Source organism: Carettochelys insculpta, chromosome 2 (genome assembly GCF_033958435.1).
Source record: "Carettochelys insculpta isolate YL-2023 chromosome 2, ASM3395843v1, whole genome shotgun sequence".
In the NCBI taxonomy this organism is placed as follows: Eukaryota; Metazoa; Chordata; order Testudines; family Carettochelyidae; genus Carettochelys; species Carettochelys insculpta.
Window position 1 is genome coordinate 46,538,346 of NC_134138.1, and position 140,309 is coordinate 46,678,654.

Genomic DNA, 140,309 nt, shown 5'->3' on the forward strand with positions numbered 1-140,309 from the left:
CATGGCTATGGAGTTATGGTACTATGGCAAAAAACAAACAGAAAACCACACAATAACCTCCCACCTCCCCATTGAGGACAGTGACTATTTTTTTGTTCTGTTTGCACAGAGCCTAGCACAATGAGGGCCTGGTCTGTGACTAAAGCTGCTCCTGGGTGCTGTGATAATATGAAAGCTGAGTCTGCTGCTAATATCAATTTTGACTCTCCTCACTCCCCCACAAAGTTGACTTATTCCTGCCACACTCAAATTGGCAAACATCAGTTGTTGCAGTTGTGCATTGTAGGAACCTATCCCCTAGTACCCTCATCCCCGTAGCATTCTGAGTGTGCTCACTGGTCTTTGACATCATCTTCCCACATTGTATTGTCCTCATTCCCCTTCCATTATAAGCAAATGTTTATTTTTCCCATCGGAAGGAAGGAAAAGTGCAACATTCACAGAGATAGCAAAGTTAACAGAAATCTCTTTCATCTGTAATGGAAGTATCAAGGATTTTTACAAAAATCAGCAAGTGTGTGTCCTCTCAACTGGCTATCCACTGACTGTGCCTCCTCTCGTGATTGCATCAGATCCCTGAAAATAACACAGGGACAATGAAAACTATGAAGAAAGAATTGATGGTACAGTTTTTGAAAAAAGAGAGTTGCTGAGAGGAGGGTATTTGGCTTCCCAGTTCATTATACAGCTTCTGTGCACAGTCTGTTTTCCCTCTTCACTACACAGACATTGCCAGCACAGGAGATGGCAGTGAAATCTCATACACTGAACTTATAATGGAAACAGGACTCTCAACCGGCCCTCCACCCATTGCTCCCTGTGTTTTTGGGGAGCTCAAAGCTTGAAGAAAGAGGATAGGAAAGGTTTGGGAAAAGATTTTATAGCTGAAATATCAAAGATTTTGCAAAAAGCAGCAGGTGTCTGCAATGGGCAGCAAGCCCTCGAAAATACTTTTGGTGGTGGGGCTGTGCTCTGCAGCTGCGGAGCTGGGTGAAATGTTCCTCTGCCCCTGAAAATCTTAGCCGGTGAGGGAGACTTCCCTCCCCCTGGCAGTAACAAGCCCAAATATATCTCTGCCATCAGGGGAGATTGCCCCTGGTGGCAGCAAGCCCCTGGTTCCTTGTTGGGGTAGAGGGAGATTTCAGTGGCATGGGGCAGTTGAAGTAGTCCCCTTGAATATGCTAGCTGTTTGGGTAGACTTCCTCCCCAGCATCAGCCATCCCCCCCGGGGTCCTTGTTGCAGCATGGGACAGGGAGTTCAGTGGGGGCCAGTGGAAGTAGTTCTCCTGAATACCTTAGCCACCAGGGGAGACTTGCCCCCATTGGCAGAAAGGCCCCCCATGACCCAATAAAGGCTGAAAGAATTGGGCTTGTTTAGCTTGGAAAAGAGAAGATTGAGGAGGGACATGATAGCGGTTTTCAGATATCTTAAAGGGTGTCATAAGGAGGAGGGAGAAAACTTGTTCTTCTTGGCCTCTGAGAACAGAACAAGAAGCAATGGACTTAAGCTGCAGCAAGGGAAGTTTAGGTTGGACATTAGGAAAAAGTTCCTAACCGTCAGGGTGGTCAAGTACTGGAATAAGTTGCCAAGGGAGGCTGTGGAATCTCCCTCACTGGAGATATTTAAGAACAGATTAGATAGATGTCTATCACGGATGGTGTAGATAGTGGCCAGTCCTGCCGTCGGGTCAGGGACTGGACTCGATGGCCTCTCGAGGCCCCTTCCGGTCCTAGTGTTCTATGATTCTATGTGATGTGGCTGAGCGTGGGAAAGACCCTGACTCTATGGCACCTATGGAGGAGGGAGGGAGCATGCACAAATGTCAATTGCTGAGAAGAAGTTTCTCGGCCTCTTATGAGAGCACAACCCACCCAAAAGCCTTGCCGCTGCATGATGCAGTGGGGCAGCTGGCACCAGGCAGCACAGAAAAAAAAATACCAAGTGCAGAGACAGAACCAGGAACTCCGTGCTGGGGCTATTCGTAATGGGTAGATGCGCTCACAGTGCTAAGGGCAAAGAGACAGTTCTCAGGCTCTCATATAAACATGAGCCCACAGCCACAGGTTTCCTAGCCCTGATTTGAAATTCACAGTCTTCTTGTTACCTAATTCCTGCGCACCCAAGCTCAGCGGCCAAAGCGGAGCGCTGAGGGGCATTGTGGGTTACATACGGGACACCTCTGGAGGCTAATAATTTCAATTTTGAGATGTGGCACTTCCACCCTGGCCTTTAAATGAACTTCTAAATTCGAGCTTGATGCTACACCTATCGCATACCAATGATATTGTAATATTGATAGTAGTGCTCCCTAAATCAACCTCATGGTATTTAAAGTGAAGACAGACACATGGTAATGTTGAGCTAACTGCCTTAAATTTGAATTTAGCTTGTAGTGTAGATGCAGTCTAAGACTACAAGGCACTACAATAGCATTGTTCTTGTAAACCCAGGGTTGTGAGCTCAGTCCTTGGGGGGGCCTTCAAAGGTCTGGGGAAGGTTAGATTGGAAAAAAAAAAAGTCAGGGATGGCAATAGGTTCTGTGGTGAGGGCAGGGAACTGAACTAAATGACTTCTGAGGGTTCCTTCCAGTTATACAAAGCTATTTAATGATGCAAGTAATAAAAAAAAAATACAAATGAAAAGTTTGCAGGTCTAATCATGCAGGCATCCAGGCAAGCAGCAAGGAACTCAAGCAACTGTAAAGTGTGTAAAAAGTTTCAAACTACCATTTTTCATTTCTTTGGGATTCATAGTGGATATCACATCACAAGAGATAAGATCACTATATGAAGCATACTCAGACTCAAAAAGCATTGTAAGAATCCTACCATCCAACGACAGATGACCTTAACTCTGCAGCACTGATTCAGTGAGTAGCCTTTTGAAAGGTTGAGCTGTGAAAAACATCCTTGCGGTCCAATTGCTTAGAATCAGGGGAAGTCCAAGTACTCCAGTTCCATGCTTTCTTTCATGAAAGTTTAAAATTCTGACACTTACTCAGAGGCACATGCTTTATGGGAATGAAAAAGTGCAAACCATGCTGCAAAGGCCAGATGGCAGGACTAACCACGCTCTAGCTAGAAGAAAGGATGCTGAAAGTGAAACCTGACATTCCTTCTCCTTTCCTCCCTGATCTAAGCTGACCAAAAACCTTCATAAAAGCACTGATTTTTTTTTAAAGAGTATCAACTAAATGCAGATGGAAGCTAATTGATACAGCCCTGCAAACTACAGTTGACTGAATTGAGAATAGGACACGGTGGGCTCCTCTCTCTCTTTGTAGACATTGTGAGCTGGTTTTGTTTATTACACAGAAGAGGAAAATATTCCTTTGTTTACATTAAATGGGATTGAAAAAAACAAACCCCAAGAGGGTGGTGTGGTTAAAATCTGGGACACAGGACCTCAATTCTATTTCAGTCTGTGCTTCCAGCTTCCTTTGCTACCTTAGTCCTACTTTCTAGTCTAAAAGAGATTACTCACCAGCATTGCAGGGGTGGTTGTGAAACCTAATTCATTTGTTTTGGGATAAAATGCTTCGGAAGCTTCAAACGGAAGCTGGGGATAGATGTGCCCTTTGTTGCATTAGAAAAGCAGTTTCATTATTCTCAAAGACCTGGGAAAACAACAAGGCTACATTTAATTACATAGCATTTTGTAGGACGCATTTGGGCATGCATACTACATTAAGTCCTTTGTATGTGTTTAAAAAGTGGAATACATACATAATACGTAAGGTATTTGGGGGGCAACTGAACCTGGCTGCAGATGCAGAGCATAATCTAAGGAACATACAAACACAAAGAGAGCAGAGCAGAGGAAAAACATTTTAATTAAGTGTGGGCCTGCACATTCCTCACCCTCCAGTCTCCTGCTCATGTGCCCCCAAAATGATCATCTGGGTCAGTGGCTCAACCTGTCCAGATGACTGTACCCCATTCAGGAGTCTGGTTTGTCTTGGGTACCCCCACATTTCACATCACTTAAAAACTACTTGATTACAATATTTCAGACACAAAAATGGAAAATTACCACATCACATCACTGCAAAAGTGTTTATTTTCTCATTTTTACAATGCAAATATAAATCAGTTGCAACATAGAAGGAAGTTATGCACTTGTGGTTCTTTGAGATGTGTCCCCGTGGGTGCTCCATGGTAGGTGTCGGGCTCGCCCCAGCACCGCAGATCGGAGATTTCCAAGCTGTATCTCGTCAGATCACGCACGCTCCGATGCGCGCTGGTCCTTCACGCACTTTCGGTCACGTGCGCAATCTGGTTCCCAACAGTTCCTCGACCAACCACCCTGGGTGCTCCTGAAAAATATAAGGCAGAACTCCGAAGTGGGGAGGAACGGGTGGGTAGTGGAGCACCCACAGGGACATGTCTCAAAGAACCATCGTTACTACAAAAGTGAGTAACTTCTCTTTCGTCTTTGAGTGGTCCCTGTGGGTGCTCCACAGTAGGTGATTACCCAGCAGTGACCCCAGAAAAATGGAGGTGGGTACTGGATTTATATGCAGCTTGCCCTTGAAAGGACTGCTGTCGATAGACGTGTATCCTCTTCCAACACCTGGCGTATTGCATGGTGTCTGGCAAAGGTGTCATAGGATGCCATGTCGCAGCTCTACAGATGTCCTTTAGTGAGACTCCTTTAAAGATGGCTCTCAAGGCTGCCATTGCTCTGGTGGAGTGAGCCCTGCACAGAAATAGCAGAGGGGTCTTACGTAGTGCATAGCACATTTTTATGCAGGATACAATGTTATCTGAAATTCTTTGTGATGATAGCCTTTCCCCTTTTGACCTGGGTGCAAGAGACACCAAGAGTCTATCCATCTTTCAGAAGGGTTTAGTTCTGTCTATATAAGAAGGCCAGTGCCCTTCTCACATTGAGTGAATGCAGCCGTACTTCCCTACTCGAGGCATGAGGTCTCAGGTAGAAGGATGGTAGAACTATCGGCTCGATAATATGGAACTCTGAGGAGATCTTTGAAAGGACCGCCGGGTGTAGGTGCAGAATCACGGCTTCCTTCGAGAAGGTCGTATAGGAAGGAGTTGCCATTATCGCTGCCAGCTCGCTCACCATGCAAGCCAATGTAATCTCGAGAAGAAAAGTCGCTTTCATGGTAAGTAGATAGAGGGAGACAGTGTGTCAAGGACCAGATCTAAATTCCATGAAGGCAATAATGGTTTCCGCGGGGGGTATAAGTTCGCAAGACCCTTCAAGAACTGTGCCGTAATGGGATGGGCAAATACAGTTGATGCATCCACTGTATGGATGGAAGCGCTGTTTGCGGAGGTAACAATTGAGAGCCTGTAAGTCAAGGATTGACCTCCAGCCTCCTGTTTTCTTCTCCCTGAGGAAGTATCAGGAGATGGTAGAATGGTCTGAGGCAGTGGTGGAACATATGTTGTGGGTGGCACTGAAGGATGTTCGTGGTGTCACAGTCCTTGACATAGCAGTCAAACTTGCTGCCTAGGAGTCTGTGCTACTGATGTATGGCCTTGCTGAGGGCGCTGCTTGGGTGGCCTTTGCTGCTGCTGTTGTTGGTGGCGCCCTTGATCGTAGCCTCGATGGTATTGTGGGTGCTGGGATTGGTAGGTGTAATGTCACTGGTGTGAGTAGAATCTCTTCCTCCTGTAAGGAAGGGTGTACATTCCCAGTGTTCTGATCATGGTTCTCAAGTCCTTGCTGGAGTGGAGGACCGAGTCTGTGAAATCGGTGAACATCTTTCCCTTATCAAAGGGGAGGTTTACGATTTTCATTTGTAGATCTTTAGGGATGCCAGATGTTTGGAGCCACGACTGTCTCTGCATCACCATGGCGATGGCTGCAGAGCGTGCTGCTGTGTCCGCCACATCTAATGCAATTTGGATGCCTGTATGCAAGGCTGCATAGCCTTCCTGGACTATTGCCTTCAAGACCAGTTTTTTATCATCCAGGAGGAAGTCCACGACTGAGGTAAGTCTCATACAGTTGTCGAACTTATGGTTAGATAGATGCACGGCATAGTTGGCCATATGTAACAGTAGGGTGGAGGAAGAATATACCTTCCTCCTGAATAAGTCCAGTTTCTTTGCGGCCTTGTCAGACCCTGTGGATTTGTACTGTGGTGCCTTTGATCTGTGCTGAGAGGACTTCACCCTGAAGGAGTTCGGTTAGGGGCGGTTAAACAAAAACTCCATCCCCCTGGATGAGACAAAGTACTTTTTGTCCACCCGCTTTTGGTAGGTGGAATAGAAGCTGGGGTCTGCCAGATGTTTGTGGCTGCCTCCATGATGGCCTCATCTAGCAGGATGGTGATTTTTGATGATGTAGAAGGGCTTAGATTTTTGAGGAGCTTATGTTGCTTTTCCTGTACCTCTGCAACCTGTATGTCTTGGGAGTGCACTACCCTTTTAAAGAGCTCCTGAAATTGTTTAAGATAGTCTAGGGGAGATATATCTCCTGGGACGATCGCTTCGTCTGGGGAGGATGAGGAGGAATCGATCTGATATGCTTCCACTTGTTCCTTGGACACTTCCTGTGCCTGTTCCCTTAAAGATTCCAGGAGGAGGTCTATGGTTGACTCTGGACCTATCCTTGGTGGAGATACATGCGCTCCTTTTGAAGGAAGAGGTGAAAACTGTCTGTATGATGAACATTGGTGTGGGGATCTATCCCTTGGCCTTGAGCCTCAGTGCCGATAATGTTCATGATGACACGAATGACTGTAACAGCAAGGGCATGGACCTGGTGATGAAGACCTAGAACATGAGTGATGTCTGTATCTATAATGTTGAGAGAAGTGCGATCTCCTGCATGATGTGGGCATCGAAAGAAAGGTTACTCACCGTAGTAACAGTGGTTCTTCGAGATGTGTCCCCGTGGGTGCTCCACATTAGGTGTCGGGCTCGCCCGGCGCCGCAGATTGGATCTTCCAAGCAGTTTCTGCTGGACCATGCATGCGCCGGTGTGCGCCGCTCCCTTGCGCGCTCCTGGCCACGTGCGCGATCCGGTCCCCGCCAGTTCCTTGACCAACCGCCTTGGATGCTCCTGCAAAACACTAAACAGAGATCCGAAGCGGGGAGGATGGGCGGGTAGTGGAGCACCCACGGGGACACATCTCGAAGAACCACCGTTACTACGGTGAGTAACCTTTCTTTCTTCTTCGAGTGTCCCCGTGGGTGCTCCACATTAGGTGACTACCCAGCAGTAACCCAAGATAGGAGGTGGGTAATCGGATTATGTGCAGCTTGTCCCCGAGAGGACCGCTGTCGAGAGACGGGTATCCTCTTGGAATACCCTGTGAAGGGTGTAATGTTTGGCGAAGGTGTCAAAGGATGACCAGGTCGCCGCTCTGCAAATGTCTTTCAGCGCAACGCCCTTAAAAAAGGCTGTTGATGCCGCCACCGCCCTAGTGGAATGAGCCCTGGGAGTGGCCAGTAAAGGAGTCTTTTTGAGTTCGTAGCACATTTTTATGCAGGATACGATGCGCTTCGAGATTCTCTGCGAAGAGAGACCTTCTCCTTTCGATTTGGGAGCGAGAGAGACTAGGAGTCTATCCGTTTTCCGGAAGGACTTGGTCCTGTCTATATAGAAGGCTAGCGCCCTCCTCACGTCCACGAGGTGTAGGTGCGCCTCTTTGTTAGAGTTATGAGGCTTTGGATAAAACAAGGGTAAAACAATAGGTTCGTTAATGTGAAACTCAGAAGAAACTTTGGGAACAAAGGCTGGATGCAGCCGTATGGTTACCGCCTCCTTGGAAAAAACAGTGCAGGGTGGCGTTGCCATAACTGCCGCAAGCTCGCTCACCCTGCGAGCTGACATGATTGTGAGAAGAAAGGTCGTCTTTATCGTATGGAGGCGGAGGGAAACCGTGGCCAAGGGCTCGAACGGTGGTCCCGTTAGCACATTAAGCACCAGGTCCAAGTTCCACAAAGGTGGAAGCGGTTTCCGAGGGGGGTATAGGTTTACCAACCCTTTGAGGAACCTGGTAACCATGGGATGGGCGAACACCGTGTGCCCCTCCTTTTCGTGTCTGAACGCCGAAATGGCGGCAAGGTGGACCTTTAACGAGGATAGTGAGAATCCTCCTCTCTTGAGGTCCAGTAAATACTCTAATATCACAGGTATAAGCACCGAAAGGGGGGCTAGCTGTTTGGTAGAACACCATGCCGTGAAGCGAGTCCATTTCTGCTTGTAGGTCTTCCTGGTGGAAGTCCTCCTGCTACTTTCTAGGACTTCCTGCACTTCCTCCGTACATGTGCTCTCTAGGGAGCTGAGCCATGGATTAACCACGCTTGTAGTCGCAGGCCTTGGGGGTGCGGATGCACTATGGACCCCTGGGCTTGCGTGAGGAGATCTGGCGCCACCGGAAGGGGCATCGGTGGACGGTCCGACATGCGCAGGAGTAGGGGGAACCATTGCTGTCGATCCCACGTTGGGACTATCAGGATCATTCGGGCTCCTTCCCTCCTGGCTTTCTGCAAGACTTTGTGGACCAGCACTATGGAAGGAAAAGCGTAAAGCAGGGGGCCCCTCCACGAGATCGCGAATATGTCCCCCAGGGACCCCCGTCCCAGTCCTGCCCTGGAGCAGAATCGTGGGCACTTCTTGTTGTGTTGAGTGGCAAACAGGTCTATCTGGAGAAAACCCCATGCGTGCAAAATCGGTTGTAGCAGATCGGGACGGATCTGCCACTCGTGCGTGAGTGCAAACCACCTGCTCAGCTGGTCTGCCTTCACATTGTGAGCGCCTGGTAAGTACGAGGCTTTCAAGATTATATTGTTGGCGATGCACCAGTTCCATAACCGGACTGCTTCCGCACATAAGGCACGGGACCGAGCTCCTCCTTGCCGATTTATATAAAACATGGTAGAGGTATTGTCTGTACTGATCCCGACAACTTTGCCTTGTATATGGTCTCGAAAGTGTCTGCAGGCGTTGAACACTGCTCTGAGCTCCAGTATATTTATGTGCAGAGACTGCTCCGTGGAGGACCACAGCCCTTGAGTCACCTCTTTGCCCATGTGTGCTCCCCACCCTATGAGGGAGGCATCTGTAGTAAGAAAAACCGATATTTGTGGTTGGTGGAAGCATACCCCTATTAGCAAGTTCTTGGGGTTCACCCACCATTGCAGGGATTTGCGCACCTCTGCTGTGGCCGACACCACCCTGTGAACGGAGTGTGCTGCCGGTTTGTATACGCTCGCCAGCCAGTGCTGCATGCTGCGCATGTGTAACCTGGTGTTCTGTACTACGAACGTTGCCGCTGCCATGTGGCCCAGCAGCTGTAAGCACGTCAGGACCGGCACCGTAGGGCTGAAGGTGATGACCTACACGAGGGAGCCGATGGCCCGAAAGCGAGTCTCTGGTAGATACACCCTCGCTGTAATAGAATTTATGCGTGCCCCTATGAACTCTATGTCCTGTGTGGGGTCTATCTTTGATTTTGCCAGATTGATAACCAGGCCGAGCGACGAGAACGTGTCTGCTGTGACGTGTATCATGCGTAGTACCTCCTCCTTCGAGGCCCCTTTGAGTAGGCAGTCGTCCAGATATGGGAATATAAATACCCCGTCTGTGCAGGTAGGCTGACACCACTGCCAAGGTCTTGGTGAAGACTCTGGGGGCCGAGGAGAGGCCAAACGGTCGGACCTTGTATTGAAAATGTTCTTTGCTTACCATGAACCGGAGGAATCGCCGGTGAGCCAGATGGATAGTTATGTGGAAATACGCATCTTGTAAGTCGAGGGCTGCGAACCAATCTCCATCGTCCAGTGCCGTAAGGATGGAGGCGATTGTGATCATCCGAAAGCGGTGCTTGCGCAGGTACCGGTTGAGGCCTTGAAGATCTAAGATGGGCCTCCAGCCTCCTGTCTTTTTCTCCGTGAGGAAGTACCTCGAGTAGAACCCTTTCCCTTGCAGTTGCTCCGGCACTCTTTCCACTGCCCCTATGAGCATGAGATGGTCTACCACCTGCTTGAGCCTCGCTATGTGGGAGACCTCCTGGAGGTGGGGCCTGGGTGGAGGTCGTGGCGGTGGGAGCGACTGGAAGGGGATGGCGTACCCCGTGGCTATGATCTCCAGCACCCATTTGTCTGTGGTGATCCTTTGCCACCGGTCGTAAAATGGTCGGAGGCGATGGTGGAATAGCCGCTTCGGATGACTTTGTGCGATGGTAGTGATGGCGCAGCCCTGGATCTGTGTGTTAAACTTGTGGCCTTTGGCCCTGCCCCGAGGACGCACGGCTCTGTTGGGAACGTCGCCCGGGAGTTCTGTACTGCTGGTGCTGTTGATGTCGCCCTTGCTCGTAACCCCTGTGGTACTGGGGACGCTGTTGCTGGTATTGGTACCGTCTCTGTTGAGGGTAGTACTTTTTCTTTCTGTATGGAGGGGTGTAAATCCCCAGGGTCCTAAGTGTGGCTCTTGAATCTTTACTGGAATGAAGGACCGAGTCAGTTGATTCAGCAAACAGCTTCTGCGAGTCGAAGGGAAGATCGACTATCTTTGCCTGCAGATCCCTCGGTATACCCGAAGTCTGGAGCCAGGACTCCCTTCGCATCACCACTGCCGTAGCTGTGGAGCGTGCTGCTGTGTCCGCAACATCCAGGGCGATCTGAACTCCCGTCCTTGAGGCCGCGTAGCCTTCTTGCACGATGGCCTTGAGCACTGGTTTCTTGTCCTCTGGAAGCGAGTCCATGAGGGAGGTTAACCTAGTGTAGTTGTCGAAATTGTGGTTCGCTAGATGCGCTGCGTAATTTGCCATTTGCAACAGTAGAGTGGAGGAGGAGTAGACCTTTCTGCCGAACAGCTCTAGCTTCTTGGCATCTTTGTCTGTTCCCCCTGTCTTGAATTGAGATGTCTTTGATCTTTGTTGCGACGACTCCACCACCAAGGAATTTGGTTGTGGGTGGCTGAACAGGAACTCCATGCCCTTCGCCAGCACGAAGTATTTCTTATCCGCTCTCTTGTGGACAGGCGGAATAGTCGCAGGGGTCTGCCATATCATAGTGGCGGACTCCAAGATTGCTTCATCAAGCGGTCTTGCTATTTTGGAGGAGGCCGGAGGTCTCAGATTTTTGAGGAGCTTATGGTGTTTCTCTTGCACCTCTGCTGTCTGGATGCCTTGCGTGAAGGCCACCCTCTTAAACAGCTCTTGAAACTGTTTGAGATCGTCCGGAGGATGGACGTCTCCCAGGGCCATAGCCTCATCTGGGGAGGAGAGCGAGGAACCACTAGGGTATGCCTCTCTGGACCCTTCCGGTTCCTGTTGGTGATGGTACATCCTCTTGCTGGAAGCTTGCAAGGGAAAATCTCGGGGTTCCATAACCAGTTCCCCCTGAGATACTTGAGTCTCTGCCCCCGTTCGCGATTGCCCTCGGGGATACGGGACCGTCGGTGGGGATCTTTCCCTGGTAGATTGCCGGTGGTGTCTATGCCCCGCGTGATAGGGGCGACCATGGCAGCATGGGCACTGTTCTTGGGAAGGTGACCTAGACCACTCCCTTGGTGCATACCCTCTGCGTCTGGGGGAGCGAGATCATCGAGAGATCTGGGACACTGGAGAGAGCGATTTGTGATAGTATTCCAGCGGCTCAAACCCTAGGAAGGGTGAAGGTGGTCCCAGCCAGGGCGAGGCTGGTTGTAAAAATGGAGACGGGGGCTCCGGGTAGGCTAGGGGGGACCCCTGCCTTCTGGTTGGAGTCTGCAGCATAAGCGGAGGGCTGAGAGAAAGCAACTGTGCAGCCCTGTCTGGAGAGGGGCTGTGGTGCCTTGTTTTGTGTGCAGCCTTCCCCCTCCCTTGAGGAGGTAGCTCCGCCCCCTGACGTGTAGGGGATCTCGGCCCCGTCCGCGCCGTGCTCGGCACGCTCATGGGCGGTGCCGCATGGGCGGTGTCCTCCGGTGCCTCGGTTGTTACTAGGACTGGACTGAATGCCGTCCCGCTTGTTGTTTGTTTTTCTTTTTTTTTTTGAAAATAACAACTGGCTAACTTAACAGTAGCCTAAGAACTTGAAAACTCTAAAGAAAAAACAGTTAAAACCATTGAATACGCTAACTTGGCCGTCGCCTAGTCGGATTCCGTCTGCAGCCGACGGCGGTTAAGAGGAACTGGCGGGGACCGGATCGCGCACGTGGCCAGGAGCGCGCAAGGGAGCGGCGCGCACCGACGCATGCGCGGTCCGGCAGAAACTGCTTGGACGATCCGATCTGCGGCGCCGGGCGAGCCCGACACCTAATGTGGAGCACCCACGGGGACCACTCGAAGAACACCACTCTACTTACATTTCGGTGTATAGCGTATAGAGCAATATAAAACAGGTCATTGTCTGTGTGAAATTTTAGTTTGTTCTTACTTTTTTAGTGCTTTTAATGTAGCCTGTTGTAAACCTGGGTAAATATCTAGATGAGTTGATGCATCCCCAGAAGACCTAGTGTATCCCAAGGTGTATGCATATCTCTGGATGAGGACCATGGATTTGTGCAACTGCAGAGCTACTGGTAACAGTTATTACTCCTTAGTCTTTTCCTAATCCATTTCCCTGCTTCTCCTTAAACTTATTCTGAATGTGGTCAAATGGAACGCGCTGATCCTAGCAAACTTGTGATCCAAATGTGAAAATAAGCTGACATGCAGAACTAAGTGTGTGTGTGTATATAAAACACTTAGTGGTAATATTGTGCGCTTTGGGATACCTACTGTTCTCCCAGCACATATAGTGAAAAGAACCACGTTGCATTGACTAATCTAATAAAAAGTATAACAAGTTTTGGCAGAATACATTTTTTTGTTAATAAACCTTAGTAAATTCCTTCACTGTACTGTTTCTCCTCCATGTAGGGTTCTGTGAGAAGTACTAAAAGTCAGGTTAAAACAGAAAAGCAACATTGTACATTTCCCTCAGTGATGTAGCAATAGAGAACAGAATTAGGGACTGCAAGGTTCTGTGTTTCCTTTACTCAGAACCCTGCACTTTTGATTCTTCAGTCAGCTTACAGAATCGTAGAATACTAGAACGGGAAGGAGCCTTGAGAGGTCTTCAAGTCCAGTCCCCTGTGCCCACGGCAGGTCCAAGCACCATCTAAGCATGGAACTGTGGTGGGTTTAGTAAAGTGTTGGAAAATTCAGAGTTTGTTACACAAATTCTACTGAGGATGAATTCAGTTATCAGTAATGAACCAACATTTGAAGAACAGTGAAAATACCAATGCAACCATCCAAACAAAACAGAGCCGAGCTCACTGGAGTACACTGCTTTCCAGAAAGGAATAGAAGAATCAGCTTAAAAGTGTCTCCCCATTTCCCGTGAGCATCCCTGTGAAACGCAGATTTTAGTCAGTACAAGGTGTGAAAGAGAAGAGGATAAGCCAAAATGTCCATTGCTCCAGAGGTTATTCAATAAGGGCCAAATCCTCCACCCACTGAACACCTGATCATTAATCAAAACTAAAAATGGATTCTCTAAACGGCTAGGATCATCTAGACATTAATATGTGGACTTATTGCTATCCTAACTCCTACAAAGCAGCTGTCATTAATAATTAGAATCCACCTTGAGGTCTATATTATAAATAGCAATTTCAGTATCTTTGACACATCTTCATTTTTTCTGGAAAAAATAAATTTAGTGGTGTGAGAAGATCGAAAATTTCCTAAGCTCTAGTGACTTCTCACCAACCCCAGTGCCTATAATAGAGAAAGAAATAGTATTTTGTATTCAGTTGTCTTAGTTTCTCCAACAAGACCAGAGATGAAAGAATAAGAGTTTGAGCAAGCAAACTTGTAGTCTCATTAACACATTCAGAGATGGCTCCTGTGAAAGAGCCCAAGGCGTTGTGGGTCACGGCATAGCTCACTATAGAAAACAAGAGTTTTCCTTAGCTAAGAAGAACAGCCTTTTCAAACAGCAATCATCGTCCTAGCTCCACATCCCACCCAATGAGTGCTGGTAATGGGAGAGAAGCCAGAGGGCCCTGCCCACAGATCCCCTACCAAAGGGCTATTGGAGAGATCTGTACTCCCTTCCAACAGGAAAGCTATTTGGACAACCACCTGGTGGTTGTGGCAGTGTGCTACAAATGCAATGTAAATCTCCTTCCAAAGACAATTTTTTAAGCTGTCAAGGTGAAAGCTACCATTTAATGTTTTAATTAAAATGCCTCAAACTGTTCATTTGTGTGCATTTTGCCTTGGTTACTTTTCAGTAAATATCACATTATTTGATAACAGTAACAGATTATAGTTGTGTGCACAGTACATGCAATTGAAAATGGGAGCTATAGATTTCTCTGAAACATCAGGCCAGGAGCGAATGAATTTGGTCACCCAAAATTACAAAGCAGCTTTGGGAAAATTCAGGCCTTATTTTGTATTTGCATCACGGCATCACCTAGAGACCCCACCCAAGAGTGGCACCCATTTGTGCTGGGAACCATACACAGACACAGGAAGGAGACTATTAATGCCCAGAAAGACAACAATTCAAGTGGATATCAAACATTTTATTGAAAATTTATACTTGGGATATTTAGATGCAGAGTTTATCAATGTTCATTTTAAAAACTCACCAAGCACTTCAACTTCCTCACCCCATCTAATTTTATACTTGTTTATCTAAAGCTCATTCTGTAAAGTCCACAAAAGCATGGTGGGTTTAAAAAAACCAAACAGAATACCCACACAAAATAAGTCACCAGGACCTTCCATTTTTATCTGCAACCTTAAAAATATGAAGAATACTAAAATTAAATCCATATGTACACTGCAGTATATATAGTGTGGTGCTTGCATTATTGCTGATTATAGGAATTCAGTGTTTATAATTTGCATTCTTTCCCAGGCTCCTTCAAAAAGAAAAGAAAAAAAGCAAAGAGCTTAGGTTTATGCTCCTGTCAGATCATAAATCAGATTCTAGAACACAGTGGCAGCTAAACACTGCCCCCTTGTGTGAGGAGGTTCCCAAGCTGGAGACCAGGCCTGCAGATTGCTAATGGAAACACTAGGGTAAGATCCACAATGGAGAGACAGAAATTTATGACAAAGGGATGTTAAAACACTTTGTAGAAGTCTGCATAACTACCTCATGTTTTGACATGGAACCACACTGTAACTACGGACGTACAAGGAAATTCAGAACTTATTACACAAATTCTGCTGAGGATGAATTGAGTTATCAGTATAATCAACCAACATTTGAAGAATACAACCATCTAAACAAAACAGAACTAAGCTCACTGGAGTACACTACTGTCAAGAAGGGAATGGAAGAATCAGCTCCTCCAGTTTTCCTGTAAAATATAGAATCAGTCCTCAGTACAAGGTGTGACAGTGGAGATAAGTCAAAATGTCCACTGCTCCAGAGGTTATTCAGTAAGGGCCAAATCCTCTACCTACTGAAATCAATGGTATCCATTACCCGTTTTGCTGTAAAGAGAGAGGTTTTATGCTTTGAAATCTTTTGGGGGAGGTGCTCTCAGACCCACCTGGCCTGTTATTAACATATCATGAGAAAAGCAAATGGACAAAAAGGTAATTGTCAACTGATCCATCCCCTGTGACCCATATCCAGTTTCTCGCAAACAGAGGCTACGGACATCTTCCATGCTCCTCCTGGCTAATAGCCACTGATGGACCTACCCTCTGTGAATTTATCTAGCGTGGTTTTTTTGTTTTTCTTTCTTTTTTTTTTTAAATCTTATTGTAGTCTTGAGCTTCACAACACCCTCTGGCAAAGAGGAGATTGATCAATTGATAACAATGCAACTTTTTGCTTTTCTATTTTTTTACATGTACTTCCTTCTAGCACTGAAAACCTCACGTTTCTGAAAAAGAAAGATACATGGTTAAAAAAAAGCTTCACAAATTCCTTGTATTCACTATTTGAAAGCAGCAATGCTGGTTGTAAATTACAAGTCATGTATATCTCATCTAAAACAGGCCATGGTTTTGCAGACAATAAGTATCATCAGCATTACAAGTATGTCTGCCAGAAAGCTTCTTGTGATCAAATATAGGCCTCAGTCTGTGCCTGCAGCGTCTAGGCACTGTGCTGCCTGATGGTTTTAGCATATTTCAATAGCAAATAAAAACCCCATTTACCACTCTGTTTTTATACAGTTTAAGAATAGGGCTGCAGCAGTAACTACATTAGTTGTGAAAGCTAAGCCTAAGTATTCCTGTTATTCAAATGTTGCTATCGTAATTCACTGATGGAGGTGTGAGCACAAGCCCACCAGCTAATAACCTGTGTCTTCCTATTCCTCTATGAAAAACCTTTCTGCTCACCTTAGGTCTGCAATCAAAGTCAGTTTGGAACAACTCAGTTCTTTGTTTTGGATATCCAAAATGCAAAACATACAGCTAGGTATACTAGAGGTATCCTGCCTGTTAGAACCCTGAGAAGTGGTGTCAGAAGCAAGACAAAGCAGAAATATTACTTATTTACTTCAAATGCCTGCTGTCCTTCCAAGTAGCAGATTGCAGTGAGACCTCAAAGTATTTTATTTTAGGATGATTCCATGATGAACTAGATGAATTTGTTAAGTCTGCAATTAGTAGTATAAAAATTCATAGCGTCTAACGCAATTGCATGCCACACCCTGATGAACACAGATGACAAACACGTAGTGGTTACATGGGCAGTTTTACTGAGTTACTGCAAAACACGATACTTGGCAATCATTACAGAGCAATTTTATTAAAAAACAATGTAAAAGATGGTAATCCTGTGCCATCTCATGACAATGTTGTAAATAACAAGGCTTTGGTAGCTGAAACAGCCACTGTTTTATTCACAAATGAGGAACAAATGAACAGAAATCAAGCTCCTCCCTGATTTTCATTGCAGTATTTTATTAGATAATGTATTTAAATTTATGCAGCTCTCCATTCAGCTTTAATATTGGCAAGTTGGTAGTGAGGGTCAGTTTTGATGGCTTGCAGTTCATTTTATGCCTCCTAGCATTCCGTGTCTTGAAAACCATCTATTACTTTTAAATCTGCTTGGTCTTCTAAAGTGTTGCCACCAGCCTCTGCTTACTGCTATACTAGACTGAATTGGGTCCCGTCAATGACTGGCATTACATGCCATCTCTGGAGGACAAATTCAGTCCTTTTAGTGGCACAGGATATTTTGTTTTAAAACGGATGGACAGAATAATAGGAGAGAGAAAAGAATAAAAGGAAGGAGAGATGAGAAGCCATGGAAAGAAAGGAGTAAAAAAAGGGACAGTGCATTGGTGACAGCAACAACTATTCAAGCAGCAGAATTCTTGATACAAGGAAGTTATATTAATATAACTGCTCAAGTTATTCATCACTCCCACTAGCTATTGCACATGAACAGTATATGGAGTTCAGCGAGTGGGGAGAGGGAATGATAACTACTTCAGATTTACAGCAGTGATCAAAAGCACCTTCTGATTTGTGCCAATACCAGGCCCACTGCCATGGAAAATGGAGTGAAAAGATCATTTGTCAGCCAGCAGGTGGATTGTCAGAACACGTGTCAACTGCTGCCAGGGTTGCTGGCCGAGGGAAGAAAGTGTCATTTTTCAAACACGCTTAAAATAGAGGTGAGCAAACTTTTTGCAGTGGGCCCCACTTTTTGTCCCTGCGATTAGCAGGGCCCCCCAATGGCCTGGAAGTGAGCAGAGGTCTCCCAGAAGTGACACGTGTCATGCTCCCATGGTGGCTGCAGGGTGGGGGTGGGAGGAGGCAGGCCAATTGCGCTGCCACCCCTTATGAAACTTCATGCCTCCCCACTCTGTGCACTCCTGCACTGGGATGTTATGGGCATCACGTTAAGCAGTGCTCACACTGCAGGCAAGTCTCCTAGGAGAGGCAGAACCCTGCCTAACCAAAGCATGGGGCAAATACCTGCTCCTGACTTTCACCGGGAAAGGCCTGGCGGGGGTCTCACACAGTTCCCCAGGCACAACTGTGGTTCACCCCCAACCCCTGCTGACTGCTGCCTTAGCCTCTAGTCCCCCCTTCTACTCTCTAACCATGTCCAGCACTTGCACCTGTGCCCCCTGACATCTCTTCACAGGGTATCCAGAGAAGCCCTCGCAAAGTTGGCTGCAAAGTTCAAGGCTCCCTCCCTGGGCTGGGTGGACCAGCAGTGGGGATGGAGCAGGGCAAGGCAGTAGCAGAGCAGTGCAGCTCACTTCCCCCTGGCTTGCTCTCTTTCCTCACTGCCTCCAGAGCAAGCCACAGGCTGCTCAGCAGCAGCCTTTTGGTGCCCTGCTTGGCATCCCCAGCAGCATGGTATGGCTGCAGGCAGCAAGCTCAGGTTTCATGTGGGGCAGCAGCAGTCAGCTCTGCTTGCCTGCAGCTATGCCAGGGAGGAGGGGGCAGGGCTAGGCAGAAGACAGTAGAGGCTAGGGGAGCCAGTGGAGGCCAATTGCTCTGTGCCCCCCTTTTTGAAATCTCACCCCCCACCGCCCATTGTGGCCCCTGGCCTAACAGACTCTACTTAAGTTCCCCCTGCCTCTTCCACTCTCCCTTTAATTTTCAAAGGCCTTAAAAAAAGCCCCCTGGAAAACACATAAAAGATGTTTTTTCTGGGCACTCTTTTTCCGTAGGCATTATGAGTGAAAAGTCCTGACCTACATTTACTGGTTTGACGTGTGCTCATTGTAACAGAATACCGAAGTCAGAACCTTTAGCAGATGAACTTTCAACTTCATAGAACTTGCTTTTTTAAATGTTTAGGGTCCAATTCACAAGTGTGAGCACCAATTCTGTACTTACAAAAGTCTGCATACACCCACTGTGTGGGGGAAATGGATAACTGGGTACATAAGCTACAGTTTACACAAGACTGTGAGATTTTTATGTACAATGCGAGTGCACATTTTGCATGCACAGAACAGGTTCTCACCTTTGAAAACTGTTCTTTAAATTTAAAATTATACATCTAAAATACAAAACATAGATATGATGTTTAACTTCAACTTCTTGCTTTGGTATTGAATCTATAGGAAAGAACAATTCACACTGTCATCATCAGTCTTGCACTGACAATTATACACAAGTGAAATATAGCAGTAACATTCAAATAGCCACAGAAACTTGCCAGTACATTCAACAATACGCAAATGGTGATGCCACAGAGCTTAGCATTGGTAATATAAATGAAAACAGAATAGCTGTAGAAAGATTAAAAAAATATGCCAGACATTTTTTCCTTTTTTGCAGCAAAAATGACATAGCAGCTTTCAATACAATTTAGTTCTTCAGTTGTACACTTGTGTTGAACTGAAGAAAATAAGAAGGGCTTCCATGAGTTAGACAGCAGCATAATAAGTGCATTCAAAATGCTGATAATCTGTGGCACATAAATCATCATGAAATACACATAGGATGGTTTTTCCTACCTGGTGTCATATCATAGTCTTTACCATCATTGTATAGTGCATAACCTATGGCAAACTACTGTAACATTTCTTAGAAATTAAACCTTAGTCATGAAAGGACTCATGGAGATTTTATTTATTTTTCTTAACATGTCTGCTTTGCTAAATTCTCTAGGATTATGGACCCCACAACCCAGTTGGCACAAAAAAATCCTGATAATTTAGTGTATGAACTGATAGATCTCATAGGTCTACTCGAAGATTACTCATTATGCTAGCTGCAGAGAATCATTCACCCTGATATAACAAGGATGATTTACTCGCTGCTTGCCATGTAACAGCATATTGGGAAATAGCAAGCCTTATATAAACATAGTAACATTTTGTTACCCCTTCCGCTCTTCCAAACACTGAGTCCTTACAAGAGACTGCAAATGCACAAAAAACAGAGCTGCAGAACTTCATGAAGAAGCTGCCTTCTCATGACACTGTGCTAGTACTGAAAGTGGCTAATCAGCCTTTAACACAAATCTTGTTTAAAACTTCAGACAATCCAACTACATCTGAAATGTAGGAGAATCAAAGTATTTTACAGTGCATGACAACTGAATAATGCCTACCAGTACTATACACATATTGCTACTTGCAGGTAATGGGAACAAATGCACAGTGGAAAATGAGGCCGGGGAAAGGTAAACCAAAGTATACTACACCTGCCCCTGGAGTCAACAGGTAAAGCCCTCAGCACTGTGTGACAAGATCCATAGATGTCTGTGAATTAGGTTTGAACAAATGGAACAGGGAACAGAATCCCAAATAAGGAAACATTTGAAATTAACTATGCTTTCTTTACAAGAAACCTGGACACACTCCCCAGTTGGTAAACACCTACCACCAAGGAGAGTGGCATTAAAATGAGTGACTGGATACATGTATGAATTTACTTAAAATAAAAAGAACCATTGGTATAGAAAAGTTTAGTTGTCAGACTGAGAATGAAAGGCACAGTTGCTTTTAACCAAAGCCTGTGTATGTTTCAAAACAAAGACACAAAACCAACCAACCAATCCCATGCCATTTCCCTCCCCCAATAAAACTAAAAATCCCCAAGACATCTGGTTATCAGCCACTAACTTCTGGGTTAATGTTCTCAACAAAGATTTTAAAAATGCAAATCATGATACCCGAACATAAACCATCACATATCTACCAAAAGCAAACTACTTTTCCTTTCAACATACTACTACCTGTTTCTGAATGACCAGCGCTAAAGAAATGATATTTAAATCAGCAAATGGCACATGGCAACAGGAAATGATTTGCAATACATTGATGGCTGTATCTTAAAAGGTACTAGACCCTTAAAAGGTACTAGACCCTTCACTTGCTGCAAACACTTTCCCCCTTCTTCCTCCTATTTTCTTATTAACCTTCTAATAGGGAATTAAGAACTAGGTCCAGTCTTCTTTCTCATTTCTAGGCACATTCTGGAACATCTTTAGAGACTGATCTTATTTCTTGCCAATTCCATTGGTTACTTTTGTTTTAGAATGACGATTCCTTCTTCTAGATGAATGGCTCTCAATGTTGCTTGAATGTTTTGGTGGACTATCTTCAGTACCTACAAAAAATCAAAATCTGTTTAAGGTTTGGGGCTGTTGATAGGTGTCAGTTTTTTAGGTTTCCTTAGATATGTATTGCTAGCAGATTTACCTGAGGTTGCTTGGGTCCTTAACTCAATTTCCACTCCCCTCCATTTGGGTTACCACATTTGACCATTCAAAAAAAAAAGGACACCCCCGAGAATGAGTGTATCTGTACCATTGTCTACCAACTCATGTTGTACTGATGTACTAGATAGACTTTAACACAATGTGAGTTGGTAGATACTGATACAGATATACTCCCTCTCATGGGTGTCTTTTTTTTTTTATATGGTAACCCTATTTAAATTAAAAGGACATGTACATGCTTTATTCAAATGACTGTATTTTTCAAAAAGTGTTACTTTGATTAAGTTAATTTTTATTCTGATTTCTTTAAAAAGACTTAACATTTTATATTTTTTAGTAATTTTTTAAAACTGGGAATTCGTTATGTGTATTTTTTCTTCAACACCATAATCTTTTAACATTTGCTATGTTTTAACAAAAATGGCTATAGTCAGTTTGGTTTCCTGTAACAATTTCTTCTAGTTTTCAAACCCTAAACACTGATATTCTGTTTGGTTCTAGGAGAAGCAATGCTATCCCCAGGCACATCCCATTTTCCAGAGACAACCAAATCCTTACGTTGCTTAAAGTTATGGTAAGAGGATGCCATATGCTGAACTTGGTGGTCCTAGCTCTTACCATTTAGAAGGACTTCATGACCAAACAGACAGACAAACTAACTCTCAAAAATAGAATAAATTTAAATTAAACGAATTCTTTCAGGCTGATACTATTAGTCTGAGACTAGCACTCCATCTACTGGCCGCACTAAAACATTTATTTTCTCTTCTGGGAAAAAAGACCTCTTTCTCCAGGCAACTTCAAAAAATTAAACTAAAGTGTGTTGCTAAAATGTCCCCCATTTAAACTCATGTTGCTCATTTTAAATCACATTCAAATTTGGCACCCCTCTTCTCATCCTGTTGACAATTCTTTACACTAGAAAATAAGAACCATGAAATGGAGGCTGAAGAGAGTTAGGGAACAAATCCTCACATCACCAAGTTTCTTGCATGAATAATTGTTTAACATCTGTCGGTTTGGATCTTTGTCACACACTGTTCCACATTTGGCCTGTGCAGGTGGAGAGGTATGATGATGATTAATACACACTGACATTAACCTCTTACAAGCTTTAATACTGGGCAAATAGCTCTGGTAAAATCAGGGGACACTGTCAAAGCATTTTTTTCTTCTCCCCCTATGCCTGAAAAGTCTATTTGAACATATGTTTTTTTAAAGAACAAAATCCAGTGTTATTTAAATAACAATCTGAGCAGAAATCAATACCAACAACCTGGAAAATCTGTGCATTCAACTGAAGAAAACAGTGTGAGAGTGCTTCAAGAGCTGGAATTCCAGGAAGTTGCAATGAACAAAAATATTGTTTTAATGATGTAAATACACCTGGAGTGTAACCTCTGAGTGATAGTTTCCAGATGCTAATCTTGTCTTTCTTCTACAGGAAGGCCCTTACTAAAGCGTGAGACAGAGAAAACAGGCTACCTACTTGACTTTCATTGCAGCAAAAAGGAACAAAGAAAAACGGTCTGCCTGTTTGTGTGGACCCTCCTGACCCGCATTAAATTAACTGATGTACTTTGATCTAGTTCTCTTTTGAAACAAAATGCACATCCAGAGGGCCCATAGGGAGAGTTAGGCTGTGACAGGCTAGTGCAGGATAGAATGGCACTCCAACTTGCCATGAAATAAATGTTCATGTAGTCAGGCCCTTAGTGTCAACAGGAACACAAGCTCCTGGAAACATTCTTATCTGCTCATTAAATAAGCAGGCATCAAAGTACACTCTAAATTCGGGCTGCTGCTACACTACCATTCTCCTGTCGGAAGTGCCATGGTAATGAAGCAATTCGAAGCAGGCTAATGACAAGCTAATATGCATATTCAGCACCTCATTAGCATAACAGTGGCCATATGAACAGACTTCGAATTTCAGACTGACAGTGTAGAGGGGGGGCAGCTTCAAAAGAAGCACCCCAATTTGACATTTCCTTACTCCAATCTAGTTCTGTGGGAGTAAAGGAATATTGAAGTGGGGCACTTATTTTGAAGCTGTCCCCACCTACACTGTCAATCTGCAATTCGAAGTCTGTTCGTATGGCCACCATTATTCTAATGAGGTGCTGAATATGCACATTAGCTCCTCATTAGCCTGCTTCGAATTGCCTCATTACCATGGCACTTCCGATGGTAGAATGGTAGTGTAGCAGCAGCCTTAGATGTTCATTTGCACCCATATATGGGACGGTCAGTGAGAAAACCTGTCCAACAAAGTTATGAAATTCTCCAGTCTGACACATTGGCTACCACGAAGAGATGGAACAGCAACAGGAGCCATTTGTTCCATTAAAAATTAAATTACAATTCAAACAAACTGAAAGAGATGACTTAGTTGGGGCTGATCCTGCTTGGGGTAGGGTGCTGGACTCGATGACCTCTTGAGGTCCCTTCCAGCTCTGTGATTCTATGAAAAGCAGTGGTGAAAAATAAGAGTGGATTTGCAGCTTATTTCTGTAATGGACTTGAACTGCTGGGGAGTGTCAGAAAGTAAATCAAATAAACTGTATTGCAGGTTCCTCAAGTTACATTTGTTAGGACTGAACTGGGTTCCCAGCGACACAACACTGAGAATGTGCGTACAAAGCAGCAGTACCTTTAGTGAATTTAGAATGAAGCCAGGAGGCATCTGGGCTGTATGGGCTGTCCTCACTTTCCGACAAGGTCTGTAAAGAGAAGGACGCACAACATTGGGATGATGGATCCAAGCTTCTCCTTTCCACTACATTTTCTGTTAGGCTGCAACAAGAATTCTGACAAAAATGCTAATAGAAGTAAAGGCCTTTCCCTGTCTTATCAAACACAATAATGGGACTGTAGAAAGGTAATAAAACAACAGCTGTGAGGTGGTATGTCCTTTAACAAACCTTTTGTCAATATTTTTAATATTCTTCTTGCCTTTTCACCTAGGCTGTGGAGGCATTAGTTATTTATTATTCCAGTCTTTGATAAAGTTCCAGCCCTGTTTCACACAGCTAGGATTACAGTGCTCCTTGGAGAATACAACACACTTTGGGACCATTCCAAAGCCCACTGACTTCAATGGAAGCAATTCCAACTGACTTCAAAAGACTGAATCACACCCCTGATTCGTAAGTCAGCGTTCTTTTCACAAAAACATGTACCGTTGTGGCTGCGCTGCAGTTTAATTTTGGTTTAAAATAAGAATTGAGTCCTTGACAAAGTACCTTTTCTCGGTGGTCATAGTGCTCTGCATACCAAACCATTCCATATAAACACAGGAAAGTCGTAAAAGCCTACAAGAGGGTAGAAAAGAAAAAACAAAACCAAAAATGTTTACGGAACACTGGACCAAGAGCTCTCCCCATTTAGCTGCACTAAATCAATGCTGCTGCTCCAGATAAAGAAGTACAGTAGACCGCCCCCAACTTACATGATTTTGACTTAATGTTTCGTGCAATAATGTGAGTTGAAATCGTGAGCGGTGAGGAGCTAGGAACCAGGTGGCAGCCTGGCTCCCAGCTTCTCTCCATTTGCAGGACCTGGGAAAGTGACCAGTGCTGATGCTGTGCTGGTCAGTTTCCTGGCTCCAGAGAGTGGCGGGGATCTGGGAACCAGGCAGCAGTCTTGCTCCTGGCTCCCCTCTGCTTGCGGAAGCCAGGAAACTGACCAGTGCTGCTGCTCCTGGCTCCCAGCTGCCTGCCACTCCAGCAGCACTGGTCAGTTTTCTTGCTTTCGCAAATGGAGAGTAGCTGGGAGCCAGGTTGCCTCCCGGCTCCCCTCCATTCCCGGGAGCTGGGAAACTGCCCAGCACCACTGTGCCTGGCTCTAGGCTCCCCACCACTCACGAGAGCAGGGAGCCAGGCACAGCCAGGACCAGGGGACTGAAGGCAGCAGGGCCCCTTCCCCACCTGGTCCTGACTTACGTGAAATTTGACTTACGCATGGTTGCCCAGGAATGCAACTCACATGTAAGTTGGGGTCTACTGTATGGCTCCTTGTTTCTAAGAATATTAGTAAATCTAATTTGTTTATCAAAGAAAGAGTATTTACAAATACACAGTAGCAAACTGCACCGATAATTTTCAGTTTGTTAGGGGCCCCATCTGCACAGCTCTTACTGGGGTAAGTCGTCCTTGCTTACTGAATTCAGCAGGAGTTCTCGTAAACGTAGAGTGGTCACACACATAACGGTCTGCAGAATTGAGGCCTCAAGTCAGTAATTCTTTTCCTAAGTAGTACCACATTAGAAGGAATCAAAAATTGGAAGACAGCTTAGGGCGGGAATGTATGCTTTGTTTTGAGTTGCTAGTATAGGCTCCACTTCAGCAAAACACTTCAAAGCATGTGCTTCGGTCCCATTGTAATCAAAATCAAAACATGCGCTCAAGCACTTAGCTGAATCATGGCCTTTGTAAATTAAACCAAATTCTGAGAAAAGAGCAAGTTTGAATCCGGACTTACTCGGGTAAACTGTTTTTATAGCCAAGTTTTGCCCACAGGTCTATTAAAAAATGTTATATTTCACACAAGTCACAACAACAAACATATAGGTTTATCATCATATTCATGAATTACAAGTTAGTCTCGGCAAGTTCACACGGGTAATTTAAAGCTGCTCTTCCACCAACCCACGTTGAAATACAGAAAGTTGATGGCTGACCCAGTAGGGATTTTAACCTTCGCTGAGCAACAGTGCACATTATTTCACTGTAAAGTTAGGAATGATCAGAGGGACTCTCACAGTTTCTCATATTTTCACTTATTAAGAAGGAAAAAAATAAACCCCCCCTGGCCTGATTCACAGCTACCTTTCAAGTTTGGTGACATGATTATATTCTGTATGTCACAGATTGAAAAAAAAAAAAAAGAAAAGAAAAGAAAAGAAAATTTAAATTCCACATTTACTCTACCTTGGACTCATCACCATTACAGAACTCACCACCACTTCTTTATCCATACAATGACCCCCTTGAGGATATGCCATTGCATAGCTGCATGGCGGGAAACAAGTAGGGTTATCACCTCTATTTCTTAAGCATGCCCCATGATGTTTAGTAATCAGCAGGTATCATCCTGCCAGCTTCAACTGAAATAGTGAAGTTTAATTCTCTGAGAGGTATGTGTCAAACCCTAAGTTCCTTCAGAGAGCTTTCAGTGTGGGAGGCTATTTGGGGGCTTTCGAGACATTGATAGGCATTGTGTTTCATGAGAGAGAAGTCTTACTTACCACACAAAGAAGCCATAACACAACATACAATATCTGTGTTTTGGAGAAGAGCTCTTGACCAAACTTTATGCACACAATAGCTTCAAGAAAACCAATGACCCTGTGGGTGGAGAAAGCAAAAATGGTTGAGGTTATAAACACTGATGAGCTAAAGCTTCTGGACTCAGTCAGCTCTAAATAAGCAGTAGCTTTGGTCAGATCTCTGTTGAGCACACTATTCTTTTGCATCTGCACTGGTGTAGAGAACATAAAGAATGCTGGGCTAACCGTCCTTGGGCCTGAAATTCTCTGCTTATCTGTGAAATGGGCAAAAAGAGTTCAATGACAGTGAAAGCTTCCCCAAACTCTCTGCTAATGTGCCCCAGTCTTCTAACGGAGGGATAAGATGATCATTCTATTTCTACGTCCACTCAGCCAACAGGTTCTCTGCTGAGACAATCAACAAGGAACCCGTACTGTGGACGCTTGTCTACTCCACACTGAACTGACAACACCAACTCATTTAATGTAGGCCAAACAGCCGGTAGAAGGTAGTACTTTAGCACCCTAGAATGCTTTCAGCTAGGGAGCCAGTGGTGAAAAGTCATTCCTAATCCTCTAAGCCACACATTCATTCTCGGTGAGTCCCCAAGATACTGCTCCAGTAGTTAGTTTTGATAGATGTGAAGGTTTTGGTGCCTCCCTCAAATTCTCCTTCCAGTGGTCATATGGGAAGAGCAGATGGAGGGAAGCAAGAAGGGGAAGATCTGCCAGCTAACTCCCTCTCCTAACTAATATAAACTGAAACGTGAATAGTGGCCACACAAAGCTGAGTGCCTTTTTAGTAGAAGGAGAGATTCCAAAATCTTGGCCCCAAGTACACACAGGAAAAACATCAAAAATTATGGTACAGCTACTCAGTAAATTAGTGCTCGCCCACTGCAGTCAAGAGAGCTGTATTCCTTTACACCACACAAGGGCCTGGGCCTATACATTTGAAAACACAGAGAAACCTTAATTTTATAAACTTGAAGAGACTGGCTCTTACATTTAGGGTACAACTGACCTATCTGATGGCACCCCAGGAAATCAAGCTTCCATACTTACTACACAGCAGGTGACAGAATATCACTGACATACATGAGTAATTCATGGATCAAACCATATGTTAGAGAAGATGAGGAGGCAACTCAGACAGCTGTGAGCAAAGGACATTGGAAGATAGAAAACAGAGCTTCCAAAAAGGTGCTGTTTTTGTTTTGCTTTTTTACTGAAAGATACAATGTAGGTGAATATGAAAACTGTAGGACAACAATGGAGTGCATTTTTTCTTTTGATTTCTTCTATAATAATTTGTATTTATAATTTAGAGCTATTCAAACGTTTTAATATTGTTTGATCCAAGCGATACTGAACATTGCACATTCATCGTAAATCCAATTTAGGCATGACAATAAACCCATGTGTTTTGCTATAAGACAAAGGGTCAAGTTCTGACTGAATTCAACATTACGAAACATCCTTTTGAAAGGCTGCAGGAACAAGGACTTTTCAGATACCATTCTTATACAAAAAATATTCTTCACAAAGGCTGTCAATTTAAAGTAGCTCACCAGTTACCAAGGACTTCTATTTCGGTTTATAATGAAATCTGTAAAAGCTCAAGACAACGTGGTCAGAAATTATCATAGTGAGTATATCAACTCATTAGGCATGCTCATGAGGCAGTTGGATAGGCACTGGTACCTTAGAATTTCTTACTGAGCTGCTGAAAATAAGGCTCTCTCAGCATAACAAAAATAAGTTTTCTCCTCAAAACTGTGCCCAAAAAGAACTATGACGAACTGCTTTACAATAAATGGAAAGGCTCTCAGAGAAACTGAGAGGGTGTTGGGAGGGAGGAGGAAGAGCAGGGATTTTGTATGGTTTCACAATAGTGTGTGCGCATAGGGGTACAGGGAAGACAGCTAACAGGTCCTAGGCAACTAGGTTTTGGAACAAAGTAATGAGACTGCTGGTTTACTGGTCTTGCTAAAGAAACCAAACAGAAAAGGGCAGGAGCTGGAGACAGGAGAGCTAACTAACTGACTTGCTGGGATCCTGGGCAAGGCAGGGTCAGGGATTAGCTCTGTGCTTCTGGAAGGGGAATAGCTTCTGGCACAAAGGGTGGGGGCAGCCAGGCCTCTGCACCACTGCGGCCATGCCAAACCCCCCACTTAGCACTCCAGTGGTGATTTTAAGGGCCTGGGGCTTTGGCTGCTTCTGCTGCAGTAGGGTCTGGGAGCCCCAGGCCCTTTTGAATCACAGAGCTCCAGGGTAGTTGCCCCTTTTGTCCCCCTTTCCCACCCTCCACATTCAGTGAGCCTGAGTGGAGATTCCCAAAGCAGAGGCTACACAAAAGAAAGCACTATTAGTTCTGGTCATCTACCTCAATATCCTTCAGTTGCAGCTGTTTCAGACGCTGTTTGCTCAACAGAAAAGGAATACCCATCCCCTCCTTGAAGAGCCTATCAAGCATCCCACTTAAGGAAGATCTGTCTGTTGCCATGCCCCTGTAATCATCTGAGTCTAAGCTTCATTCAGTTGGGATACAAAACTAAGGGTCAATGATGAAGATTTCACAAGAGATTGGATACAAGACCAGAGTGAAGCATGAAGTCTGCTGGTGAAATTCTTATCAATTCATTAATCAGAACTCTACAGAAAATAATTATGATAACATCAGTTACCAGAAAACATTGAAGGACTTGGTTCACATGAAACTCTTACATTCCATAGCAAAAGGCAGCTTTAGCAACATTTTAGCTTTAGAAAGCACTGGGCAGAAGTTTGAACCACTATTTCATGTTCTTAAGATGTTCAGACTTACAAGTACAAAAGCACAAACTTCCTAAAACATGTTCCTTTGGAATGGTCTTATTTTTCTTATAATTCTTACAGTTTGCTATTCTCTAATTATGGTCTAAACACTTACATGTTAATTTACTCTGGTTGGCAGTCGGTTTCATGTAGATTGCCCCAAAGATCAGTTCTAGGGCCAGTACTGTTCAACATACTTATTAATTACCTGGAAGAGGGAGATTGCACTCAGCAAATTTGCAGATGTCACTAAGGTAGGGAGAGGGTACAGAGTGACCGAGAAAAAGTGGAGGACTGGGCCAAAAGAAATCTGATGAGGTTCAACAAGGAGAAGTGCAGAGTGCTGCACTTGGGATGGAAGAATCCCAAGCATTCTTACAGGCTGGGGACCGACTGGCTAAGTAGCAGTGCAGCAGAAAAGGACCTGGGGATTGTGATGGATGAGAGGCTGGATGAGTCAACAGTGTGTCCTTGTAGTCAAGGCTAATGGCATATCGGGGTACATTAGGAGAAGCATTTCCAGCAGATCTAGAGAAGTTATTATTCCCCTCTACTAGGCACTGGTGAGGCCACATCTAGAGTATTGCATCCAGTTCCGGGCCCCCAATACAGAAAGGATGTGGATGCATTGGAGAGGGTCCAGTGGAGGGCAATAAAAATAATTAGGAATCTGGAGCACATGACCTATGAGGAGAGGCTGAGAAATTTGGGCTCATTCAGTTAGCAGAAGAGAAAACTGAGGGGCGATTTGATAGCAGTCTTCAACTTTCTAAAAGGCGGCTCTAAAGAGGATGGAGAGAAACTGTTCTCAGTGGTGACAGATGGCAGAACAAGGAACAATGGTCTGAAATTATAGAGGCAGAGCTGTAGGTTGGATATTAGGAAGAACTATTTCACCAGGACAGTGGTGAAGGACTGGAATCTGTTACTAAGAGAGGTGGCGGTATCTCCATCCCTAGAGGTTTTTAAGTCCTGGATTGACATAGTCATGGCTGGGATGATCTAGTTGGGGTTGATGCTGCTTTGGGTATGGGGCTGGATTAGATGACCTCCTGAGGTCCCTTCCAGCCCTAGAATTTTATGATTCTATGATTAAATAGTTATCTTCTTAAGTAGGAAACTTCAGTTTGATTTTTCTTTAAAGACATCTTCTTGCTGATTGTTGGGCACTCATCTTTTTACAAACCAGGTATCAATGACTGAGACTATGACATTTCTGTATACACACAGAGCTTCTTTGTACATTTATTTTAATTTATTAAAACCTACTTGATTCTGGCACTCACAAAATGCATTCTTTAAAAGCCCCATACAAAACCAAAACTAATGTTTCACATACTCTGAATCTACTCATCTTTACTCATCCCTGGAGCTCTGAAAAAAGCCTAAGCTGGAAATTCCCCAAACTGTGAATTTCATCTTCCCAGCCCCCAAATGTTGATTTCTAGAGTTTGTCATCTTGAGGACCTCATTGCAACCTCTAGGTTAAAACCTAAAAGGAGAGGATCTTTCTTAGATATTACCATGAATGTAAAGGGTTCCTGTAAAGGGTTAAAGCCAGAGAGAGTGGGTTCTCTTTTGACAATAAGCCAGGTGAGCCAATGGGAAGAGAGAGAGGGATCTTTTGAATTCAAGCAGTTGCCTGTGGAGTCGGTGTGTGTGTTTCTTTTGTCTGGCTGGAGCAGAAAGACAGATGTTTAAACCTGAGCAGGCTTAATTAATCGAGTAAATATTCAGGCCACAACATGAGATGGGCACACAGATGCGTAAGTAGAAAGGTAATGTTTAGTTAGACATGATCAGTTTTTTTTTTTTTTTTTTTTTTTTTTTAAATTTTGGGTTTGGGACAGGACTTCTTAGGCTGGCTGAGACACTCCCCCCATACACTCTAGCTTCCAAACTGAATCCCAGGAATGTAATTCTCTGAGTTTTAATCTCCTATTTTTAGTGGCTTTGTAACACCTAGCAATCAAGTATGCTTTATCACATTCTTGGTATACTTTACCTTTTGTTTTGTTAATAAATTACTTTTTTAAGGCAATGATTTGATTCCTGTATCCTAGAAAACTGTATGTGTATATGCATGCCTAAGACTGAAACGTCAGCTATCAGATTGCAGCTTAATTTCCTTGTCTTTATTTTCAATCTTTTTCCTAAGGGAGGGGGGGAAAGCTTAGGGTTTCCCCACAGGGAGACATCCCTAGTGTGTCTTCCTCTGTTTTAAAGGGGGTTTTCTCACTTGGATGGTGGAAGCGTCCTCCCAGGGTCAGGGAGTCTGCGACCCTGGGAAACTTTTAAGTAAAAGCCTACAGAGGCAAGGTATTTTTAAGGCCCCTTGTGGGCCCCCATCTTTTGCACAGAGCGTCACAGTGGGCAGCAGCCCTGACAGATACACAGAATACAAATGATAAAGGGAACCTTATAGGCTAACACCCAGATCTGCAGGCAACAGAAATCAGCAGAGTCTCTGCAGCACAAGTGTAATATGCTTCCTGCAGGAAGTACTGGTAAGTAGGTGGAAACCGTACACATTACCAGATGAAATTACCCCCTTGTCTTCACAATTCTGTCAAAGCAAGATTATTCTTTTGTAATTTCACTGCTCATGGAGAGCTACAGAACACAGCCTTACAGAAGTGTATTAACACAGGTTTTGAGGAAATAATGAACACTCTTGCAAGCTATGAGATGTAAGGAGCATTTTTGGATTCATGTAAAAAGGTGCATGTTTCTAACCTATTAACATTAATAACTGTTTCTTGCTTAAATCTCCAGAAATGAACGTTTAAAAAAATACAGCCCTGAATGAGAACACACAAAGGATACCTTAGTCTTATTTAAGAATCCCAGACTATAACAGACACTGTGTCCCCTCTGTTTTCCAGAGAGAGCACAATGAGAAGAATCCACCAATAGTACTCCTCCTTTGAAAAGAAGGGCTGTCACCAAGCTTGTCTGGTTGTCTCACTCTGATGGAGGAATAAGAACATAAGAATGGCCATACTGGGTCAGACCAAAAGGTCCACCTAGCCCAGTATCCTGTCTGCTGACAGTAGCCAATGCCAGGTGCCCCAGAGGAGGTGAACCGAAGACAATGATCAAGTGATTTGTCTGTCATCCATCTCCTGACTTCCACAAAAGGCTAGGCACCATACCTTACCCCTTGCTAATAGCCATCTATGGACCTAACCTCCAAACATTTATCGAGCTCTTTTTTAAACTCTCTTACAGAGTCCAGGCCTTCACAGCGTCCTCTGGCAAGGAGTTCCACAGGTTGACTGTGCGCTGTGTGAAGAAAAACTTTCTTTTATTAGTTTTGAACCTGCTACCCATTAATCTCATTTGGTGTCCTCTAGTTCTTATATTATGGGAACAAGTAAATAACTTTTCTGTATTCACTTTCTCCACACCATTCATGATTTTATATACCTCTATCATATCGCCCCTCAGTCTCCTTTTTTCTAGACTGAAAGTTCCAGTCTCTCTAGCCTCTCCTTATATGGGACCTGTTCCAAACCCTTAGTCATTTTATTTGCCCTTTTCTGAACCTTTTCTAATGCCAATATATCTTTTTTGAGGTGAGGAGACCACATCTGCACACAGTACTCAAGATGTGGGCGTACCATAGTTTTATATAGGGGAAGTAAGATATTCTTTGTCTTATTTTCTATCCCTTTTTTAAAAGCTCTTTGCTTTAAGAGTATAGATTTCTACGATTTTGCCAGCTTTGGTGCCACACGGCTGGAGGCATACTCTTACAGTATAGATCTTACCCAGATGGTTACAGACAATTTGCTTTCCAGAACTGTCTATTTTAAAACAGTTCTTTCTACAGCTCAAAAAAGAGAAAAAAGGAAAGAAAAAAAAGCAGGATAAGACACTAAAGAGACAACATTTAAAAAAAAACAACAGACCTTTGCCACTCAACATCTTTCATTGTAACTGCCTGCATTATTTTTAACACTAAAATAAAAAAGAACAATTAGGATAACCCCATTATCTAAGATGGGGCAGATAACAAGAGGGTAGCGGTTCACTAGGATTAACCCTGGCAGGTCACTGCTGCTATATTTACCTGTGCCTCTACCTTTACTGGTGTTTGCAGCTTCTGTTGGCTGCTGATCATCGTTCCCGGCAAATGGGAACTAGGGGAAGGGGCATGGACTGGGACATCATTTCCCAGAGCGCCAATACTCTTTCTTCAGTGTCAAAATATTAACTTTTTTAATGGCTAACGCTATAAATATGAGGGTGGGGAAAAGAGGTCCACTAGCCTGGACTGGAAGTTCTGGTTAGCGAAAAGGTCTTGTCCATCTCTAATTTCTGTTCCAGAAGCCAACTAACAAATGAAGACTAAAACAAATGAGCTACATTGGATTTTTATACTGATTTAAAATTAAAATCTGCTATATGCCATCTATCTGTAGACAACGGTGAAATAATTTACAAAGCATGCTGTAGAAAAACATATATAGTATTCAGCACCAAGGGATCCTGGGCCATTACCTGAATTTCTAGGCGCTACTTAACAGGGCTACACATGCAACAGATGCAGCAAGGACTGTCACTCTCGTCTGGGCCTTCACAGTCACAGTCGACGCTGCAAATGATGATCCCGAATGGAACTACGAAGGGTGAGATCCGTAGTCTATGTAGACTGAACGATGCTACTACTACTTAACAGGGGTGCAAAACCCTTTTTTTGGGGGGTTGGGGGCCACCAAACCTCAGAAAAAAATCAGATGGGGGCCACACAAAAGTGAGAAGCAAAAAAAGGTCACAACGCTCTCAGTGACGTGGTCCCTGACTGAGACACCTCACTCCCCTCATGCGACAATGCCCCTGACAGGAGGATGGAGAATAGGAGGACTGAGGTTCAGGGCTTCCCAGAGACCAGATTAACCCTTCTGGGGCGGGGGGCGGGTGTGAGGTTCAGGGTTCAGTGTGCAGCAGGGGACTGCTTGGGAGCAAGAGCAGGCTGGGTGGGAAGGAGGTGCAGGAGTGGGCTGGGGGCAGCAGGGAATGTGCAGGAACAGGCTGAGGGTGGGGGTCTGGGCAGGAGCGGGTGCAGGGGCATGGTGGGGAAGCCTGGGCAGATGGTGGGGGTGGGAGCAAGCTGGGGCCACATACCTTTGCACATTGCTGCCACTGCTGCTGTCCCCTTCCCCAAGCCGGGGAAATGGCAGCAGCAGAGAAAGCCTCTCCAGAGAGCTTTTCCTCCCAGTGCTGCAGGAACCAACCCCCCTCCCCCACTCTATCTGGAATTCTGGTCATTCAGGCAGCACTGCCATTTCCCTAGCCAGGGACGAGAAGGAGGAGCAATGATGCTGCTGCTTCTTGCCCCACTACCTGCCCTATCAGAACCTGTGAGTGGGATCCAGCCCCACTTTGGCTCATCTGATCTATGAGGCTCTGGGCTCCCTACCCTGGCCCTGCTGTGGGTTAGATGTTGGGGAGGAAAGTCCCAAAGCCTGGGGTCTGGATCCAGGCAACCCATGGTCTGGATCCAGTTGGCAGGCTGGGGGTTTCCCACACCTTATGCTACTACACTCAAGTTATCTATTAGGGGCCTAGGGTTCAATTCATGTACAGCCAATGATCACTGAAATCAGTAGGGACTATGCTTTCACAGCTGAAGGCAGAATTTAGCCCTACTTAAGTATACTTCACAATAACCCCGCTAGGCAAACGCCTTGCATTGTTAAAATGGATGTACCAGAGGTTAAAACTATTTGCTAAGCCACCATCAAATGCACTACCAAGTGGGGAACAGAATGTAGACATCTGACTAATATTTCTTTCTTCAACCAGCAGCACTTATATCTCTCCCTTCCCTTCCCCATCTCTTCCTACCCACCACACCAAGGTTTTCTTTTCCTCTGTACTTCCCATAACTTGTCTGTTCTGTGCCTGTTTTGAAACTGAAAGAAATCTGGGGCAAGAACTGGCTTCATACTATACCTGTCACCGCATGGAGCATGCTCCTAACATTTAAGACAAACAGAACACAGCCTCACCTTCTGTAAAATTTTCAACTGTTGAGAATACTTACCCGAACACCCAGCACTGAGTTCCTACCCTTTTGCATTGTGTGTCTGTGAGGTAGGCATAATACTGCCTGGAAACAGAAACAACAAATTAAAATTCTTTAATGAAGCCCAAAGCTTCTGAAATATATTCACACTTTTAAAAAATAAACAAGATTAATATTCCTTATATCAAAAGTGGAGCTCTTAGGGCTAATCTCATGGATTAAGTTAAAACATAATGAAGGCCTCCTAGATTACTTGTTTTAGTAGTACTAATCATTATATGGGGTGGGGGGGAAGCCAAACAGAAACAATAAGTCTTGGAAAAGCAAATTTGACAAGAAATGATCTATAGCCTAAATTTTAAAGTTTTTCATTTTAAGCGATCCTAGTTCCTGAATGTTCACTTACAGTTTGGGATGTGAAGTCTGTCAGTAGAGGGTTAGTTGGGGGCAGGGGAAGGGAGGGGAAAGAACTGTCCAAGGAAACCAAGGATCTGTTTAAAAATTAGATTCGTAACTTTAAAATATGCCTTTTTCTTGCTTTGACATTACTCTGAAAGGTTCCTATTCTGTCACTGTGTCTAAGTGGGAATGGAACATAGCTCTACATGACTCTACTGACAGCCCTGGTGACTGTTATCCTCCATGCACAGAACACAAACAGCACAGGCAGCACGACAATGCAAGGTTTCTGATAACCTGCCAACCTGTATCAGTGCTGACCTGGAGAGATCACTGTTAGAGGTGGGGGGGGATAATTCAGTTTTAAACCCATTCAGTTGATGTTTTTTTCTACAGAGACTGCCAATAAAGGACACTACTTCTGACAGTTACTGTATTCTGAGGGTACAGGTTGAACCTTTTTAGTCCGGTACACTCTCATCTGGTAACATCCATAAACCAGCATCATTTCAGCTAGCCAGATGACCACTTATCATGAGTCAGATGCCGAGAGTGATGGACTAGAGAGGTTCAACCTGTAGCAGATTAATAGCTATTTAACGTGAATAGAAGATAGAGCAAAATTTGTGATACAATAGTTAGGGAAAATGTCACTGTCAGCATAGTGGGGCACACAGTATCAGAACTGTCGTCTTTTTATCCTTTCACAAATACAAAGGAAATTAAATTCAAAAGGCTTATATTGCTGTAACATGAGAGTTAAGAATTTAAATGGAGGAAGAATAAAGAGGTAGACTGGCCCAGTGGTTCAGGCTATTAAGCTGCAACTCTGGAGACCATTATTTCAATTCTCTGCTTTGCCATAGACTTCCTGGGTGACTTTGAGCAAGTCACTTATGGTATGTTCCAGCCCAAGTGGGAACGTCTACACTGCTATTTTTAACCCACTAGCATGAGCCTCAGAAAACCAAGTCGGGTGACCTGGGCTCAGACTCACTGCCATGGGCTTTACTTTTTTTTTTTTTTTTTTGGCAGTGTAGACATACCCTTTGTTTCTCTGTGCTTCTGTTCCCCATCAGTAAAAGGAGGATAATAGCACTTCCCTACTCACAAGAGTGTTATGAGGATAAATACACTAAAGACTGCTAGGCGCTCAGATACTATGGTAATGGGGTCCATATAAGTACCTAAGAAAGACAGAACACACAATATTGAAAAGTTACGGTTCCTACACAAACAGTTTGCACATATATATTTACCACAACCCCACCCAAAAACAACCTGAAGTACAATATATGCTTTAACAGCTGGAATCTTGACGTTTTAATTTGGATGTAAACAGAAGCTGCCACAAGACATTCTGGTTGCTTCACAAAATTACTTCATGAAATAATTTTGTGATGTGACCAGTGCATTGGTTAGTTCTCATGTCCCGATCACAGTTCACATTTTGCAGCTCCAGTAATTATTCAAAGCTAGAAACGTCCACCTTTCCTTTTAACACATTGCAATATATTTCATACTTAAGCGTAAATAGGTAGATAGGGGCAGGAGTTGGAAAAAGACCCACTGGTGTAAATTCCCCAAGCTGCATGCTATCATGATCATACGGCTCTTGGCAACAAAATAACCTTATATGAAATCATGGATGGCTGCATATTGAGCTAATCCACCCAATATGGGCAACCGCCGTGCCACCAGAAGAGAGAATGACAGATTATCATCAAATGCAGATTTTTTACACACATCTCAGCATTAGTGGCAAACACCCAGACTGTTGCATTTATCCATAGCCTTATACCTAGTAATGCAAAAGTAATAACTTTGCCTTTTGGGAGACTTAAATGCATGTTTTAATGTTCTTATACTGTACTTATTTATAAACCTGCACATGTTTTCTTGTGTTCCTAAGGGTTAGGACTATTGTACAATTAGAAAAAAAATAAGTTACCTTACAGTGGGTGCTGTGATAATTCCAATGAAGAGAATTCTTCCCCAGCTTAAAGGGTGACTTGCTTGGAACACAAAGATATGTTTCAAAAAGAATGTGTTCAACTCGGTCAGCTGGAAATAAAAAAGTCAGTTAAAAAGATTCTGTTTCATAGGACAGAGTCATGCACATGTAACCTCTTCTCAGAGGCTTATACATAATGTTAGGATTAATTCAACAATTACAATACACAAGAGGGAATGATTTATGGTTTACTGCAGCTCAGTAATTTGCTCTGCTAGTTGGATTAAGACCTAAAAGCTTTTAAAATACTGTCTTCAGAACAAAGTTATATACCAAGTCAACAAAACAAAACAATTGAAACAACAGTGCTGAGCTACTTGGTATACTTCAGGTAACGCATCAGGATTTTGGCTAATAGCCTGTAAAGTTCCATTTTGGAAAAACAGCATAATAATTGTAGCAATGCTAGGATGCAAATTTAGAAAGAAGTGAAAGTTTGAGAGTCTATAAAATCAGAACTCACTGGACTCTTTACATACCAAATCCAGATAAGCGTTTTTCTTTTTAAAAGAATTCCTCCTTTTATGCCTGTTTAGTTTTAATAGTTTTTAAATTAAATGCCTTAAAAGATCTAACTTTAGTGTGAATTTAGGGCAGGTGGCTGAAATATGCACAAACATATTCACAATTTAGTACCATCATATTTATGCTCTGACCTCAACAAAACCATAAATAATCAAACTAATTTATCACTTTTAAAAATATTGATAAAACAGAATATAAAAATCTGGTATTGATGTGGTAACTCCTAACAAGTGAAATAAGCCACCTGCTCCATTGAAACAGCTACTCGTGTTTAACTGTATTGAAGCTTTTAATCCCTTCAGAATTCTCACAGAAGAAAATAAAATGATTTGACTACTCAGCATGATCATTTATTTTAGATAGTGAGTCCTGCACTTTACGATACTGAAGTATATTTCAAGTACAAATTGTAGGACTGGCTTACCAGTGGGCCTCATCTCAAAACAAGATACATCTCTCACAAAGGAAGTTTGTTCCAATTAGGACTGTCAGCTCTCCAATTGCACATAACCAAACATCCTCGCCTTCCCCAAGGCTTCCCCACCACTTCTCTGAGGCCCCATCCCCTCACTCATCCCATCCGCCTCCCTCCATCATGCCTTTCCCCACCCTCACTCACTTTCCCAAGGCTGTGGTAGGGTGCTGGGGCACAGGAGGGGATGAGGGCTCAGAGGGGATAGTGCCAGAAATGTGGACTTCAGTGTGCAAGGGGGAACTGAGCTGGGGCAGGAGGCTGGGGTGCTGGGTCCAGGACCAGGTTCCAATCTGGGGCAACGAGTTGGGGTACAGTGGGGTGCGGGGGGGGTGAGGGTGTAGGCTCCAGACAGGAGGCACATACCTCAGGTGGCTCCCAGTCTGTGGTCTTCCAGGTTCCCTACTTGCCGTGCCTCAGAATGGTTCTCACAAGCATCCAGCATGTCCAGCTGCTAGGTACAGGGACAACTGGGTAGCTCTGCATGATGCATGCTGCCTGTGCCCCCAGGCATCATCCCTGCAGCAGTTCCTGGACAACGGGAGATGAGGGTGGGGCAGCTTGTGGAGTTTCCTTGACTGTCCCTGCACCTAGCGGTTTCAGGGACATGCTGGCCACTTCCGGGAGCAATGAAGAGCCAGGGCAGACAGGGAGTCCCCCTTAGTTCCTCTGCATCATTGTCCAGGCTTTCAAAAGCCCTTTCTCGTCAGTAGCACAGACTGCAGCTACCACGGTCCCTTTTTTGCCAGTAATTCCAGTTGAAAACTGGATGCCTGCCAGCCCTACTTACTCACAGTTTTGTTAATTGGAAACTGCATGGTACCTTGGAGGTGAATTTTCTGACACTAGAATGATATCCAAACATTTCTGTGGACTTTGCACTAGTCCCCTTCTTTTTTGCATTAAAGAAAAACCCTTTAGTGGCAGCAATGGAGCCAGACACCAATGAAGTTAGGTAGCTTGCAGTTGCTCATCAATGCAGTGCTTGTTTGCTATATGTCCCTCTTAATAAGAATGGTTTAACTCAAAATAGTGATTCCTGAGTTTTCAGGGCAAATGTACCAGTGTAAGAGGGTTGTATGAGGTAGGGCCTACCAACTCAGGCACATTACAGACTGCACAAGGCAGACAGCAATAATACACAAGTTCTCAGAAAAATCACAAAAGGCTGTGTTGTTAGGGGCTATTATGGGCTTCACTTAAGCAAAACTGTCACTTGGGTTACATTTTGCCTGAATGAGCACAGATTAAAGATGTGGGATTAGATTCCCAAGGAAAAGAGCATCTCCCTGGGGAAGATCACAAATGCTCCAAGGTATTTCAGCGAGTACCTAATTTTAAACACATGAGTAATCCCATTAAAGTCTTACACACTTAAAGATAAGCACATGTTGAAGAACTTTGAGGAACTGGGGACTGAATTCTGAATATCATACTGGCACCTGCACCAGCAGCTGGGAAAAACCTATTCATCTATTTCTTCGGGTCCTAGAGCCATCCATTGCGCACAGTAAACCCACACCCAGTAAATCAATCTGCAACCACCTGCTTCTTACAACTGTACAGTAATTTCACTCCTGAATTGTAGTCCAGATAAGCTGTAAAGTGGCTAGATGGGTTTGTGGTATACATTCATTTAATTGTATATTTCAGTGATGATCTACGATAAGAATATAATATCTTCTAATCAAACTCATCCAGTAAGTAAACTTAGCTGATGGTAATTTTGATTTCACACAAGTTATTTCTTACCTGCCAGATGATCATGAAAAGGTATATTCCAGCCACTCTTTGAAATGAAGACTTGGGGTCAAACCAGCGAACATAGGTCCAGCTAGCTGGAGTGAACTGTAATACAGCTCTTTTGATTTTCCCTGTGGTGGTATGAATGTCCCTGAAAGAAAAGAATGGCTGCAGTAAAGGCAAAGAAAAGATAAGAGGAGAAAAATTGATACCGCACTTTAGTTTTTCTATAACCAATCATGATATAGTGCTCTTTCCTACAAATCTACACCTGAGGGCAATGGGTTGTACATGTGTGTGTTACAGAAAAGATTGTTTTATGAGGCAGAATTTATTGAGTGTTTCAGTGAAGAGGCTAACAGCTATTGTTAGAAATGGCTTTCTAATAGTAAAGCAATATACAGACTTCAGTCAGTAGCAAGACAGGAAAAACTGGAAAATACTGAAGTCCAGCTCCCAGTTATCTGAAGTCCAGTTATTTGGTCTGTATTTCAAAGTCTATTTTTCTTTCCCTGAAGGAAAAAGAACCAAGAGGAATGTGTTCTGCAAATTTCCCACAGAATCCTTAAGTGTCCCCTCATTATCTCCTTATTTTACAGCTTCACTGTCCTTATCAATTAAGTGCAGATGGCAATTCCTTTCTACAGATCGACAGGACTCCTTAAGGGATCACTTAGATTTCACTATTTAGAAATATGGGACTCTCATTCCACAGGTCTGAGTGTGTTGCTATTATACGTTCACAACCCTAGCCACCCTGGTAGTGGATCCAACATGGGTGTCTCACACGGCCATGCACAGCACCATATATAAGCCGTAAACATACCTGTTCCATACATTCCCCACCACCACCCCATGCTGGAAAGGGGAGTCTATCAGATGGGCTGCATTTTGTTTGATAATGTTTTATTTGAATGGTTAACAAAACAAACAGAGGAAAAGCTGATGGTGGAACCTTCCAGATCTCCTTTCCTCCAGCTGAGGGTTGGGAAAGCTATGAATTGGCCCTTTTGCTAATTCTATCCCCAGCTTGTTGTGAGTCATCTTGGACAAATCACTTACCCTCTGTTCCTCCAGCTTTGTAACTAAATCTTTGAGCTGGATGGATGAAACTTACTAAGGCCAGATTCTGCCACCCTTATGCACACTGACTACCTTATACTGCAAATGCTTTTGCTTACTTTAATTGAACCTTTTGTAGAATAAGGTACTAAGCAACTTAAGTTTATCAGAAGGTGTCATCTTGTGCATTAGAGCATAAGAGCCTGAACCCAAATCTACTATTAAAAGGATTTAATGAGTCAAACAGTTCAGATGTAGGTGTGTGTTAGTTCCCTTTTCTTCAGCCAACGCCTTGCTGTCATGAATTAAAATATTAAAAATGGAAATATTATTTTCTACCATTTTTAATCTATTTGGCCTCATCTTTTACCTTAAAGATTGAGCAAAATTCTTAAAAATTATAATCAGAAACATTCATACAGAAATATTGACCCAAGATGGTGCCCCAACGTCATTAATCTCATAATACTATAAAATGTACACTGATTATATTACAGTTCTATAGCACACACTTTTACACACAGACATTTCATGAGGAGCTAATAATTCATAATTTTGCACTACAATGTTTTAAACACGAAGCTTATTAGCTTTTATGTTAGACCTACTTGAAACTTGCCCAGTGATATGTCCTCATCTCCAAGAAACGACAAACTACCATGCCCAACCAGATGCCACCCCCGTTACATAGCAGGATGTCCAAAATCACTTGATCCCACCAGCACTCAGCGAAATTAGGCAGAAGATGCATGAAGAACAGCTACAGAATACAACAAAAAGATTTCAGGTAAGGAACAAAGAATTCTTACAAATATTTTTCAGTTTTTTGCAACTGTTGAACAAATCACAGAGTGTCATTTTATAAGCCTGATTAAAAGTCCATTGACTCAATGGGCTTCTTCCACTGATTCCAGTGGACTTTGGATCAGCTCCTACAAAGGTTTCAGAAGTTTCCCTCCTCCCATCTTTTCCCTCTGGTGCTGTACTATCTACAGGAATCAAGCACAGAGTTTTGACATACACCACCAGACAAAATTCAATGTTATAAACACAGAACTCTTGCAAAAATGCAGTAACCATGCAGAACCACTGCATTTCATTGAGAGACAGGAAGGTGGTTTTGTGCTTGTCTAAAATCAAAAGGTTATATTTTAAAGAGAATCTTCTTTGTTATTTAGTGTTAAACTGTTTTCTGAAAAGTCAACATGAAATAAACACATTCTGCCAATTTTTTAATCACACGCCTCAATACTGAAGAATGCTGGAATTAATGTTCCCTATAAGCAGTGCATTTGAATGGCCACCTAGGAGTGATTCAAATGCTGCCTAGCTGATTAGCAGTGTGCATACAGACATTAGCATGTGTATCTCTTGGTGGTGCACATGCCCACAAGTCTGTGCACATAAAATTTATTCTACACATTGATGGGAAAAAGTAGAGGGAACATTGGTTGGAATGCACAATTTTTAAGACTTCTAACTGAACACGTATCAAGAACTTAGTCTTGTTTGTTGGTAACTTTTTGGGAAATGTATTGCTTGTAAATGTTCTATGTCTGGCAACTAGTATGATGCAATTTTCTATACTTAACAGATACAGCACAGACAGCAGCAACATGAACTTTGCCATGCTGACCTACCAAACCTGGAGGAGCAAGAGAATATTTCACTCACCACATGCTTTCAATCCCTTGCATTTCTGCTGTCGGTTGAAATAGTTCTATGATGGTGCTATTAAAAAGACTGAAAACTGGTTTATACTACTTCTTAAAACAACTTTAATATACATGGCTCAAGAGTGTAAAAGTGACACCCTCCAAGTGAGGTAAGTTACACTGATTTAAGAAGCTGTCCACACTGTGCTACAGAAAAGTGTCTCCCGCCAAAATCACTTCTGCCTCTCTCAGTGGGAGAGTAATTATGCTGATGGGAGAGCACTCTGCTGACAGCATAATGAGTCATCACAAAACATGCTACAGCCCAGTGTGATAGTGTAGAAATGTCCAAAGACCAATTACTTATTTCACCTAGGGCAGAACAGACAGTAATGACTTTCATTCACTCAATATAATATAGGCTAGATTCAAACCAGTAATACAGGGGAAAAGGAGCTGTTACAGTTTCTCCATATTTCCAGCTTCCTACGAACTTCTGTTGGAGTGTAACATTCGTTTCTAAAGTTTGCTGTCTTGCTACTGTACGACCCCTGTTCATGTCAAAAGCCACCTATGGCATCGGTCAAGGAATCAGATATGGCCCCTGCTGCTCTAAAAGAAGTAATATCATAATCCTCTTTCACCAAGTGAGTGAAGCAGAATGACAGGACTGAGACATTTTAAGTAAGACACAAACCTGACTGACTCAGCGCTAGAAATGGACTGCTCAGCTTAAGTGAAAACCAGGTTTGCTTTCCAGTACAGTTTCTTTCCCCAAACTGCGAAGGCTTGAAATGAGATAACATTTAGCAATTTGTCAGGAAAGGGGACATGTGCTCGTTAAGCAGTTCATATGGTATGTTCAAGGAGATACCAAACAAAACAGATACCCTTCACAGTAGTCTGTATTTTCTTTCATTAAAGGCTAACAAAAGATAAAGCAACTGGCTTGTGTAGTCTCTTGCATGCTACCAGAATTTTACATTAAACCATCTTTTCATTGCCATAAGCTTGCAGAAAAAATGCTGTAGAACAGACATCTGAGGGGAGAGTTAGGCATGCCTCATGCACAGAGCAAGGATGGATGCTGGCCATTGTGAACGAGTGATGGTGATCTACACTGACAGGGATACCTTCTCTTCAGGGTAACTGCAGAAACAAAATGTTTAAAACAATTTTAATGTTCCCTGTATTAAAGCTGTGGGACTATTTTAACATGAAAAGGAAGAACTTTAAATTATTCTCCAAAATGAAAAAGGTATAGAGTAAACACCTGTTTAATTGATATTTGATCAACGGGCACACTTGCATAACCGGCATGACTCAAGCTCTGGTCAGCAGACACCAGGTGGGAGTGCGGAGAAGCAGCATCAGGGCTGTGGTTTGTGCACAGAGAGGGAGAGCAAACCATCCCTCCGCCCCGCCCCCCTTCCGCCTCAGGAGCAGGACAGCCCTCTCAGGGCTGCCCTGCGCCCCTCCATGCTGCATCTGAGTGCAGCCAGCAGGAGGAGCGGTGTCAAGGCTGGAGCATGTGCACAGAGGGGGAGAGCAATGCTCCACCCCACAGGGGGAGGGGTCAGCCCTCTCAGTACAACCTCACGGTCTCATGGATGCTGGATATCAGAGAGTTTCCTGAATACAAGTTGTATTTTACCAGTAGCTTCAAATCAGTCAGCTTACTTCATAACGTCTGTTGTGAAATGGGCAGTTGTATCCGTTTCTCATACAATGTTTTAACTTTCTCACAGTATTTGCTGGTCTTACGTACTGCAATATTTTGCCCAAAGACCCTACAAATTATACCTGAGAAGGCAAAGTGTAAATAGAGTAATTATATTTGCATAATAATAAACTGTGGTGCTGTTGGTGCTCAGCACTGAGTATCAAAAGGAATATCTGAATTTCAGCTGAAAGAAGATAACATTCAGCATGCTGAATAGTTACAGTGAGGTAGCTCTGTTAGCCTGTACCTTCACAAAACAAAAGAGCAATCCTGTAGCACTTTAAAGACTAAGGCTGTGGCCACAGTTGGCCAAAACTTCGAAATGTCCATGCTAATCGCCAAATTGAAAAATACTAACGAGGCGCTGAAATCCTATCAGCTGACAGGATTTTGAAGACCCCGCAGCTGAGGGGATTTTGAAGACCCTATTCCTATCAGCTGAGGGCATTTTGAAGTCTGCGGTGTCCTTTAGAAAAGGACCCTCATGTAGCCGATCTGCACGCAAGTGAAGTGCAGCACTTTAGAAGTGCTGTGGCTGGCAGCATGCTAATGAGGTGCTGAATATTCATTTCAGTGCCTCATCAGTATCCTCCAATTTGGCCATTAGCACAGACATTTCGAAGTTTTGGCCAAGTGTGGCCACAGCCTTAGCAGTTAGCCTTAGCCTAACAAAATGATTTATTGGAAATTTGGAAATTTCAGATCTGCAGAAGCAGGTCTGCCCAACAGAAGCTCATCACCTGATAAATTATTTTGTTAGTCTTTAAGTGCAACATGACTGCTTTTTTTGCTTTATTCAGCATGTGTGGGGCGTTCAGTTTCAGAATAGGCATTTAGCCAACTTAATTCCACCAATGTTAAAAAGAGATGCACAACAACAAAATCCCTATGCAATTTTGCTGATAACTTAATGTTGAACCTGTGTAACCTGGCACTCTCTTGTCCAGCAACATGCGTAATCCAGCATGATTTTAGTTAGTCAGATGACCACTTATCATGGGGGTGGCCGTTTCCTGGGGTCCCTTCAAATTTGTTTACAGCCACCAGTCCTGGCTCTTGGCGTTCTGTGCTTTTATTTAGCTCTAATTTACCCACTCCATGTCTTCTAAGAGCCCAGTAAGCAGCAAGACTGTTGCCAATGCTGCTAGTCAATACTGATTTCTTGCAGCCTGGCAAATTCTCTAGTCCGGCACTGGTCAGGTCCTGAGGGTGCTGGACTACAGAGGTTCAACCTGTACTGCAATTTTCTAGAGACTCTAAAATTGCGTAAAGCACAAAAATCCATTTGAATGGCAGCACCGTATGCACATGGTAAATCTTTCCCTAAACACATTTTTATTTCAGTACTCTCCCTTCACTAGCAAAGAATACCAATCAGATGGTGGTATCAGATTGTGGGTGATGGGTTTATGATGATCAATAAGGGATAGGAAGAGTCATTTTCATGTGTGAGCTGAGTCAGGATTTTAATCTCTTCTCCAAAGGTGAAAACTAGTGCGTTAGCTCCTTGTGTGAACTAATGCTGTCATGAACTGAAACTCACTTTTAATTTTAAGCAACAGGGTTGTAAGAGGGGCCTGAAACAGACAGAATCCACAAATACCTAAGGATGTATCTATACTCAAGGGACTAAAGGGGCCGGGGGGGGCTGTATCAATGTGCTGCGATCCATCTTCAGGGGATTGATTTCTCTGGGTTCAGCCATTGACCCCGGTACTCACCGCTGACACATGGAGTTAGGGACGTTGGCATGTGCCCGAAGATCCCTGATCTACACCAGGGAACAAAGTCTATTCTGATACATCAATTCTAGGTATGCTAATGGCATGGCTAGAATTGCATATCTGGGATCAACTTTGATTCCTAGTGTAGAACAGGTCTAAGAATAACAGCATACACTAGTAGGAGGAGATATTAGGGTTAATATTTTTCAAATGGGGGGCTCCCATTAGGTTCCTAAATCTGTATTTAGTTTCTAAATCTAAAATATAAAAGTAACTTATTTTCAGAAGGCCTAAGCACTGTCAAGCTGCAGCTAAGTCAATGAGATCTGCTCATTTAAAAATCGGATCTACTGAGTTGGTCGAACCTAAACCCTCGACATCAATATCTCAACATTTTTTCAGAAGTCTTCTTGGCTTGTAAGAGCTAGAACCTTACTGGTGCAAACTGCTTAATAACCAAAAGCAAGTTTCAGAGAGTCTCTCTCTCATTGCTGCTTCTAAAACAAACTGCTGCTGCTTCAGCTCAGTGAAGTTGAGTGAGGGATGCAGTAAAAAGGGCAGGGATTGGGGAAGGAGAAGAGCCTCAGGGAAGGGGCAGGGTAGATCTCAAGTTGCCCTTAAATTCAGAAAGTAATTTTAGGCATAAAGAAGTTGGAGACCACTGTTCTACAGCATCAGCTTCCACATTCTGGCGTATATAGTTGAATTCAATGTTACACAAACGTGGCTTTAGGAGTTCAGGTAGGTAGCATTGTACTGACTAAATTATAGCTTAGATAAGAACACATCTAACAATAGTAGGCTACTCCAGTCTGCTGCCCCTGCTGGCCAATACAGCACAGATGTCAGCAATGATGATCAACTGCAGAAGAGAGCAAAAATGCATGACCTCACACTCCTTAGCACAGAAATTAGCTAGTAATCCTTAAAGTCATACAACAGTGTGTTGAGATAAATATTTCAAAACACTCTTTAAGCGGGGTCATATTCTATAGGGCTGTTTGTACACAAACAGCCTGAAATATGCTAATGAGGCACAGATGCAAATTCCCACGCCTCAGTAGCATAAGGTAACATAATTTGGAGTCCAGAAGACGCTCTTCTGGACTCCAAAACAGCATGTAGAAGTGTGGCCCCCCGGGGCTCCTTCCAGAGCCCCCTTCTTCCAGAAGACCCCCCCCGGGGGCCACACTTCTACACACCGTTGTGGAGTCCGGAAAGGCATTTTCCGGACTCCAAATCATGTGACCTTATGCTAATGAGGCACAGGGAATTTGCATCCATGCCTCATTAGCATATTTCAGGCTGTTTATTAGCATGCCACTTTGCAGTATGGAAACAGCCTGGGGAAGGAAGTATGGGCCAGCAACCTAGGGCTTTCTCTACACTAGGGAAGAGCTTCTATTTGGCAATTGGTGCCCAACAATTCATGCTGATCTCTTAGGATATATCTACACAGCAGGCTTATTCCAATATAAGCTATTCCGGAATAGTTTATTTCAAAACAACACAACTATGCTGAAGACTGCATTTTGAAATAGCACCAAGCTATTTCAAAATAGCATGTCTAGACACATAGCGCCTATTTTGAAAAAATGAAACTGGATGCCATAATAGCTTATTCTGAAATAGTGCTAGTCCATGTCTTAATAGCACCTATTTTGAAATCACTATTTTGAACTAGTGTGTGTGCAGTGTAGATGGTTGCAAAGTTATTTTGAAATAACGGTTGTTATCTCGAAATAACTTTGCTGTATGGCTGTAGCCTTAGTGTGGACAGGCACAAGTTAGGGTTTGCACTGACTGAAAATTTTCAGTTCACTACTAACTATTCTGACTTTCTAATTTTATTTGATCTTCACATCTCTTCCTGAAATAATTATAGCATGTGTTTCCTGTAATTTATTTTGTATGTATACTGCTATTTAGCTACCACTGAAATTATATTGTCATAGCATATAAGAAAAGAACTGGCAATTTTGAGTACTATCAGTTTGCTCACAATTAACGTTAGCCTACCTCAGTGAGCTCCCAGGTGATGCTAATAGTCCAACAGAGCCCATAGCTGCGGATCAACAAGGCCTTCATTGCCCAGCCCCAGAAATGACCAAAAGCAAATATGTCAAAATGACTGAGTATTCTCTCCCAGGTGATAACATGGCAGTTCACAGCATATTCCTGTTAATAAAACAGCAACAAAAGATCCCTGTTTAGGATTTACATTGGAAGCAACAGAACAGTAGCCTTTGAGATGAAACATTGCATGTGTGACACAAGGAATGAAGCAGCAATAGGAAATATATGTAAAATATTTATACCCCAGCCAAGCAGTTCATGAACAAAAAAAGTTCAATAAAATATTGTCTTGCTTTAATACTGTCCTTGAAGGTCTGGTTGTCAGAAGACCTTAACAGGTGCATCCTGAGTATAAAGCTTGATGCAGTTTCACTAGGGCAACCATCCGTTTAGTATTAGGTGGGACAGTCCTGTATTTTGCCAACTTATTTTTTCAAAAGGGACCACTTATCCCATACTTAGGCCCTCAGGGGCTAGGGGTGGGGCTGGGAGTGCACGCTGCTCCCCCAGACCTGGGGGTGGTGGGGTTCCAGCTCCCCAGGGCTTGATGCAGCCAGGAGGAGCCACTCCTCCTCCCATCTCCCCCATACGGTCACCCTAAGTTTCACAGATAAATTGCAAATCCAACTCTAATTGACTTCTGCGGAGCCAGGATTCCACTCAAACTCTACTGGGCACAGAAAGAAACAACCATCTCGTATCACCAGCTGTAAGGGCAGCAAAACTGCAGTTGCAGTGCACGTGCCCAGGGAGATCCCAAAAGGGGAGTTAGGATTCCTTCTGGAGCTCCTCTGCACCCTGCCCAGTGCTGACTATGCTTTAAAAGCCATTACACTATGATAGATTTCTGTTCCTACCAAGCCTCCTACCTGTAAGGTTTACATTGCTATTACTGAAAAAAAAATTGTAAAATACCAAACGTAGCATAGCACAAGAAGCTGAGGGTAAGAGCTCATGAAATTACAAAAACCTTAATTATTTATTTAGAATATTTGATGTCACATTTTACAATAATGTAGGAAGCTTTTTTTTTTTTTTTTTTGGAAAATATAGAAGTTATCTTTAAGAAACACTGAATTTGACATGGACAGCATTTTGAGAACTATACTATCTACTTAGTTCCTTAATTAACATCATAGAACATGCCCTAGACTTTTCCCTGTTCTGGCCACAGATGACTTGTGAAGTGTGAAATTTACAGGTTTTGGGGAGAAGGCCAAAAGATGGAGACTGCAGGTGCCATATGCTTTGCTACATCTTTTCTTGTGCACACATATACAGAAGGAGTCTAAATTCAAGCCACAAGGCTATAACGTTAAATTAAGTTAATCTTGAAAATCATATATTGACCAGCATACACATGCAATTTTTATAACTATTCTGTTTTATTTCTTGAACAAAAAAAATTTAACATGTTTTAGCTACCTGAAGAAACTAAGTTCTTAAATACAGAACGATGCTGCAAGTTTTGTATATTGTAAGCACAATAGTAATCCTCAAATAAAAAGTACAGGACTTGCAGCAACATTTCCCAAAAATAAGTCTATAATTGTACGCTGTCATCCTACTGTACTTTCCTTTGTTTGAAGAGACGACAGGGTTATAGTTCTGGATTTAGTTTGCCCATAAACAAATAATTTGTTATAGTTACTAGAAGATTTACCTGGCATTGGTCAGGTCCTTAGCTTACTTAATTTTTCTTCTTTTGAAAAATAAAATACAAATATGCATGCTCCATTTAAAATTTGCTCTGAAGTGGAGCTGGGAATGAGGGCTTCAGTATGCAGCATGCCCTGGGGAGAAAGGAGTACCCTAGCCCTCTCTCACCACAGCAGTGGGGAGCCACGTGAGAAGTGCCTCTCCATGTCCAATGCAGCTCCAGCAGACAAAGCTAGGAGAGAGGTGTATCTCCCCCAGCTGGGAGGACAGGTTCATCTGTCCTCTGTGCTCCCCAGCCAGAGAGAGGAATGCAGCAAACTGAACTTTCCCTTCCTCACTGACGAGGAATAGCCAGCAATGTTCCTGTATGAATCATCGGGGTGGGGGCGGACGCATGGGGGGTGTAGCCCTGGGAAGTAGGGGCATCCCCAGGCAGCCCCCTTCACCTGTCGGGTGATTCTCTCTCTTTTCTGTGTGGTTTTGAGCAGCACATCCCATTTTTCTGGTACAACCAAACCCTTTTATTGTTTTAAAATTATGGGAAGAGGAAGCTGTGGTCCTAGCTCTTACTGTTTAGGAGGAGTTTTTGAACAGACAAGACAGACTCACTTTCTCAGACACATTGTAGATTTGTAAGTGGAACCAGGGAAATTAAGTCTAAGCAAAAGCACAAAAGGAGCAAAAAGTTTCGCGGCTCAATACTGTCAGGAAAAGTCCCACATCCCTCAGTTAAATGTGGTCTGACAGAATAGGAGGTCTACCATTGCTGACTTACCTCCAAGCTGCTCAGCTATGGTCCAGATACTATAGTAATGGACAGCCTTCTTCACTTCCATGATTAACAAAACCCCAAACCTGAACACAATTACTATGAATATGCTCATCAGACACACAAACTTGAATCAGAAAGAATTAAAAATACAATTGGTTTACCAGTTCATTCAAATATAAAGATCTGACAGTTGATGTGAAATAGCTGTAACTTGCACAAAAATAAAGTATACATACCATAATGTCTGCTTCTCTAGTGGCATATCGAAGATTAGGATCTAGCCAGTACATCACTGCTTTGACCTGCTCCAAGTTAAGGAAGAGCACAAATACCAGAAACAGGAAATAGAGAACGCTGAGACCTGTAGGAGGTAGAAACATGTTCACATGGAACGTTTACTGAGGAAAGTCCGCAGACCAAGTAGTCAAAATATGGTTCCAAAGTGATGCCCCAAGCCTAGGGTTTAACCAGTTAACCAATTAAATGGGATTTTACATCCCCATTTCAGACACAGCTAATCGGGAATTTTTGGAGCACGTGGAGAGAAGCAGTGTAAAAGACGTCTAGGTTCAGCACAACATGTGACATAAGGATAGTAGTCAATGGAACAGTGGGGGTGACCTGCAATGGGTGTGCCACATTTTCTTTCCTGTTTCTGAAAGTCAGAAGGGATTTGATGTGCATGAAGTGCAAGCTGGGGGTTGTGCTGGAGGAAAAAAAAAAAAATCTTGCAGTGAAGAAGAAACAGCAATATACTGGGAATCAGGAAAGCTGAGGAGATTCTAGAGATCCAGGTTCAGGAAACACTAGTACCCCAGATTCAAGGAAGGTGGGATGTGGGCACAAAGGAATCAGAGAAAAAGTCAGAGAGAAGGCCTGTAAGTTTGTACCACAACAGTCAAGATGTTACAGTGACATTCTGCAGGCTGGAAACAAATGAGGATGGGCAGTCCATAGCCACCAGAGAGAAGATGATTGGGAGAGATTCCACACAGCAAGAAATTTCAAACCCATACCACATCTTCAGCGTGAAAACAATGAGAGTCCTGTGGCACCTGACACACTAAGAGAGATTTTGAAGCATAAGCTTTTGTGGGCAAAGACCCGCTTTGTCAGATGCAATCGTCAGATATCTTCAATGTGGAAACTTTGGAAGACACCTCTCAAGATCTAGCAAGTCCAAATAGCAGCTTGGTACAACATTAAAAAAAAATTGTTCACAAAGATTTCTCAAACCAGTCAAGGAAGACAGACAATATTTCAGAAAAAAATTAAAAAAATATTCTACAAGGGACCAGCAGACAACAGGATGGTGTGTTATGGTTTTCAAGCTACAGAACCAGAACACACACCCCTGTTGTCACACAGGATTAGTGCCTTTCCAGAGCCAACAAAAGAGATATCACTAAGAACGAATAGGCTTCTGAAGTAGAAAGACAAGGAGGCAATGGTGTTGGTTCCAACTGGCATCAAGGGAACTGAACTGCAGGATCTCTGACAGATAATGGATGACTTCAGGGAACTCAAACATGCTGAACAAAACAAAAAAGCAGGAAAGTAGCACGTTAAAAGACTAACAAAATAATTTATTAGGTGAGCTTTCGTGGGACAGACCCACTTCTTCAGACCATAGCCATACCAGAACAGACTCAATATTTAAGGTATAGAGAACCAAAAATAGTAATCAAGGTTGACAAATCAGAAAAAAAAATTATCAAGGTGAGCAAATCAGAGAGCAGAGGGGACCGGGGAGGGGAGGGAAGGTGAGGGAGTCAAGAATTTGATTAAGCCAAGTATGCAAAAGAGCCCCTATAGTGTCCCAGAAAATTTGCATTCTGGTTCAAACCACGTGTTAATGTGTTGAATTTGAATATGAAAGAGCTCAACAGTCTCTCTTTCCAAAGCAGTGTGAAAATTCTTCTTCAATAACATGCAAACTCTTAAGTCATTAACAGAATGGCCCACTTCATTAAAATGTAGTCTAGCTCGTTTGTGGATCAGGAGTGTTTTGATGTCTGTTTTGTGCTGTCATGGCTCCTCCCCCACTCTAGCAAGACAAATGCAGAAGTGGGGGCCAGCAAAAGTATCTCCAAAACCTTATCTACCAGGTTTTGGTATAAACCTCCTCCCCAAAATCCTAAAAACCTTAGATTTTGGGGATAAAACTCGCTGCCACCACCCAAGTAATAATAAGGAAAGCAGGGAGCAACTACGTGGGAAATCTCAGCCCCAAAAGTAAAAAACCAGGATACAAACATTAACCAATACTAGGTTAATAAAAAGAAAGAGAGAACTTTTATTATTACAACAATATTCATGATACAAGCCTCATGACTAGATGGAAGAGACACAAAGTAAAACACATGGGGAGTCTCCACCATGGGCCTAGAACTTAGTTAAAAGGAGAGTAAAAGAACATTTCTAAAAAGTGCACAGACATCAGATCCCAATTCCCAAACCATAAAACAATAAAGCCTAATGGATTTATCTAAAATTTACCCTACTTACAGAAGACTGGAGGGCCTGTTCTTGGAGGGAGATATTCTGTGTCTGTCTCCCTCATGGCTGGCAAGAAGAAGAACGAACAGAGGACAGAAAAAGGGAGGAGCCAAAAAATTCAATTCTTACCTACATTCCTATAGGCCAACCCCACCTGGCTAAGGAGGTTAACCCTTTTACTCCCAGGCTGCTGACTAACCCACATGTCATGATCATGAGCCCATTAACTCTTTGTCTGAGAGTTATTGAAAGTCTGTCCAATATACAAAGCATCTGGGCATTGTTGGCACATATGTTAGTTGAGGAACATGAAAATGTGCCCATGATTCTGTGACTAACCTGGTTAGGTTCAGTAATGGTATCTCCAGAATAGATATGTGGACAAAGCTGGCAGTGGGCTTTGTTGCAAGGAAAAGTCCCAGGACTGGTGCTCCTGTGGTAGAGACTGTGGCTGTTGGTGAGAATCTTCATGAGGTTGGGAGGTTGTCTGTAGGAGAGAACAGGCCTGTCACTTGGGGTGTGGCATCCTGATTAAGGATAGGCTGTAGGTCTTTAACAATGTGTTGCAGTGGTTTGAGTTGGCGGCTGAAGGTAATGACCAGTGGTGTTCCGTTCTTGGCTTTTTTGGGCCTATCTTGGAGTAGCTGGTCTCCAGGTATTCGTCTGGCCCTGCTGATTTCTTTTTTTTATTTCTCCTGGGGGGAAATTCAGGGCTATGAATATTTGGTAAAGATCTTGTAGTTTTTGGTCTCTGTCAGTAGGATAAGACCAAATGTCATTGTACCTAAGGGGCTGACTATAAACAATGGATATAGTTATGTGTGCAGGATGGAAGCTAGTAGTGTGTAGGTAAGTACAGCGATCAGTGAGTTTCTGGTAGAGTGTGGTACCAATTAGGCCATCCTTGATTTGCACTGTAGTTTCCAGGAAATGCCTCTCTTGCATGGAGTAATTGAGGCATAAGTTGATGGTGGGGTGCAGATTGTTAAAGGCCCTTCTAGAGACTCTAAAGCCTCTTCTAGAGGCTCTGTACCATGAGTACAAATCAAAGATGTCATCAATGTATCTTAAGTAGAGGAGGGGTAATAGGGGACGAGAGCTGAGGAATCGTTGTTCCAGGTCCATCATAAATATATTAGCATATTGTGGGGCCATGCGGGTGCCTATAGCAGTTCCACTAGTCTGGAGATATACGTTGTCCCCAAATCGGAAATAATTGTGGGTGAGAACAAAGTTACAGAGGTCAGACACCAGACTGGCTGTGGTGGCATCAGGGATGGTATTCCTGATTGCTTGTAATCCATCTTTATGTGGAATATTAGTGTACAGAGCTTCTACATCCATGGTGGCAAGGATGGTGGTGTCAGAAACGCTTCCGATGTTTTGTAATTTCTTCAGGAAGTCAGTGATATCTTGGAGATAGCTGGGAGTATTGGTGGCATAGTGTTTGAGGAGGGAGTCCACATAACTGGATAGTCCAGTGGTAAGGGTGCCAATACCCAAAATGATAGGTTGTCCAGGGTTCCCAGGTTTGTGGATTTTGGGAAGTAAATAGAATAATCCAGGCTGGGGCTCAGATGGTGAGTCTGAGTTAATAAGGTCCCGAGTAGCAGCAGGGACTTCCTTAAGTAGTAGTGGTAATTTCTTTTGGAATTCCAAAGTGGGATCAGAGGAGAGAGGTTTGTAAAATGCAGTGTGTTGGAGAGTTGTCTGGCTGCCTCCTGTTCATAGTCTGACTTATCCATGATAACAGCAGCACCTCATCTGCCAGCTGGTTTGATTATAATGTCTGGCTTATTTTTGAGACTCTGGACAGCATAGCATTCAGCATAGTTGAGATTGCGCCTCATTTAGCATTGTTTGCGTATAATGTCAGTTTGAGCACAGTTCCAGAAGCATTGTACATAGAAATCCCGACTCACGGGCACATTCTTATGTTCCTCAACTGACATCATATATGCCATCATGTGCCAACAATGCCCAGATGCTTTGTATATTGGACAGACTTCAAACTCTTTCAGAAAAAGAATTAATGGGCACAAAACTGACATCAAAACACTCCTGATCCACAAGCAAGTTAGTCTACATTTTAATGGAGTGGGCCATTCTGTTAATAACTCAAGAGTTTGCATCTTACTGAAGAAGAATTTTCACACTGCTTTGGAAAGAGAGACTGTTGAACTCTCTTTGATATTCAAATTCAACACATTAACATGCAGTTTGAACCAGAATGCAAATTTTCTGGGACATTATAGGGGCTCTTTTGCATACATGGCTTAATCTAATTCTTGACACACACACCCCCACCAGCCCCTCTGCTCTCTGATTTGCTCACCTTGATCAATTTTTTCTGATTTGTCAACTTTGATTACTGTTTTTGGTTCTCTATACCTTAAATATTGAGTCTGTTCTGGTATGGCTATGGTCTGAAGAAGTGGGTCTGTCCCACGAAAGTTCACCAATAAGTTATTTTGTTAGTCGTTAAAGTGCTACTTTACTGCTTTTTTGTTTTGGTAGTATATAAACTAGCACGGCTTTCTCTGTTACTAATCAACATGCTGAACGAAAAGAATGTTCAAGCAACCATCTTTGAATATTTCTGCTGCATGAACTGTATAATCCTGGTGCATGTCACTCTGTGGGAGAGCTCATGCTGCCAATACTAAAACATCTTGGAATTTCTAAACATGATAGATGCCAATTTTGTACACAAAGGCTATGTCTAGATAACACTCTAACCTAACCTCGAAATAAGTGACGTATTTTGCATTACGCAAATTGCATCACTTATTTCGAAATAGGCTATTGTGGCATATGGCACTGTCTAAACAGCATCACATGACATCATAAAGCCCTATTTTGAGGCATCCCTATACTCCTTGATGAGGTTTACAGGGATGTCAGAATAGTGTGCCTGTTGTCTCAAAAGAGCTTTCAAGGTAACAGGAGCATTGCATAGATCCAGGCAGCTATTTGAGGGTATCTTTGTATCCTGAAACAGTGCTCACTGTCTAGACATAGCCCAAATGTGCTGTGGCCTACACAGGGGAATTTTTTTTAATTAAACCTTGTCTAACAGATAATGGGAACAGACCACAGAAGTACAAATTAATAGCAGCTTCGGTACAAGTGATTATTACTTGATCATATTTATAATGTCCCAGCTGTATAAGTCCAGACTAGTAATACTGTATTGGTGCTTTATCTAGAGTCTTCTATAGATACAAAATTTTTATCCACATCCACAAAAATGAGCTGCGGATATCCACAGATTTGCAGGACTCTAGCTTTAACAGCGCCAATTTCACAAAGCTAAAAATACAATTATGAGCCTAATCATCTGGGAGGAACAATTTAATCAGAAAAACGTGAATAATAATGGAAATTCATTTAAGAACACCATACTAGAAGCCCAAAAAAAGCTATAAATCCACAACTGAGGAAGAAGGCCATATTGGTAATAAAATTACGTGGCTTAAAAGTAGATGAAGATAGCTATAAACACATAACATGGGAAAAGGGGAAGCAGATAGTAATTAATATAAATCAAAAGTTAGAAGCTATGGAAAAAAATGATAAGGGAAGCAAGGTGGCAAAAGGAGAAATACATAGCCAGCACTATTAAGACAACAATGATTTTTTTTAAGTATACCAGGAATAAAAAGAAACTGGGCAATAATATTCATACACTGCTCAATGGAACTGTTAGACTTAATAACAATGCAAAAAGGCAGAAACATTCAATAAATATGTCTGTTTTTATTTGGAAAAAAAACAGAAGATAGTCTCATCACAGAGACAGCATTCTTTCGATTCCACCACTACCTCTGGAGGATACTAACGAGACGGGGAAAAAAAAAAAATCAGAAAATAACTGAACATAAAATCAGCCATACAACGTCAGACCAAAGGCCCATCAAGCTGAGTTTCCAGTGTTCTGACAGTGGCCAATGCCAGATGCCACTGACGGAAGGAACAGAACAAGTGATCCAGCCTGTCACTTGTTCCCATCTTCCACCAGCATCCCAGGGTTGTTAAGAGATACTGAGTTCTTGCTGACCCATTCATGTTGATTTTCAGTAAGTCTTGGCACAGTGGATAAGTTACAAAAGACAAAGAAAGGTAAGATTGTGCCAATATTTCAGAAGGGTACTTTAAACAGGATGACACAGATAATTGTAAGCCTGTCAGCCTGACATTGATCCCTTTCAAAATAATTGAGCAGCTGATACTGGACTCAATTCATAAAGAATTAAAGGAGAATAATGTAATTAACATTTATGGAAAACAATTCCTGTCAAATAAACTTTTCTCTTTTTTAAATGCGATTACAACCTTAGTTGATAAAGGTAATAGTGCTGACATAGTATACTTCTTAGACTTCTCTAAAGCACCTGACTTGATAACATTCAACATTTTGATTAAGAAACTAGAAAGATATAAAATTAACATGGCACACAGTACCTGGAATAAAATATTGCAAACTGATAGGTCTGAAGGCATAATTGTGAAAAAGGAATTGTCACTTAGTAGGTCAATTTCCAGCATGGTGCCAGAAGGGTTAGTGTTCCACCCTAACATATTTATCATTTTTATCAATCACCAGAAGAAAACATATAGTCATCTCTGACAAAGGTGGCAGATGACACAAACATTGGGGGCGGGTGGTAAATCATAAAGTGGGCAGGTCACCGATTCAGAGTCATCAGGACTGCTTAGTAAACTGGGTGCAAGCAAATAATATGTATTTTAATACAACTAAACGTAAATGTAAACATTGAAGAACAAACAGTGCAGGCCATATTTACAGTGCAGTTACAGGATGGTGGACTCTATCTAGGAAATTAGTGCATCTAAAACAAGATTTGATGGTAGACAATGAACTGAATATGAGTTACCATTGTGGCACTGTGGCCAAGACAGCTATTGTGATCCTGGGATGCACAAACAGAGTAATCTTGAGCGGGAGCAAAGAGGTTAATTTACCTCTGTATTTGGCACTGATGCAACCACTGATGAAATAGTCTTCAATTCTCGTGCTTGCAATTCTAGAAGAATGCTGATCATTCGGAGAGGATTCAGAGAAGAGCCATGAGTACGAGTAAAGAATTATAAAATGTGCCTTATAGTGAGAGACTCAAGGACCTCAAATTATTTAGCTTAAAGAGATATTTAGAAGATTACTTGATTATGGCATATAAGGACCCATGTGGGGAACAAATATTTAATAATGAGCTCTCCAATCTCACAAAGAAAAGCATAACATGATCCACTGGCTTGAAGATGAAATCAGACAAACTGAGGATGGAAATAAGGAGTACATTTCTAACACAGGTTGCACCTCTCTAGTCGAGCACTCTCTGGACTTGACTGGTGCTGAATGGGAGAATTTTCTGGACCCCAAGAGATCAATATTGTGCAGCAGCATTACCAACACTTCCACTGCTCACTGGGCTCTTAGTTACACAGACATAGCAAGTTACACAGACATAGCCAAGTTAGTCTGTACCTTCATAAAGCAAAACAGCAGTCATGTAGCACTTTAAAGACTAACAAAATAATTTCTTAGGTGATGAGCTTTTGTGGGGCAGATCCACTTCTTCAGATCTGGAAACAGTGCTGGAAGTGAACTGGCAGGACAAATATATAAACAGAGTTCTTAGAAGATGTTTGGGGGTAAATCAGAGCTAAATAACACCATAGACCACTAAGAGCCAAGATGGGCAGCTGTAAACAAATTTCATGGGACACTTGGCCACTCCCCATGATACGCAGTCATCTGGCTAACTAAAATCACACCAGATTGCAGATGTTGCCAGACCAGAGGGTGCCAAACTAGAGAGGTTCAACCTAGAGTGAGGGTCATTAACTAGTGCAACAATTGACCAAGAATCACAATGGATTCTCCATCACTGACAATTTGAATATTGGATGCTTTTCTGAAAGAGATGCTCTAGGAATTACGTTGGCAAAGTTCTATAGTTTATGTTATATAGGTGCCTCAGACTTGATGATGGTCCTTCAAGCCTTGGAATCTATGAACTCTGGCACGGCAGGGCTCTCTAGATCTACAAGCTGATAGAGAGCACAGCAGTGCTCCCTAGCCACACAGCAAGCAAGCTGGGAGGGAGCACAACATGCGATTTGGTGGCGGCTAACTGAACTCAAATCATTTCCTTGAAAAATCTCAGGTTCAACAAGCCAACATTTTCTGATGATACTAAACAAAACATTAAAAATGAATTTAAAAAAAAAAAAAAAACACACTTACCAAAAACCATCCGCCATATTGCTGGATGTGGGCGAGTAAAAGGCCCTGTAGGGAGAAATGTTAGATGACAGTGAATTGATAAAGAAGAGTAAAACCAGACTATTATTTCTAAACTTGGTCCAGGGGAATATCAGCAAAAGTTAACAAGCAACTATCAGTTTTCCTTCAAGCTTTACAATGTGCTTGAATGTTTGGCTTGGACCCTCTGCTTTATTTAAATAAAAGGAGTTCACTTCTAGTGTAGGATTTGAAGGTTTTTTGATCATTACTAGTCTATGGACGAAATATGAAATCACATTTCATTGGCTTTTTTTCCATGGCAGTGAGGCAGTAGTATGTATTTTGGATGCATGTCTGCCGAGGTGCCAGCTGCTGCTATTTCTAACAGGATGATTGCTTGATCTGTTTTCTAGATTACCTCTGTTCTGTGGCTTTTTACAGTCACAGGCATGTTTCATTTTGAGAATGAAAAAGAAATGAAGTACAAATTTTTGCATCTTAGCAATGAAATTGAGAGTATTAACTCCTCAAAAATTACCAGGTAGGCCACCTAAAACTTCTAACAGACTTAATATCAGATATCACAAAGGATATCAGGCATCTCACACGCAGAGGTTGGATTTACGTGGAAATAAATTAGCTTTTCTGGCTACAAAACTGAAATGGATACCTTTAAAGATACCTCTAGGCTCAAAAGCAAATCCTGATGAAACACACAGCTCAAAACGGCTTAACTTCAAGATATTTCAAAATTTCTTTAAAGGTCTCGGACTAGATTCCTGAGGATGAGTGTGCTCTTGTTACTGCCCTTTTTTTTTTTTTTTAGACTTATTTATTTTGAAGACAGAGATTAGATTGATTTTCTTTGTTACATTAAAACATCAAACTAGAGCAAAAATCAAAGTGGAGATAAGGGCCATCCTTGTCTGATAGAGCTGAAAAGTTTCTAAGTATAATCCATTCTTCTACACTGCAGAAAGAGTCTGAAAATATAGGTCTTTAATACACATTATGGATTGCTCTTTGAATCCCATATGCAAACAGCCATGCCTCTTTCACTCAGTATGGGTTTTTTTCCTAAGTCCATACTTGAACAACAGTCACATGTCGATCTTGTGGCTTGGGTGATTACATTAAGCAACCTTCTCTGCATATCCAAATGTGTTCTTCCCAGTAGGAAATATGTTTGGTCTGTGTGTAATAAATAATTCCTTTCTGAATGGTGTATTACTGATTACCTTGATGAGATTGTATAGCACGTAGCTATGGAACAGCACACTGGGTTAAACACTTCCCTTCTTTTGTCAACGATGCTAATTTGGAGGAAGCTACTTAAAATTATGATTTATGTGAATGATCCCTCAATTTATAAAGAGTTCTTTATTTAGTCCAGAAAGATTTTGAAAAAATTACCCAAAACAATTATGAGATGGAAATATTAATTTTCTGGGAGATTTAATGAAAGTTAACACAATCATTTAAGTTCCATCTTCCTATAATCATTATCTTTCTATCAAAGCATACTTAAAAATACTTAATTTCACCCACAATTTTTCTAAAAATAAAGTAGTATTATAGCCCCCATCAGGAAACTAGCAACAATTTTTTTTAATATATGCCAGTTCAAAAAGAATTATTTTAGGAAAGTTCTACGGCAGGTACCATACAAGAGGTCAGACAGATAGTTACAGTGGTCTTTGTTGACCTTAGAATTTATGAAACTGGATTTTGGCAGATCTTTACACCTGATGAGAGGAGACACCATCTCTAATTTATTCCCTCTGCCCCTCAAATACTCTCATGTGATTGTTCAAGACTGAAGAGTCATTTGCTGCTGAAGACAGACCCGTTTCATATTTTACATCCCTAAATGCATCCAAAGCAGGATATATGATGCCTTATGGGAAGATAGCATATGCATGAATTTGGTGCAAGGACCTCCTGATCCTCAGAGACCACGTACAGGCTTTGGAGACCAGAGTGGCTGAGATGAAGGAGGTATGAGGGACAGAATGTACATAGATGCGACTTTCTAAGACACAGTAGAAAAGTCTCTCCTCTATGTTGCTGAGGAGAATGAAAGACTCAGGGAAGGAGAACATCCAACTTGAGCAGAAGGAAACGATCCCTTATTTGGGACCTTCCTAAGCCTTATTGCTTCCAGACCTAGAACTCACAAAAGGAGGTGCAAGTCTTGATCAGTCCTAAGTGGAACACGAGATCTGGTCCAAAATGTGGACCCCTTGGTATAAGTGATCACAATGTAATTATTTTTAACATTCCTTTGTCAGGAAAAACACCACAGCAACCCAATATATTAGCATTTAATTTCAGAAAAGGGGACTAGAGAAAAAAAAAAGTTAAATGAAATTAAAAAGTACAGTGCCAAAAGTGAAATTTTAAAAGACACCCTAATAGAGGCTCACCTTAAAATATTTACCCCAAATTAAAAACACTAAAGACATCTGGAATTGGCCACTGTCGGTAGACAAGATACTGGGACACGTGGATCTTTGGTCTGAGCTAATTTGATTGTTCTTATATATTTTGTTGTTATTTCAGCTCAGTGCTATTACAATTCATTTATGCAGCAGCTTAATTTAATGTAATGTAAAGACTGTGAATAAAATCTGCCTATATTCAAAAGCAAGCAATACTTTCCATCTCAGAAAGTACATGACAACAAAGGAAAAGAAATATGCATCTGAAATAAAGGTAAAGCATCAATATACCTACCATTTGGAAAAGCTAGAACACTGATGATTAAAAAGAAGAAAATCACAGAGAGGATACCCTTCCAAATGTTATCTTCTGGGACAGAATCATTCCTGAAAAAACAGATATCATCAAGTCAGTACTATAACTTTTTGGTGACTGTGACAAATGAGGATTAGATGCTAAGATAATGAAATACATTTGGAAATAAGCTCTGAAAACCAATAGTAGTTCACAACCACTAAGATGCTAACTTAATAACTGCACTGAACATTAATTTACACAAGAACACAGCTAAGTTTAAACTCAGTATAACACAAGCCAGGAGCACAGTTTACAGTCATTGTCAGAAATGACTGCAAAATTAAAATAATAAGGCTTAAATGATTCCTCATGTCTGAAGAAAGGTTATTATAGCCAAAGGTTAGACCTCAGCATCCAATGTGAATATACTGACAGGTCTTTGGGGAGATCAGACCTACCTCTGATACCTCCCCAGGCTGCAGGAAGCTCATGGCTGCTGTCAGCTCTACAGGCTACCACCAGCACAGGAAAGATCAGACCCACCTGTACCTCTGGCAATCTACATACCCATAAACATCTCACCAGCAGAAGCAATCAAAGATACTGCCTGATCCACCTTGTCTCTCTGAAAGGCCTCATGGTAGAGACCTCTCTCTAAATCTTTCCCCATCCAGATTTATTTTTGTCAGTTTCCTGGACATAGTGTCACCCAAGCTGGTCTTAGTCATTCCATAGCTAGCTATACGATTCTGCTCTAGCACTGGGCTCCATGTGCTCCTCCAGGAGTTCCATGCTGATTAGACCTGTTGCCCCATCTTCCCTAGCCAAGGCACAGATTCACAATGGCTCAACTTACAGAGGTGGTATTCCTCTACTGCAATGCACATAGCTGTGTACATTAGTACTGCCTGGTAGAATGTTTTCCATAAAAATGAAAGCCATTGAATGTTTTAATAATCAAGTAATAGTGCTGAATAATTCAGTGCAACTCAGCCACATACAAAACAAAACAGCAGTCAAGTAGCACTTTAAAGACTAACAAAAACGCTAGAGAACGGTGGACCAAGTCACTTACGTTAAGCTAGGTCTATACTAGGCAAAGTCAGTCAACTGCAGATACATAATTCTAGTTATGGCAATTGTGTAGCTAGAATCAAAGTAGCAGCACTCAGCTTACCTGACCGTCCTTAGAGAAGAAGGGCAATGGAAGAGTTTATCCCACTGATCTCCCTTACTTCTTATATCTCACAAGGAGTAGAGGGGTCAACTGTGACCCCTGACAGGTTGATTTTGCGCATCCCTATCAGATATGCAAAATTGAACCCTGGAAGATCAAACCTGAGCAGGCTGATCTTCAGGACTACTGTAGACACAGCCTTAGGCTTAAAGTGGCACCAAATATATTTGGCTTTGTAATTATCGTAAACACTTCTGAATACCTTAGAGAGAAATGTGTTTGATTTTTTTCACCAAACAAAAAAAAAATCAGCTTCTTTGGCAGACTTTTCTAAGACCTTGAGTATTGTGTTTAATCTTTAACATGTTTTGCTCAGTACACAATGTTTATTTATTGCCTGCTAGAAAGTCAAAGCCATAATTGGAAAGCTGAAAGTTATGGCTTTAGTTAGTTCATTTTGGGATTAATACAGTGATACTTTGTAAAAGAATGTTTATGCTGCCCTCTTGCCACAGACAGGTAAGAAACAATGTGAGTCACTGCTTAGATGCTGCTTCTGAGCTAGAAGACAGATAATGGCATTAATTCAGAATCCTGAGAGGAAGGTACAGGCACAGCGAAACAAAATGATTGTCAGGTGACAGGTACCATAACAAACCATAATCAAGAAAACTTACTCATGCCAGAATTCTGTGCCAACAAAATAAAAATTTTGCAAAACAATATTTTAAAGTTCTGCAAATGTTGTCAACAAATAAATAGGAAGGCTCCAGCATGGCAGTGGGGAGCACAGACCACTGGTTGCATAGAGGTGAAAGATAAACCTAACATCCTTCCCTGCCCACCTGCAGATTCAGCAGTGAGGCTACACCCAACCGTGATATGGTACAAGGGCCAGGCCCCCATCAGAAACTCACTGTGACCTTGCCCTCTTTGCTAGGCATACCAAGTGCAGGCAAACAGGCTCAGCTCAGTCCAGCATGAGCCAATTGTGGGAGACAGGGTTCTGTGTAGGGGAATCTACAAGAACAGAGAGGCTGATTGGGGGTTCTAGCTATAGAGGTAATAGGGCTGGGGGGCGGGGGACTCCAGGTGAAGGTGATTGGGATTTGTGGGTAGGAAAGGGTGGTATAGCTTGTTGGGGCTCAGTGAAGGAGGGGTCTGAGTACATGGATTTTGCTGGGATGAGGTTTCTAGAGTGTGGGGAAGTCTGGGTGCAGGGATGAGGGTCCAGATGCAGGAGAAGGATGCTCATTTGGGTTGGGGTTTGTGTGTGGGTGTGTGAGCTCAGCTCAGCAGCAGGGCCATCTAGGTATGACAGGGCAAGTCTGGCTGCATGCGGCTGCGAGTCTGGGGAAGTAGCTCTGTGTACAGTGACTCCATCCTCTTCAGCTAAGGAGCAATGGTACCAGAAAGCTGGAGGGGGAATGAGGCTTCCTACAGACAGGGAGTTTCTGAGGGTGGGTTTGCTCCAGCCCCTGCTGCTCCTTGCAAGTCCCCCGGCTGGGCTGCGCCTCAGGCCACGTATCTCTAAGCTACTGGCCTCTCCCCTACACTGGCAACATTAAAGCTTAGCCAAGTAGCCTTTGCAGCGTTCTCGTTCCCCCCCGCCCCCGCAATCATTCTGCCCTTCCTCCCCCCGCCCGGACCCGCCCCGCGCGCGCACCGGGTGAAGGCGAAGGCCATGAGGCTGAGGATGGTGAAGCTCAGCAGGGTGATGGTGTGCGGCCGGTAGAAGAACTCCAGCGTGATGTCCTCCACCTGCTGCTCGTTGATCATGCGGAAATGCAGCCGGTAGTTCACATCGTCCTTGCTCAGGGTCCGGCTCCCCACGCAGGACGCCATCTCCCCAGGCAGCGGCAGCGCCTGAGAGAGGCCGCCGGCGGGAGGGGGCGGTGCTAACCCCTTGCGGGCGCGCGCGCGGCCGCAGGCGTTGGGAAGCCCCGCGAGACGGAAGTGGGCAGCTTGGGCCGGGGAATTCCTGCGGCGGGAGGGGGCGGGACGCGGCAGAACCGGACCCGGCAGCCTGAAGAAAGCGCAGCGCCCCCTCACGCAGCGGGGATGGTCTCGCCCGTGCAGGAAGCGCCTGGGCAGGACGTGAGGGAAGGGGGCGGGGCAGAGGCGCCTGGAAGGTTGCGCGGCCTGGCTTGAGGTGAGAGCTCTAGGGGTGCCGGGCTCGCCGCGCGAGGGCTCGCAGCCAGGCGCCGGGCGGGGGCGGGGGCGGGGGCGGGGGCGGGTGAGAGCCGCGCACCCGAGCGAGCTCATCGTGGTGCAGTGGCTGGCGCCAGGCCCTGCTGTAGCCATGCGGAGCAGAGAGGCTGTTTGGCCGGGGCCGGAGCGGGGAGCCTTTCGAGGCCGTTAGCCACTGACCCAGAGCAAATGAATCAATTGGGGGCCATATCGAACCGCCCGTGAAGCTCATGGACCTGGCCCCGGCCCCGGCCCCGATGAGCAGAAAAAGGAGAATCATCGCAGCCGTCCGGCTGAGGGTGCCGGGTTCCCTTCACGCTCCAGCCCGTTCGCGTTTCTGCCTCCTGGGTTAACTCTTCTGGGGGCCCCGGTGTAGTAGATCTGGGCGGGAGGCTGCGTTCCGGGGTGGAGCCCAACGTGTGTGGATGGGGGGATAGGATGTAAGAGCAGGGTGGGCCTGCAGGGTCCGGGCAGGTGGTATTGTGTGGGAGGAGGGCGGGGCTTCAGGGCTGGGTGGATGGTATGGTGCAGCAACAGGCTGGGGGTTCAGGGGCTGGGCAGAGCTAGGATGCAGGAGCAGGCTGAGGGTGGGGTTGTGGGACCTGGGAGGAAAGTAAGGTGCAGGAACAGAGTGGAGGTTGGAGAGTTTGGGCAGGACATAGGGTGCAGGAGTGGGCTGGGGGAGCTGGTGGAGGGCCTGCAGGGACAGATCAAAGCAAACTGAGGACTGGATCAGGGCCTGCAGGGACAGATCAAAGCAAACTGAGGACTGGATCTGGCCCACGGGCCAAAGGTTCCCCACCTATGCGCTAGGGCAAGCTGTGGTGCGTTTTATGATATATGGTAAACCCTTGATTTTCCGGGCACCTATTGAACAGACTTTGGGAACAACGGATATCCACCAGACCTTTGTTGTTCCCAAAGCCCACTTAATCAAGGTCCATTAAATCCTGAACCACCCTCCCTCCTGCCCCCGCAAAAAAAAAAAAGTGAAGGACTTACCAGCCATTAGAACTGCAGCAGCCAGAGCTGTCATATGCTCCTCCCACCAGGACACTTGCGTACACCCGCACCACTGGTGGGAAAAGCGTGTGGTGGCAGTGGCTCCTGTAGCTGAGCATTGAGCTCTGGAAACTTCTGCTTCCTGGCAGGGGGGCAGCTCCAGCTGCACAGCCAGAGGCTTATTGCAGCTGCGTGGAGGCAGCTCTACCACAAGTGGCACTGGGCTCTGCCTCCTCCAGCAGCAGGTAAGTAGCAGGCATTTTTTGGGGTTGGGGGACTGGGGCTGGGGTAGCTTTGTAGGGGTAGGTCTCAGTAAACCCTCTGATTTAATGGACTTTTGGGTTTAACAGACATCTCTCCCCTCCATTAGTCCATAAAATCAAGGGTTTACTGTAATATTAACTGTATGCTCATAACCATACTAAATACGTTTTTATTATAATTAATTTGTTTTAGCATAATATGTAGGAGCACTAGTTGCTAAGCAACATGCCAGGCACTGTAAAAACACAGAACCTGCTCAAGACACTTGACACTGCAGTGCCTTGATTGTCTTTTTTTCCATAAACGGATTATTTAAAATTAAAACATTAATGCAAACAATTTCAAGTCAAGATTTTTAAATAATTTTATTGTTATGTATTTTATAGGCTATCACATTTGTAAATTCACTGCTAAATGATATTAGATAGTACAGATCTACTTTTTTTAATATTGAATAAGCCAGTTCCTAAGCCTTCAACTGAGTTTCTGTGACCCGTGAGATATTCCCTTATTCCTGACAGTTTTCTTTCTGTAATTAAGTACTTCTTTTCCTTAGCAGGGAACTGTATTTATGTGGAAGATGGCTTTTTGGGCTCAGCAGATGTGCAAGTGGTGCTTGTCAGTGAAATCAGTTAGTGTTGCTCATTCTGTTCAGCAACTGAGAAGAACACAGAGAACCTGGACACAGTTGAATGGACTTTCAGTTCTGTCTTTGCTGGGTGCTGATAATCACTTTCTTCAACGTGGATTGAAGACCTGTGGATCTTTGCCTTTGGGGAACTGTTTGCGGTCCACCAACTCAAGTAACGGACGCTTTCTTTCTTCAGAAAGTAACTTAATTTCTCCAGTTAACAGCTGTCAGCAGCAAGCAGAAGTAATACCTAGTGCCGATGATAAAACATTGTATGAAGGTAAGAAGCTGTTTGAAGATTCTTCATCCACAAGCATTTTTGTCAGGTGCCTATAAATAGGACCCTACTAAATTCACAGCAGTGCAAAATGCATCTTGGACCCTGAAATCTGGTGTCCTCTTGCGAAATCTGGCCTTTGTGTGTTTTTATTCTATGCAGTATGCCCTCAAAATAGGCAGCTTTAGCGTGAGTTAAGCACAGATTGAAGCTGCTCTGTGGCTGTGAGCGTGCCTAGCTGCCTGGAGCTGTGGGCAGCTAGGCAGGCTGAGAGCTCCTTCCCCAAGTGGCTAGGTGAAGGGAGGGTGAAGCAGCCAGGAAATTGACCAGCCCTGGGGTGGAGGGGAGGCTGCTCCTGCCCCTGGTTCCAGGTTCCCCTCCACTGGCTGGAGCCAGGAAACTGACCAAGGCTGCTGCCCTAGTCAGTTTCCTGGGCCTGCAAGGGGAGGGGAGCTGGGAGCCAGACTGCTGTCTGATTCCCAGCTCCAGATTGCTTGCAGGACCCCGGAAACTGACCAGCACATGGCTGGTCAGTTTCCTGGATCTCCCAAGCAGTGGGGAGCTGGGAACCAAGCAGCAGCCTGGTTCCGGGCTTTCCTGCACTGGCAAGAACTGGGAAACTGACCAGCCATTCGCAGCTCTGTTTCCCAGGTCCCACAAGTGGTGAGGAGATGGGAACCAGGGTGCCTCCGATTCCTGCCTCTCTGCCCCTCTGGGACCCAGGAACCAGGCTGCTTCCCCCACACCCCGACCTGTGCGAAAATTTGAGTTATGCGGGGGGTTGCAGGACCGCAACCCATGCGTAACTCAAGGGTTTATTGTATAACACAGATTTCATGGGGAAGACCAGCATTTTTTCAGATTAACCCAAAAAGGAGTTACAGGGGGATCACAAGGCTATTTTAGAAGGGTCACAGTGTTGCACTTCTACTTCTGTGCTGCGTTAAGAGCTGGGGAGCCACAGAGAGGTGGTTATAATGTTGTCTGGGTGCTCAGCTCTGAAGGCAGCGCTCTACCAGGAGCAGCACAGAAGTAAGGGTAGTACTACTGAAACCCCACAACAATAACTTTGCAACCCTCCCAACAACTGCTTTTTAGGTCAAGGCTTCCACAATTACAACAGTATGAAATTACAGTTTTAAATATCTGAAATCATTACACTTACCATTTTTTAAATATTGCGATGGTGAAGTTGACCAAACTGGACCATGAATTTGATAGGGCTCTGTCTATAATGATGACACCCACCTGTATGTCCTCCTTCAGCATCTCTAGTCACATTTTTCTAGGTATTTCTTTGTCCCACAGTTCTGAGTTCATATGTTCGCTAGCCATCATATCCCATGTGTTATCTCTTGTGACTCATTCATGTTAGATATTTTCTCTGTTTTTCTGTGGTGAGGGTTCAAGTCATTTTGTTGTGTAGCCTATCAGTTTTCATGTTATCCAGAATTCACATAAGCGTTCTCATTTTGGCACTGTGAAGTAGGGAATTCCATTGTTCTGTACTGAAATCCTGCTTTAAACTTTACTTATGGCTGTTAACTCATTTAGTCCTGATCATGCTTGCATATTTGGACAATCTTTACCAGTTTCACTCAGTTGGACCCCCAGTATTAATATAAGGTTTCTGAATCTGTGTATACCCTCACCAGTAAATAAGGATACAAATACCAGCTTCTGGAAAAAGCAGTTAATATGTATGGAGAAAAATTGGTATAAAATTTGTAAATATTAGAGGTTTACTTCACTTTTGTATTCATAGCTGCAGGTAAATCCTATTAAAAAGTACTGGAGATTAAAGTTTAATACCAATTTAATTTTAATACTAAATTTTAATAATTTGAGACTTTATATTTTAATCATCACTGGTAACTTTGCATGTTTGAACTACTATTTTAACACACTGCTCACAGGCCTCTTTTCCCCACACAGCATTGAGGTGTACTATGAGCATAATACCAGAAGCCAGGAAACTTGAGTTTTAGGCTATGTCTATACTTAAAATATTAATGAGCTGCCATAACAGCACTTGAAAATGAAAGCATGGGCACAACACCACTACTTTGAGACCACCTAAACAAGCAGCATCATTCCCAGTGCTGATGCTTTACAGCCCTGTATTTTGCTGTGTCTTGTTGGGTGGGCAGTGGGCAGGGGACAGGTTTTTTTTTTTTTCCTCCCCAATACCTTGAGCCAAAAATTGTAGAACAGTGAAGTAGCAGTGTAGACATGACTTAAGTTTGGTTCTGGTAAAGACTCCTATTGTGTTCTTTGACAAGCCATTTTCCTTTTCTGCAAATTGGAAATGCCAGAAAATTTTTTTTTTCTAAATTGCATTGAATTGTTTTGCTTACACTTGCAGCTAACCCCATATACAACTGAGGAGGATTGGTCCTCTGAGACAAATAGGGTGTAAATCTGGTTTAGAGGAATCAGTTTGCCTCCAGAGGGTATCAGAACAGAGATTCTAAAGTCAGAGTTGCAAGTAAGCAGAAGTGTGGCAGCCTGTTTAGTGACCCATACAATGTGCAACTCAGATGTGTTCTTAAGTAACACATAACTTTTTCCAGCATAGGCCAGGACTTTGTGTTTTGTAGAAACTAATTACTTCTTACAACCCTCTGTGAGGCATTCCAAAATCCAAGGAGTTTTGCCTGTTTATGTCAGGGCTGAATTGGTCCCAGAAATACAGGCAGGAGTATTAAAGTGAAATGAGAAGAGAGAAATTACTGGAAATTCATCATATTTCAGCTAATTATTTTTGTTGTTTTCCTGGTAATCATAGTTGCCACAAAGAGGAAACAAAATAAAGCAATGACAGTAGTAAATTGTACTTTAACTTCTCATTCTTGAGACAGACTGGGAAAGTACTGGAAATTCTAAATTTCTCAAGAAAATCAATTAACATTTCTATATGAATGGCTTCTAGACTGGGAAGATATATGGCCTTCATCTGCTCTGGATGAGATCTCTGAGGAAGAAGCCGTGCAGATTGTAGCTGAGCCACCTCTTCCATTTACTTCTTTCACACTTGGAGATTATGTTGATCATTCAGAAACTCTGAGCAAATTAGTGCTTTTGGGTAAGTGCAATGATGTTTTAGATGGATTATTTGTGCTTAGTGTGTTAGAGTATGCTTTAGTTTATATTTTGATCTTACTCATTTATCAATAAACTTGCAAATCATAATTTTATAGCTGTAACAACACATGATGCAAGGTAGATGGGAGAGCAAAAAGACTAATGAGCAGAAGTAGAAGCTGTTTGTGTTTTACCTGTTACGTGTGTGTGTTGGGGCAGAAGCTGGATTCCTCAGATGTTGACCTAACGTAGGCCAGGAGCACTGAGAGGGCATCATCGTGTGTAGTTCCTGGGGCCATGAAACACCTTGCTGCACTCTAGCAGCTTCCATCCCTCTGGGGTCGCTGAAAAATGTTACTTGGTTGTGAGGAAGCTGTAGGAAGGAGAAAGACAGACAGGAAAATTACCAACATGAAGGCACCTAGTAGTGAGAGAAATTAAGAGGCATAGAGAGCAAAATGGGGAGAATACGGGCTTTCTGAAAAAGAAGGCTGCCTGAATTCAGGATGTCCTCTTCCTTTTCTACCCCGCCCCCCGCCGTCCCCACACCTCCTTTGAGTGCCAGAGATGCGTGGAATACAAAAATGACTTGTGGTAGGGGAGATTCAGAGAGATTTGTGACTCTTGTCCACACCATACCAGAAAGCTGTACATTTTAGTCCTTATTAGTATGCCATGTGCAAACTGGCCCATGTAAGTCCTCCTGCCAAGCAGTAAAATTTATTTAGTATGTATTAGCTTCATATTGATTGAAATGGGACTACATCAGTGCACGCTAGAGAACTTTTGGTGCGTAGCAGCAGGGTCCATATGGGCCAGTTAGTGTGCAACACAGTGCAGTAGCACAGACTCAAACTTCTATGTTTTAATGTGGAATAAAGCTCCAAGAAACAAGTGAATTGCTTGATTGTTGGGGCAAGTGGGTTTCTTATTAGAATTGCCTCTGGGTAACAGTCTCATAATGAGAGCTATTTGGGTTGGTAGCCAAAGACACTTTTCCTTTCATTTACTGTGCCCATAAAAGAGAGAGTTGTGCACATGCACGCACACACACGCGCCCCATATCTCTGCGCAAATAAAATGAGACTGCTGCATGTTGCAAGGCTCAGAATGTGTCTTACGGTGCTTAACTTCTCCGACTGCAATACTGAAAACTTCAGTCTTCTTTTTTTCTTCAGAAAATAAACAGTTATCTGAATTTTGCTACTAAAATTTGTATTAAGAAGAATCTGGAGCTTTTTTTGTTCTGAATATACAAGCTGTTGTGATCCTAGTTTTGTGAACAATCAAAATATTCTGGCTATATGCACAAAAGTCGTATGGAAGACTGTATACATGCAGTGCAGCGTGGGTTGTATTTCTTATGACTACCTTCTTAATTCATTTAACTAAGCATTCAACTAAAATGTTGTTTGTGATTTATTTGCTATAGGAGTTGATTTGTCCAAAGTGGAAAAACGTCCAAAGGCAGGCCAACTCCTGCTGACACTGGATTTTGAAAAAGATGTAAGAAAAAGACTTCTGTTTCTTAAAGATGTGGGTGTAGAAGATAATGAGCTGGGGCCATTCCTGACCCAAAATCCATACATTCTTGGTGAAGACATGGAGGCTCTAGAGACAAGGTAGGTTTTTTGTGAAACAACAGGTCTTAGTTCTATTAATCCTATTCCTGTTCACTATTATCACTTGAACCCAATCTTTTCTACCTCAATTTATCCATCTGTATTATAAGTAAAATACTACAATGGGATTTTGTTAGGTCTAGTAAGTAAACGCTTTAAAATCTCAAATTTGGGGCTGGTGTTTGGTGTGCATTGCCCTAAGTGAAAACCATACAAAATGCCTTCCTCCTCATCTATAGTGACCCAGTTTCTCTGCACCCATGCCTTTCTGTGCCCTCACCGTCGATGTCTCAAGTTTCCTTTCGCTTCCCCTCCTGTTTGTGTGGATTGACACACGTTGATGTCTACCATCTCTGCATGAACCAGAAAATAAGGCAGTGAGGAAATGCAACTTTCTAAATGGGGAGCAGAGAGATGCAATTATACAGTCAGCCCTGATATAAGTTGTTTTACACTTTTACATCATTGCAACTTCGAGGAACGCCATGTCAAAATTCCTCACATTTAAGTCATTACATTGTTTAGAAAATGAAAGATTAATGTCCCCTCCCAGCATTCTCTGTGACTCTCTTTGGTCTCATATTGCCCATAGGATAAAATGGTTTAAAAATATACTTTTGGTTAGGAGCATTTCTTTAAACGTTGCTTAAAATGCTTTAAATGTATGGTATGGTAAGTGAGTGGTACATTAGGGTTTAAATGGTCACATAGGCAAAGTTTAGACTTGTACAGTCCCTCTCCCTCTATTTACATTATTTCTCATTGGGGAAAATTCCTCATTATACATTGTTTCACTTTAAGTTGCAACTTTAGGGTCCCTATCCCTGATGTATGTTGTGGACCCCATATAATTGATTTTCACTGCATGATTATTTTGTCGGAGTCAGTCCAGAGACACTGAAGAGGAATCAGGATTGTGGGGGCTAGGAATCAGAGCATGCATTAGAGCAAGTCTCCAGGCAGCCTTATCAATGCAACTTGCCACAGTAGGCTGCCTGATTTGATGCAGAGACTATCAGACTGGTTCTTAAGCCAGTACCAGCAGCTGGCTGCCTTCCCAAGGTTCATGCCCACCTTGTATCTGCTGCTTTTCGCTTGAACTCAGTTGCTTTTGTCCTGTTTCTGCCTTGAACCTCTCCTTTCCTGCTACCCAGCTCACTACAGTTCCTTGCTTCAGTTTGATGCCTGGCACTGGTGGACTCTCACTCTGATTCTCAGCTCTTCTATCCAGTTCCTGAGCACAATCTGGCCTTGGATTTTGGTGTCTGACTACTGACTCTAGTTTTGACCATAGTTCCTGGGTCATCCTGACAACTAGGCCTGACTCCCATTCTGACCACTGGGCTAGCCTGTGTTAGTCAGGTTTGGCTGGCAGTTACTTTCTGGTCTTAGGTGAAAATGGTTAGTACTATAGCAGTTGCCAAACTGTGAATTCGGTTTAAAATGGAACAAAACAGGACCATTTCTTTGCAACTAATAAAAAAGTGCAATGGTTGACACGTTCATTTTCTGGGAAATCGATCATATGGGGTTCTGGCTGTAGCTTTATCTAATAAAAATGACAGTCGAGATCTTCAGTGATATGACAATAAATACCTCCCTTTCTTTTTTTTCCCTTTCAATTAAATAAAGTATGTGAATATCCTGAATAACATGAGTTCATAGTGTGTCCCCCAGTGATGCCCTGAGTTGAAATATACAGTTTGTAAACCACACTCTGTGCTGAATAGCAACTTGTTGATGATAAGAATGTTAAAATTGTCAGATGTCAGGCAATATAAGCCTTTTAGTTTCTTGCTTTGGAAAGACTACTTTTAATTTTGGTCTGTTCACTAGTGAACTATCAATATCATAAACACAAAGTAGACTGGATAACACAGCAAGATGGGTTCACTGCTTATGATTTCTGACTGCTCTGAGAATCAAAGACCCTCAAGCTGTAACCAGAGATGCTCCCTCCATGCAGTCGTGGGATTTTCTGCTAGCGTATGGTATAAAACTGGTTCCCCAGTTCTTTAATGTACTGAGAGTTGTCTTATCTCCCTACAGGCTACATTTTTGATATAATGTAGATTCAGTAGTGAGTATATAAAAAAACTGACTTCAGAAAATATTGCTTTTGGTCTTTCTTTGCTGAAATTAGAATTGAAATGATAATTGAATAATGGTGCTTATGTTAATGGAGAAGTACAATAATTGTGCAGTGTAAGACTTCAGATGTCCATTGAAATCAGTGGGCTGAGGATCATACCTTGTATAGCATTATCAAACATTGGTTACTCTGTGCTTCTGCCTTTGTACGTAGAGAGGCAAACTTCGCTTTAATGAGAATCATTTTTCTATCAAATACTTAATGAAAAATGTTGAAGTCTGGAAGCTGATGTATTTTGTTAATTCTCTTCATGAAACCACAGCCTAATAAACAAAGGTTGGTAAGCCTGTGTAAGTGCACTGTGAGACTGCACAGGTGCATTGTCAGTCCAGGACCATGGGAGCTCAAAGGCTATCCACATTTCGCTTCTTATTAGTCCTTTACAGCTCTTGACCACAGTTGACAATTTGTCTGTTAAGCCTGGTCTTCACTACAAAGTTAAGTGAACATAAGCTGCCTTGCATCAACCTAGTTGTGCATGTATCTATGCTTATGTTTGTTTCCCTAATCAGGTGATTACTATGTCACTGTAACACTACTTGCCCAAGCAACACTGAATCACAGTTGATGTCCTGAGGTTGATGTACTGTAAGTGTAAACATGGCATTACTTACCTTGCTCCAGTAGTTGTCACTCAGTGCCTGATACAGAGCACCAAGGTCACAACTGTGAATCTCAGTGGTTGGGGTCAGTGAGATGATAAAAGCCCTGCTCTGTTTTCAAGTCCTGTAAATGTCTGACCTGCTTTTTCTGGACTTCCCAGCTTGGTGAGCACACCTAGCAGCAATCCCATTGTTGTGTGCAAATGCCCAACTGATCATGCCACTACACAGTGCAGCTTTGAGTAGACACGAGTATTGAATCTCCTGGACCTGTGGAGAGAAGAGGCTGTGCAAGCACAGTTATAGACCATAACATCAATAGCTATGAGAAGATTGCACAGGGCTTTCAGGAGAACAGGTATGAATGTAGCCAGTAGCAGTGCTTTATGAAAGCAAAGGAAGAGCTGCAGACATACCAGAAGGCACTGGATTGACTGTTGACCTCCCTGGCCAAGCCATATTCCAGCTGCTCTTAAAAAGAATTGTACACCTTTCTAAATGGAAATGCCGTCATTACCCACAAACTACTGTCAGCACCTCTGGGAAGTCGGAGCCGCAAGTGTGTGCTGTGAACAGCGAGGAGAGAGGAGGAAAGGACATGCAACTAGGGGGATCCAGCAATGCTGCGAGCTGGGACCTTTTTGAAACTCTACCACAAACCACTCAGCTGAGCATGGACAAGCCCAGTGTGAGGGAATTATCCTGTGGTAAGCATGTAAATTTACACATTTGTGGTACCCTCAACTCAACAGGAGACAGCTGTTGCATCTTCATTAATTTATCCCTAGTAGGGCTAAGATAGATATCTATTTTTCATTGCCCTGTAGAGTTGGGGCGGGGACATGAAGAGCAGTTCAGGTACACAGAGGTGTCCCTTAAATCTTCTTCAGGGATCTCAGTGAAGCTTTCATGAAGGTACTCTGCAACCCTTTCCTGAAGGTTTCTAGGCATGACAGCCTTATGTCTTCCTCTGTGTTAGAACACTTTCTCATGCCAGTCAGCAATAACTTCAGTACGCAGGCTGGCAACATACAGGCCAGGCTTCAGGTTGGCAGCTGCAGTTGTGCTTTCTCTGCCTTTGTTACCCTCTGGAAAGAAAGGTCAGCTAAAATCATCACCAGCTGTGGAACATAGTGCCAGTATTCAGTGCCATTGCTGTATGCTCATCATTTCACGCAGCTGAGCAATTCCCTCTTCATCTCCTTCATCCATGGTGAGCTATACTCATCGTGGCTGGTGCTGTGAATGTGGCTGTGCATAAGCAATCACAAGCTGAAATGACGGTGAGTGTGTATTGTTTAAACTCTTAGGGTACCAAGGGAAGGGAGTTCTGAATCTTAAATACTATTTTTCGTTATGACTTCACTGACAGCAGTACCACTATGTGAGGTTTTTTATTTATGTGCAGCTACACCATTTGCAGCCTTAGTGGGTTCCATTTTCATGTCTTTGGAATGCCTAAGCCAGATAAGGAGGAAAAAGAGGAGGCCTCAGGATGATGTATAGAGCGAGATCCTGGAAGCCAGGGCTGCTTTAGATGGTGAGCACAGGGGCTGTAGGGTGAGCATTGCAGACAGCCTGGAGGTGGAAAAAGGAGAGGGGCTCAGAAGTCCCAGCAGGAAAGGAAGAAGGAGGAAATGTACCAGAACAAAATGGGTCTTTTCTGGCAGCCGACACACATGTTGCAGACTCTTGTGGACCTGCAGATTCAGTAATCCTGGGCTTGTGCCTTTCACGACTCTCTTCCACGTTCCATCTGTCCTCAGGAGCTGCTGCATTACACCCACAATTTCACCTTGGGAGACACTAAAAATAACCACAGCATCACATATACCAAACATAGCTTCCACAGTGTATGTATAACAAAAATGGGCAGGAGTGTTCTTTTCAGTTAATTTATTAAGACTTTTATGTATATGCTTTAAAATTGTGCAAATTTTTATTATTGACTTGTCACAGAAAAAAATCTGTTATTTCAAACATAATTCATTTGAAAGAAACCAGTTGCATGTTACTGTACTGTGTGGCACTAGAGGGCTGGGATGAGTTCAGTACATAGATGTGGCCAGGAATGGCACCGTAGACAGCTGAAACTTATGCAGTCACTAATCATCCTCCCAAGTCTTCATTATCATGTGATGGTCAGTGCTCATTTCATTTCTTGGATGCATAAGCTGCGCTTCATGTGCAGTTGCTCAGTGAACTCCATGAAAACGTATGAATTGGTTCTCGTCATGTTCTACAGCAATCTGTCCTCCAAAAATCATTCTATTTCTTACTGGTTTGGCACTTCTTATGGCTCTGTAAATGCTGAAGGATCATGAGTCCTGTGCTTGCAATGCTTATGATGACAGTTACTCCCAGGGAATTCTGTGGCAAAGCATTAACAGTTCTTTATGCACTATTTTAAATGTATGCAAATTTTATTTGTCAGAATTGCACTACATAATCATGACATTTTCAATTATTTTGGTAATTTATTTTAAGTTATGTCAGCAACAATAGACACGTAGTAAAAGGAGTAGAGAGGTAAAGAAACACCTAGGACAACCCAGTTTCTGTTTCTCTGCTCCCTTGAGCCTAGTTGAGGGGTCTCCCCTTCTCCTTGGAGCCTAGCTGCAGACACCTGCCCCTGCTCCTGCACCCTCAAGAACCCATCCATGGCCTCTTCCCCAGCCCAGATACACTCCCACCCCTCCCCAGACCTCTCAGAGCCTAGGGCTACAGATAGAAAAACAGTCTGATGTTCAGGGACAGACTTGTATGGAGTTTCCTGCACACTGTCTCTTGCCTCAGCTGCCTGAACACTTTAGCTCTCTCTTCTTTCACCCCATGGCAGTGTCTTCTGGTGTTAGCTGGGTGCAGCCTCTCCCTAGCATTGGCCAGCAGCACTGCAGGGCAAAAGGAAATTCTGTGCATGTGACATTTAATTTGTAAAATTATGCATTGGGCAGTGGTGCAGAATTCCCCCAAGAATAAATAGTGCAGAGCTGCCCAGACTTCATCTTGTGTCAGTGACGGTGAACAGGGAGGAGGGCCACACGTCTGTGGCATTTTGAAAAAAGGCATGAAAATTATGTGATACAGATGACAGGTGGCCTTGGTGGCTTGTTTCTGTCCCACTATGTCTTGCCAAAATTAACAAAAGAGAGTGCACCGGAGAGTGGCAAGTTGCAGGCTGGGATACATACCCATTCTGCATCAAGCTACATTGATACAAATCGTCCTAGTGAGTGCACACAACACTGATGCAAGAAGTCAAGTATGCATGTGCAAGTGGCATTAAATGCTATGCCTTTATGTTGATATAACTGGCATCAAAGAAGCTTTTAGTGTAAACATGGCCTTAACTTCCTTTACTTACTCTGTACAGTTTGTTTACTGTGGTGAGTACTTGGACCCTGAAATAATTGGTCAGTTTCACTTTCTGGCCGAATTCACTATCCCAGTGTTTGGTTTATTTGAGTACTGCAATAAAATGGGCTTCTCTCCCCCCACCTGAGAAAATTTCCCCCTTTTTTTTAAATTTACTTGGGAATGGACTTTTTTACAAAGCCTGAGCCTGTGCTTTCCTGCATTCTGCACATAGTAAATCCATCCATCCAAGAGAAAAAATCCTGAAAGCTAGAGTTTGAATTAGAAATGCTAGTGGACCTGTAGCTACTGCACTCTTGCTAGCTGCCACAAGGTTAATACCCCTTTTCCAATGCAGCACCAATATGTCTAATTAGAAACAGCACCTACAGTACATTAAATACTATTTTCATATTTGCAGGTAGAGCTGTGGCAGTATGCTTATTTCAGAGGGTCTTCAGCTGCTTATAATCTTTTCCAGATACTCTCTTTAGGATGATAAAGTCAGCCTAACTCAGCTGTAAAAATTAGACTTTAATTTTGGTGAATGTTATGTAAGGCCAACTGGCTTGCAAAATTTTTTTAAAAAGTACACTCCAGTTCATTTTGAATATACTAAACATTTGGTCTGAGTGAGTTTATCCTTTATTTGGTATTAACAAATGCTTGCATGCCACGTTTAAAATAAGCCTGTAGTACAAAGGACATAGCAAGCTGTATGCTGAATAAGTATCTGATGTTTGCTTGAAAGGAGCAACTTCACCTGTGCCTAAACTCATAAATACAGATGGACACAATATTGGTTACCTCATTCTCTGGAATGTTTTATTGTTATGAATTCCATGTTGCCAAGAAACAAAACAAAAGTTTCAATAGATTTGGCATTTATGACTAGAGATAAACACTGTGAAAGCTGAAGACATTCCATAATTCATAACAATTCTGACAGTTGCAGATCCGTGTCTGTAGTGCAGCTGCATCAGATATGTTTATTTTGAAATAATGTTAATGGTGATTTGAATCTTTAAGATGGTTTATACAACTGCTAATCTTTCCCTTAGAATTTGGTTTTGCAGATTGCCAGTGCTCACAAAATGTAAGAAGTCAGTCTTAAAAGTCCCAGCTCTTAATGTTAAGCAGGCGTGTCCAACCTGCGGCCCTGGACAGCTAGTAATGCGGCCCCACGAGATCATAAACTTTTAACATTATTATGTGATTTATATACATTAACTATATTATGTATTTTGTACGCAGCCCAAGACTATCTTCACTCAATTCGGCCCAGGCAAGCCAAAAGGTTGGACACCCATGATGTTAGGTGACTAGATGAAAATGTCCACTGCACTTTTGAAATTTTATTTTTTTGAGTTTCTACCTCTTAAGGGTTTTTAGAAACATTTGAAAATGTGAAACATAATGACTCATGAAGGAGAAAGCAAAGAAAAAGAACCCCCAAAGTTTTTTGACTTGCATTGTGAAATTTTAAAAGCCATCTTGTGTTTTTAGAATGTTAAGTGTTGGAAATCCTGAGTATATGGCGTATTTATCCACACCTGAACCGCCCAATCATTAGGGGTAAATAGGAGACTGCCTTTGAAAATGGGAGACCTCTGCCATCAGTTTTTGCAGAATCTTAGATTTCATTGCAAGGAATTGCGTCTAGCAAATTTGAGTGGAAAGCAGAGCAAAATATAACAAGAAGATTGTTTCTTTTTAATACCCTATTGGCAACAAACTGACAAGGATTAAATCAATTTCACTGTGTTGCTTTGGGGAGCTCTGAAATGCTGTTAATGTTAAACCTGTGAACCCCACGTGGGGCATAGGTCATCCACAAGGCTCCTCCACCTGGTTCTATCTTGGGCAATGGCTTCAATCTGGCCCCATGAATATCCCAGTTCTTGTGCTTCCGTGACTGTAGATCTCCTCCATGTTATTCGGGGTCTTCCTCGGCTGCGTTTCCCCTGAGAATTCCATTTTAGGGCATGTTGAACAATGCTGGATGGGGGTTTCCTCAAAGTATGTCCCAGCCATCCCCATTTTCTCCTTTTTATTTGGATCCCTACTGGCTCCTGGCCTGTTCGTGTCCACAGATGTTCATTTGTGACTTTGTCTTGCCATCTTATTTGTAATATGTACCTCAGGCATCTATTCAAAAACATCTGCAGTTTGTGTGTTGAGGACTTTGTGGTGCGCCATGATTCCCAGGCATACAGCAGGACGGACTTGACATTTGAATTGAAGATTCTCAGCTTTGTTTCAACAGAGATGTTGTGTGATCTCCATACTGGCCACAGAGTTTAAAATGCTGCTGTGGCTTTGCCAATCCTGGATTTGATGTCTAAGTCAGTACTACCATCTTTATTCACAACACTACCTAAATAAGTAAATGCAGCAACATTATTAATGGAGCAATTCACTGGGGAGGTGAAATCCAAAAATATAGGCTGTATATGAGGTAAGATAGCAGAGATTCTTCTTCCTTCAGATAGCAAGTAGTTTGTGAGAGGTAAATTGGTTATCTTTGTACTCCTGCTGCCACAATAATTACGCTGTGGGAGAGGAAAGTAGGATAGCTTTGAGGTAAGATGTCCAGCATTCAGATACCCACTATCCAACAGTTAAAATGAAGAATGGCTATGCCCCTGTGCCTCAGGATATTATGCAACACAAATCCCAGCAGAGTTTCTGTTTCCAGCATGGGACTGTATGTCTCATTGGGGATGATACCCTCGACAACGATGGGCCTCCCATATATAAATCTTGTATCTGCATCACATTCTAGCCAGAATGTATCTCCATTTTCTTCAAGTCTTGACTAAACTCTCTTGTCCCCTCTATCTCACCCAGCAAAAATAAGCTGCTTTTTTGGATCAAGGGTTCCCAGGAGCGTTCTGTAATCCACTGTGTGTAGTATGTTCAAATAAGATTTATTATTGTGTGTATTGAAATCACCTGCCAGCCAGGCGCTTTCAGTGCTGTTTCCCTATGACCAAAGGAAACAATTTCAAATTTAAAATACATTTTTTGGGGGGGAGGGGAATATTAAATGACAATATATGGATTAATCCTCTCTTGCACTGCACTAGGCTGCAGCTGCTAACCCAACTGCAACAATCACTGAGCTTTCTGCAGCTTGGGGAGGTTCCCAGAGATAGGTCAGCTATGCCCCTTGTTGTGGGGAAGGACCCAGTTGGCTGCTTGTAGCTGCTAGTGCCAGAGGGCGGAGTCTTCCTCTTTCTCTTCCCTGGCTGTTTTGGTGGGGGTGGGAACAGACTCACCTCTGGAATCATCATCCCCAGCTGCAGGAAGCTCTGTGATTGCTCCATTGAGCTCAGCTGATAGTGCAGAAATTAGTGTAGCAACCCCAACCCCTTAAAAAGCAAACAAACAAAATAATTTCTTTTGTCAAGGGAGCCCCAAGGTTACACCACAGGGAAGTTTTAGGTACAAACATCCAAAACTGTGAAACTGGCTAATTTTAAAATCCTGGGACCATGAAATTGCCCCAATGGACCATGAATTTGATAGGGTCCTACATTCAGTATTTTAAATAGAATTTCATTTTTGCTAATATTAGCAAACTTTGAGAGTTGAGGGAGGAGTTGTAGAAGACTTAACATTTGTTAGACATTAAACCTGTGTCTACACTACAAAAATAACTTCAGAGTTGCCTACTTTGAAGAACAACTTTGAAGTAAGCAACTTCCAAGTTGAGCATCTACACACACTCCTGGGAATGGAATAAGGCCTTCACAGTTGGGTTCCCTACTTTGAAGTAAGGGAAAATGCATGTAGACTCTCTGCTGGCTACTTTGAAGTAGTGCCTAACTTCAAAGTTAGTTCCTGGTGTAGACATAGCCTAAATATGCTACTCAAGCACTGTAATGTCAATGGGGACCATCATAGTAATCTAGTCTAATCTCCTGTGCATTGCAGGTCACAGAAATTTGCCCACCTTCTCCTGCAATGCACCCTCTACCTTTTGACTAAGTTCCTGAAGTCCTCAAATAATTATTTCAAGACTTTTGAGCTACAGAGACTTGATCATTTACACCAGTTAAATCTGGAAGTGATCTGTTGATGGCTGTGCAGAAGAAAGCAAAAAACCTCTTGGGTCTCCGCCAATCTGATTGGGAGGAAAATTCTTTCCTGACCCCAAGTATGGGGATCAGTTAGCTCCTGATGTGGGAAAGATCCTGCAGCATGACAGCTGGCAAAGAATTCTGCATAGTAACTTTGAGCACTCCTCATCTAGCATCCTTTCACTGGCCAATGGAAATATTGGCCGTGTCTACACTAGCCCCAAACTTCGAAATGGCCACGCAAATGGCCATTTCAAAGTTTGGGGCTAGTGTAGACGTAGCCATTTGCTGCTAGCAGTTTCAGGTCAGCGACGTGCCACTGTAGGCAGTCTCATCGTGCCATCCCCCCCATAAATGTATCCAGCTTAGTCTTGCAGCCAGCTTTTTTCCCCCCCCACCCCCCGCCTTGCTCTCCTTGGAAGACTTGAATAAATTCTGACAATCTGATATTTTATAACTAAATCTGACTGAAACTAGAGATGTGTTGCAATAAAAAATTTCACCTGATGTAAAAATATTTAATTTACCTTTTTTATGGAAGGGTTCTCTGTACACAGCATTGTATGGTATTTCTGCTTCTGTGATATTGGCATAGTAGGATTGTGCTCCTAATTAAGTTTACCAAAGCAATGAAGATGGATTTTGTTAAAGTAAGCAGAGGGCAATGCACATTATCTTATGCATAAGCTGTGCTGTTCATTAGTGCATTCTTTATCTGTGAGGCAGGCTGGTACTTAAACACATAGCTATTTTAACTTGTATTTTAAGTGCAGCTGGAAAGAATTAAAATCCGTCTTCAGTATTGACATTTTGCTGTCTGATGTTGTTTTGCTTATAGGTAATTGGAAGGGATAGTATTTTTGTTTTTGTGATAACTGCAGACCCCCCCACCCCGATTACTTTTGGCAGGGTTGTATGTTAATATTAAAACATCTGTCTGTTTGCAAGATATAACTGAGGAATCTGAGTGACTAGATGAATAAATGGAGGCAATACAATGCTCATCACTGGATTTATTTTTTTCTTCTTTCCTAGAGTGGCTTACCTAAAATCAAAAAAATTTGGAAAGGAAGCAATTGCACGGATGGTCTCAAAAGCTCCATTTTTATTGTCTTTCTCAGTGGAAAGATTGGATAATAGGTTGGGTTTCTTCCAAAAAGAACTTGGATTGAGTGTACAAAAGGTAAATGTACCTGACGTACTTCAGTATTTTGTTAGCTGACCCCCTTGCTTTTACTGTCTTCAAGGCATTAGCAGTCCATTCAGTGTTCTGAAGCGTGTAGGAGTTGAGCAAATTACTTCATTCAATAGCTACTTCGTAATTACTATTTTCCAAAAGCTGTACAATAAACCCTCAAGATACTGATGACTCGACAACATTTCAGCAACCCCTGCTTAACTCAAGTTTTTGTGTAAATTGAGGGGAGACAGGAACCAGGCTCTAGCCTGGTTCCTGGCTCCCCTGGGCTTGCAAACTGACCAGCCCAGCAGGTCAGTTTCCTGGCTTGCAGAGTGGTAGGGAGCCTGGAGCCAAGGGGCAGCCTAGTTCCAGTCTCCCTACTGCTTGCAGGACTCGGAAACTGACCAGCTCATGATTGGTCAGCTTCCCGGGTTCTGCCAGTGACGGGGACATGGGAACCAGGCTGCCACTTAGTTCCCCATCTCCCCTGGGCTTGTGGTACCAAGGAAACTGACCAGCTCATGGCTGGTCAGTTTTCTGGTCCTGCAAGTGGTGAGGAGAGGGGAAGCAAGTGGCAGCCTCATCTGGGGCTGCTGCTTCCCAGCCGCAGGGCGGCAGGGTCTCCCCAGCCAGGGACCCCACAACTGGATCTGCAAGCTTCTAGCCACGTGGCTGCAGGGACTCCCCACCCACCCCCACGGCACTGACCCCCCCCCCCCCCCCTTATATGTAAATGTGAGATACACGCATTTTGAATGTGTGTGTCTTGAGGGATTACTGTGTTATCATAGAATCATACAAGAGTAGGACTGGAAGGGACCTCGAGAGGCCATCGAGTCCAGCCCCCTGCCCTCATGGCAGGACCAAGCATTTTCTAGACCATCCCTGAAAGCCATCTATCTAACCTCTTCTTAAATATCTCCAGTGATGGAGATTCTACCACCTCCCTTGGCAATTCGTTCCAGTGTTCGGTCACCCTGACAGTTAGGAACTTTTTCCTAATGTCCAACCTGAACCTCCCCTGCTGCAATATCAGTCCATTGCCTCTTGTTCTATCCTCAGAGGCAAGGAGGAACAAGTTCCCTCCCTCTGCCTTATGACACCCTTTTAAATACCTGAAAACTGCTATCATGTCCCCCCTCAATCTTCTCTTTTCCAAACTAAACAAGCCCAGTTCTTTCAGCCTTTCTTCATAGGTCATGTTCTCTAGACCTTTGATCATTCTCGTTGCTCTCCTCTGGACCCTCTCCAATTTCTCCACATCCTTCCTGAACTGCGGTGCCCAGAACTGGACACAATACTCCAGCTGAGGCCTAACCAGCGCAGAGTAGAGCGGGAGAATGACTTCTCGGGTCTTGTTCACAACACACCTGTTAATGCATCCTAGAATCATGTTTGTCTTTTTCGCAACAGCATCACACTGTTGACTCATATTTAGCTTGTGGTCCACTATAACCCCCAGATCCCTTTCTGCTGTACTCATTCCTAGGCAGTCCTTTCCCATTCTGTATGTGTGACACTGATTGTTTCTTCCTAAGTGGAGCACTTTGCATTTGTCCTTGTTAAACTTCATCCTGTTTACCTCAGCCCATTTCTCCAGTTTATCCAGATCCTTTTGAATTATGACCCTATCCTCCAAAGAAGGTGCAACCCCTCCCAGCTTGGTATCATCTGCAAACTTAATAAGTGTACTTTCTATGTCAACATCTGAATCATTAATGAAGATATTGAACAGAACCAGTCCTAAAACAGGCCCCTGCGGAACCCCACTAGTTATACTTTTCCAGCCGGATTGAAAACCATTAATAACTACCCTCTGCGTACGGTTATCCAGCCAGTTGTTCATCCACCTTATAGTAGCCCCATCTAAGTTGTATTTGCATAGTTTATTGATAAGTATATTATGTGAGACCGTGTCAAATGCTTTACTGAAGTCTAGGTATACCAAATCCACTGCTTCTCCCTTATCCACAAGGCTCGTTATTCTATCAAAGAAAGCTATTAGACTGGTTTGACGTGATCTGTTTTTAACAAAGCCATGCTGGCTGTTCCCTATCACCTTACCACCTTCCAAATGCTTGCAGATGATTTCTTTAATTACCTGCTCCATTATCTTTCCTGGCACAAAAGTGAAGCTGACTGGCCTGTAGTTTCCCGGGTTATTCTTGTTCCCCTTTTTATAAATGGGTACTATATTTGCCCTTTTCCAGTCTTCTGGAATCTCTCCCGTTTCCCACGATTTACCAAAAATGATTGCTAAAGGCTCAGATACCTCTTCTATCAGCTCCTTGAGGATTCTAGGATGCATTTCATCAGGCCCTGGTGATTTGCAGACATCTAATTTTTCTAAGTAAATTTTAATTTGTTCTTTTCTTATTTCAGCTTCTAAGCCTACCCCTTTTTCACTAGCATTCTCTATGTCCGGCATCCTTCAGATTTCTCAGTGAAGACCAAAACAAAGAAATCATTAAACATCTCTGCCATTTCCAAATTCCCTGTTACTGTTCCTCCCTCCTCACTGACCAATGGCCCTACCCTCTCCTTAGTCTTCCTCTTGTTACCAATGTATTTGTAAAAAGCCTTCTTGTTTCCCTTTATGCTTGTAGCTAGTTTGAGCTCATTTTGTGCCTTAGCCTTTCTAATCTTGCTCCTACACGCTTGTGTTGTTTGCCTATATTCGTCCTTTGTAATTTGTCCCAGTTTCCATTTCTTATAAGATTCCTTTTTTATTTTGAGATCATGCAAGATCTCCTGGTTAAGCCAAGGCAGTCTTTTGCCATGTTTTCTGTCTTTCCTACACAGTGGGATAGCTTGCTTTTGGGCCCTCAATAATGTCCCTTTGGAAAACTGCCAACTCTCCTCAGCCGTTTTTCCCATCAGTTTAGCTTCCCATGGGACCTTACCTACCAGCTGTCTGAGTTTACCAAAATTTGCCTTCCTGAAATCCATTCTCTATTGTACTGTTTTCCCTTCTACCCTTCCTTAGAATTGTGAACTCTATGATTTCATGATCACTTTCACCCAAGCATCCTTCCACTTTCAAATTCTCAATAATTTCGTCCCTATTTGTTAAAATTAAATCTAGAACAGCTTCCCCTCTGGTAGCTTTTTCAACCTTTTGGAATAAAAAGTTGTCTGCAATGCAATCCAAGAATTTATTGGACAGTCTGTCCCCTGCTGTATTAGTTTCCCAACATATACTTGGATAGTTGAAGTCCCCATCACCACCAAATTCTGGGCCCTGGATGATTTTGTTAGCTGTTTCAAGAAGGCCTCATCCACCTCTTCCACCTGGCTAGGGGGCCTGTAGTAGACTCCTAGTAGGACCTCATCCTTGTTTTTTACTCCTCTGAGTCTAACCCAGAGACTTTCAACCCGTCCATCTCCACCTCTGTCCAAGTGTGTACATTTTTAATATACAAGGCAACACCTCCTCCCTTCTTTCCCTGTCTGTCCTTCCTAAGCAGGCTCTACCCTTCAATACCAACATTCCAATCATGCGTATTATCCCACCAAGTTTCTGTGATGCCAACGATATCATAGTTGTATCCATTTATTAGTACTTCCAATTCTTCTTGCTTATTTCCCATACTTCTTGCATTTGTATATAGGCGTCTCAGACATTGATTTGGTCTTGCCTCCCAGTTTTGCCCTTGCCATCTTTTTACTCTCCCAGTGTAGCCCATACTCCCTCCCATTTCAAATTCATCCCCCATGTATTCATGCTGTCCACTCACCTTCAGGCTTTGTTCCCCTGCCCCCCTCGAACCTAGTTTAAAGCCCTCCTCACTAGGTTAGCCAGCCTGTGTCCGAATAGGGTCTTCCCCCTCCTCGAAAGGTGAACACCATCTCTGCCTAGCAGTCCTTCCCGGAAAAGGATCCCATGGTCAAAGAAACCAAAGCCTTCCTGGCGACACCATTTACGCAACCAAGCATTCACCTCTAGGATCCACCTGTCTCTGCCTGGGCCCCTACCTCTGACAGGCAGGATTGAAGAGAATACCACCTGTGCCCCAAACTCCCTTACCCGTGTCTCCAGAGCCCTGAAGTCACTCTTGACCTGCTCAGCGTCACACCTCGCAGTATCATTAGTGCCCACATGGATGAGAAGCATGGGATAGTAGTCAGAGGGCCGGATAATCCTCGACAATGCCTGCGTAACATCTCGGATACAGGCCCCTGGCAGGCAGCACACCTCCCGAGATGAAATGTCAGGGCGACAGATGGGCGCCTCCGTCCCCTTCAGAAGAGAGTCTCCAACCACCACTACTCTGTTTCCTTCTTGCAGGGATGGCAGTAGACTTCCCAGCCTTGGGGGTACGAGGCTTCTCCTCGTCTGTATGGGGTAATTCTTGGTCTCCTGTATCGAGTACAGCATAACGGTTTTCCAGTACCACGGTGGGAGGGTTCTGAGCAGGGGTGGGACACAGCCTGCTGCGAGAAGTAACCAGCTGCCAGTGTCCACCCTGGTCCACCTCCTCCAGTGGTTTATCAGCCGTCCTGTGCACTGGGACAGTTACCTCCGCAGTCTTCACCTGAATACTATCCAGGAACTGCTCATGGACTCGGATACTCCTCAACCTGGCCACCTCCTCCTGTCGCTCCCCCACCTGCCACCTGACAGATTCCACCAGCAGGCACCTTTCACACTGAATATTCCCCTCAGCCTGGGTATCAGTAAGTGGGAACAGCAAGCCACAGTCCTTGCAGAACCACACCAGGATCTGGGTAGAAACATCCATGGTCAGGCAGTCTGTCTGGCTACAGGCACAAGTGGAGGAGAGAGCAGTAGTGCTGGCACAGGTGTTGCAGGTCTTCCTAACCATTATAGTCCTCTCTGTCACACTCCCTCTGTCAAACTCCCTCTTTAAACTCCCCTCTCTGCAGCTCCCTGTCCGCTTCGCTCTTTGGCTAGAAAGATAACTGGCATAGAGCCTTGAGAGTGGTGGGAAGGGGAAGAAAATTCAAATAATACAAAATTATGGTGATGCCCCATGTCTCTGATTGATGGTTAAATCCTTATTTCTATCTCCTGGGAATAACACAGAAAGGCAGTATGCTACTGAAAGTCTTCAGGGGCTTGAGACAGAGAAATAAAGTGTACCAATTTATAAAGACCATATAGCTACCAGCACCTTAAAGTCTCAAATTGATAGGCTATTTTAACAAAAGAACAACTGTTGAGAACAGTCAAAGGATTGGGATTCAAAGTGCCTTTGTCTGTAGGCCTGTTTTAATCCCATTTTCCTACTGTCACCCTACATTTCAATCTCTTCCTTTTCTCAATGGTGAAATATGATTCCAGCTACTTATTGCTACATTTTCTTATATTTTTTTATTTTACTTCAGACTCCCTAATCCTCGTGTGGGAGATGATATAATAAATTTTCAAGTGAGAATTAATTTTCTTGGATTAACGTTGGCATTCAGGACCATATGTTTATAATAACCAACAAATCATTTATGAATGTAAAATATGTATTATTTACATGGATGGCTTTCTAAGGTTTGTGCTTTCAATACCTATAGCCTTTTCCATTTTTTAAATTACAGACCAGGGATTTAGTAGTTCGTCTTCCAAGGTTACTGACTGGCAGTCTTGAGCCTATAAAAGAAAATTGGCAGGTAAGTATAAAAAACATAAGTCAATATATCATACAGCTATTCTAATTAAAAATACACAGACTTAAAAGCTGACACCCAGCTAGGCATGGACAGAAAGCTCATGACAGAGGCAGGGTGACTTAGCTGTAGGTCCTCTGAGAACCATCATGACATCTAACAGCTTTCCAATAGTAACAAATCTTGTTCTCTACCAACCTAGGCTGGACCTGAATTACTAATCTAGAGTTGCATAGATTCTGAAGCCAGGAGGGACTTCTATGGTCCTCTAGTTTAAACTCCTGCACAGTGCAGACCACAGAACTTCTCCAAAATAATTTCCAGCCTCTCTCTTAGAAAAACTCCCATCTTCATTTAAAAATTGTGTCCGGTGGAGAATCCACCGTAAGTGACGGAGGGAAGGCAAGCAGGGGCTAAAAGGAAAAGCAGGACTTGCAGATGCAAACTGGACTCGGTATCAGAGGAGTAGTCTGAATTTGTATCTGAGAGGTAGCTGTGTTTAGTCTGTATCTTCAAAAACAACAAGAAGTTCAGTGGCACCTTATACACTAACAGATATTTTGAGCATAAGCTTTCATGGGCAAGTACCCAAAGCTTATGCTCCAAAATAGCTGAGAGTCTGAATTTGGTGGACTCTATTGCTTAATAACCACAGCTAGATGACCAGTGATTGGAACATCTAAGTAATACAGATGATTTATTTATTCAAAAATATAACAAGTGCCAAAGATGTGAAGAAAAATGAACTTATTGTAGTTGATTAATCATAGAATACTAGGACTGGAAGGAACCTTGAGAGGCCATCGAGTCCAACCTCCTGCTCCAGTGGCAGGACCAAGTACTGTCTAAACCATCCCTGATAGACCTCTATCTAACCTGTTCTTAAATACCTCCAGCGATGGAGATTCCACAACTTCCCTTGGCAATTTATTCCACTGTTTGACCACCCTCACAGTTATTAACTTTTTCCTAATGTCCAACCTAAACCTCCCTTTATCATTTCTTTTTTTCAGGTGTGCCAGGTTGAATTAGGTTTTCGACGTAATGAAATACAGCATATTGTATCTAAAATCCCCAAGATTTTAACTGCAAACAAAAGGAAACTTACGGAGACGTTTGACTACCTGCACAATGTAATGGGCATTCCCCATCACATCCTTACTCACTTTCCTCAAGTAAGAGATTTAAGAATTATGGGTTAAAGTGTAATTGCCATCAAAACCAGTGGTTTGATTTCCTTCACTGAGCTAGCACTAAGGACAAAGTTATACTATCTCCAGAATCCATGTGGATTCTTCAAGTGATCTCTGGCCGTGAAAAGTAGTTTTTTAGTAGAACAATTTTTATCAGTAAAAATTCACTTATGAATAGTTTAGTGGAGGCAGCTATGGTAAAGATTTCAATTAGGGAGCTCATTTAGCACTTTTTTTTCTTCCTTGGTCCATTGAACACCATAACCTTGGTTGCTATGGTTATGTTAGTGGTGACCTCCACTGGCTGATGCACAATATAGATAAGTGCCTGCTTACTCCAAACACTGTTGGTTGTGGATGTTGTCATTGTCTGGGCCTCTTATATGTAGCCTACATCTACACTATATGAGAAATTTGAATTTAAGGTGGTTAGCTCAAATGTACCAAGTGACTTTCTTCACTGTAAATACAAGTAGCTTGATTTAGGGAGCATTAATATTGGTATCGTAACATTGTTGGAATCAGGTGGGTGTAACGTCAAGTTTGAATTTAACAGCTCGAATGAAGGCTGCCAGCCATTTTAGGTGACAAATCTGAGGAACTCTCCCAGATTGAAGTGACATTAGGGGAGGTTTTGGAGTTAATTGATAAGCTGAATAGTAACAAGTCTCCAGGACCAGATGGTATTCACCCAAGGGTTCTGAAAGAACTCAAATGTGAAATTGCGGAGTTATTAACAGTGGTTTGTAACCTATCCTTTAAATCCGCTTCGGTACCCAGTGACTGGAAGACAGCCAATATAACGCCAATATTTAAAAAAGGCTCTAGGGGAGACGCTGGCAATTATAGACCAATAAGTCTAACATCAGTACCAGGCAAATTAGTAGAAACAATAGTAAAGAATAAAATTGCAAGGCACGTAGAAGAGCCCAAATTGTTGGGCAAAAGTCAGCATGGTTTCTGCAGAGGGAAGTCATGTCTAACTAATCTATTAGAATTCTTTGAAGGGGTTAATAAACATGCGGACAAGGGGCACCCAGTGGACATAATATACCTAGATTTCCAGAAAGCCTTTGACACGGTCCCACACCAAAGGCTTTTATGTAAATTAGGCGGTCATGGGATAGGAGGAAAGATCCTTTCATGGATCGGGAATTGGTTAAAAGACAGAAAACAAAGGGTTGGAATAAATGGTAAATTTTCACAATGGAGAGGGGTAACTAGTGGTGTTCCCCAGGGGTCAGTCCTGGGACCGATCCTGTTCAACTTGTTCATCAATGATCTAGAAAATGAGGTAAGCAGTGAAGTGGCAAAGTTTGCAGATGACACCAAACTGTTCAGGACAGTCAAAACCAAAAGGGATTGTGAAGAACTACAAAAAGATCTCAGCAAACTGAGTGATTGGGCAGCAAAATGGCAAATGAAATTGAATGTAGGTAAGTGTAAGGTAATGCACGTTGGAAAAAATAACCCAAATTACACGTACAACATGATGGGGTCAAATTTAGCTACGACAGATCAGGAAAGGGATCTTGGAGTTATAGTGGATAGTTCTCTGAAGACATCCACGCAGTGTGCAGCGGCAGTTAGTAAAGCAAATAGGATGTTAGGAATTATTAAAAAAGGGATAGATAATAAGACAAAAGATATCATACTTCCCCTATATAAAACTATGGTACGCCCACATCTTGAGTACTGCGTGCAGATGTGGTCTCCTCACCTCAAAAAAGATATATTGGCATTAGAAAAGGTCCAGAAAAGGGCGACTAAGATGATTTGGGGTTTGGAACGGGTCCCATATGGGGAGAGGCTAGAGAGACTGGGACTTTTCAGTCTGGAAAAGAGGCGATTGAGGGGCAATATGATAGAGGTATATAAAATCATGAATGGTGTGGAGAAAATGAATATAGAAAAATTATTTACCTTTTCCCATAATACAAGAACTAGGGGACACCAAATGAAATTGATGGGTAGTAGGTTCAAAACTAATAAAAGGAAATTTTTCTTCACACAGCGCACAGTCAACCTGTTGAACTCCTTGCCCAAGGAGGCTGTGAAGGCCAGGACTCTATTCGGGTTTAAAAAGGAGCTCGATAAATTTTTGCAGGTTAGGTCCATAAATGGCTATTAGCCAGGGGTAAAGTATGGTGCCCCTAGCCTTCAGAACAAGGGCGGGAGATGGATGGCAGGAGATAAATCACGTGATCATTGTCTTCCGTTCTCCTTCTCTGGGGCACCTGGTATTGGCCACTGTCGGCAGACGGGATACTGGGCTGGATGGACCTTTGGTCTGACCCAGTATGGCCGTTCTTATGTTCTTATAAGGCTAGTGCGGAAGTGCCATGTCTTTGAGTTGAATTCGTTAGCCTCCAGAGACTGACTGGCACTGTTGCACCTGGCTCCTGTGTTCCCGCCACTTGCGGGAGCCTGGAAACTGACCAGCGCAGAGCCTGGCTCCCAGCTCCCATGAGTCAGGCGCAGCAGTGCTCATCAGTTTCCCAGCTCCCCCAGGCTGTGGGGACCGGGAAGCAGGGTGAGTGCTGCCAGCAGTTGGGGTGCAGCAGGGCCTGGTGGGAGGGCGCAGAATGTGGGGCTGAGGGAACTGTAGGGTAGTTCCTATAATGCACTGCTGCAACAGTCAATGTTTGGCCACTCTAGTGTGGCAGCTCTAACTCGACTTTGTGTGGACTTTCTGGGAAGTGAGGGTGCTCCGGATCCAATTGATAAAACCCAGCATTATAAACTCCAATTTATCTGGTAGTATAGATGTAGCCTTAGACTGAGCCTCGGAAGCTGCAAGTGGATCTTTAATGTGTCTCCTGGAGCTCTTTGCAGTGCATGATACTAAAGCACTGTGTGACTTAATTATTAACCAGTCAGGATGTTTTTTCTGTTATTAACCAGTTATCAAATACACTCATCCCTCACTATACGAGCACAATGGGTTCCCACATTTCTGCTTGTAGGAGAAGACTCATAAGAGTGACACTAAATTCCCATTAAAATACATGAAGTCTCTGATTTGTTTCCAGTGCTTGTGACTTTACATAAATCAGTTGAGTTCAGATACTTTTGTGATGTATTTGAATAGTTTGGCACCAGAAATAGGATGTAATATATGTATGTAGAGCAGGGATTCCCAGCCTGTAGGTGGGGACCCAAACATGGGTCACCATTAGATTTGTTAAGGGTCTCCAGCTGGGCAGTTCCGAGCTGCATGTGGCTGTTAAAGAAGCCATTTGCAGTTTCTTAATGCTGCTGCCTCAGGCAGATATCTGTCAATAGAGATAGCAGTTACCTTACGCCTAGGTGCTGAAAGCTTAACACTCCAGTTAATTGGTTTTAACAACTCAGACCTGCTGGGAGCTGGAGGGCTGGGGGAGCCTGTCAGCCCTAGTGAAGAGGCTGTGGGAAGAGGAGGAGTGTCTAAGGCCAGGGCTGTTTAGGGCTGCAAGGGGCTAGGGGGGTGTAATCTAAGGCTGGGGGCGGTTTTGGGATGTGGGGGGGCATGTCTTAAGACTGGGGGAAGTTTGGGGCTGCAGGGGGGTTCTAAGGCTGGGAGCAGTTTGGGGCTGCTGGGAGGGTGCAGATCTTCCTGCCCCCTGGCCAGGGACCTCACGGCTGGAGCAGAGCCAACTGCAGGTCTGCATGTCTCCCTGCTCCCTGGCCAGGGACCCCGCAGATTGCTCGTATTAGTGGGGAAAGTTCACTCATTTAGTGAACATAGGTGGGTATACATGTCCCTTGTTTTAGCGAGTACTCGTAAGTAAAGTACTCATTAAATGAGGAATGGGTGTACTTGGTCATTTGGCTGCAAGAATAATAATTGTGTATTAAAATAGTAAATGAAACAATTAATTCATACTACTGTGGCTCTTGTGGGTAATTCTGATGGTTAATTTTGCTTCTGAACCACTGAGGTCTGAGTATCACTGGACCCATAGTTTTCATGTCCATTGAAATAGGAAGGATACTATAGAAAGTTAATTTTAAATTATTGGAAAATCAAGTTCAAAAAATCCAAAAGTCCTTCATCTGGCATTTAACTAGTTCTGAATATGCAGTTCTTTCAATGACTTTTCCAATTTGCATCGTTTACAAATTGAGTATTTTGGCTTGCAGAAGTTTAATATCATTAAATGGCTTGAATGTAATTTATTATATTGCCTTTTGAATGTATACAGCAAGCAACAAAATGTCTTTATGCATCACTGTACTTTTTAAAATATTCACTAAGGTATTGCACAAATAGTTGTGTTCCTCATAGTTAACTTTTCGCTGGGGGCGGCGGCGGCGGCGGCGCAAATTATCCAAAACTGCTGACCGCAAGGCTTCTTGTACTTTACCCTGAAGATGCTGGTATTAGTATGGTACTCTTACTCTAACCACTCTTGGAGGTAGGATACTGGGCTAGATGTCTCATTGATCTGTTCCGGTAAGGCACTGCCTGTGTTTTTGCTCCCAAAAAGTGTACCATCTAAATATGAGTTGGCAATAAGTGAGGATTAGAAACAGACAAGGCAATAAGAAGGAAGAATATGGCAAGACTATTTTTAATGGTTATTTTAATAAAAATGTAATTTTTCCTCCCCTCACTTCTTTTAAACAAGATGGCAGAGTAGAGGTTTTCAGGTGAAATTTAAATGAGGCAAGGGAGGTGGCTTGGTAAAAGATTTGGAGCTGGCCTTTCCAGCATAAGGAGTAGCATGAAAGAAGGAAATCAACAGGCATCAAGGCTGATGATACTGGCACAGTGGGGAGGGGAGAGAAGACCTGTAGAGAAACCAGATGTAGTACGGCCTCTCAGAAAGGCTCCTGGGCCCCTGTTCTGTCCACAAACTATGCAGAGACCACTGCAATTGCAGGCACCCATGCGTTGTGTAAAAAGTCCCATCATCTTCAGTGTTACAATTCTTGGTCACAGTAACCCCTCTGGTTTCCCAAGATAGCTTCTCCCCCTTCTGCAGTCTGGGGCTGCTAGCCACTACAGCCAAACCCTCGAGTTACAGCAGAGCAGAGCCATCCTGGTTCATCCCCCTTCCTCTCAGTACCAGCTGCCTTATACATCCCTCTCCTCAGGGAGCTCACAGCTGCCTGCCATCAAGTCTGGGCTTGTTGAGCTGCCTCCCATTTCACACAGGTCAGAGATGTATCATCTTTCATATGGCATTGCAAAGCTTTTTTTTGTTATTGGATAACTGAGGATATCAATTTTCTGTTTGCATAGTTGCTTGGTCAGGTAATCACATTTCTCTGGAGAGAGGCCTTTTCTGTACCAACTTGATAGACAGATGTAAGCCAGTGCTTCAGTGCCTGCCCTGAAAAGAGCCATTTCATTTGAGATTGTTGCATTTTGGATTATAAGGCTGTCAGTGGTGTTCGGTCACCATGCTGACAGCTGTAGTCATGCTGAAGCACTTGACAGGTAGGACCATATGGAGGTTGCCATCTTCCTCACTAGAGGTTATCATAGATGCATGGTGAAAAGCATTAAAAGCAAAAACATGAACATTATGTGCAACACAATGAGTCTGTGTAGCATCCTGATGGGATGATGTGGTAGAAGCAACAAGTAATAAAAAGCATTTTGGATGGACTAAGCTGTTAAATAGATCTGAACATAGGAAACTCGTAGTTGAGCGAGTAGTAAATTAGGGAGAGGAAAACTAATCTGGAACTCATTTCCATTCTGTTACCTTTAGTATTAATGGAGATTTGGATACTGGCAATGGGCATGCTACTTACTAACAATTATTTCATTGATTTTGGAAGACAGGCCCCATCCATAGGCAGGTTTGCATGGCTGCAGCCAGGGAAGGAGGGCTGTGCAGTACTTCTTGGTGCACTCTCTCCTCTGTCCTGAAGGTTCTGGCTTAGCACATTGGTGTGCTTCATTTTCCGGCAACAGCCCCACTGCCTTCACAGGCTTTTAACTGTCTTGAGATGTGCCATCCCTGATCCCCGGGGAAGCCCCTGCAAGCATCCTGGTGCTATGGGAAGGAAGACTGTGGGAAGGGAGGCTACAGTCTAAATGTCAGGTTTTTCTGTGGGGAGTGAAGGCACTGGGGGCCCATTGGGAGGCATGGTACTGCTCCATGCATTCCCTGAGCTTATCCTGCATGCACCAGCCACAGACAGGCTTGTCGTGCTGCAGACTGGAAAGGCATGTCCCAGTGGCTTTTTTTTTTCCCGCTGGCCACAACTCTGCAAATCTACCTTTTGTTTATTGGCAACTTCCAGATAGACAGTTTTTTTTCCAGGGAACCAAGCAATTGCAAATAAGTAGAATCCACTCTGTGAAATTACTTTCTTAAAGATCAGTTATACATTCTTTAATTCCAATGGTGTTAATTTTTAAAAAATCTAGCGCAGTGTACAATCTTCTTCATATGCTTAATGAGTAATGGTTTAAAAATGGATGGGGGGAGATGCAAAATTTCATTTTTTACTTAGAACTTTTTCTTATTCTTTTCGTTTTATATGTACTTATAAAGCCTGAAGTTTATAACTAATCTTTCTTATTTCCTAGGTTTTCAACTCAAAGCTATTACGAGTCAAAGAAAGACACATGTTTCTTGCATTTTTGGGAAGAGCACAGTATGACCCAGCACAGCCCAGCTACATCTCTCTGGACAAACTAGTATCCATGCCCGATGAGGTGTTTTGTACAGAGATTGCCAAGGCTTCAGTAAAGGATTTTGAAAAATTCTTAAAAACACTTTAATTAGTAACACATGTAAAAAAGAGAATGTTATGAAATAAATGTATTTTACAAAAACTCCTTGCTTGTTTCAACTGCTTGTTTTGATTTTAAAATTTATTGCTTATGAAATTACAATGTGTAAGAATAAAGACTTTGATGTCTTAAATTGATTTAAAATATGGATTTCTTAATGGAAAAGTTTAAGCAAATGTATGTATAATTGCTGACCTAACTCTTGAAATGAAATCCTTATTTTCATTCATGATTGGCAATGCAGACACCTAAAAAAATGATACAGCATATTAAAAATTGATTTTTTTCTACCCCAATGTGTTTCAGTATATTGTAAGATAAAAAACTGATACTCTTTTTAGTTTGTTTGGCTGGACACAGTTGTATTTTCTGAATGAGACAGATAATGCTGGAGCAGCAAGATTATTCTCTGACTAGTGTTTTGATTCATTAGTGCAACACCTATGCATACTCTGATACCAAAAGGACTTAACACCTTCCAGTAAGCACAAATATTTCCCCACAACTTTCACTTATAGTAATGTTGGAAAATGTGATACAAGATGATCAAAATCAAATGGAAGTGATCAAAATCAATTGCATTCATTAAGACAGAATTATGAAAAAAAATCACTCCTACTTGTCAAGCTGTGTAAAATGCATAAAATAAATGAAACTAGACACTTGCTGCATCTACACTGCCCCTCCCTTTTGGAAGGGGCCTGTAAATGCAGTGGATTGGAAATGCTAATGAAGTGCTAATATGAATAAGCACCTCATTTGCATAATGGCTGCCATAAGCCATGTTGAAAGTGCAGCTGTCAAAAAGCAAACTAGCTGTGTAGATGGGGTTCTCAGCACCTGGCATTAGTCACTGTCAGAAGATAAAATACTCTGCTAAACAGGTCTTGGGGCTGATCTAGTATGACCATTCTTATGTTGTTAAAATTTAAAAAGTAGCATCTCTTATTCCTGCTTACTTTCTCACCATCTTCTCCCCCAGCAAACCTAATATACACACTAGCAGAAATTTCAGGGGGGACCATGTGAAAAGGGAATAGCATTAAAGAAATGCTTATTTTGCTGCCATTTGTATTACTCAAGTGGTAGGCTGTGATAAATAACACATACACTTTAACTTACGTCAGTGAAATTGAATATAAACAAATACAGGTACTGCCATAGTAAATGGACCACATCTGTTTTACTAATATGTAAATAAGTCAGCAATAATGGCCTATACAATCTAATAATGAAAGGAAATGGTAGTTAGCACAAAGGAGCCTCATGTTGCTTGCTGAAACTTACCTGCCTACCCTGTCTTCTTGCACAGGGAGGACAACTGAACTGTTGTCTGTTGGGGTGTGTTACAGGCATGGGATGATAGATTATTAATATTTTTTAAAACAAAAGTTTGAGTGCATTTTTGTACTAAAATGATCACTTGTAAAACAGCTGATAAATTGTCTATTGCAGCATTCTTCAGTGGATTCTTTTCAACAGTAACCCCTGGCTTTCATGCCATAAGCGCTCTGGGGTTGGCCCTCGTTCTGAAATGGGTCTGTCCCACGGAAGCTCATCACCCGATAAATTATTTTGTTAGTCTTTAAAGTGCTTCATGACTGCTGGTTTGTCCTCTTGGTGTGATGCCCTGTCCTGACAGTATCTAAAGTGCTTTTCCTAGGCACGGGAGTAGTGGCGCAGCGACCCAGATTTTGCAACCACGTAGGAGTCCCGACCGTCCCTGGCCGCTGGCCCTACTACGTCTGGGGCTCCCTGTTGCTGGAGGCTCCGCTGACGACCATGGGGCCCCGACCATCAGCTCAGCAGCCCCGCCCCCGTTCGGGTCCCTGCCGGGGCTGTAAGGAGCACGGAGTTCAACGCGCCTGGTACTGCCGCAACACCCAGACCCGGGGCACGTTTATAACAGCCCCGCTGCAGCCTGCGCGCCACCTCGCAAAGACCGCGGAGCCAGCCCAGCACTCCGCCCATCCGCCTAGACGGGCAGCGAACGCCGGCAACGTCAAGTACCTCCCCGGTGCGCGTGCGCATTGTGCAGGCGGCCGCGAGCCCGCGCACGTCACGTGAGCGCGTCGCCAGGAAATCGATTGTTTACCCAGAAGCCTGTGCGCTTCTTCGAGGTCAGGATCAAGATGGCGGCGAGGGCACCAGGTGAGGAGTCGTTGGTCCCCGTGAGTTGCGTGGTCTTTCCGGTTTCGGGGCTGGGGCTGGGGCTGGGGCTGGGGCTGGGGCTCGGGCTCGGGCTCGGGCTCGGGCTCGGCAGTGGCAGTGGCAGTGGCAGTGCCGGGCTCTGTGCGCGGAGTGAGTGATCCCTTCCAGGCCGCTGTGGGGGCGTTGGGTCTGACCGGGGTGGGTGGGTGGGTGGGGGGTCTGTCCGCATCCCTGTTCCCTCCTCTCCGAGCAGGGGTCCGGGAGAGTTTGTAAACGGGGTAGAGCGCTGCCAGCCTCTCCCGCCTGGTGTCACAACCGTACTCCGCCTTCCCTTCGCTGAGTCATCCCACCTTCCCAGTGTAGTCTGCGGGGGAGCTGTGCGCCCCTTGATCGTACTGCTGTCTCATCAACATTGCGTGGCCGTGTCTAAAGAGCTTTATCAAAATCATCGTCTGTCGCAACCACGGCTCCCCTCTCGTCATCTGTGCCAGGAATCATGTCAGAGGAGGGAGCTGGCACGGTATGCTTTGATCATGATTGCCACTAGCAACGCTATGATGCTTACAATTAGATTGTTTAATGACTTTTTTCTTTTCAGAACTCACATTTAAGATGGTTGATCCATAATTTCTTGAGTCCTCTTTGCCCTTCTCTAGTGCTCTGGGACCTCATCTCTTCCCCTAGCTTCTTGAATCTTCTTAGATTGCTGCAGCTAGTTCCTGAAGTACCTTAGGTGAAGTTTGTTGGGTGTTGCTGATTTGACTATAGTTAACTTCTTAAATATTCTTTCATCTGTTTTGTGTTCTTTAGTCTGGGTTTATGTTCCTGCCTCCTTGCCTGCCTCAGGTCCACACTAATGTGGAAGATCAAATTAAGGTATGCATCTGAGTCCACCTGCCTTAATCCATACTTCTGTGTGGTTTCCACTGTGGGAGGTCAACTTCTCTTATGCTTCACGAGGCACAGGAGAATTAGCGCTGATGGAGACACCCTCTGAGTTTGATTTATCATCAGTTTGTCAATTGGATGTGTCAATCTTCTGCTGAGCGTAGACAACCCCTAATTGTGTTAAGCATCTGGTCATGGTTTTCTAGTGAAGATTGAAGCAAAACAGTCATTCAACATTGTAGCTTCTGTTTTTAGCTTCCCTTTACATGCTTTCCTGCCTTCCTCTTATGTGAATGATTTGTAGCCTTATTGCCAAAACATGTCTCTTGCTAGGTGTAACTCATTTTGTGCCTTTGTATTTCTCAGTATGCTGTCCTATTCTTTTTTTCGTGTGTTCTTAGAAGTTTGTCTGTTTTGGTTTCTTGTAGGGTTCATTTTTGTGCCAACCTATGGGCTTCTGTCAAAGTTCCCTTTGAAACTAGGTTAGACGTATCTTTGTTAGGTTGGTAAATCAGTGCACAAAATACTTTCCCTTCTTGGTCAGGTGAACCATATCTGTTCTGAGCATTCTTTCTTCCCTGAACAGCACCCATGGGACAAGAAACAAAAGCCCTCCTATCACCATGGTACAGAGAGCCACATGTTCCAACTTATACATGTCCCTAACTCTCCCCATTACCCTCAAGTAGGAGGATAGATAAGAATACTCCCCTGTGATGCAGATTCCTTCACCTTTGTTCCCAGAGCCCAGTGGTCTGTACTGATCCTTTCAATATCATCTGTGGTATCATTAGTGCCTATGTGGAACATTCTTTTGTAAAATAATAGAGCTGGAAGGGCTCTCGACAGGTCCAGTCCAGTCCTCTGCCTTCACAGAAGGACCTATCATCCCACCTTTTTTTTTTTTTTTTAATTTTTTAAATTTAATCTGCTCCAGACTCTTGAAAGGCCCCTTCAAGGGTTGAACTCACAACCCTGGGTTTACAAAACCAATGTTCTAATAATGTGAATGAGGAGCATGGGGTGACAATCAGGATAGATGAATCTTGGCAACCTTTCCATAACATAACATCGGAGATGTGGGCTGCAGACAGGCAGTGCTCCTTCTGGGATGCTGTGTCAGGTCCATAAATGGATGCCCCCATTCCCTTTCAAAATGATTTCCCAGCCACCACCACCTATGTCCGTTTGAGAGTGGTGGCTGTGAGCCTTCCAGCCTTGAGGGAAGATGGTCCTTTCCCTAGGACCATTGGGGTTTATTCCTCTCTTCATGTTGCCAGTACAGCTTACTGGTTCTTGACCTTGATGGACAGGGGACCCAGGTGGAGAGTGGAGTACTATCTACTGCAGGAGATGGCCAGGTGCCCATTCTCCTTCCTCTCTGGTAGGGCTGTAATCTTTTTTAGTCCACTAGCATCCTCTTCAGTGTCTTCATGAGCATTGTGTTAATGATGTCTTTGTGCTCCCAGATGAGCCACCTTCTCCAGTGTGGGGCTTACCACTTTGTGACAGAGTCCATGAACAGGAACATGCTGGGTGGCTTCCCCCACCTGACTTTTTTGGGGGGGAGGGGATGGGTATGCAGGCCATATTTCCAGCAAATAAAGACCAGGGTAGAAGCCTCCAGATGCATGTCTGTCCAGGGCTCACAGGTGCAAGAAGAGAAACAGCTAGTGGTGGAGTTGGTTACATGTTTTTCCTCCATTGTGGATTCTTCCTTTCAGAGTGCTTGGGAGAGTGGGGAGCATGGGATCACTGAACACTCCATTTTCCCCTGCTGTTGAGTCATCTGATTAACTTCCATAGCACCCTTGCCACCTGTTTTCAAAAGTTTTTTTTTCTGTCATACTCTGCAACATACATTTTTCATATACAGGTTGAGGCTCTATAGTTCGGCACCATCAGGACCTGAGTGATGCCAAATGAAAGAATTTGCCAGACCACAGAAGATCTATATTGTGTGTCAGTATTACCAACATGTCCACTGCTTACTGGGCTCTTAGACATTTAAGGATAAATTACAGCTAAATGACAGCACAGAACAATAAGAGCCAGGATGGGTGGCTGTAAACAAACTATTGGAGACTATGGGAAACTTGGCCACACCAATGGCCAAGTGGTCATCTGGCTATCTAAAATCATTACAGATGTTGCTGGACAAGAGAGTGCCAGACTAGAAAGGTTCAGCCTGTATTTTTAAGGAACTCATCAGCATTCTCTCTCTCTTTCATCTGTCCCACACAAACCTACCTCCCTTGGAAACCTCTTGGCGTGCTACAGTTAAGATTCGTCTAGGATCTTAAGGCCCATGATTGCTTATCTGAAGAATAGAAAAATATATTTTCCGTTTGTTTACTTTGTGTATTTGGTTTTCAGGTGAGCTTTTCAACAGAGGATCAACAGGAAAAAGCAACACAAAAATTTACTATTGCCCCCCCCCCGCCCCAGTGACATTTGAGACTGATAGTTTCCATTCTACAACTTGGTTTTCTTTTAGGCGGAAGGGGAGCAGTGGTTACCCAATTTTATTGAACACCCAAAATATTTTTTTTTATTTTCTACTAAACATCATTTCAATTGGTGTAGTTTCTTTTAACATAGAAATATTTGTTTATGATGTTACAGTGACTTGTAAAAACAGCTAAATTTCTTGATACTATCAATGCTCTAAAATGTCTAATTACTTCTGTTTCAGCTCTGCTGTAATGTTCAGGAGCTTTTATTTCACAGTGATAGCTAGAGACATGCTGTACGTTGAAAGCTGGAGTTTTCAGAGATAATTAATTAGTGCTGCTTCTGGAAGCAGACACTAAAATAATATTGTACTGAAGAGTGGGTGGTGGTGGTGGGGAGAAACATCTTCTAGCAGAAATGCTAGAGAAAATACACAAATATAAACAAGTAATATTGGAAAACATTGTGTCTCTGTGAGTAGTCAAAAACAGAGCAGTGGTGTAGAGCAATGGTTCCCAACCTCTTCAGTAACACAGCACACGTCAATGTGACAGACAATTCCACGGAACATACACTTTTCAGCTGAATCGATTGCTCATAAACATCACATTTACTATATTTATGGTTGTTTACTGGAGGAGTTCGCAACACAGTAGTGCATTAAAAAGGTAGAAAGTATGGTAAGACAACCTTGGAATAGCCAGGAAATCTTGCGTGATCAACAAGCTAAACAGGGATCAAATGCATTAATGATTCAAGTCTACCACAGAATATGCTGTCTTAGACAGCGAGCACAGGCATATTTTCAAAATATGCTCAGTGCCGTGCTAGGGATGTTGAGTAGACAGGTAACCACTGAAAACTTCAGCAGTATTCGATTACTCACTAGTGAGGGAGGTGGCTCCAAAATGCGGGCTCCCCTTGCCATCAGTCCATTAGAGACAGAATGTGGCATTTAAAGCATGTCCTAACTCCAACAAGCTCCCACCCTCCCACTTGCCACAGCAGGGAGTCGGGGTGGGCTCCCTGCTGGCTCGTTTGGGCCAGGAAGCAGCATTTCAGTTTCCTCCCAGCACGAACGGGATCCTGGGGGCGTTGGCATTTCCCCTCATGGTGGCTCTTTGCAGAGCAAGCTGGGACTCAGGCAGCCTTGCTGCACGAGCCCCAGCTGGGCTTGGGTTGTCAATTCCCCCCCACCCTCTCCACAGTGGTCTGCAAAGAGCCGCAGTGAGGAGAAATTGATTAAATTTCATGGCACACTAGTGTAGGGCGTATTTGTATTCCTGATGTGTTATGATGGATCTTTATATTGTCATTAGTTCCCAGCATAAGTCTATGGGGTTTTTGGTAATACTTTGAGAGCTTGTTTAATAAGGCAGATATCAAAATGAGTATTATGAAAGTACTATAGACTATGTGTTCCACACAGTCTTAAAAACACTGAAGATGGAAAGAAAAGTAGATGTGGTGTAGGCTAGATTAATCTCATAATTTAACATGTAAGTCTGCACAGTAGAGTGGATAATAAAATATTTGAATATTAACCTGCTGCTGGTGATCAACCAGTGTTTTAATCCTACTCCTGAATTAACAGAGATTGCTTTCAGTTTCAGCAAGTGGTCGACTGTTAGAAGGCATTCGCAAATGGTACTACAATGCAGCTGGATTCAATAAACTTGGTAGGTATCTTAATTTTTTTAAGAGATGAAAACAGTGAACATTGTGTACATCCATTTTCTGTATAAAGGACCTTTCTAGGTGTTTAAAGTTAATTTCAGAACCAACATATTTGTATTCAGTTAAAGCATGTCTTATGTATCAGTTAGCCACATTCTTGTGTTGCAGTTGTGAAAATGTTAATTTGCATTAGCACTTGAGTGCTGATACTTGCCAATGTGATGAACAATCTATCTCTTCTGCAATGTCTTACAGTAGCAACTGTAACTTGCTTCTGTACAACTAAGAGCTCAAGTATAAGTGGAAGGGTGCTGGAAGAGGTAGTTTCAGGAAAACACCTTGAGCAATCTGGAACTCTGTCCCAAAGAAGATCAAGAGTCCAGTCCTCATTATCCTGAGACCTTACTATAAAATTCACCTCTTGAAGGCTCTTACTTGACTATCTTAATCATCATTTGGAATCAGGAGTTTATCCAATAGAATTGGATGTGGCCACAAAAAGAGTTGCCAAAAATCAAATCAGCAGTAGATGGAAGTGTGCTCACTGGGAGTGTGTAATTTTGGTGGTATGAACTGTAGAAATAGGATAAGGTGAAATAAACTGTTACGAAGATGTTGGTGTAATTCTCAGGAGACAGCTTTACTACGTTTTCATCCATAAAATAACACCTTGCTTTGGTATAATTTCCTTACATTTGTTCAGCGTGAGTCCATGTGAACCGTGTACCAGCTAATCTAGTTTCTGAATGGTTGATAGTTTATTCAGTGACTCTGCAGATGGTTGATCTCATGACTGTGCAGATTCCTTTTTAATGCCCTTCTATTGGGCATTGAGTCAATTTATTTGTGAAAGGTGAAAGAGAGACATTTTCCATTTATCAATAGAAAAGACAGAATGATTGTTCAAGATTGCATACACCATTGCTCTTTTCCCTCGAGGGGTGAGATGTCTTTTCAGAGGTTTTTAGGCCTGTTCATCTTCAGGCCTGTTCATCTTCAGACTTGTTCTTCTCACTTCTGCTCAGATTGTTAACAGACAGTCCTACTAGTTTTGTCAACAGGTTTTTATGGTGGACTTATGTCCATTGGGACCTGGAACGGTGTACCTCATTTTATATTGGTCACCAAACTTCCGTGAGATAGCAATACTTGGACTCAGTTTGAACTGATGGTCACTTCAGTAGACTGTATATCTCATTAACAATCCATTAAACTGTGTAGATCCTGTTTAGTGGGTCCTCAATAAACTGTACTGAGCTAGACACTTATGTTGCATTACAGAAACTCAGAAGAAATATCCTAGTCTACAGGGATGTGGTAGGTAAATTTTACTTTGAGGATCTGTCCGTTAAGATTAAAATTATAGTAATTTATAGAGTTTAGATACACTGCCACAGGGTCAGTACTCTCAGCCTTGCAAGTGAACAGCTTTGTCTCGGTTCACTTATTTTCCATTGTAGCAGCAAGGGATCATTAGCTTCTGATGGTATTGATACTGTGGTCAGAATCAATGTTTTTGGAGAAGGGGATATTTCTGTTTGATTCTTTTGGGGCTTATCTGCACTATGACCTTCCTTCAAAGGAAGGATGGCAATTAGGCTGTTGGGAGTTTACTGATGAAGTGCTGCCATGCATAGGTAGCACTTCATTAAGCAAATTCCCCGCTGGACCTTTGAAGGGCTGGGGCATAAAGAGACTTTGAAGTTGCCCCGGCACTTCGAAGTACCAGTGGGTGAGCCGTGACTAGACACGTGCCAGTACTTCAAAGTTTAAAACTTCCAAGTTGCCTTGGGGGGGAATTTGCTTAATGAAGTGCTGTGTATGCACCGCAGCACTTCATTAGTAAACTCACAACACCCTAATTGCCATCCCTCCTTCGAAGGAAGGTGGTAGTGTAGACAAGGCCTTGGTCTATCTTCCTCCTACTAAAACTGATTGGTTTGCCATCCTGTTTGCGGAGGCATCCTCTGATCTGTCTGTCTTAATGCATCAACTTAGAAATATTGGGAAGTAGGACCTTGTACAGAATGAGACCTTACAAACCCCATTGCACTCAAAGGAAATAATTGAATCAACATAGCATGCTGCACTGTTATGATCTGAGTATGTAGTGTCATTGAAGAGTGAAAGGCATAACAAGTGGGGTTCCACAGAGATTTGTTTTGGGACCAGTTCTGTTTCACTCTTCAGTGACATTACGTACTCAGATCATAACATACAAAGAATGAACAGGAAGAAGAAAGTTGCCAGAATCTATTTGTGAGTATGTCTCACTGTACAGTAACATTAATCTTCCTAGTTTGTAACTGAAAGAACCTACTATTCCTATGTTATGTTGAATTCAAGATTTTTTGGTACTTCCTGTTTTTTCTTATGAAAAAGCAAAACTGCAATTTGTGTGCATGCGTGCATATATGGAGATCAGTGGTTGTTTAATATCTTGCTTTGTAGAACAATGGTTACTCTTTGCATGGAGTGGTAATAGGGTAAGTTTTGCTTCCCTAAGTATTTGTGTTTGTATAGTGCATTCTAAATTCAAATTGCTATTTAAATATTAACTAAAATTAAGATTTTGACGCTATCAACACTAGGATTGGCAATTCAATATGAAAAAAATGTTACAGGATTAATGCGAGATGATACAATATATGAAAATGAAGATGTAAAAGCAGCATTGAAGAGGCTTCCAGAAAATGTTTATAATGAAAGACTGTTTCGCATCAAGAGAGCCCTGGATTTAAGTATGAGACAACAAATTCTTCCTCAAGAACAGTGGGTGAAATATGAAGAGGTATGTGTACATATTTTTTGTTAAATATAAGTAGTCATCTGTTCTCACTTAAAATGTTTGTTTCTTAAGTTGTATGAATGTGGCCCTTGTGTACAAGTTTGTCTATGTTCTGTCAAATGAAAACAATGCATTTTTATTGGACAGAAGACAACCTACTAAGCCTTGATCAGTGCTTACCATGTGCTTAATTACATTCATATGCACAGTCCTGCTGTGGTCTATGGACTATTTGCATGGGTAATGTAGAAGTATATAAATGTTTGTGAGATATTTAGAATTTGAACTTGTACCTTACAGCATGCATTTAATTACTAGTATTTTACTTTTGGTCAATGCACTAACATTTGTAGGGTGTGTCTACACTGGCACAAATCTTCAAAATATCCATACTAATGGCCATTTCGAAGTTTACTAATGAGGCGCTGAACTGAATATTCAGCGCCTCATTAGCATTAGGACGCTTCCGGCAGCGGCACTTCGAAAGGACCCCGCACCTTTTGAAATCACCTTATTCCGATCAGTGATTGGGATAAGGGGATTTCAAAAGGTGCTGGTCTTTTCAAAAAGGACCCCTGTGTAGCCGCGCCGAGCTGCGCACTTTCGAAAGCAGTGCTTTCGAAGTGCCGCAGCCAGAAGCGTCGTAATGCTAATGAGGCGCTGAATATTCAATTTAGCGCCCCATTAGTAATCTTCGAAATATGTCTATTTCAAAGATATGCCCGTGTAGACAGTCATAAGGAATGGTGAAAGGGAGAACAGCAAAATAAAGACAATGGATTTCAGGAAAGCAGATCTTGGTAAACTCAGAACTGGTAGGTAAGGTCCCATGGGAGGCAAGACTAAGGGGAAGAAAACTGAAGAGAGTTGGCAGGTTTTCAAGGGGCCATTACTAAGGGCCCAAAAGCATGCTATGCCACTGCATGGGAAAGATAGAAAATATGATGAAAGACCACCTTAGCTTAGCCAGGAGATCTTGCACAATCTCAAAATCAAAAAGGAGTCATATTAAAAAGTGGAAATCAGGAGAAATCACGAAGGATGAATATAAGCAAACAATACGTGTATGCAGGGGCAAAACTAGAAAGGCAAAGGCACAAAATGAACTCAAACTAGCTAGAGACATAAAGGGTAACAAGACATTCTCTAAATATATTAGAAGCAAGAGGAAGACCAAGAATGGAGTAGGCCCACTGCATAGTGAGGATGGAGAAAAATCGGGAAACCTAGAAATGGCATAGGTGCTTAATGACTTTGCTTCAGTCTTCACCAAGAAGTCTCATGCAGAAACATCTAATGTAGTGAATGCTAGTGGGAAGGGCGTAGGTATAGATTATACTTTAAAAAAAAAAAAAAAAAAGTTACCTAATTTTTCTAAGTAATTTGTATCTGCAAGTTACCAGGACCTGACGAAAAGCATCCTAGAATACTCAAGGAGGTGATAGCAGGGGTATTGGAACCTTCAGCTATCATCTTTGAAAAGTGCTAGAAGTTGGGAGAGATTCCAGAAGACTAGAAAAGGGCAAATTTAGTGCCCATCTATAAAAAGGGAAAAAAGAATAATCCAGGAAACTGCAGACCAGTCATTTTAACTTCTGTACTGGGAAAGATAACGGAGCAAGTAAAGAAGGAATTGATCTGCAAATATCTGGAAGAAAATAAGGGGATAGCTAACAGCCAGCATGGATTTGTAAAGAACAGATCATGCCAGACCAATCTGATAGCTTTCTTTGATACGATAACAAGCCTTGTGAATAAGGGAGAAGCTGTGGATGTGATACCCAGATTTTAGTAAGGCATTTGATATGATCTCACATGAACTTCTTATCAATAAACTGGGCAAATACAACCTAGATGGGGGTACTATAAGGTGGGTGCATAACTGGCTGGATAACCATTCTCAGAGAGTAGTTATTAATGATTTGCAGTCATGCTGGAAGGGCATAACAAGTGGGGTTCCACAGAGCTTTGTTTTGGGACCAGTTGTGTTCAGTGTCTTCATCAGCAATACAGATATTGACATAGAAAGTATGCTTATTAAGTTTGCAGATTATACCAAGCTAGGAGGGGTTGCAACTGCTTTGAAGGATAGGGTCATAATTCAAAATCATCTGGACAGACTGAAGAAGTGTTCTGAGGTAAACAAGGTGAAGTTTAATAAGGACAAATGCAAAGTACTCCACTTAGGAAGGCACAGTCTGTTTCATACATACAGAATGGGAAGCGACTATCTAGGAAGGAGTAGTGCAAAAAGTGATTTAGGAGTCATAGTGGACCACAAGCAAAATACGAGTCAACAGTGCGATGCTGTTGCAAGAAAAGCAAACATGATTCTGGGATGCATTAACAGGAGTGTGGAGAGCAAGGCATGAGAAGTCATTCTTCTGCTCTACTCAGTGCTCGTTAGACCTCAACTGGAGTATTGTGTCCAGTTCTGGGCACCACATTTTAAGAAAGAAGTGAAGGCCTAGAGAAGGGTAACAAGAATGATTAAAGGTCTAGCGAACATGAGTTATTAGGGAAGACAGAACTGGGCTTGTTTAGTTTAGAAAAGAGAACTTAGAGGGGACATGATAGCGGTTTCCAAGTACCTAAGTATTTTCAGGTACTTTTCAGTTTAGAAAAGAGGAGGCTGAGGGGAGGGACATGATAGAAGTATATAAAATTATGACAGGTGTGGAGAGGGTGAATAAGGAGGAGTTGTTTACTTGTGCCCATAATACAAGAACTAGAGGACACCAAATGAAATTAATGGGTATCTGGTTTAAAACTAATAAAAGAGAGTTCTTCTTCACTCAGTGCATAGTTAACCTGTGGAACTCCTTGCCAGAGGAGACTGTGAAGGCTAGGACTGTAACAGGATTTAAGAAAGAACTAGATAAATTCATGGAGGCTAGGTCCATAAAAGGCTATTAGCCAAGGGTAGGAACAGTATCCCTGGCCTCTGATTGTCAGAGGTTGGAGATGGATGGCAGGAGACAAATCGCTTGATCATTGTCTTCAGTTCCCCCCTCCCTGGGGCACCTGGCACTGGCCACTGTTGGCAGACAGGCTACTGGGCTGGATGGACCTTTGGTCTGACCCAGTATGGCTGTTCTTATGTTCTAAGAGAGGGTTACAAGGAGAAGGGAGAAAAACTGTTGTTCTTGGCCTCTGAGGATAGGACAAGGAGCAATGGGCTTAAACTGCAACAAGGGAGGTTTAGGTTGGACATTACGAAAATCTTCCTAACTCAGGGTGGTTAAATGCTGGAATAAATTGTCTAGAGAGGTTGTGGAATCTCCATCACTGGCGATATTTAAGATCAGATTAGATAGACATCTATTGGGGATGGTGTAGACAGTGCTTGGTCCTGCTGTGAGGGCAGGGGACTGGACTCAGTGACCTCTCAAGGTCCTTTCTGAGTTCTAGTTTTCAGTGATTCTGTGATTTTTTTTTTTTTTTTTCTTGCACCGCTTAGAAACTTGACTATCTAACTTCAATTATAAACTTGGAATTTTTACTGTTGTGCAGTTTAGAAAATGATGTTCTAACAAGGCATAATGTAACTAATGTTGTATACTGTAAAAATCTCCAGATAAGACGAGCATATCTTGATACTTTGAGTGCTTTTTATTTTGCACAAAACGATTCTGAACCGAATATTTCATTTTTAAAATGGTCTGTGGAGATTGGGAGGAGTGGAAAACTGTTTAAAGGAGAACTCCAATGTTATATGAAAGATTCCAGACCTAGTTATGATTTAAAATATATGGTTAGCATGGACTTTTTTTTAAAACCTCTTAAATGTATCACACTTCGGCTGTATCTACAGTAGCAAGTTTTTTTGAAAGATTGTTTTGAAAGAAAGGGGCTCTTTCGAAAGATCCCATGTCTACTTGCAAAGAATCCCTTCAAAAGTAAATCAAAAGAACGCAGCTCTCCTTTCAAAAGTATTCTTCCACTCCTGTTTCAGGAAGAACAGCTTCTTTCAAAAGTGTGTGTGTGTGTGTGTGTGTGTGCGTGTGCGCGCGCGCGCGCGTGCGTGCGTGCCTGTACACTCTTTAAAAAAAATCTTTCAAAAGAGCTCTGCAATGTAGGCATAGCCTAAAGGTGTAGCAATGCTGTGTGATTTTGCTCCATGCAGTTGCCACTTATTCACATATTTAGAAGGTTATACTAAGTATAAATTCAGTGACCTGTTTAGTGAGCTTCCTTGCTACATGATTAACAGCAATTATGGATATTAAAGCTCAACTACCATGTAACAGTTCAGTAATTGCAAGCCAGCTACTCTGTATTTGTGTATTTAATGGTCATCACATGCAGTATACTACCTTAAAAAGAAATCATTTGAATTGAAAAGGTTTGCACTTGAAAATTTATAAATGCCATATTTGTGTTCACTAGGCAACCTTAATTCTGCTGTTTTGCGTGCGGGCATTATAGTAGCATGAGATTTAATGATTAGGCTGCTTGTTTTCCCACAGGACTCCTGCCTCATTCACTGATCTGAATTTGAGTGATGGTGGTTTAGTGCTTTTTTGTTTTTTTAAAACATTTTCTAAATGGAAAGTTTAGCACAAATTCTGGTTGAAGCTGTAACATCCATCACAATCATGTATCTAGATTTGAATCCCAGACTCTCAGCATTGCTGCATGCTTGACCTATAGGACTGACTACGTTAACAGACAGCAGGAGAAGTCTGTTCTCATAGACCCTAAGGTCATATGGCACCATAATGATCTAGTATGACCTATTGTACATTGCAGATCACAAAACATCACTCACCATCAGTAAACCTCAGTAATTCAGCCAGAAGTTAAGGAAGTTCCTATTCCAAAGAGTGGGGAGGAAGGGGCTGCTGGCACCATATGGTAGATTTGGGAGAACCTGCCCAGGCAGTTTCCCTCTCTCTTTTCCCCAAGAGATGGGCATTCCCCACTGTGTCTCACTTTTCCCTCCATGGGTGAGATGGAACTGCATAGTGCACATGCTGGTTCTAGAGTTATAGCAGCTGGTGGTCAGAGTGAGTAAGCACCATCTCTATTTTTAGCTCTGGTTCTACATCGCTGTGACAGCTCCTAGGTATCAGCATGGTTGCTGGCCTTTAGCATGATCGACAATCTCATGAAACAGTATGATCTCCTAAACTATGCTGGATGAGATTTATGTTGGATAAAAGAGTAAAAACTCTGCTTATCAAAGCCAAACTACTTGGCACGCTTACAAAATATGAAAAGGAGTTGTTCATTGTAAAACATTGTGGTGCATGGTCTAATTAGGATAATTCACTCTAAAATAACAAATTGGCAAGGAAACTAGAGTTAGTTCTTATACTACCTTGAGGATAACTTGTAAAAGTTAAAAATATGCCCCCCCCCAAACATCTGCAGCAGGATATTGATCACAATGATCCATTCTGTTCTTGGAGTCTTAACAGTAGGAGCTTCTGGATCTTATCTGAGATGGCTGGGTCTTTCATGACCTGCTTTTTAGTGTGCCGGGGGCTTCTTTCAGGAATGAGAGAGATTAAAGCAAACTGTTGGGGTATTGGAAGGGTGTGCAAAACTGATCACTGTTGCACTGGCTGGAGAAGTAGCTATCCAAATGGAAAATATTTGGAGAATTGAGAGAGGAAGATTAGAATTGCTTATGTACAGCACTGATGCTTAAATCTATTGTCCTACAGATTATGGATTGTTTAAGTGACTAAACACAGCTGGACAGATTCAGAACAGTTATATGTAATTATGAAACTATTTCTTGGATGCTGCTTCTGCAGTTCAGAGAGTGGATTGGCAGAAACTGAAGGGTATTTAAAGTTTGACATACAAAGAAATGTTGTTCTACCGATTTAAAAAAAGAGTTTAGTTGAGCTATGTAAGTTGGCTTTTGAATTATTGATCACGTGGAACTCAAGTTCACCCATAAAATAGCTAAAACCATCTGAATAACGAAGGAGTCTCTAAAGTGTAGAATGACAGTCAAAGCCTACCTATGTCACTAGAGCATACTGGGTATTGAGCAATGAGCTGGAAAAATGCCTGAGCCTTTGCTATGGAAGACATTCAAGAGGGTTTTACTCAAAGGTGATAGGATTGCCTAGGTGTAGGTGAAAGCATGATTTGGCCTGTTAATGGTAGTGAGGTGCGAGAAGGTAGATCACAGATTGCCTATCACAGAGCAAGTTAAATTTGCAGGAATTGCCACTAGAAGCTTTATTACTTGCCCTTTAAGCGAGGCACGGTTTGATATGAACTTGAGAGAAACACAGTTTGCTATTTTCAGCTGCACTTAGTGTAAAATTTCTTGCATGTTTAAAAACAAATCTGTTCTGTTTTAGGATGAAAAGTATCTTGAACCATACCTGAAAGAGGTAATCCGTGAAAGACTTGAAAGAGAAGAGTGGGAGAAGAAGTAACTGCTGAGGAGATACTTCATGCAAAACACTGCATTTCTTTCTAATGTATTTTAAAGTTATGATAAAAATCAGTAGAGAGGAAAATCTGAGGCTGAAGAAACACTTTGTTCACTGAATTTCAGTCCAACTAAAATAAACATATCAAAGTACAAAATCTATTTGGAGACTTTTTTATAAATTATAACAAACCAGTGTTCAGACCTTTCTTACTGTCAGATATATGGCATATCACCACATGAATATGTAGCCTTCATTCCAGCCTCTTGATTCATACTCTTGTCATAGTACAGCTGCTTCCTGCAGCTGGGAGAGTAGGTAAGCAAAAATTTTTCGGGTGTTTATGCCATCTCTTCTCGTTAATTTATAAAGGGGATATTTATGCACAGTGTGATAGGCTTATACCTTCATTGCCTCACCTCCCTGGAGACAGGAATACTATGATGCATGCCGGATTACTTATTCAACAGCATTATGTAACTTTGTGTACCCAGGCACATGGAATACTAAAATAATGGAAATTCAATGATTTGTTAATCACAGAATAAAGATAATTACTCAGTTTTATTAATGTCCTAGTCACTCCGTTCATGTACTAAATCCTGAACTACACTTTAGAATAGCTATCTTCTGTGATTGGTAACATGGGTAGGTCTAGTTCTAGATACTTGAAATTTTACAATATGTTACTGGGTTAGAGTGGTTTACTCTAATACCTTTTCTAGAAACTAACTTTAAATGCGACATATTTCCTCCTTCCTTGCTCTGCCCAAAGTTAGTCTATGTTCAAGATGCTGATCTCAAGTATAAATGTGTAGCTGTTTAACACATATGCAGTTTAGGCATGGAGGCAGTAACATATTTTTGTGAAGCTACAGCATCTTCAAAACAGGTGAAGTTCAAATATGGATGTTTGTAAAATTTAAAACTTGACTATGTCTAATGCTTTCCTGCATTTTTTGTCAACACATGTCTCTCAATTACATGCACATGCAGGTTCATTGACATACACAAGTCTTGCACAGATAGTAACAAGATGTGCAGAAATAGTGAATGTTTGTGGTCTGTAGAAAGATCAAAAAAGCAAGGCAAAGCCAAGAGGATTACCTATTAATTCTATAAAAACAAATTCATTAAAAAAAGTTTGGTGCAAGCCAAGTGTACTGGAGGTAGGGTTAGTTTGGCCTATGTACTAGAGCACAGGGCTGGGATTTGAGTTGTTTGCCAGGCTTTGCCGTTCGCTTGTTTGTCACCTTTATCAAGTCATGTTCCCTTTATGCTTCAGTTTCCTCATCTGTAAATTAGGGGTCATGTTTCTTTTGTAAGGAGTTTTGAGCTCAGTGGATGAAGAACTTAAGAGTTAGGTATTTCGAAAGTGGATGTATAAAAGTGTCCCACACAGGATGCAGAGGTATGGTGGCGAGCATCTCAGACTGAGATGAAGACGTTTTCACCATGCCATCTGGTGTGTATAGCCCAATAAAAATTCAGCAAAGCTTCCAGTTATTTTCTTGCTGCACTAAAGATATTCCTGCTGTTACAGATGTGCAAATGAAAGATGAATGTGCCTTCTTATAAATCTCTATAAAAAGAAGGCCTGGAAGATGGTTAGACTTTTAAGTATTGAGGTAACCAGGAATGTCTAGTCTGCTTTTCCTGGGAGGTTCATAAGTGGAATTGGTGCTCTGATGGTCTAATCTTATTTTTAGAAAAGTCTTAGGTGTTTGTAGGTGGAAGTTAAATAGCTGTTTGAACAAGTCTAAATAGTCTCAGGGGGTGGGGGGACAACTTTTGAATTAAATGATTCTATTTTGGTAGTGCAATATCTTAATCCTACCACAGGTCGCTAAAGTAGTGGAGGTTTCTGTTTTCTTAAGTGGCTGGACGTTCTGAGTGCTGAAAGTGAGATGCCATGAAGTGGCCTGACTCTAGACCAGGGATCAGCAACCCCCTGGCACATGTGCCAAGAGTGGCACATGAGCCAATTTTCATCGGCACAGGAGGTGGGAGCTCAGCCCCACCCATCCTCCATGCAGTCAGGAATTTGCTCAAAGCCATGCTGCCTGTGGATTCACAAAAGACAGCTAAAGCTATCAACCACCACCTAAACAGTAAAGCTCTGCATCTTTATTAACAAAGCTGTTGTAAGTAGGGCTATTAGTGACTTTAAAAATTATCCCTAGCTCTTGGACCAGACAGAGGTCAAATTTCAGTATTCCACCTTGGAAAGGTCACTGACCCCTGCTCCAGAAAGTGCAGAGCACCCATACTTTGAAAACTGGCTTCTAAAAATGGACATATGGAATCACTATTAAAAAACAAAAAACAAAACAAGTTGCAGGTTTCTTAAAAAAAATTGCACTTGTATAAAACTGAAAAGTTTTTTTTTGAGCTGCTTTAAAACAGCAAAGCAAAGTGTAGAATTAATGTTCCCTCTCAAATAGCATTTGAAGTTCTGTGCTGGGGGAGTGGCAGGGAGGAAACCATATTAAGCAGAAGTGATTGCTAAGGTTGATTTCCCATTATAGAATGTTTTCAGTTGCTTATTACTTTGTTAAACTAATACATTGAACTAAAATTTTCCATCATGCATGTCTGCCTGAGGCTGAAGTATTTTGAAAAAGTTTCAGCTAAAAGAGTTCTGTGTGAGTGGCATTAGAGGGGAAGATTCTGCCCAGGTTTAAAAATGCATGTAGTTGAGGCCTTCTGTCACCTTCAGGCTGTGCTGTAATGATTTGAAACTTGGGAAAGGTGTTGCACTGCTAAGGATACAATATCTTCTGCAGTCTTCATCAAAATTTGTGTAAATTAGGCAAAGTTATGAGCCACTTGGGATATGGGGATGGAGGTTAGCGGCAGAGAGAAATGGAGGATACAGAGCAGGAGAGGGGGGAACTGACCATTTTGCAGTCAAAAAGAAGAATGGTCCTTATTAGACACTCTTTTGCAAAACCTGGAATTGAATCCAGGAGTCTTGAGTGTCAGCTCCACTGTAGTTAGCAAATAACTGAGAAACCCAGTAGTCATGCACTGTTTAATGGCCTCCAATATGTGGTCCATACACAGGAAAACTGCCTATTTCTGCAACCAGTTATTCTGTCAGCTCAAGTGCAGAAGTCTGTTTTACTGATGACCCAAGGTTAGGATCAGTATGGCTCTACATGATGGAATGTGGCCTTTTTCAGTTTGTTTTAAATTAGGAAATCATCTTTTGAATAAAAATACTAAGCTCGCAAGGTCAAATATTCAAAAATTAGGAAATTAGTTTTATGGTTTCTCCTGAAATCTTAGTCTATCTCTATTGCATGGATTATGCATGATTATTAATTTGCTCATTCAGTGTCCAGGCTTGATGGTGCTCTGGACATGCATAGTAATTAGGCTGCTGCTTGTAGGACCTTTTTGCCTAATCCATTGTAGAAGTTGGAAGGTGTGTAGTGAATGGAGCTGGGGACTACAGAACAGAAGAGGATGAGTCTGGAGTTAGGCAACAGAATGCTGTCCTGGCAAATTAGATTTTATTTCTGCCTGTGCTACATGTTTGCTTTGTGATCCTGGGCAAGCTACTTACACCAAAGTGTTCATGGCCGGCTGGTTCTTATTTTCTTGCTATTAAATTGTTTTTGTTGATTTGATAGTCCAAGTTAACACTGTTTTGCCACTTAATGGTACTTAACAATTGAATTTTCACACTTCTGTAAAGTCAGTTTGCCCTTCATCTGAAGTCCTGGTATTAGGTATATGACGAAATACAGTGACATACCTAAACTGCTTAAGAACATATTTGTTATGGCAGACTAATTTCTTTAACTAGATTTTCAAAGTCTAGCAAATGCAGAAACAATGTGTTTTTTAATTGTTTTAACTAGAAGCAAATATTTATTTTAAATCCAACTTTCACTCAAATGAAAACTAAACAAGGCATAAACCACCTAGGAGTTTTGATAAGATAGCCATGGTTGTCAAATGGAATTGCGTAATGTTGGGATTCCCTTGGATAACTTTTTCTGTGTGGTTTATACAATACACCTCATCAAATTCTGGGAAAGCATTTTGTCTAGTTCTCTGGAATCCAAAAGCTCGGTTTGATGCCCACTCATCATTTGTGTTGCTTTGTTATCTAACTGCTCTGTGCCCATAGGGCCCAAGCCCAGAGATAGGGCATTAGGTACAGGGTAAGACCACCACAATTCCAAATCATGTCTCACACTATATAGTTTATATACATCTTGCCTAGTTACAAATATTTGTATTTGACTCTGACTGGGACACTGTATGGACTGTGTAAGGACCAGTTGTTTACCTCCGTACACTCCCTTGTACTTCAAGCTCATTGGTCCAGGTTGTTTCCACTTTTCTCAACTTCCCAAAAACACACAAGCTATTTACAGTTTAAGCTTGCACTCAAATAAAGCTATGTTGAAGTTTACTTATGCCCAGCAAGATCTGTGCACTAAATATTAATTTAATAAACATGTTCCTACTTGAAGATTTTTATCTTAGGATATGTGTTGGCTTTTGTTGTCCTGCAGGTTCCACCACTCAAGCTTCAGGTGCTCTTGAGTCTTAATGAAAGATATCATGGGTTGAATCCTTTGCAATGCTACCAAGGAAGACACTGATTGCTCTTAGGTAGTCCTTGGGTAATGTAAAGCCAGAGTGAATTCTGCATGCTTGAGTTTTGGGCCCAATATCATCAGGCTAGACAGAGACCTTTGCCGCCTTTCCTTCTCCAATACCAAGTGGTACAAATCCCGCCTCAGAGCCTCATTTTATTTTTACAGGGTTGCTAACCATCCTATCGGAAGGATGTTAGTTGTTCATTCACATGATTTTTCTTGGTTTTTTTGTTTAGTTTTTTTTAGATGTCTCTTATTTTACAAACTCTTAAATCAACTTTTGAGCATTGTGTGGCAATTTTTCAATGACACCGCGGCTCCATCCCTGGACCAGCATATATGTGGTCCATCAATATATTCCAAGCCCAAAAGAGTTCAATGGCCAAATTAGTTTGGGAAATGCTGCTCCAGCATCTCTCTTCTTCCACCTTAGTGTCATCCATGAACTTGCTGAGGCTGCAGACTAACCCTGTCATGCAGATCATTAATGAAGGTGTTGAACAAAATCAGCCCCACCATTGATCCCTGGACACTCTGCTTGTTAGCATCTGCAAACTAGACGTTGAGCTGTTGATCAATACTCATTAGGACCAACAATCTTTATAGTCAGTTCGTCCAGGCCATACTTCAACTTGCCAGCAAAAATACTATAGCAGAACATACTAAGTTTTTTCTAAAGTCAAGGTGTGTCATAGCCACTGCTTCCCCATATCCTCAGAGCCAGTTCTCATCATAGAAGGAAGGCAATCGGGTTAGTCAAGCATGACTTCCCCTTGGTGAATTCATGCCGCCTGTTCCTGATCACCTTCATTTCCGCTGAGTGTTTCAAAATGGATTCCTGGAGGACCTGTTGAATGATTTTTTCCAGGGACAGCAGTGAAGCTGGCTGGGCCATAGTTCCCAATATCCTTCTCCTTCCTCCTTTTTTAAAGATGGGCACTAATGGCTCAATAGTAATCAATACCTCAACCGTGATTGTCCAGTAGAGAGTCTTCTTACCCTTTTGTGGATGGGGAGCTGGGTGTCCCTCTTTCTCTCCTGTCCTATGCAACAGGGGGTCCTGGTCAATATTTTCATCAGTGATTTAGGTCATGGCATAGAGGGTACACTTACAGGCTACTTTTTCCTTTCGAAAGAGGAATGCAAATGAGGGAGATTGAAAATGCAAAGAGACACTGATTTACATCTCATCTTTATTTGCATAATCTCTTTTCAGAAAAGATTCTTTCGAAAGGAAGAAAACTGGAGATGGGGTTCCTTCTAAAATAAACCCCGTCTTCGAAAGAGCCCTCTTTCCTGTTTTGTTTCAGGAAGAAGGGTTCTTTCAAACATGGGGGTCATTTTCAGAAGAACCCCATCTCTACATGGCTTTTTGTCTTTTGAAAGAATCTCTTCCGAAAAGGTTATGCAGATGAAGTGCAAGATTTTTGAAAGAGGAATGCAAGTGTAGCTGTAAGCTATAAAAGCTGGGAGGCATTGCAAGTACTTTGGAGGACAGGATTATAATTCAAAATAGTCTGGACAAGCTGGAGAAATGATCTCAGAGAAAAGGGATGAAATTTAATAAGGATAAATACAAAGTCCTAGTTAGGAAGGAGCAATCAGTTTCACACATACAAAATAGGAAGAGATTGTCCAGAAAGGAGTAATACGGAAAGAGATCTAGAAGGCATAATGGACCACAAAAGCATGACTGTTGCCAAAAAAAAAAAAAAAAAATAGGCAACCATACTGGTCTGTATCAGCAGGAGTGTTGTAAACCAGATGTGACAAAAAGTCTCAGGTTACCCACAAAAGCTCAATACCTAATAAATAAAATGGTTTAGTCTTTAAGGTGCTGCAGGACTGCTTGGGTTCTTTTTTGTTTTGTTTGTTTTTTTGTGAAGGCATGAGAAGTAATTCTTCTACTCTGTTAAGTCTCGATTAGGCCTCAACTGGAGTGTGGTGTCCAATTCTGGTAACTACATTTCAGGAAAGGTGTGGACAAATTGGAGAAGGTCTAGAGAAGAGCAATAAATATGGTTAAAAGTCTAGGGAACATGACCAATGAGTGACGGTTGAAAGAACGGGTTTGTTTAATCTGGAAAAGATGTTTGAGAGAGGGGACATAAAAGCTTTCTACTATCTAAAAGTTTGTAGGAGGGAGAAAAATTCCTCTACCTTCTGAGGATAGGACAAGTAGCAATGGACTTAAATTGCAACAAGGGAGGTTTAGGTTGGACATTAGGCAAAACTTCCTATCAGAGAGGTTAAGCAATGGAATAAGTTGCCTGGGAAAGTTGTGCAATTTCTCTCCCTGGCAATTTTTAAGAGCTGGTTAGACAAACGTGTCAGGGATGGTCTAAATCAGTGGTTCCCAAACTTTTTGGCATCATGCCCCCCCCCCCCTTTTGATTTTTGAGAAACACTTGTGCCCCCCACCTCTTCTTTACCATCATCCACCCCATCTTTAACAAAAAATTCAATTTGTAATTTAAAATAAACACAAAAACTTGATATGAAAATGTTATTTAAAATGAAAAACAAACACAGAGTTTTTCTTGGTGCCTTGTGTGGCACCAGAGCTGACTGCAACAGCCACCTGCCCGCTTGAGACCAGCGCTGCCAGAGCCACCTGCGCTACCAGGGCTGGCCAGCCAACTGCCTGCCCACCAGCTGCCCGGGCTGGCTGCCTGAGCACTGCCCTGCTGGGACCAGCTGCCCACCCACCAGCCGCCTGCCCTAGCCATGGGACAGCTGCTTGAGCTGCCCACCCAATTGCCACGCTGCCAGGGCCAGCCACCTGCCTGCCATCCCAAGCCTCACATTGCTGGGGCTAGCCACCTACCTACCAGCCCAAGCTGCCTGAGCCCCACACTGCTGGGGCTAGCCACTCACCTGCCAGTCTGAGCCACCTGAACCCTACAATACCGGGGCCGGGTGTCCAAGCACCACAAGTCCCACAAGCTGGCCAGCCGACTGAGCCCCATGAGGTGCCTGCCTGAGCCCTTCCCATCTCACAAAGCCAGGCACCACCAGCCCCCTGCTCTTACCCCATCCCCCTCACCTGAGCCAGGCACCACCAGCCTCTCATCTAATCCCATCCTCCTCCTTCCACCCAACCCACACTCATGCACCTTTGCAGAAGGCAGCTAGCTCCACATGGGCCTTCGCCAACTGCCTGCTTTTCATAGCATTTGCACTGGGTCGCTCATAAAATAGCAGGGGCTGAGAGCCAGAAGCAAAGGCTGGATATTTTTTCAGATGTGGGGAATGAAGGAGGCACTGGGTCACCTCATGCCATCCCTGGAATTTCTTCACACCCCCCCGGGGGCCATGCCCCCCAGTTTGGGAAACCATGGTCTAAATGGTGCTTGGCCCTGCCATGAGTACAGGGGACTGCACTTGACTTCTTGAGGTTCCTTCGAGTTCTAGTGTGCTGTGAAACGTTCACACTGGAGTAGATCTTTTAAAATGTGGGGATCATGAAGAGCAGATTACCAAGAATATACCAATTAATAATTTTTAGCTCTTGCTAGTTGATGCTACCTGCCAACCATCATAATCTTTAATTTATAGAAACATTTAATATTAAACATGAACATTTTAAAAAATGCAAAATATATGGATGTGCTGTTATGTCTAACAATGCTGTGTCCTGTTACATACTAGTTCTTCACCCTGACGCTAGGTGGGTCTGTACCATAATTGTATAAGGCACTACTAGAAATATCCCAGCTTTGTCTTTTTGGTATTATTATTTCATTTTTCAGATGACAACACCTGAGAGGTTTATGGCTATCAGGAGAATTTACTACTAAGTCATATACTGATGTAATGAAATCTAATATATGCTGTGTAATGAGTTATGAGATGTTATTTAGTTTCAGGATTTTATTACTTCAATCACTTATGACCATATTTCCTTTTATATGGTTGCTCACTCTTTAAACACACCAGATGACTATGTAAAGAACACCTCATAAAATCAGGAGATGTTAGAATGTAAATATTTTAATTTTTTGCCATACGTTTTGTTTAATTCTAGCAGTGCTAGCTGCCGTACTGAAAACAGTACACGCCTCGTTGGTATTAGCTGAGATCTTTGATAGAAAATAATTGGATAGTATTACTTAACTATGTCTACTGCGAAACATTGTTCATTAGTAGTAGAGTGACCATCCGCCCCTTTAGGCCAGGACAGCCCTGTATTTTGGGCACCAGGAAGGCACCCTGATTTAGTTTAACGAAGAGGGTAATTACCCTGTATCCAGGCCCCCTGTGCAGGTGCAGCTGCTGGTGAGAGAAGACGTGCTCTCTGGCTCCGTGGGAGAGGGAGCCAGTAGAGGGTCCTGCCATTGGGGCACGACTGCTGCCCAGTTTCCAGCTCCCCATGGCTTGGGAAAGCTGGAAAGAGCTCTGGCACTGCTGCCGCCTGGTTCCCAGCTCCCTGCACCTTGTGGGAGCCAGGAGGAGCGCTGGCACAGCCACTGCCCAGTTCTCAGCTCCCTGCAGCTAGTGAGCCGCACCGGCGTGGAAGCCACCTGCTTCCTGGCTTCCTGCAGCTCGGGGAAGCTGGGAAGAGCTCTGGCGTGGCTGCCGCCCCATCCCCGGCGTCTGAGGTGTGGGGCAGCCGGGGAGATCCCCCACAGGGGCGGCAGTCCTGTTCCCAGTGCGTTGAGTTGTGCAGCAGCCAGGGAGCCCCATGACCCTGGGTGTCCTGTATTTGGGCTTGGGAAATATGGTCACCTTAATTAGTAGTGATGGTGCTTGGGGACAGAATGAAGAAGAGGAAAATAGCTTAGTTTTTACTGGACTATAAACGTGCCATTTGTGATAGAAACTATTGTCCTCATTTGCCTCTCATTTATAGCTGTGAACCTCCAGATTTATGCCATGTTAATGAAAGTAGAATAAGGCTTCATGTTCTATAAGCTACAGAAAAATCAAAACTATGAAAACTCATGATAGCCTTCTGGAATTTTTTCCTAAGTTTTGACCCAAACCAATTTTTGCATTGCATTTTAAAGGTTATCATCATTTAACATGTAAGGCTGATGTGGTGTCACACAAGTTTACTGCGTCTAAGTGGCATAACACAGGTATAAAGCAGGGATATGACCTGAACCAGTGCCTCCATAATTCAACAATTAAGATGGTTAATGACAGTTTTAAGTATATTATAATAAATGGTATCTGAAATTTCCCTGGTAATATTGTTTGTATGTTTATAACCTGTTTTGAATTTTCACGGGAAAATTTCTAAAATTGATTTTATGATAGTAAGTATAATATACTTCAATAAATAAATTAAGAGTAAGACCTTTATCCACCTTAATATAGGTACTACCCAAATATACAAGCATAGATACCTTGTATTTTATAAAGACTGCAGCTATGATATGGCTGTATCGTGCTACTACTAGACAAAAATAGGTCCCCACTGAAACAAATAGAGGTGTTCCAACTGTATACCAATGGAATAATAGATGCAAAGAAGCTTTAATTAAAAGATTTCAATAACATCTACAGCACAGCCCTACATCTAAGAATACATGTATCCAGCACCTGGGACGAGAGGTGAGATTCCCAGCTCCGACGGGTGTATGTGTGCTAACTCTGCCCAAGGTAGGGCACTAAAAATGGCCTGGCACCATGCCTGAGTGCCTACCAAATGGGTCAGCTTTCTGCTGGCGAGCACATCAGCCTGTGTTGCCCTGAGAGACCATCCTTCCACCTCTCTTGTGTGATTTAGAAACTTGTCAATAAGCTAATATGACAAAATAATAAACCCTCTGACTTTGGCCCTCAAAGACTTTGAACTTTGACAGTTTCTATTTTCCTGTGACCTGATGACTCAATTTTTTTTCATATTTGTTTCGTGAGCATTATGGCTGCCCATATGCAAGACCAGCTTTCAGAGTTTGCGCACTGGATTATCTGGCTTAAAATAGTTCCAATGGAAAATTATTTAATCATGTAAAGAGTATTATTAGGGGGAGGGTCCATAGCTCATCCTATACTAGAGGTCTCACTAGATGATCGCAGTGGTTCCTGTCTGGCCTTGGAATCTAGGAATAAAAGATTCTTTCACTGAGTGTATGCCAAGATAGTTCTGAAAAGACCCATCCGGCTTCTCACTTTCAGTAACATCTGTCAGTATTTTTGTAAAATGTTAAAGGACTTGAAGGAGGTATGGAATGGAGTTCTATATTACCTTTGAAGAAAGTCCCTGGGAACAAATCTGGGCTAGTTCAGATAGAGGGCAACAGCACTTGAAATGACTGGCTGGCATACTTAAAGTATGTGTTCTGTGCACTTACAACACACAGTTTAACTCACCAAGAGTATTTTGGCAGTTTATCAATATCTGGGAACGTGCCTTTTGGTCTGGCCTGCCATAACCCTGTGGGTAGGAGAGTTGAGACAAAGCAGCGGAGCTGAAATTCACATCCCTTTACCCTTAATAAATGACTAATACATTTAGTATTACATAACTTTACAACTCTTTTCAGATGTGTATTATCAGATGCCACCTAAAAACGTGTTTTGGCGAATATGTTGTATATTGTGTATATTTTTGTTTTCCCTACAAAATTATAGCTTTTGAGACATCTTACAGAATAAGTCCAAGCATTACTTGTAATTAGCAAATATCAGGAAGAAAAAAATTGTGCTTTCCGTATGTTCTACAGAGGATGTAAACATTAATATTTGCTGGTTTGTTTTTTTAAACTTTGAAGTCAATCAACGATCCTCTTTCTCCCAAGCTTTACTTTCCTCATATTACAACAGATATAAGTTTGCTTTTGTTTCGCACCTAAATTTCTCAAGAGAAGCCCAGAATAGTGGTAGCCAGGAAGGTCACTTAGACATCTTGGAATGCAGCGCCATTTTAATTGTGTTGGTTCCAGGATATTAAGCAGACACTGTGGGTGGGGTAATATCTTTTATTGGACCACTATCTGTTAGTGAGAGAAAGCTGGTCTCTAACTACACAGCCATCAGCTGAAGAAAAGCTCTCTCTGCATTTGAAAGCTTGCCTCCTTCACCTATAGCAGTTGGTCCAAAAAGCCTGTTGTCTTAAAATGGCCTACTAGAGCTGAAAAAACCGATTGTTCTTGTTCCGTTTCCTACCTCAGAAGACACTGCAGGTTGAGCTGCTCTAGTCCAGCATTCTCTCATCTGGCAGCATCCATAAACCAGCATGATTTTAATTAACCAGATGACCACTTATCGTGGCCAAGTTTCCCATGGTCCCATAAAATTTATTTACAGCCATCAGTCCTGGCTCTCAGTGTTCTGTGCTGTTATTTAGCTATAATTTACTCCTAAATGTCTTCTAAGAGTCCAGTAAATGGTGGAAGTCTTGGTTGTGTTTTAGACAATATTGACCTTCTGTGGTCTGCCAAATTCTCTTGTTCGACACCAGTCAGGGTGCCAGACTAGAGTGGTTCAGCCTGTAATATATACCAGAGGCATCAAATAATGTCATCCTGGCCAGCCAATAAATCAGCTGTTGATCCTAATAATGATGTTTTGTATAATGTTTAAAGTGTTAATTTTTCAAGTGAATTAATGATTGGTGACCCATCCCATTATCACAGATGAACTAGTGTTGTATCCATTCTCATGTAAATGCTGACTTCCATTTAAGCAGGTATGGACAGAATTTTGGTCCTGATTCTCTTCTCACATATGCCAACTTCATTACTGCAGACATCTCTGAAGCTATTTCTGATTTACCCCAAAATACAGCCTTTTATTCCTCTGCTTGACAAGGCTAACACTCAAAGATGGCCCCAGAAACTGAGCCTATCATGCATGGAAGGTGGAGAGGAATTGTCCTGAAAGTATTAGGTCTTGTGTCTGCATTTTCTCCACTATCATTAACAATATTACTTTGTTCTGCTGCCGAGTGAACAAGTTGGAGGAAGCTTATGCCTCTTTCATTGGCTGGGCCAACCTCTCCTATTCAGCATCACAATGACAGTTCCGGTGGAAAGGTATGCAGAGCTGGGACACATTTGTCTAATGCTTCTGGTGAGTGATTATTTTATAGCAGTACCTACAATGCTGTGATGGGTGAAAGTTTGACCATACTCCCTTTCTCCTGAATCACTGAGTCAAAGAGTTGGCATAGGTTTGTTCATTTGTTATGATGAGCTCATTTTCCTTATCAGTACTGATCCAAAAGGTGTAATTTTCCCAGTGCCCCTCTTCCAGGAGCAGACACTCAAAATGGTTCTGGGAAATACATATAGAAAAAAATGACTCCCTAGTTAACTAAATACGTATATGATCAAAGACATCCCTCTAGATCTAGACTTGCTCTTCTTCTGTATTCCCCAGGCTTTCGCTCTCTTCTGCTTCCAGTTTGCTCATTGTCCTATTTCACAACTCTTGGCATGGGAGCCTCCTCTTTTGCACCTCCTGCCAACAGCCTGTCTGTATCTGTCTAAGACAGTGGTTTCCAATCTTCGCACTAGTGTGGACCCCCAATCACCCCCCAGTTGTTCACGGACCCGCATCAAAGCCAGTTCTATTGTCTGTGATCATTTTTATTTCTTTTCATGGATTCCCTGCAGTATCCTCATGGACCCCAGGTTGGGCACCACAGCTCTAGGTCAGGGGTATACAAAGTGAAGGGTGGGCCCTCTGTGGGGGTGGGGCATGAGATTTCAAAAGGGGGGCACAACACAAGCAGCTGCTGGGTCTCAGGCTCATCTATTACTAAAAATATCGAAGTTACAGTTTTTATGTAGGTGTATTCACTTTTCTATACCAATTAATGCAGGTTTTACATTCCACAGACATACTGTCTTACACATGCCGAAAAGTTGTTTTTTTTCCCCCACATGAACATAACCAAAATTTCTGTCCGTTTGGCTTGCATTAGATGGGGTTGGTCAAGGGGATGCTGCTAATTTCAAGGACAAGAAGTGGGGCCTGGTGTAAAGAGTTTGCTTACCGCTGCTCTAGCCAATGTACAGCTCACACACATCTCATAGAGCTGGAAAGGACCTGAGGAGGTTATCTAAGTCCAGTTCCCTGCCCCCTTGGCAGGAACAAGTATCATCCCTGATATCTATTTGCCCCAGACCCCTCTCCTTCAGCTCTCATTTATTGATGAATGCTGTGACTTGATTACTTAATACAGTAAAGCATTGGGGAATGCTGTTTGTAGGTGAGGTACTATACAAAACAATTCTCGTTGAAATCACGGGGGTGGGATGGTTTATCACAGACTTTTGTGGGAGCAAAACCAAGGCCTGAAGTTGTACTGTGCTGTTTGGCAAACGTATGTCAGACAGTCTGAAATCAGAACCTCTGTTCTGACAGTGATCTAGAAAACAGTCAGTGTTGACCGTCTTGATCTGATGGTCATGGGAGCAGCATGTTGACAGTAGAAACGATATGACAAAATGGCACACCAGTTGCAAAAGCAAGTGGAAGTGAATGTGCCAGGGTATCAAACTTGTTAAAGCTGGTATCCCCTGCAGCGTCTGAAGTGTAAGGGTTTGGAAATTATTCCAGTTCTTGTATCAGGGAGAGCTGCTTCCTGGAAAGAGACTGAGCAGGCAAAAACCAGTCTACCATATGTAATGCAGGGGAGCTGAAGAGAGGGTACTTTGTTACTGCATTGTGTTACTAAAAATATTTTGTCCTACCTGGTGATAACAAATGGGCTTAATAAGGAGCAATTATTTCTCACAGGGTACACCATGTTTACAGTTCCCTTTCCTGTCTATACAATGCAATCCTATGTGCTTAAATAACCTAGAATTGTTCATAATAAACTGACATAGAAAACTCACAGCTCAGGACAGATTGTGTAACCTTAAAAAAGTTGCACTATTTGTGTATCCACATTTTTCCCAGTTTTTTAACCCGGAGTACATTCTATTGAAAAAAGTGAGTAATGAGGAAAACACTGATTGCCAGTGTGAAACTGGTTTAAATTACGACATGGCTGTGTTACTTGTACATTTGCTGTTTTGGTGGTTTATTTTTGACGCTTTAATTTGGTGCTGTTCTGTGGGGGCCTGAGTGAATTTATAACCTCAATCCTCTGGTTAAATTGTTCCCGTGAGAAAAGGCTGCATGGACTGAACTTGTTTAAACTTCAGTACAGATGGATTGGGAGCAACCTCATCTCAGTCTTTCAATATCTCAGAGGACCATCTACACAAGCTTGGGTGTCAGTCTCCTCAGGCTCCCAAGAGCTGACTTTACAGCTCTGAGTGGAACTCAGTGAAAACAGGAGGAAAGATTTGGGCTACAACTCAAGATGGGCTTTTCCTTTCAGATTCTTAGTAGGGTTTAACTGGGATTAACTGCTAGAAGATGTAGAAGAATGAGGCAATGGGAGATGTATTTATAAAAAAGAGGGGTCTTTACTTAGGATCCAACAGTGCTGTATCCCTGAAGCTAAATGGTGCTCAGTCTCCACCAGAGAATGAAGCGTTGATAATGGAGCTCTGGGATGACACCTGGAAAAGTACCAGCCATATGGAGTGCCTGCCCTAGCCATGATGGTGTGATGGCTGTTTTGCCCTGTGTGTATATTTGCCCTTTATTGTTCTTTTGCAGGTGCTCTGCCCCCCATAGAGCCCACTCCCAGGTTACTGACACACATCCCCTAAGCAGTGGCTCCTGGAACTATTAATAGGCCTCCTGGGAACCTCCAAGAAATGATTTCCAAAAGAGGAGTTTCCTGTACCCTCTGGTGAGCGTACCGTAACACTGGTGCAGCAGCCAAGCATGAGAACAAGAGCTGCCCTAGCTGGGAAGAGAGCAGCATTTGCCCTGTGGTCAATAGCTTCCTAAATCCAGGGTCAAACTCATAGCCTGTGGGCTATCTACAGCCAGAACATTTTCACAATTTGGCCTGTGATTCCCAGTGGCCCAGGGTCTGTATCTCCATACCAGTCCCTCAAACCCTGCCACTGCTCTGCCTCTTCCCTCATTGCCCTTGGGGAGCACACTCACTCCATTTTTGCACTGCTCCCCCAGGGCGGCTGAAGCACTGCTACCCCCCTGCACCAGAGCCCCCCAGTTAGCCCCAAGGATATGTTCTTCAGAGGATAGGGTGGAATGAGGGGAAGGGATGGGCAATGGCAGGAAGGGGCAGGGCCTGGGGGACAGATAGGAATATGCTCCCTCCAGGGCACTGAGACTCCCAGGCTGGATTGCAAAAATGGTCCTGCTGTAGATAGCCTGTAGGCCACCAGTTTGAGGTCTGTGTCCTAAATAGTTACAGGGCACAAGTCCAAAGGAGGACAGGCCAAGTGCAGTTCTGTTGTACTTTATTCACATGAGAAGGCTAACCATGTCCCATTACCCCTGCACTCAATGCTAACATGAGTTGTAACTCCAAACCAGGCCAAACTGATCACCTTGCCAAAGCAGGTCTTTCTGCTAAACGCCAGGCAGAGAAGGCATCTCCGCAAACACAGTCTTCTTTGGAAATCTCTCTTCTCCCTCCCACCTTCCATGGCAGGGGAAAGCTCAGTCAGACCCTGCTTACCATATGTCCAATGTGAAATGCTGTATTGTACAACCTCATTATCAGTTTAAATAAGGCTGGCAACTGTGTAGAGAGGTGGCTGGGTGGAGGAGTTAACCTCTTAGCTCTCAAAACCTCAGTTGTCATCCAATCTAGACTACTAGCAACAATCAGTCTAATGACCTTGACCTTTGTCCACTTCTGAAGAACACAGCACAGTCTGGCATTGCTGACAGTCTTCTCTATATGGAGATATAAGCTATGGAAACATAAAGCTATGGAAATACAACTACAAAAATCCACTGTCTCTCTCTGAGCTCCCGGCATTGTTGCATTATTGAACGGCAAGAGACTTTTCAAGTACAGAGGGAAAATGACTGCAAAGGCATAAACAAAGTAAGAGACACTGTGAACTTTATCTGGTCAATATCAATAAAAATTGAATGATGTTTGACATTTCTAAGAACATCCTATTTCAGCATTCTGGAGCAGCAGGGTGCTTTTGGACTTTGTCTTTGGACTGATTTTGTGTTTTTATTTTTACAGAGATGGTTCCAAGCTGTGAGTTTCAAATTCATGTCCAGATCTAAAATTCCCAAGTTCCATGGGGTTTGGATTCAGTTTTCGTATCTCTAAATAGAGCTAAGGACAACAACAGTAATATATTGTTCTGTTTTATCTTCAGGCACTCAGTATTAACCTGAAGCCAATATTGATATTTCTTCCCTCTTGTTGTATGTTTCTATATTATTTATTAACCAAATGACCTACTGTCAGCCCCACGGAGCAGTGGCTCCCAACCTTCTCAGTAACACAGCATGCTTCAGTGAGACAATTCCACAGCACACCCACTTTTTTCAGCTGAATCATAAGCATCACCTTTACTTACATTTACTATGGTTACGGTCGTACTGGAGAGGTTTGCAGTACAGCAGTATATACAACAACTTAAATAGGATCAAATGCATTAATGGTTCAAATCCACCACAGAATATACCAGCTGTGACTACATGGGCACAAATCTTCGAAACAGCCATGCTAATGGCCATTTAGCAGATTACTAATGAGGCCCTGAACTGAATTCAGCAGAGTGGAATAAGGGGATTTTGAAATGTGCGGGGTCCTTTCGAAAAGGACCCCTGTGTAGCCGCGCCAAGACGTGGACGTTCGAAAGCAGCGCTTCCGAAGCGCCGTGGCCGGAAGCGTCCTAATGCTAATGAGGTGCTGAATATTCAGTTCAGCACCTCATTAGTAATCTTTGAAATGGCCATTAGCATGGCTACTTCGAAGATTTGTGCTGGTGTAGACACAGCCGCCATCTTAGATAGTGCGCAGACACGTTTTCAAAATCTGCTCAACTCAACTATTTCTAACCATTCATAGCCCTAGATCTGTTCCACACGCAGCATTTGGTTCAGGTGGCTCAACTTCACCTCTATGAATTTCATATTTGTAACAATATTTTTGAAAGTGTAATTTTTATCAAAAAATTGAACCAATAAATAATTGAAATTCAATGGATTGAGCAAAATGCAAAGTAAATACCAGCTTACTGGGTTAGTGGGAAACCTGGGTCTGCTGGTGTGCAAAAAGGTGAGCAAGGGTGGGGGGCGGCAGCTCCAGAGAGCTGGCTCCTATCCCTGCCAATCCATTGGAGCTGGGACATGGCATTTAAATTGTATCCTGGTTCCAACAGGCTCCTACCCTCCCTCTCTCCCCACTTGCTACATCAGGGAGTGGGGGCCAGACTTCCAGCCAGCCCTTTTGGTCTTGGAAACAGCATTTTAACTGTCTTCCCACATGAATGGGCTCCTGCGGGGTTGGCATTTGCCCTCATGCAAAGAGCCACCCTGGGGGGCAATAGACCAACCTTGCACCAGCTGGGACTCAGGCAGCCTTGCTGCTTGATCCCCAGCTGGCGCAAGGTCATTAATTTGAGCAAAGAGCTGCGGCTAGGAGAAATTGACAAAATTTTGTGGCACACTTGGCCAGTTCTCATGACACACCAGAGTGTCATGGCAGACAGGTTGAAAACCACTGCCATAGAGTGAGAGACAGGGAAAGAATCCGGGCACTCTTCTGTCACATGCCTCTCCATTTAAGTACTGATCTCAGAATTGTTACTACTGAGGATGGCTAACGATATGTGAAATGGAAATGATGTGACTTGGTTTTCAGACCTCAGACTGAGCTGGCAAGGCTGGGAGGCTGAACAGACAGTTTGTCTTTCGCACCTGAGGGCATTTGATACAAAAGTAATTGAGAGAATAAGTATGGAGCCATGATATGTTGTTTGTACTGACATTCTCAGCTGATCATAAGTACACTTCACAATGCGTGGATGCCTGTGTGTTGATTAGTACATGTATTAGCTGACTCACACCCTGCCTTTGGAACCTCAGTACAGAATGTAGAGGCGGAAAGGGCTGATTAATGCTTGTATTGTGACTGAAGAATGTAAGGCGAAGCCACGAGAGACAGACATGAAACCTCCCCTGCCATGTTAACAATGGTGTCTCCAGACCAGGCCTGCCTCTCCACTGCCAACACCATACTGGTTTGTCCTCCCCAAAGATCGCCAGAACTGAATTCATTCCCCAAAGCCCTGTCAGTAAAGGAGATGGGAATTCTGAAGGACAATGGGATGCTATGTAATCATCTGCATACCCAGTACATCCTTCCAGCTCACGAATATTGCATAGAAACAAACCACATAGTTGGGCCATGCAGTGTGCTTTTGTGTGTATGTGCCAACATTTGTCCCCTGGGTGTCGAAATGCACAGAATAGATTTGGTTCCATGTCCTGATTCATCACAATCTCTGCGAGGTGAATGACTGCTAGCAATTCTCTCTTCCCTTTGAGCCCCATTTTTCTGTTTACTTGTGCCAGTGCTGACTCAACAGCTGGTTTGACCCATGGAGACTAGTCCACAGAGGCACTTCAGGACCTAAGCCCCATCAGTGACACGACCACTGATAAATCCCTTTCTGTTATGCATCTATCCTGTGAAGGAAGAGGGAGAAAGACCTGCTTTTGGATGATATGTGAACCTTTGGGCACATCTGTCATAGATTAAATGATCATATAGAGGATTTAGATCTCAAATTTATTTCTTTTTGGTTTGGAAGAAGAAATAAAGCAGGTTTCTGATCCATCTCAACACACAATTTTTTGGGAGTCTGAAAATTTGGGATCGATCTGAATGATATGCCAATAATGAAGCCAAACCTTTCAGGTGACGATGCTGGAAACGGTTGACAATGAGTCTTTCTTGGCTCCCTGATTACATTTAAACTCATACTAAATCTGGATCAGGCCAGGGAGTCCTACTAAGAACATGAGGCAACTTCTGGACCTTTTGTAAATCCTCTGTAAAATGTGGCAGAAAGAAATCACACCTGGGCTTTGAAGTCTGCATAATTAGCATTTGTCAAACTTGATATACCTTCATTTTTAAATATAATTATTTTTGCTCCTTTTAAAACACTTTCACTATGTAATATACATGCTTAGCAGAACCTGAAGAATAAAGAGAAAAAGCTACCTAAGCAAATAAGTTCTTTAAAACTATCAGAAGCCGAAAGCCTGTATTGGAATTAGTGAGCCTGCTGACCTACCAGGAAATGGAGGGGAAAATGAGGGACCCTGCAGAAAAGCCAAACAATTTATTTGCATCAAGCTGCACCAGAGAGGAAGCTGGAACAAGGCGTAGTCCCGGTAAAAAAGACAAGGGTGTGCCAAAATAGGGAAGTGTCAAAAGACCAGGTGCTGGAACCTACTGGTACATGCAGAGCAGCTGGTTGCCAGGCCCAGATGCCATGTCTAAAATAATTCCTAAAGAGTTTAATAATGAACAGATCAAGCTGCTAACAAAAATATTAATGATACCTATTGGCCTAGTGGCCAGGAAGGCAGCAAATGGTGGTACAGTACCCTTCTTTGTAAAAGGGGCTGGGTAAGCCTGGCAATAGCAAAGCAGCGAGACTCACATCAGCACCAGGCCAACTAGCTGAAATGATAACTGAAGATTAATTTATTCACCTAGTTGTGCCCCCATTTACTTTTCAACTAGTGAAAGTATAACTGGGTGCCCATACCAAGTTCAAGGCTAACATACCATTCAGCTTAATAATATCTCAAATACGATTGGCTGCCTATATTTTACACTGCCCTTCAGTGTAAAATCATACAGATTAGATAACCCATGCACGAAATACCAAACCCTCTGCAGCCCTTCTCAGGCATGTGGGGAAGAAAGCGAATCTAATGGACTGCCTTGGATGTTAGCAAATTGGGCTCTGACAGACTGAGAGAATAGTGAATTTGAAAGCTCACAAAAAACACCAGGCCAGAAGACCCCTTTATGTTCACAGCAAAGCCATTCCTGCTCAAGCACCCTCGGAGATCTCAGCTGTAGCAGTATGACATGTGGCTAGAGGTGATCTCTCATGTTCTCAACCAGTTACTACCCTGTTGGTTAAAACCAATACCTAGAATTCCACCTGCAAACTTACTGGCATCCTGTGAAGATCCCAGAGCAATGTTATAATGTTCCTCTGACGTGAGGCTCTGCTGAAGAGGTGGGCAACCACAGTCTGCATTAGTTTCAGTTTCAGAGGGGATTCAACGTGTAGCACCATAAAAGTAAGGAGGTGACAAAGACTTGGCTAGCTACGGCAAAGTCTGCCTCAGAGAGATAATGGGAAACAGGTGCACTGGTGCGCTGGTGCTACCTGGGAAATTCAGGATCTGAGACAATTTTAGTCTGGGTTACATTAGTGTAACATTGGGATAACTCCAATGAAGTCACTGGAGCCAGCTCTTTGCCCACTGAAGCCAATGGGAGCAGTGTTGGATGCAAACAAGGAAACACTATAAAAACCCTTACCACCCTCCCCTACAAACAAGCAGCCAAACATAGTACCATGCCAGATGAAAAGAAACCTTGCAGCCCATCTGGAAGGTATGGGCCAGACGCTCCACTGGTCTAAATCAGTGTAGTCAATGGAGCCCTGCTGATCTACATCAGCGGAGGATTTGGTCCTATATTGTCACCTGACTCATGGAGGTGTATAATGCTATTGGTATGAAAAAAGATTTCTGGGTCCACCAAGTCATGTTATTGTAAGTCAGTTATCAAAATATTCCTGGGCTGTGCTGCAGTGTGAAGACAATACAGTCTATGCCAGTCATGTTCTTCGTTTCCTTTGGAATACTTGAATTTAATCAATTTCAGCCCTTGTTTTGGACATCCTGTGCATTGCATGAGCTGGAGTGCTCTTTCTGAGGAAATCCTCATCTTGTAGCCTCAGAATACACCTGAATAAAATTGCCATGTCAGGAGTTGAGAAAATTGCTTGGCCTTTCCTGTCAGTCATAAAACAGGCCAATCCAACTTTTTGGACACTTCCCTACACTTTAATATGCTTTTCAAACACATGCCAAGTAGCATTATAGAATATGAACAGGGTTTTATAAATGCGTGGTACTTAATATGCTAAAGAAATCAGAGACTCTCTTTGCTGGTGCCATATGTATTACTGTGTGATAAAAATTTACCAGCACGTAGCTCTGAAATTACTATAGTTACAGCCACATTAGTCTTAAATCTTATTTATTAAGCACAATATTTCTTTCTGCAATGGAAACCCCAGGCATATGAGTTCATGCTCTCCATTGTTTTATGTCTTGAGAGACATAGCCTGGCGCAGACACAGTTTTCAAGACTATCAAGGCTTAAATATGCATCTCCAGTACAAAGCACTTTCAACAGAGGCGTTTTTCTCTTGGCAAGCAAGGGGATAGAGAAGCAACTTCTTCTAGATCAAGAGCGGCACAGCTCCTTCTGGCTCACAATTAAAATGACTAGTGGAATGTAGATTAGGAACCCATTCTCCATGGATCAAGCAAGTGGTTTATGTTATATGCCTGATCTCCAGCAGTGCAGAGCTTATGGGCTAGCTTTTGTAATGTCTGAGTTGGGCAGCTCACTGACGGTAATATTTCACTTTGTTCTTTCTGCACCCAGGCCTCCCTGCACCTGTACCATATCTATTTTAGTCCTGTTTTGTCTCAGCAGCAGAGAAGTTGCCCAGCCTATCTTAAATAAATTATTATAACACTATCCACAACCTATGTCCATAGACAAAGGAATATGTGCACTACAGCCTTCTCGTGAGACGTCAAGGATCGATCCAAAGATAACGCCAAGCAGATGACACCAAGATAGGGGTGGGAAGTAGATATGTTGGATGGCAGAGACAGGCTCCAGAGGGACCTGGATAAATTGGAGGATTGGACCAAAAGAAATCTGATGCGGTTCAACAAGGACAAGTGTAGAGACCTGCACGTGGGATGGAAGAATCCCAAACATTGTTACAGGCTGGGGACCGACTGGCTAAGCAGCAGTACAGTAGAAAGGGACCTAGGGGTTACGGTGGATGAAAGGCTGGATATGAGTCAACAATGTGCCCTTGTAGTCACGAAGGCTAACCGCATATTGGGGTACATTAGGAGGAACATTTCGAGCAAATCTAGAGAAGTTGTTGTTCTTCTCTATTTGGCACTAGTGAGGCCACATCTTGAGTATTGTGTGCTGTTTTGGAGGCCCCAGTATAGAAGGATGTGGATGTGCTAGAGCAGGTTCAGCGGAGGGCAACAAAAATGATTTAGGGGCTGGAGCACATGACCTATGAGGAGAGACTGAGGGAATATGGGCTTATTTAGTTTGCAGAGGAGAAGACTGAGGAGCAATTTGATAGCAGCCTTCAACTTCCTGAAAGGGGGCTCTAAAGAAGTTAGAGAGAGACCGTTGTTCTCAGTGGTGCCAGATGGCAGAACCAGGAACAATGGTCTGAAGTTACAGAGGGAGAGGTGTAGGTTAGATATTAGGAAAAACTATTTCACCAGGAGGGTGGTGAAGCACTGGAATGCATTGCCTAGAGAGGTGGTGGAATCTCCATCCCTAGAGGTTTTTAAGTTCTGGCTTGACAAAGTTCTGGCTGGGATCACTGATTTGGGGTTGATCCTGCTTGAAGCAGGGGGCTGGACTTGATGACCTCCTGAGGTCCTTTCCAGCCCTAGGATTCTCTGATTCTGTGATCCTCCCAAAGATGGAATCACATGTAAAATATTTAGACCAAATTTGCTAAGTATAAATAAAGACACAAATCCTTGATGACGGTGTCAGACTTAACCAAACTCGGCATTTCTAAGATGAACCATTCTTGAGACAGGATGTTCCAACACAAGGAAATAATATATGAGCAGTGTAATGCCACTGATTTATTCAGTTTGCATATTTCTTGCAAATCCTTGTGCAATTACCCCCAGGCCACTTTGAAAATTCAGGAATGCATGAGCAGCATTTCAGATAGGTTGATTTGGTTTTGATGCATTTGGGATGAGCAAGGGTTTGTGAAAGAAAGCCAGGCACAACATGAACTATGAAGTTCCTCTGGTCAAAAGACCAGAAAAACCACTTTGTGCCACAAAAAAAATCAAATAATTTGTTTTGCTAGATTTAAATTATGCCTATTTTTAATTTCATTCATTTTAAAAAATACTTTGATGCAAAAATGTTTGTGAAATAATGATCAAAATAGTTATCACGCCATTTATGAAAAGCCTGGATTTTGTACGGAGAGTTTGTTTGGCTCTGTCAGACCTACGGAGCAAATCAATGCCGGTGTTGAGAGCCAACCACTGAAACTATTGTGTCTCCAGCCTCCAGACACTGAGATAGAAGAACACTATCAGAGTGTATCAGCTGCTCCCAGGCACTGAGCACTCACAGGGGAAGAGAAGAAGTCTCTCAGGTTGCTGGGACCCATGTCTTATTGGACTTTCAAAAACACTTTACATTGCTAACTAGAGTCAGAGTGATCTGCAGAGCCCCTGTGTAATGGGCTTATGTTGCTCAAGCCTGCTAACCAGTGGGCTGCTACAGTTTACCAAAAACAAGTAGCCCCACGTAGCCCTCATTCCAGCAAAGCTGTTGGACGCTCCCAAAGGCAAGGTGGGAGATATTGCAGCTGGAAGAGAAACAGCTGCAACCCTGCTGCTTGAAGCAAGGCACGTCCAGACACAACCTGGGCCACCAGGAGAAATCTGGGGTCCAGACATCAGTCTTAAAGACAACTTCATTGACAAAGAATGGACAGCTCTCTTTAGTCACTGCCAGTACACTCTCCAGAGGCGTTTCCCAGTCAGCCCGCATCATCTCCCTCAGACTTGTCTTAATCACTCATCAGCTTACTTTCAACAAACTCCATACCTTACGCAGGCCCTGGGAAAGCTAAGGTTCCACACCAGCAAGGTGTAACAAAAGAAAGCTAGACATTGTTCTCTACACCAGCCACTTACTGATGACTTCATAGGTTCACACCATGTTGCTCTTGTCTCCAACAACCTTGCATACACACTAAACAGAAGGGTGTCACTACAGAGAAACCTAGAAGACAAAGCTCTCAAGCTGCCAATGTGGAATTCTTCTGAGCCTTAAGAATGAAACCCTTCATTACTTTGTGACCCCCCCCCATCTACTTCTACCAGCATTGACTCATGATTAATGCTACCTATGCTTACAGGCAAATCTAAAGTAATCCATGTGGTCCATAGTTCAGAGGGGATCACCAACCAGTGAAATAAGCACAATTTCCCGATCTACCATCTGATTGCCAGGGTCTGAAGATACTGCAAAAGCTGTCTCAACACCTTGAGGCACTGGAGGTAGGGATACGCTCAGCATCAGGCGGTAGCTTTTGAGTGAGGGCCTAACAACTGTTCATCTGTATTGATTACTCATGCCTCAAGAAGACTTTAATTTCCTTCTCTCCACAAGATGGCACTGTGAGCCCATCTGCCTGAGCCACCGACTGTGCAGCAGTGCCAAGCAGACATGTAGCCTGACAGGTGTTACATCATAAAATAAAGAAGTAATCTGATACCCAGGTGCAAAGCACTTTGCACCTCCTTTCGAACTCAGTGCTCCAGTAATACAATAAACCCAGGGCTCATTTATTTCTTCCCCGAGATCTCATGATGAATAAATATTCTGACATCAGCTTGGGGCAGAGTTTAAAACTCCAGCAGCTCCAGGCGGTGGTGGTAAAGCCAAGAACAGAAGCCCCAGTGCCAATAAAGCACAAGGACTTTAACTTTAAATGAACAGGCCGGCAGTTTTTAGCTGGGCTGTAAAGACGTTTACTATCAGGCACCGCACACCCTGGCTCAAAGTAGGTAAGAGCTATGCAGTACTGTTTAAGGCACCGCCCTGTGCTTTCAGTAGGGTTGGGCTGAGTTGCCACAGGGGGGGCCTCAGGGAACAGCATTCATGTAACCCTTCTATTAATGGTAGGTGACTGCCAGAAGGGCCAGGTTCAGTTTCTAGGGGATTCTGTCAATAATGCAACCAACCAGCTGGAGCTCCCACCTAGTAACCTGGGATTATCTCACCCTACCTGCTGGGTGCCTGTAAAGGCAGTTCTTCCCCCCTCACAAGCACAGGGTCTCAGTTGGAAGCAGCTTGTTTAATAACAGTAGCCTAACAGAAATTTACACAGTGGCACATGCAATACACCTAAACAAAGGAGAGATAAACTCCATTAAGCAAGGCACTGTCCCAAGGGTCTGCTGAGCCAAGGTCCTTGCTTAGAGCTCCTTATCCACACACTCCCACTTATAGAGAGCATCTCCGCCACAGCTCTACAGTTGGTATCAACCCAGAGTTCACGGGTACTTCCTCAGAGAAACTCTTGCTGCACCGGGGCAGGATCACTTACTGGCCACTTGCCTGCTCAGCTTTGCTGGCTGCCCCTTGCTGGCCACTTGCCCTTCACTGGCTGGTCCCTTATGCTTTGCTTTGTGGGTTTGACTCTAAACTTCAGCTTTCCATGGCTTCAGCTGCCAGTGATTTCAGCTCTGCACCTAGCCACAAGAATCTCAGCATCCACCAGCATGGATTCTTACAAAATAATTACAGACCCCAGCATTGGTCTGGACTTTTGCCTTTGGAGAAAAGCCAGATGTACTGTTGCAGGAACAGAAAGCTCTCGACTGGCTCAACCAGTACCCCCCTCCTCCCACATCTACTCCACAGTGCTCTGCTGAGGAGAGCCCTCTGTGATCCACATCTCACACAC

At 43.0% G+C, this 140,309-nt stretch overlaps 3 protein-coding genes across 7 annotated transcripts; 2 read left to right on the forward strand and 1 right to left on the reverse strand.

Moving 5' to 3' along the window:
• Positions 1-16,607: 16,607 nt before the first annotated feature.
• PTDSS1 (phosphatidylserine synthase 1) lies at positions 16,608-65,595 on the reverse strand. Its single transcript, XM_074986906.1, has 13 exons — positions 65,372-65,595; positions 62,526-62,617; positions 59,790-59,834; positions 51,256-51,380; positions 48,532-48,690; positions 42,019-42,170; positions 40,358-40,499; positions 37,546-37,658; positions 35,214-35,279; positions 26,324-26,423; positions 24,321-24,389; positions 23,729-23,798; positions 16,608-20,963 (listed from the first exon to the last, which is right to left on the reverse strand). The coding sequence occupies exons 1-13, from the start codon at positions 65,548-65,550 to the stop codon at positions 20,854-20,856; spliced, it is 1,422 nt and encodes a 473-aa protein (XP_074843007.1). The 5' UTR covers positions 65,551-65,595; the 3' UTR covers positions 16,608-20,853.
• A 136-nt stretch (positions 65,596-65,731) lies between these two features.
• Positions 65,732-97,988, forward strand: MTERF3 (mitochondrial transcription termination factor 3). Of its 4 annotated transcripts, none has more exons than XM_074985682.1 (8): positions 65,732-65,857; positions 67,718-68,072; positions 71,002-71,154; positions 72,586-72,775; positions 84,004-84,151; positions 89,702-89,773; positions 90,784-90,945; positions 97,493-97,988. In XM_074985682.1, exons 2-8 carry the CDS (start codon positions 67,733-67,735, stop codon positions 97,685-97,687), a joined length of 1,260 nt encoding a protein of 419 aa, XP_074841783.1. In that variant the 5' UTR covers positions 65,732-65,857; positions 67,718-67,732; the 3' UTR covers positions 97,688-97,988. The 4 variants fall into 4 exon arrangements, with proteins under 4 accessions (XP_074841783.1, XP_074841784.1, XP_074841785.1 ...); XM_074985683.1 differs by having other exon boundaries at positions 67,721-68,072; XM_074985684.1 differs by lacking the exon at positions 65,732-65,857 and adding an exon at positions 66,555-67,142.
• Positions 97,989-99,772: 1,784 nt separating this feature from the next.
• On the forward strand, positions 99,773-114,625 carry UQCRB (ubiquinol-cytochrome c reductase binding protein). Of its 2 annotated transcripts, none has more exons than XM_074986907.1 (4): positions 99,773-99,850; positions 104,800-104,871; positions 107,494-107,660; positions 113,984-114,625. In XM_074986907.1, the coding sequence occupies exons 1-4, from the start codon at positions 99,832-99,834 to the stop codon at positions 114,059-114,061; spliced, it is 336 nt and encodes a 111-aa protein (XP_074843008.1). In that variant the 5' UTR covers positions 99,773-99,831; the 3' UTR covers positions 114,062-114,625. The 2 variants fall into 2 exon arrangements, with proteins under 2 accessions (XP_074843008.1, XP_074843009.1); XM_074986908.1 differs by having other exon boundaries at positions 99,806-99,870.
• The last annotated feature ends 25,684 nt before the right edge of the window (positions 114,626-140,309 follow it).

Bases quoted from the DNA above. Each gene is read 5' to 3' on its own strand.
- PTDSS1 (XM_074986906.1), bottom strand. From the start codon at position 65,550: ATGGCGTCCTGCGTGGGGAGCCGGACCCTGAGCAAGGACGATGTGAAC. The intron at 62,618-65,371 runs GTGCGCGCGCGG...CTGTTTTTTCAG, and splicing joins ATGGCCTTCGCCTTCACCCG to GAATGATTCTGTCCCAGAAG. The intron at 35,280-37,545 runs GTAACTTATTTT...TTCTGTTTCCAG, and splicing joins ATCACAGCACCCACTGTAAG to GCAGTATTATGCCTACCTCA.
- MTERF3 (XM_074985682.1), top strand. From the start codon at position 67,733: ATGTGGAAGATGGCTTTTTGGGCTCAGCAGATGTGCAAGTGGTGCTTG. The intron at 68,073-71,001 runs GTAAGAAGCTGT...AATGGCTTCTAG, and splicing joins TGATAAAACATTGTATGAAG to ACTGGGAAGATATATGGCCT. The intron at 89,774-90,783 runs GTAAGTATAAAA...TCTTTTTTTCAG, and splicing joins CTATAAAAGAAAATTGGCAG to GTGTGCCAGGTTGAATTAGG.
- UQCRB (XM_074986907.1), top strand. The intron at 104,872-107,493 runs GTAGGTATCTTA...AAAATGTTACAG, and splicing joins AGCTGGATTCAATAAACTTG to GATTAATGCGAGATGATACA. The intron at 107,661-113,983 runs GTATGTGTACAT...GTTCTGTTTTAG, and splicing joins AGTGGGTGAAATATGAAGAG to GATGAAAAGTATCTTGAACC.